The sequence below is a fragment of the Lytechinus variegatus genome, chromosome 11 (genome assembly GCF_018143015.1).
Source record: "Lytechinus variegatus isolate NC3 chromosome 11, Lvar_3.0, whole genome shotgun sequence".
In the NCBI taxonomy this organism is placed as follows: Eukaryota; Metazoa; Echinodermata; class Echinoidea; order Temnopleuroida; family Toxopneustidae; genus Lytechinus; species Lytechinus variegatus.
Window position 1 is genome coordinate 15,123,534 of NC_054750.1, and position 118,885 is coordinate 15,242,418.

Here is a 118,885-nt window from a genome sequence, read left to right on the forward strand (position 1 = left end):
TTGGGGGTCAACGGACTCCCTGAAGAGCTACAGTGAATTTTATATAGGCATATTTTTGCCCACTTATGACTTATTTTGCGAGTTTGCACGCGCGTGCAATGCAAATTTGAATGGACGCGCATTCCGGTATTATTTGTCGTAAGAGGCTGAATGAGTATCAAATTAATCAGAAGATAATGGACAATGGACAGACATAAAATAAATGACGACTCGAAGAGCATACCGATGGTAGGAGCAAGAACGCGCATGCATACCTGCGCGCGCGCAAATTCTTGACATGCTCAAAATGGCCTGAAACGTACCCAAACTTGACCACGGTTGATTTGGAGAATTTTCAAATTTTGACGCGCGCGTACGTGCGCGTCGTGACCTTTGCATGACCTTTGTTGACATGTCCTGATGACTTGTCACCTGAACTTGATATGATGCAAATATGGATGATTTTGATGATTAGTTGCGATGATATGATCAATCATTTAATTTCACAAAAAGGGCCTAGATGACGTCATCATGATTTGATAACTTGAAAAGTTTCGTTTCGCATGTCCTAATGATTGCCATACATGACATGAAAATCAAGGAAATTGACATGCCCGATATTGAGATAAAGTGGTTACTAGCTTTGGCAATAAAAATAAAGAAATTCTGACGAATATAATAGGTGATCTGTCATATTCATGACAGACCACCTAAAAAGGGTTAAAAAAAAAAAAAAAAAAAGAGTCGAGCGAGGTTTGAACCACCGACCCCTGCATTACCAGTCAGGTGCGTTATCAGTCGACCACAATTGTTTTCGACGGACTGCTTGTGCAAAACGGGAAAATTATTGTCAATGTAAATTTTTCCAAGTCGAAAATTGGCATGATGACAAACCTCTACAAATTCTAGTTTTGAGAGTAGTACAAGCTTTAAAATAAACCAATGGACATATTACCTAAAGGATACATTTTAAGCTAAAACATATTGAAAATTTGGCGAGAAAAGAAAACCAATATTTACGGAATTAGAATAATTTACATGAGTGTGGTGACATCATGAAACAGAAAACGTTAATTTTTAGTTCCGACGCCATCTTGATGACGTCACGATGTTTTTAAGGGTCAAATGTGTCATGAAATCATATCTCCATTCATACTCTATTCGAATAGGAAAAAAAAAATTGGGGGTCAACGGACTCCCTGAAGAGCTACAGTGAATTTTATATAGGCATATTTTTGCCCACTTATGACTTATTTTGCGAGTTTGCACGCGCGTGCAATGCAAATTTGAATGGACGCGCATTCCGGTATTATTGTCGTAAGAGGCTGAATGAGGTATCAAATTAATCAGAAGATAATGGACAATGGACAGACATAAAATAAATGACGACTCGAAGAGGCATACCGATGGTAGGAGCAAGAACGCGCATGCATACCTGCGCGCGCGCAAATTCTTGACATGCTCAAAATGGCCTGAAACGTACCCAAACTTGACCACGGTTGATTTGGAGAATTTTCAAATTTTGACGCGCGCGTACGTGCGCGTCGTGACCTTTGCATGACCTTTGTTGACATGTCCTGATGACTTGTCACCTGAACTTGATACGATGCAAATATGGATGATTTTTGATGATTAGTTGCGATGATATGATCAATCATTTAATTTCACAAAATGGCGCCTAGATGACGTCATCATGATTTGATAACCTTGAAAAGTTTCGTTTCGCATGTCCATCATGATTGCCATACATGACATGAAAATCAAGGAAATTGACATGCCCGATATTGAGATAAAGTGGTTACTAGCTTTGGCAATAAAAATAAAGAAAATTCTGACGAATATAATAGGTGATCTGTCATATTCATGACAGACCACCTAAAAAGGGTTAAAAAAAAAAAAAAAAAAAAAGAGTCGAGCGAGGTTTGAACCACCGACCCCTGCATTACCAGTCAGGTGCGTTATCCAGTCGACCACAATTGTTTCGACGGACTGCTTGTGCAAAACGGGAAACTTATTGTCAATGTAAATTTTTCCAAGTCGAAAATGGCATGATGACAAACCTCTACAAATTCTAGTTTTGAGAGTTAGTACAAGCCTTAAAATAAACCAATGGACATATTACCTAAAGGATACATTTTAAGCTAAAACATATTGAAAATTTGGCGAGAAAAGACCAATATTTACGGAATTAGAATCAATTTACATGAGTGTGGTGACATCATGAAACAGAAAACGTTAATTTTTAGTTCCGACGCCATCTTGATGACGTCACGATGTTTTTTAAGGGTCAAATGTGTCATGAAATCATTTCTCCCATTCATACTCTATTCGAATAGGAAAAAAAAATTGGGGGTCAAACGGACTCCCTGAAGAGCTACAGTGAATTTTATATAGGCATATTTTTGCCCACTTATGACTTATTTTGCGAGTTTGCACGCGCGTGCAATGCAAATTTGAATGGACGCGCATTCCGGTATTATTGGTCGTAAGAGGCTGAATGAGGTATCAAATTAATCAGAAGATAATGGACAATGGACAGACATAAAATAAATGACGACTCGAAGAGGCATACCGATGGTAGGAGCAAGAACGCGCATGCATACCTGCGCGCGCGCAAATTCTTGACATGCTCAAAATGGCCTGAAACGTACCCAAACTTGACCACGGTTGATTTGGAGAATTTTCAAATTTTGACGCGCGCGTACGTGCGCGTCGTGACCTTTGCATGACCTTTGTTGACATGTCCTGATGACTTGTCACCTGAACTTGATATGATGCAAATATGGATGATTTTTGATGATTAGTTGCGATGATATGATCAATCATTTAATTTCGCAAATGGCGCCTAGATGACGTCATCATGATTTGATAAGCTTGAAAAGTTTCGTTTCGCATGTCCATAATGATTGCCATTCATGACATGAAAATCAAGGAAATTGACATGCCCGATATTGATAGATAAGTAGTGGTTACTAGCTTTGGCAATAAAAATAAAGAAAATTCTGACGAATATAATAGGTGATCTGTCATATTCATGACAGACCACCTAAAAAGGGTTAAAAAAAAAAAAAAAAAAAAAAGAGTCGAGCGAGGTTTGAACCACCGACCCCTGCATTACCAGTCAGGTGCGTTATCCAGTCGACCACAATTGTTTTCGACGGACTGCTTGTGCAAAACGGGAAACTTATTGTCAATGTAATTTTTCCAAGTCGAAAATTGGCATGATGACAAACCTCTACAAATTCTAGTTTTGAGAGTAGTACAAGCTTTAAAATAAACCAATGGACATATTACCTAAAGGATACATTTTAAGCTAAAACATATTGAAAATTTGGCGAGAAAAGACCAATATTTACGGAATTAGAATAATTTACATGAGTGTGGTGACATCATGAAACAGAAAACGTTAATTTTTAGTTCCGACGCCATCTTGATGACGTCACGATGTTTTTAAGGGTCAAATGTGTCATGAAATCATATCTCCCATTCATACTCTATTCGAATAGGAAAAAAAAATTGGGGGTCAACGGACTCCCTGAAGAGCTACAGTGAATTTTATATAGGCATATTTTTGCCACTTATGACTTATTTTGCGAGTTTGCACGCGCGTGCAATGCAAATTTGAATGGACGCGCATTCCGGTATTATTGGTCGTAAGAGGCTGAATGAGGTATCAAATTAATCAGAAGATAATGGACAATGGACAGACATAAAATAAATGACGACTCGAAGAGGCATACCGATGGTAGGAGCAAGAACGCGCATGCATACCTGCGCGCGCGCAAATTCTTGACATGCTCAAAATGGCCTGAAACGTACCCAAACTTGACCACGGTTGATTTGGAGAATTTTCAAATTTTGACGCGCGCGTACGTGCGCGTCGTGACCTTTGCATGACCTTTGTTGACATGTCCTGATGACTTGTCACCTGAACTTGATATGATGCAAATATGGATGATTTTTGATGATTAGTTGCGATGATATGATCAATCATTTAATTTCACAAAATGGCGCCTAGATGACGTCATCATGATTTGATAAGCTTGAAAAGTTTCGTTTCGCATGTCCATAATGATTGCCATACATGACATGAAAATCAAGGAAATTGACATGCCCGATATTGAGATAAAGTGGTTACTAGCTTTGGCAATAAAAATAAAGAAAATTCTGACGAATATAATAGGTGATCTGTCATATTCATGACAGACCACCTAAAAAGGGTTAAAAAAAAAAAAAAAAAAAAAAAGAGTCGAGCGAGGTTTGAACCACCGACCCCTGCATTACCAGTCAGGTGCGTTATCCAGTCGACCACAATTGTTTTCGACGGACTGCTTGTGCAAAACGGGAAACTTATTGTCAATGTAAATTTTTCCAAGTCGAAAATTGGCATGATGACAAACCTCTACAAATTCTAGTTTTGAGAGTAGTACAAGCTTTAAAATAAACCAATGGACATATTACCTAAAGGATACATTTTAAGCTAAAACATATTGAAAATTTGGCGAGAAAAGACCAATATTTACGGAATTAGAATCAATTTACATGAGTGTGGTGACATCATGAAACAGAAAACGTTAATTTTTAGTTCCGACGCCATCTTGATGACGTCACGATGTTTTTAAGGGTCAAATGTGTCATGAAATCATATCTCCCATTCATACTCTATTCGAATAGGAAAAAAAAAATTGGGGGTCAACGGACTCCCTGAAGAGCTACAGTGAATTTTATATAGGCATATTTTTGCCCACTTATGACTTATTTTGCGAGTTTGCACGCGCGTGCAATGCAAATTTGAATGGACGCGCATTCCGGTATTATTGGTCGTAAGAGGCTGAATGAGGTATCAAATTAATCAGAAGATAATGGACAATGGACAGACATAAAATAAATGACGACTCGAGAGGCATACCGATGGTAGGAGCAAGAACGCGCATGCATACCTGCGCGCGCGCAAATTCTTGACATGCTCAAAATGGCCTGAAACGTACCCAAACTTGACCACGGTTGATTTGGAGAATTTTCAAATTTTGACGCGCGCGTACGTGCGCGTCGTGACCTTTGCATGACCTTTGTTGACATGTCCTGATGACTTGTCACCTGAACTTGATATGATGCAAATATGGATGATTTTTGATGATTAGTTGCGATGATATGATCAATCATTTAATTTCACAAAATGGCGCCTAGATGACGTCATCATGATTTGATAAGCTTGAAAAGTTTCGTTTCGCATGTCCATAATGATTGCCATACATGACATGAAAATCAAGGAAATTGACATGCCCGATATTGAGATAAAGTGGTTACTAGCTTTGGCAATAAAAATAAAGAAAATTCTGACGAATATAATAGGTGATCTGTCATATTCATGACAGACCACCTAAAAAGGGTTAAAAAAAAAAAAAAAAAAAAAAGAGTCGAGCGAGGTTTGAACCACCGACCCCTGCATTACCAGTCAGGTGCGTTATCCAGTCGACCACAATTGTTTTCGACGGACTGCTTGTGCAAAACGGGAAACTTATTGTCAATGTAAATTTTTCCAAGTCGAAAATTGGCATGATGACAAACCTCTACAAATTCTAGTTTTGAGAGTTAGTACAAGCTTTGAAATAAACCAATGGACATATTACCTAAAGGATACATTTTAAGCTAAAACATATTGAAAATTTGGCGAGAAAAGACCAATATTTACGGAATTAGAATCAATTTACATGAGTGTGGTGACATCATGAAACAGAAAACGTTAATTTTTAGTTCCGACGCCATCTTGATGACGTCACGATGTTTTTAAGGGTCAAATGTGTCATGAAATCATATCTCCCATTCATACTCTATTCGAATAGGAAAAAAAAATTGGGGGTCAACGGACTCCCTGAAGAGCTACAGTGAATTTTATATAGGCATATTTTTGCCCACTTATGACTTATTTTGCGAGTTTGCACGCGCGTGCAATGCAAATTTGAATGGACGCGCATTCCGGTATTATTGGTCGTAAGAGGCTGAATGAGGTATCAAATTAATCAGAAGATAATGGACAATGGACAGACATAAAATAAATGACGACTCGAAGAGGCATACCGATGGTAGGAGCAAGAACGCGCATGCATACCTGCGCGCGCGCAAATTCTTGACATGCTCAAAATGGCCTGAAACGTACCCAAACTTGACCACGGTTGATTTGGAGAATTTTCAAATTTTGACGCGCGCGTACGTGCGCGTCGTGACCTTTGCATGACCTTTGTTGACATGTCCTGATGACTTGTCACCTGAACTTGATATGATGCAAATATGGATGATTTTTGATGATTAGTTGCGATGATATGATCAATCATTTAATTTCACAAAATGGCGCCTAGATGACGTCATCATGATTTGATAAGCTTGAAAAGTTTCGTTTCGCATGTCCATAATGATTGCCATACATGACATGAAAATCAAGGAAATTGACATGCCCGATATTGAGATAAAGTGGTTACTAGCTTTGGCAATAAAAATAAAGAAAATTCTGACGAATATAATAGGTGATCTGTCATATTCATGACAGACCACCTAAAAAGGGTTAAAAAAAAAAAAAAAAAAAAAGAGTCGAGCGAGGTTTGAACCACCGACCCCTGCATTACCAGTCAGGTGCGTTATCCAGTCGACCACAATTGTTTTCGACGGACTGCTTGTGCAAAACGGGAAACTTATTGTCAATGTAAATTTTTCCAAGTCGAAAATTGGCATGATGACAAACCTCTACAAATTCTAGTTTTGAGAGTTAGTACAAGCCTTAAAATAAACCAATGGACATATTACCTAAAGGATACATTTTAAGCTAAAACATATTGAAAATTTGGCGAGAAAAGACCAATATTTACGGAATTAGAATCAATTTACATGAGTGTGGTGACATCATGAAACAGAAAACGTTAATTTTTAGTTCCGACGCCATCTTGATGACGTCACGATGTTTTTAAGGGTCAAATGTGTCATGAAATCATATCTCCATTCATACTCTATTCGAATAGGAAAAAAAAATTGGGGGTCAACGGACTCCCTGAAGAGCTACAGTGAATTTTATATAGGCATATTTTTGCCCACTTATGACTTATTTTGCGAGTTTGCACGCGCGTGCAATGCAAATTTGAATGGACGCGCATTCCGGTATTATTGGTCGTAAGAGGCTGAATGAGGTATCAAATTAATCAGAAGATAATGGACAATGGACAGACATAAAATAAATGACGACTCGAAGAGGCATACCGATGGTAGGAGCAAGAACGCGCATGCATACCTGCGCGCGCGCAAATTCTTGACATGCTCAAAATGGCCTGAAACGTACCCAAACTTGACCACGGTTGATTTGGAGAATTTTCAAATTTTGACGCGCGCGTACGTGCGCGTCGTGACCTTTGCATGACCTTTGTTGACATGTCCTGATGACTTGTCACCTGAACTTGATATGATGCAAATATGGATGATTTTTGATGATTAGTTGCGATGATATGATCAATCATTTAATTTCACAAAATGGCGCCTAGATGACGTCATCATGATTTGATAAGCTTGAAAAGTTTCGTTTCGCATGTCCATAATGATTGCCATACATGACATGAAAATCAAGGAAATTGACATGCCCGATATTGAGATAAAGTGGTTACTAGCTTTGGCAATAAAAATAAAGAAAATTCTGACGAATATAATAGGTGATCTGTCATATTCATGACAGACCACCTAAAAAGGGTTAAAAAAAAAAAAAAAAAAAAAAGAGTCGAGCGAGGTTTGAACCACCGACCCCTGCATTACCAGTCAGGTGCGTTATCCAGTCGACCACAATTGTTTTCGACGGACTGCTTGTGCAAAACGGGAAACTTATTGTCAATGTAAATTTTTCCAAGTCGAAAATTGGCATGATGACAAACCTCTACAAATTCTAGTTTTGAGAGTAGTACAAGCTTTAAAATAAACCAATGGACATATTACCTAAAGGATACATTTTAAGCTAAAACATATTGAAAATTTGGCGAGAAAAGACCAATATTTACGGAATTAGAATAAATTTACATGAGTGTGGTGACATCATGAAACAGAAAACGTTAATTTTTAGTTCCGACGCCATCTTGATGACGTCACGATGTTTTTAAGGGTCAAATGTGTCATGAAATCATATCTCCCATTCATACTCTATTCGAATAGGAAAAAAAAATTGGGGGTCAACGGACTCCCTGAAGAGCTACAGTGAATTTTATATAGGCATATTTTTGCCCACTTATGACTTATTTTGCGAGTTTGCACGCGCGTGCAATGCAAATTTGAATGGACGCGCATTCCGGTATTATTGGTCGTAAGAGGCTGAATGAGGTATCAAATTAATCAGAAGATAATGGACAATGGACAGACATAAAATAAATGACGACTCGAAGAGGCATACCGATGGTAGGAGCAAGAACGCGCATGCATACCTGCGCGCGCGCAAATTCTTGACATGCTCAAAATGGCCTGAAACGTACCCAAACTTGACCACGGTTGATTTGGAGAATTTTCAAATTTTGACGCGCGCGTACGTGCGCGTCGTGACCTTTGCATGACCTTTGTTGACATGTCCTGATGACTTGTCACCTGAACTTGATATGATGCAAATATGGATGATTTTTGATGATTAGTTGCGATGATATGATCAATCATTTAATTTCACAAAATGGCGCCTAGATGACGTCATCATGATTTGATAAGCTTGAAAAGTTTCGTTTCGCATGTCCATAATGATTGCCATACATGACATGAAAATCAAGGAAATTGACATGCCCGATATTGAGATAAAGTGGTTACTAGCTTTGGCAATAAAAATAAAGAAAATTCTGACGAATATAATAGGTGATCTGTCATATTCATGACAGACCACCTAAAAAGGGTTAAAAAAAAAAAAAAAAAAAAAAAGAGTCGAGCGAGGTTTGAACCACCGACCCCTGCATTACCAGTCAGGTGCGTTATCCAGTCGACCACAATTGTTTTCGACGGACTGCTTGTGCAAAACGGGAAACTTATTGTCAATGTAAATTTTTCCAAGTCGAAAATTGGCATGATGACAAACCTCTACAAATTCTAGTTTTGAGAGTAGTACAAGCTTTAAAATAAACCAATGGACATATTACCTAAAGGATACATTTTAAGCTAAAACATATTGAAAATTTGGCGAGAAAAGACCAATATTTACGGAATTAGAATAAATTTACATGAGTGTGGTGACATCATGAAACAGAAAACGTTAATTTTTAGTTCCGACGCCATCTTGATGACGTCACGATGTTTTTAAGGGTCAAATGTGTCATGAAATCATATCTCCCATTCATACTCTATTCGAATAGGAAAAAAAAATTGGGGGTCAACGGACTCCCTGAAGAGCTACAGTGAATTTTATATAGGCATATTTTTGCCCACTTATGACTTATTTTGCGAGTTTGCACGCGCGTGCAATGCAAATTTGAATGGACGCGCATTCCGGTATTATTGGTCGTAAGAGGCTGAATGAGGTATCAAATTAATCAGAAGATAATGGACAATGGACAGACATAAAATAAATGACGACTCGAAGAGGCATACCGATGGTAGGAGCAAGAACGCGCATGCATACCTGCGCGCGCGCAAATTCTTGACATGCTCAAAATGGCCTGAAACGTACCCAAACTTGACCACGGTTGATTTGGAGAATTTTCAAATTTTGACGCGCGCGTACGTGCGCGTCGTGACCTTTGCATGACCTTTGTTGACATGTCCTGATGACTTGTCACCTGAACTTGATATGATGCAAATATGGATGATTTTTGATGATTAGTTGCGATGATATGATCAATCATTTAATTTCACAAAATGGCGCCTAGATGACGTCATCATGATTTGATAAGCTTGAAAAGTTTCGTTTCGCATGTCCATAATGATTGCCATACATGACATGAAAATCAAGGAAATTGACATGCCCGATATTGAGATAAAGTGGTTACTAGCTTTGGCAATAAAAATAAAGAAAATTCTGACGAATATAATAGGTGATCTGTCATATTCATGACAGACCACCTAAAAAGGGTTAAAAAAAAAAAAAAAAAAAAAGAGTCGAGCGAGGTTTGAACCACCGACCCCTGCATTACCAGTCAGGTGCGTTATCCAGTCGACCACAATTGTTTTCGACGGACTGCTTGTGCAAAACGGGAAACTTATTGTCAATGTAAATTTTTCCAAGTCGAAAATTGGCATGATGACAAACCTCTACAAATTCTAGTTTTGAGAGTAGTACAAGCTTTGAAATAAACCAATGGACATATTACCTAAAGGATACATTTTAAGCTAAAACATATTGAAAATTTGGCGAGAAAAGACCAATATTTACGGAATTAGAATCAATTTACATGAGTGTGGTGACATCATGAAACAGAAAACGTTAATTTTTAGTTCCGACGCCATCTTGATGACGTCACGATGTTTTTAAGGGTCAAATGTGTCATGAAATCATATCTCCCATTCATACTCTATTCGAATAGGAAAAAAAAATTGGGGGTCAACGGACTCCCTGAAGAGCTACAGTGAATTTTATATAGGCATATTTTTGCCCACTTATGACTTATTTTGCGAGTTTGCACGCGCGTGCAATGCAAATTTGAATGGACGCGCATTCCGGTATTATTGGTCGTAAGAGGCTGAATGAGGTATCAAATTAATCAGAAGATAATGGACAATGGACAGACATAAAATAAATGACGACTCGAAGAGGCATACCGATGGTAGGAGCAAGAACGCGCATGCATACCTGCGCGCGCGCAAATTCTTGACATGCTCAAAATGGCCTGAAACGTACCCAAACTTGACCACGGTTGATTTGGAGAATTTTCAAATTTTGACGCGCGCGTACGTGCGCGTCGTGACCTTTGCATGACCTTTGTTGACATGTCCTGATGACTTGTCACCTGAACTTGATATGATGCAAATATGGATGATTTTTGATGATTAGTTGCGATGATATGATCAATCATTTAATTTCACAAAATGGCGCCTAGATGACGTCATCATGATTTGATAAGCTTGAAAAGTTTCGTTTCGCATGTCCATAATGATTGCCATACATGACATGAAAATCAAGGAAATTGACATGCCCGATATTGAGATAAAGTGGTTACTAGCTTTGGCAATAAAAATAAAGAAAATTCTGACGAATATAATAGGTGATCTGTCATATTCATGACAGACCACCTAAAAAGGGTTAAAAAAAAAAAAAAAAAAAAAAGAGTCGAGCGAGGTTTGAACCACCGACCCCTGCATTACCAGTCAGGTGCGTTATCCAGTCGACCACAATTGTTTTCGACGGACTGCTTGTGCAAAACGGGAAACTTATTGTCAATGTAAATTTTTCCAAGTCGAAAATTGGCATGATGACAAACCTCTACAAATTCTAGTTTTGAGAGTTAGTACAAGCCTTAAAATAAACCAATGGACATATTACCTAAAGGATACATTTTAAGCTAAAACATATTGAAAATTTGGCGAGAAAAGACCAATATTTACGGAATTAGAATCAATTTACATGAGTGTGGTGACATCATGAAACAGAAAACGTTAATTTTTAGTTCCGACGCCATCTTGATGACGTCACGATGTTTTTAAGGGTCAAATGTGTCATGAAATCATATCTCCCATTCATACTCTATTCGAATAGGAAAAAAAAATTGGGGGTCAACGGACTCCCTGAAGAGCTACAGTGAATTTTATATAGGCATATTTTTGCCCACTTATGACTTATTTTGCGAGTTTGCACGCGCGTGCAATGCAAATTTGAATGGACGCGCATTCCGGTATTATTGGTCGTAAGAGGCTGAATGAGGTATCAAATTAATCAGAAGATAATGGACAATGGACAGACATAAAATAAATGACGACTCGAAGAGGCATACCGATGGTAGGAGCAAGAACGCGCATGCATACCTGCGCGCGCGCAAATTCTTGACATGCTCAAAATGGCCTGAAACGTACCCAAACTTGACCACGGTTGATTTGGAGAATTTTCAAATTTTGACGCGCGCGTACGTGCGCGTCGTGACCTTTGCATGACCTTTGTTGACATGTCCTGATGACTTGTCACCTGAACTTGATATGATGCAAATATGGATGATTTTTGATGATTAGTTGCGATGATATGATCAATCATTTAATTTCACAAAATGGCGCCTAGATGACGTCATCATGATTTGATAAGCTTGAAAAGTTTCGTTTCGCATGTCCATAATGATTGCCATACATGACATGAAAATCAAGGAAATTGACATGCCCGATATTGAGATAAAGTGGTTACTAGCTTTGGCAATAAAAATAAAGAAAATTCTGACGAATATAATAGGTGATCTGTCATATTCATGACAGACCACCTAAAAAGGGTTAAAAAAAAAAAAAAAAAAAAAGAGTCGAGCGAGGTTTGAACCACCGACCCCTGCATTACCAGTCAGGTGCGTTATCCAGTCGACCACAATTGTTTTCGACGGACTGCTTGTGCAAAACGGGAAACTTATTGTCAATGTAAATTTTTCCAAGTCGAAAATTGGCATGATGACAAACCTCTACAAATTCTAGTTTTGAGAGTAGTACAAGCCTTAAAATAAACCAATGGACATATTACCTAAAGGATACATTTTAAGCTAAAACATATTGAAAATTTGGCGAGAAAAGACCAATATTTACGGAATTAGAATCAATTTACATGAGTGTGGTGACATCATGAAACAGAAAACGTTAATTTTTAGTTCCGACGCCATCTTGATGACGTCACGATGTTTTTAAGGGTCAAATGTGTCATGAAATCATATCTCCCATTCATACTCTATTCGAATAGGAAAAAAAAATTGGGGGTCAACGGACTCCCTGAAGAGCTACAGTGAATTTTATATAGGCATATTTTTGCCCACTTATGACTTATTTTGCGAGTTTGCACGCGCGTGCAATGCAAATTTGAATGGACGCGCATTCCGGTATTATTGGTCGTAAGAGGCTGAATGAGGTATCAAATTAATCAGAAGATAATGGACAATGGACAGACATAAAATAAATGACGACTCGAAGAGGCATACCGATGGTAGGAGCAAGAACGCGCATGCATACCTGCGCGCGCGCAAATTCTTGACATGCTCAAAATGGCCTGAAACGTACCCAAACTTGACCACGGTTGATTTGGAGAATTTTCAAATTTTGACGCGCGCGTACGTGCGCGTCGTGACCTTTGCATGACCTTTGTTGACATGTCCTGATGACTTGTCACCTGAACTTGATATGATGCAAATATGGATGATTTTTGATGATTAGTTGCGATGATATGATCAATCATTTAATTTCACAAAATGGCGCCTAGATGACGTCATCATGATTTGATAAGCTTGAAAAGTTTCGTTTCGCATGTCCATAATGATTGCCATACATGACATGAAAATCAAGGAAATTGACATGCCCGATATTGAGATAAAGTGGTTACTAGCTTTGGCAATAAAAATAAAGAAAATTCTGACGAATATAATAGGTGATCTGTCATATTCATGACAGACCACCTAAAAAGGGTTAAAAAAAAAAAAAAAAAAAAAAGAGTCGAGCGAGGTTTGAACCACCGACCCCTGCATTACCAGTCAGGTGCGTTATCCAGTCGACCACAATTGTTTTCGACGGACTGCTTGTGCAAAACGGGAAACTTATTGTCAATGTAAATTTTTCCAAGTCGAAAATTGGCATGATGACAAACCTCTACAAATTCTAGTTTTGAGAGTAGTACAAGCTTTAAAATAAACCAATGGACATATTACCTAAAGGATACATTTTAAGCTAAAACATATTGAAAATTTGGCGAGAAAAGACCAATATTTACGGAATTAGAATCAATTTACATGAGTGTGGTGACATCATGAAACAGAAAACGTTAATTTTTAGTTCCGACGCCATCTTGATGACGTCACGATGTTTTTAAGGGTCAAATGTGTCATGAAATCATATCTCCCATTCATACTCTATTCGAATAGGAAAAAAAAATTGGGGGTCAACGGACTCCCTGAAGAGCTACAGTGAATTTTATATAGGCATATTTTTGCCCACTTATGACTTATTTTGCGAGTTTGCACGCGCGTGCAATGCAAATTTGAATGGACGCGCATTCCGGTATTATTGGTCGTAAGAGGCTGAATGAGGTATCAAATTAATCAGAAGATAATGGACAATGGACAGACATAAAATAAATGACGACTCGAAGAGGCATACCGATGGTAGGAGCAAGAACGCGCATGCATACCTGCGCGCGCGCAAATTCTTGACATGCTCAAAATGGCCTGAAACGTACCCAAACTTGACCACGGTTGATTTGGAGAATTTTCAAATTTTGACGCGCGCGTACGTGCGCGTCGTGACTTTTGCATGACCTCTGTTGACATGTCCTGATGACGTGTCACCTGAACTTGATATGATGCAAATATGGATGATTTTTGATGATTAGTTGCGATGATATGATCAATCATTTAATTTCACAAAATGGCGCCTAGATGACGTCATCATGATTTGATAACCTTGAAAAGTTTCGTTTCGCATGTCCATAATGATTGCCATACATGACATGAAAATCAAGGAAATTGACATGCCCGATATTGAGATAAAGTGGTTACTAGCTTTGGCAATAAAAATAAAGAAAATTCTGACGAATATAATAGGTGATCTGTCATATTCATGACAGACCACCTAAAAAGGGTTAAAAAAAAAAAAAAAAAAAAGAGTCGAGCGAGGTTTGAACCACCGACCCCTGCATTGCCAGTCAGGTGCGTTATCCAGTCGACCACAATTGTTTTCGACGGACTGCTTGTGCAAAACGGGAAACTTATTGTCAATGTAAATTTTTCCAAGTCGAAAATTGGCATGATGACAAACCTCTACAAATTCTAGTTTTGAGAGTAGTACAAGCTTTAAAATAAACCAATGGACATATTACCTAAAGGATACATTTTAAGCTAAAACATATTGAAAATTTGGCGAGAAAAGACCAATATTTACGGAATTAGAATAATTTACATGAGTGTGGTGACATCATGAAACAGAAAACGTTAATTTTTAGTTCCGACGCCATCTTGATGACGTCACGATGTTTTTAAGGGTCAAATGTGTCATGAAATCATATCTCCCATTCATACTCTATTCGAATAGGAAAAAAAAATTGGGGGTCAACGGACTCCCTGAAGAGCTACAGTGAATTTTATATAGGCATATTTTTGCCCACTTATGACTTATTTTGCGAGTTTGCACGCGCGTGCAATGCAAATTTGAATGGACGCGCATTCCGGTATTATTGGTCGTAAGAGGCTGAATGAGGTATCAAATTAATCAGAAGATAATGGACAATGGACAGACATAAAATAAATGACGACTCGAAGAGGCATACCGATGGTAGGAGCAAGAACGCGCATGCATACCTGCGCGCGCGCAAATTCTTGACATGCTCAAAATGGCCTGAAACGTACCCAAACTTGACCACGGTTGATTTGGAGAATTTTCAAATTTTGACGCGCGCGTACGTGCGCGTCGTGACCTTTGCATGACCTTTGTTGACATGTCCTGATGACTTGTCACCTGAACTTGATATGATGCAAATATGGATGATTTTTGATGATTAGTTGCGATGATATGATCAATCATTTAATTTCACAAAATGGCGCCTAGATGACGTCATCATGATTTGATAAGCTTGAAAAGTTTCGTTTCGCATGTCCATAATGATTGCCATACATGACATGAAAATCAAGGAAATTGACATGCCCGATATTGAGATAAAGTGGTTACTAGCTTTGGCAATAAAAATAAAGAAAATTCTGACGAATATAATAGGTGATCTGTCATATTCATGACAGACCACCTAAAAAGGGTTAAAAAAAAAAAAAAAAAAAAAGAGTCGAGCGAGGTTTGAACCACCGACCCCTGCATTACCAGTCAGGTGCGTTATCCAGTCGACCACAATTGTTTTCGACGGACTGCTTGTGCAAAACGGGAAACTTATTGTCAATGTAAATTTTTCCAAGTCGAAAATTGGCATGATGACAAACCTCTACAAATTCTAGTTTTGAGAGTAGTACAAGCCTTAAAATAAACCAATGGACATATTACCTAAAGGATACATTTTAAGCTAAAACATATTGAAAATTTGGCGAGAAAAGACCAATATTTACGGAATTAGAATCAATTTACATGAGTGTGGTGACATCATGAAACAGAAAACGTTAATTTTTAGTTCCGACGCCATCTTGATGACGTCACGATGTTTTTAAGGGTCAAATGTGTCATGAAATCATATCTCCCATTCATACTCTATTCGAATAGGAAAAAAAAATTGGGGGTCAACGGACTCCCTGAAGAGCTACAGTGAATTTTATATAGGCATATTTTTGCCCACTTATGACTTATTTTGCGAGTTTGCACGCGCGTGCAATGCAAATTTGAATGGACGCGCATTCCGGTATTATTGGTCGTAAGAGGCTGAATGAGGTATCAAATTAATCAGAAGATAATGGACAATGGACAGACATAAAATAAATGACGACTCGAAGAGGCATACCGATGGTAGGAGCAAGAACGCGCATGCATACCTGCGCGCGCGCAAATTCTTGACATGCTCAAAATGGCCTGAAACGTACCCAAACTTGACCACGGTTGATTTGGAGAATTTTCAAATTTTGACGCGCGCGTACGTGCGCGTCGTGACCTTTGCATGACCTTTGTTGACATGTCCTGATGACTTGTCACCTGAACTTGATATGATGCAAATATGGATGATTTTTGATGATTAGTTGCGATGATATGATCAATCATTTAATTTCACAAAATGGCGCCTAGATGACGTCATCATGATTTGATAAGCTTGAAAAGTTTCGTTTCGCATGTCCATAATGATTGCCATACATGACATGAAAATCAAGGAAATTGACATGCCCGATATTGAGATAAAGTGGTTACTAGCTTTGGCAATAAAAATAAAGAAAATTCTGACGAATATAATAGGTGATCTGTCATATTCATGACAGACCACCTAAAAAGGGTTAAAAAAAAAAAAAAAAAAAAAAGAGTCGAGCGAGGTTTGAACCACCGACCCCTGCATTACCAGTCAGGTGCGTTATCCAGTCGACCACAATTGTTTTCGACGGACTGCTTGTGCAAAACGGGAAACTTATTGTCAATGTAAATTTTTCCAAGTCGAAAATTGGCATGATGACAAACCTCTACAAATTCTAGTTTTGAGAGTAGTACAAGCCTTAAAATAAACCAATGGACATATTACCTAAAGGATACATTTTAAGCTAAAACATATTGAAAATTTGGCGAGAAAAGACCAATATTTACGGAATTAGAATCAATTTACATGAGTGTGGTGACATCATGAAACAGAAAACGTTAATTTTTAGTTCCGACGCCATCTTGATGACGTCACGATGTTTTTAAGGGTCAAATGTGTCATGAAATCATATCTCCCATTCATACTCTATTCGAATAGGAAAAAAAAATTGGGGGTCAACGGACTCCCTGAAGAGCTACAGTGAATTTTATATAGGCATATTTTTGCCCACTTATGACTTATTTTGCGAGTTTGCACGCGCGTGCAATGCAAATTTGAATGGACGCGCATTCCGGTATTATTGGTCGTAAGAGGCTGAATGAGGTATCAAATTAATCAGAAGATAATGGACAATGGACAGACATAAAATAAATGACGACTCGAAGAGGCATACCGATGGTAGGAGCAAGAACGCGCATGCATACCTGCGCGCGCGCAAATTCTTGACATGCTCAAAATGGCCTGAAACGTACCCAAACTTGACCACGGTTGATTTGGAGAATTTTCAAATTTTGACGCGCGCGTACGTGCGCGTCGTGACCTTTGCATGACCTTTGTTGACATGTCCTGATGACTTGTCACCTGAACTTGATATGATGCAAATATGGATGATTTTTGATGATTAGTTGCGATGATATGATCAATCATTTAATTTCACAAAATGGCGCCTAGATGACGTCATCATGATTTGATAAGCTTGAAAAGTTTCGTTTCGCATGTCCATAATGATTGCCATACATGACATGAAAATCAAGGAAATTGACATGCCCGATATTGAGATAAAGTGGTTACTAGCTTTGGCAATAAAAATAAAGAAAATTCTGACGAATATAATAGGTGATCTGTCATATTCATGACAGACCACCTAAAAAGGGTTAAAAAAAAAAAAAAAAAAAAAGAGTCGAGCGAGGTTTGAACCACCGACCCCTGCATTACCAGTCAGGTGCGTTATCCAGTCGACCACAATTGTTTTCGACGGACTGCTTGTGCAAAACGGGAAACTTATTGTCAATGTAAATTTTTCCAAGTCGAAAATTGGCATGATGACAAACCTCTACAAATTCTAGTTTTGAGAGTTAGTACAAGCCTTAAAATAAACCAATGGACATATTACCTAAAGGATACATTTTAAGCTAAAACATATTGAAAATTTGGCGAGAAAAGACCAATATTTACGGAATTAGAATCAATTTACATGAGTGTGGTGACATCATGAAACAGAAAACGTTAATTTTTAGTTCCGACGCCATCTTGATGACGTCACGATGTTTTTAAGGGTCAAATGTGTCATGAAATCATATCTCCCATTCATACTCTATTCGAATAGGAAAAAAAAATTGGGGGTCAACGGACTCCCTGAAGAGCTACAGTGAATTTTATATAGGCATATTTTTGCCCACTTATGACTTATTTTGCGAGTTTGCACGCGCGTGCAATGCAAATTTGAATGGACGCGCATTCCGGTATTATTGGTCGTAAGAGGCTGAATGAGGTATCAAATTAATCAGAAGATAATGGACAATGGACAGACATAAAATAAATGACGACTCGAAGAGGCATACCGATGGTAGGAGCAAGAACGCGCATGCATACCTGCGCGCGCGCAAATTCTTGACATGCTCAAAATGGCCTGAAACGTACCCAAACTTGACCACGGTTGATTTGGAGAATTTTCAAATTTTGACGCGCGCGTACGTGCGCGTCGTGACCTTTGCATGACCTTTGTTGACATGTCCTGATGACTTGTCACCTGAACTTGATATGATGCAAATATGGATGATTTTTGATGATTAGTTGCGATGATATGATCAATCATTTAATTTCACAAAATGGCGCCTAGATGACGTCATCATGATTTGATAAGCTTGAAAAGTTTCGTTTCGCATGTCCATAATGATTGCCATACATGACATGAAAATCAAGGAAATTGACATGCCCGATATTGAGATAAAGTGGTTACTAGCTTTGGCAATAAAAATAAAGAAAATTCTGACGAATATAATAGGTGATCTGTCATATTCATGACAGACCACCTAAAAAGGGTTAAAAAAAAAAAAAAAAAAAAAGAGTCGAGCGAGGTTTGAACCACCGACCCCTGCATTACCAGTCAGGTGCGTTATCCAGTCGACCACAATTGTTTTCGACGGACTGCTTGTGCAAAACGGGAAACTTATTGTCAATGTAAATTTTTCCAAGTCGAAAATTGGCATGATGACAAACCTCTACAAATTCTAGTTTTGAGAGTAGTACAAGCTTTAAAATAAACCAATGGACATATTACCTAAAGGATACATTTTAAGCTAAAACATATTGAAAATTTGGCGAGAAAAGACCAATATTTACGGAATTAGAATCAATTTACATGAGTGTGGTGACATCATGAAACAGAAAACGTTAATTTTTAGTTCCGACGCCATCTTGATGACGTCACGATGTTTTTAAGGGTCAAATGTGTCATGAAATCATATCTCCCATTCATACTCTATTCGAATAGGAAAAAAAATTGGGGGTCAACGGACTCCCTGAAGAGCTACAGTGAATTTTATATAGGCATATTTTTGCCCACTTATGACTTATTTTGCGAGTTTGCACGCGCGTGCAATGCAAATTTGAATGGACGCGCATTCCGGTATTATTGGTCGTAAGAGGCTGAATGAGGTATCAAATTAATCAGAAGATAATGGACAATGGACAGACATAAAATAAATGACGACTCGAAGAGGCATACCGATGGTAGGAGCAAGAACGCGCATGCATACCTGCGCGCGCGCAAATTCTTGACATGCTCAAAATGGCCTGAAACGTACCCAAACTTGACCACGGTTGATTTGGAGAATTTTCAAATTTTGACGCGCGCGTACGTGCGCGTCGTGACCTTTGCATGACCTTTGTTGACATGTCCTGATGACTTGTCACCTGAACTTGATATGATGCAAATATGGATGATTTTTGATGATTAGTTGCGATGATATGATCAATCATTTAATTTCACAAAATGGCGCCTAGATGACGTCATCATGATTTGATAAGCTTGAAAAGTTTCGTTTCGCATGTCCATAATGATTGCCATACATGACATGAAAATCAAGGAAATTGACATGCCCGATATTGAGATAAAGTGGTTACTAGCTTTGGCAATAAAAATAAAGAAAATTCTGACGAATATAATAGGTGATCTGTCATATTCATGACAGACCACCTAAAAAGGGTTAAAAAAAAAAAAAAAAAAAAAAGAGTCGAGCGAGGTTTGAACCACCGACCCCTGCATTACCAGTCAGGTGCGTTATCCAGTCGACCACAATTGTTTTCGACGGACTGCTTGTGCAAAACGGGAAACTTATTGTCAATGTAAATTTTTCCAAGTCGAAAATTGGCATGATGACAAACCTCTACAAATTCTAGTTTTGAGAGTTAGTACAAGCTTTAAAATAAACCAATGGACATATTACCTAAAGGATACATTTTAAGCTAAAACATATTGAAAATTTGGCGAGAAAAGACCAATATTTACGGAATTAGAATCAATTTACATGAGTGTGGTGACATCATGAAACAGAAAACGTTAATTTTTAGTTCCGACGCCATCTTGATGACGTCACGATGTTTTTAAGGGTCAAATGTGTCATGAAATCATATCTCCCATTCATACTCTATTCGAATAGGAAAAAAAAATTGGGGGTCAACGGACTCCCTGAAGAGCTACAGTGAATTTTATATAGGCATATTTTTGCCCACTTATGACTTATTTTGCGAGTTTGCACGCGCGTGCAATGCAAATTTGAATGGACGCGCATTCCGGTATTATTGGTCGTAAGAGGCTGAATGAGGTATCAAATTAATCAGAAGATAATGGACAATGGACAGACATAAAATAAATGACGACTCGAAGAGGCATACCGATGGTAGGAGCAAGAACGCGCATGCATACCTGCGCGCGCGCAAATTCTTGACATGCTCAAAATGGCCTGAAACGTACCCAAACTTGACCACGGTTGATTTGGAGAATTTTCAAATTTTGACGCGCGCGTACGTGCGCGTCGTGACCTTTGCATGACCTTTGTTGACATGTCCTGATGACTTGTCACCTGAACTTGATATGATGCAAATATGGATGATTTTTGATGATTAGTTGCGATGATATGATCAATCATTTAATTTCACAAAATGGCGCCTAGATGACGTCATCATGATTTGATAAGCTTGAAAAGTTTCGTTTCGCATGTCCATAATGATTGCCATACATGACATGAAAATCAAGGAAATTGACATGCCCGATATTGAGATAAAGTGGTTACTAGCTTTGGCAATAAAAATAAAGAAAATTCTGACGAATATAATAGGTGATCTGTCATATTCATGACAGACCACCTAAAAAGGGTTAAAAAAAAAAAAAAAAAAAAAAGAGTCGAGCGAGGTTTGAACCACCGACCCCTGCATTACCAGTCAGGTGCGTTATCCAGTCGACCACAATTGTTTTCGACGGACTGCTTGTGCAAAACGGGAAACTTATTGTCAATGTAAATTTTTCCAAGTCGAAAATTGGCATGATGACAAACCTCTACAAATTCTAGTTTTGAGAGTTAGTACAAGCCTTAAAATAAACCAATGGACATATTACCTAAAGGATACATTTTAAGCTAAAACATATTGAAAATTTGGCGAGAAAAGACCAATATTTACGGAATTAGAATCAATTTACATGAGTGTGGTGACATCATGAAACAGAAAACGTTAATTTTTAGTTCCGACGCCATCTTGATGACGTCACGATGTTTTTAAGGGTCAAATGTGTCATGAAATCATATCTCCCATTCATACTCTATTCGAATAGGAAAAAAAAATTGGGGGTCAACGGACTCCCTGAAGAGCTACAGTGAATTTTATATAGGCATATTTTTGCCCACTTATGACTTATTTTGCGAGTTTGCACGCGCGTGCAATGCAAATTTGAATGGACGCGCATTCCGGTATTATTGGTCGTAAGAGGCTGAATGAGGTATCAAATTAATCAGAAGATAATGGACAATGGACAGACATAAAATAAATGACGACTCGAAGAGGCATACCGATGGTAGGAGCAAGAACGCGCATGCATACCTGCGCGCGCGCAAATTCTTGACATGCTCAAAATGGCCTGAAACGTACCCAAACTTGACCACGGTTGATTTGGAGAATTTTCAAATTTTGACGCGCGCGTACGTGCGCGTCGTGACCTTTGCATGACCTTTGTTGACATGTCCTGATGACTTGTCACCTGAACTTGATATGATGCAAATATGGATGATTTTTGATGATTAGTTGCGATGATATGATCAATCATTTAATTTCACAAAATGGCGCCTAGATGACGTCATCATGATTTGATAAGCTTGAAAAGTTTCGTTTCGCATGTCCATAATGATTGCCATACATGACATGAAAATCAAGGAAATTGACATGCCCGATATTGAGATAAAGTGGTTACTAGCTTTGGCAATAAAAATAAAGAAAATTCTGACGAATATAATAGGTGATCTGTCATATTCATGACAGACCACCTAAAAAGGGTTAAAAAAAAAAAAAAAAAAAAAGAGTCGAGCGAGGTTTGAACCACCGACCCCTGCATTACCAGTCAGGTGCGTTATCCAGTCGACCACAATTGTTTTCGACGGACTGCTTGTGCAAAACGGGAAACTTATTGTCAATGTAAATTTTTCCAAGTCGAAAATTGGCATGATGACAAACCTCTACAAATTCTAGTTTTGAGAGTAGTACAAGCTTTAAAATAAACCAATGGACATATTACCTAAAGGATACATTTTAAGCTAAAACATATTGAAAATTTGGCGAGAAAAGACCAATATTTACGGAATTAGAATCAATTTACATGAGTGTGGTGACATCATGAAACAGAAAACGTTAATTTTTAGTTCCGACGCCATCTTGATGACGTCACGATGTTTTTAAGGGTCAAATGTGTCATGAAATCATATCTCCCATTCATACTCTATTCGAATAGGAAAAAAAAATTGGGGGTCAACGGACTCCCTGAAGAGCTACAGTGAATTTTATATAGGCATATTTTTGCCCACTTATGACTTATTTTGCGAGTTTGCACGCGCGTGCAATGCAAATTTGAATGGACGCGCATTCCGGTATTATTGGTCGTAAGAGGCTGAATGAGGTATCAAATTAATCAGAAGATAATGGACAATGGACAGACATAAAATAAATGACGACTCGAAGAGGCATACCGATGGTAGGAGCAAGAACGCGCATGCATACCTGCGCGCGCGCAAATTCTTGACATGCTCAAAATGGCCTGAAACGTACCCAAACTTGACCACGGTTGATTTGGAGAATTTTCAAATTTTGACGCGCGCGTACGTGCGCGTCGTGACCTTTGCATGACCTTTGTTGACATGTCCTGATGACTTGTCACCTGAACTTGATATGATGCAAATATGGATGATTTTTGATGATTAGTTGCGATGATATGATCAATCATTTAATTTCACAAAATGGCGCCTAGATGACGTCATCATGATTTGATAAGCTTGAAAAGTTTCGTTTCGCATGTCCATAATGATTGCCATACATGACATGAAAATCAAGGAAATTGACATGCCCGATATTGAGATAAAGTGGTTACTAGCTTTGGCAATAAAAATAAAGAAAATTCTGACGAATATAATAGGTGATCTGTCATATTCATGACAGACCACCTAAAAAGGGTTAAAAAAAAAAAAAAAAAAAAGAGTCGAGCGAGGTTTGAACCACCGACCCCTGCATTACCAGTCAGGTGCGTTATCCAGTCGACCACAATTGTTTTCGACGGACTGCTTGTGCAAAACGGGAAACTTATTGTCAATGTAAATTTTTCCAAGTCGAAAATTGGCATGATGACAAACCTCTACAAATTCTAGTTTTGAGAGTAGTACAAGCTTTAAAATAAACCAATGGACATATTACCTAAAGGATACATTTTAAGCTAAAACATATTGAAAATTTGGCGAGAAAAGACCAATATTTACGGAATTAGAATCAATTTACATGAGTGTGGTGACATCATGAAACAGAAAACGTTAATTTTTAGTTCCGACGCCATCTTGATGACGTCACGATGTTTTTAAGGGTCAAATGTGTCATGAAATCATATCTCCCATTCATACTCTATTCGAATAGGAAAAAAAAATTGGGGGTCAACGGACTCCCTGAAGAGCTACAGTGAATTTTATATAGGCATATTTTTGCCCACTTATGACTTATTTTGCGAGTTTGCACGCGCGTGCAATGCAAATTTGAATGGACGCGCATTCCGGTATTATTGGTCGTAAGAGGCTGAATGAGGTATCAAATTAATCAGAAGATAATGGACAATGGACAGACATAAAATAAATGACGACTCGAAGAGGCATACCGATGGTAGGAGCAAGAACGCGCATGCATACCTGCGCGCGCGCAAATTCTTGACATGCTCAAAATGGCCTGAAACGTACCCAAACTTGACCACGGTTGATTTGGAGAATTTTCAAATTTTGACGCGCGCGTACGTGCGCGTCGTGACCTTTGCATGACCTTTGTTGACATGTCCTGATGACTTGTCACCTGAACTTGATATGATGCAAATATGGATGATTTTTGATGATTAGTTGCGATGATATGATCAATCATTTAATTTCACAAAATGGCGCCTAGATGACGTCATCATGATTTGATAAGCTTGAAAAGTTTCGTTTCGCATGTCCATAATGATTGCCATACATGACATGAAAATCAAGGAAATTGACATGCCCGATATTGAGATAAAGTGGTTACTAGCTTTGGCAATAAAAATAAAGAAAATTCTGACGAATATAATAGGTGATCTGTCATATTCATGACAGACCACCTAAAAAGGGTTAAAAAAAAAAAAAAAAAAAAAAGAGTCGAGCGAGGTTTGAACCACCGACCCCTGCATTACCAGTCAGGTGCGTTATCCAGTCGACCACAATTGTTTTCGACGGACTGCTTGTGCAAAACGGGAAACTTATTGTCAATGTAAATTTTTCCAAGTCGAAAATTGGCATGATGACAAACCTCTACAAATTCTAGTTTTGAGAGTTAGTACAAGCCTTAAAATAAACCAATGGACATATTACCTAAAGGATACATTTTAAGCTAAAACATATTGAAAATTTGGCGAGAAAAGACCAATATTTACGGAATTAGAATCAATTTACATGAGTGTGGTGACATCATGAAACAGAAAACGTTAATTTTTAGTTCCGACGCCATCTTGATGACGTCACGATGTTTTTAAGGGTCAAATGTGTCATGAAATCATATCTCCCATTCATACTCTATTCGAATAGGAAAAAAAAATTGGGGGTCAACGGACTCCCTGAAGAGCTACAGTGAATTTTATATAGGCATATTTTTGCCCACTTATGACTTATTTTGCGAGTTTGCACGCGCGTGCAATGCAAATTTGAATGGACGCGCATTCCGGTATTATTGGTCGTAAGAGGCTGAATGAGGTATCAAATTAATCAGAAGATAATGGACAATGGACAGACATAAAATAAATGACGACTCGAAGAGGCATACCGATGGTAGGAGCAAGAACGCGCATGCATACCTGCGCGCGCGCAAATTCTTGACATGCTCAAAATGGCCTGAAACGTACCCAAACTTGACCACGGTTGATTTGGAGAATTTTCAAATTTTGACGCGCGCGTACGTGCGCGTCGTGACCTTTGCATGACCTTTGTTGACATGTCCTGATGACTTGTCACCTGAACTTGATATGATGCAAATATGGATGATTTTTGATGATTAGTTGCGATGATATGATCAATCATTTAATTTCACAAAATGGCGCCTAGATGACGTCATCATGATTTGATAAGCTTGAAAAGTTTCGTTTCGCATGTCCATAATGATTGCCATACATGACATGAAAATCAAGGAAATTGACATGCCCGATATTGAGATAAAGTGGTTACTAGCTTTGGCAATAAAAATAAAGAAAATTCTGACGAATATAATAGGTGATCTGTCATATTCATGACAGACCACCTAAAAAGGGTTAAAAAAAAAAAAAAAAAAAAAAAGAGTCGAGCGAGGTTTGAACCACCGACCCCTGCATTACCAGTCAGGTGCGTTATCCAGTCGACCACAATTGTTTTCGACGGACTGCTTGTGCAAAACGGGAAACTTATTGTCAATGTAAATTTTTCCAAGTCGAAAATTGGCATGATGACAAACCTCTACAAATTCTAGTTTTGAGAGTTAGTACAAGCCTTAAAATAAACCAATGGACATATTACCTAAAGGATACATTTTAAGCTAAAACATATTGAAAATTTGGCGAGAAAAGACCAATATTTACGGAATTAGAATCAATTTACATGAGTGTGGTGACATCATGAAACAGAAAACGTTAATTTTTAGTTCCGACGCCATCTTGATGACGTCACGATGTTTTTAAGGGTCAAATGTGTCATGAAATCATATCTCCCATTCATACTCTATTCGAATAGGAAAAAAAAATTGGGGGTCAACGGACTCCCTGAAGAGCTACAGTGAATTTTATATAGGCATATTTTTGCCCACTTATGACTTATTTTGCGAGTTTGCACGCGCGTGCAATGCAAATTTGAATGGACGCGCATTCCGGTATTATTGGTCGTAAGAGGCTGAATGAGGTATCAAATTAATCAGAAGATAATGGACAATGGACAGACATAAAATAAATGACGACTCGAAGAGGCATACCGATGGTAGGAGCAAGAACGCGCATGCATACCTGCGCGCGCGCAAATTCTTGACATGCTCAAAATGGCCTGAAACGTACCCAAACTTGACCACGGTTGATTTGGAGAATTTTCAAATTTTGACGCGCGCGTACGTGCGCGTCGTGACCTTTGCATGACCTTTGTTGACATGTCCTGATGACTTGTCACCTGAACTTGATATGATGCAAATATGGATGATTTTTGATGATTAGTTGCGATGATATGATCAATCATTTAATTTCACAAAATGGCGCCTAGATGACGTCATCATGATTTGATAAGCTTGAAAAGTTTCGTTTCGCATGTCCATAATGATTGCCATACATGACATGAAAATCAAGGAAATTGACATGCCCGATATTGAGATAAAGTGGTTACTAGCTTTGGCAATAAAAATAAAGAAAATTCTGACGAATATAATAGGTGATCTGTCATATTCATGACAGACCACCTAAAAAGGGTTAAAAAAAAAAAAAAAAAAAAAGAGTCGAGCGAGGTTTGAACCACCGACCCCTGCATTACCAGTCAGGTGCGTTATCCAGTCGACCACAATTGTTTTCGACGGACTGCTTGTGCAAAACGGGAAACTTATTGTCAATGTAAATTTTTCCAAGTCGAAAATTGGCATGATGACAAACCTCTACAAATTCTAGTTTTGAGAGTAGTACAAGCTTTAAAATAAACCAATGGACATATTACCTAAAGGATACATTTTAAGCTAAAACATATTGAAAATTTGGCGAGAAAAGACCAATATTTACGGAATTAGAATCAATTTACATGAGTGTGGTGACATCATGAAACAGAAAACGTTAATTTTTAGTTCCGACGCCATCTTGATGACGTCACGATGTTTTTAAGGGTCAAATGTGTCATGAAATCATATCTCCCATTCATACTCTATTCGAATAGGAAAAAAAAATTGGGGGTCAACGGACTCCCTGAAGAGCTACAGTGAATTTTATATAGGCATATTTTTGCCCACTTATGACTTATTTTGCGAGTTTGCACGCGCGTGCAATGCAAATTTGAATGGACGCGCATTCCGGTATTATTGGTCGTAAGAGGCTGAATGAGGTATCAAATTAATCAGAAGATAATGGACAATGGACAGACATAAAATAAATGACGACTCGAAGAGGCATACCGATGGTAGGAGCAAGAACGCGCATGCATACCTGCGCGCGCGCAAATTCTTGACATGCTCAAAATGGCCTGAAACGTACCCAAACTTGACCACGGTTGATTTGGAGAATTTTCAAATTTTGACGCGCGCGTACGTGCGCGTCGTGACCTTTGCATGACCTTTGTTGACATGTCCTGATGACTTGTCACCTGAACTTGATATGATGCAAATATGGATGATTTTTGATGATTAGTTGCGATGATATGATCAATCATTTAATTTCACAAAATGGCGCCTAGATGACGTCATCATGATTTGATAAGCTTGAAAAGTTTCGTTTCGCATGTCCATAATGATTGCCATACATGACATGAAAATCAAGGAAATTGACATGCCCGATATTGAGATAAAGTGGTTACTAGCTTTGGCAATAAAAATAAAGAAAATTCTGACGAATATAATAGGTGATCTGTCATATTCATGACAGACCACCTAAAAAGGGTTAAAAAAAAAAAAAAAAAAAAAAGAGTCGAGCGAGGTTTGAACCACCGACCCCTGCATTACCAGTCAGGTGCGTTATCCAGTCGACCACAATTGTTTTCGACGGACTGCTTGTGCAAAACGGGAAACTTATTGTCAATGTAAATTTTTCCAAGTCGAAAATTGGCATGATGACAAACCTCTACAAATTCTAGTTTTGAGAGTAGTACAAGCTTTAAAATAAACCAATGGACATATTACCTAAAGGATACATTTTAAGCTAAAACATATTGAAAATTTGGCGAGAAAAGACCAATATTTACGGAATTAGAATCAATTTACATGAGTGTGGTGACATCATGAAACAGAAAACGTTAATTTTTAGTTCCGACGCCATCTTGATGACGTCACGATGTTTTTAAGGGTCAAATGTGTCATGAAATCATATCTCCCATTCATACTCTATTCGAATAGGAAAAAAAAATTGGGGGTCAACGGACTCCCTGAAGAGCTACAGTGAATTTTATATAGGCATATTTTTGCCCACTTATGACTTATTTTGCGAGTTTGCACGCGCGTGCAATGCAAATTTGAATGGACGCGCATTCCGGTATTATTGGTCGTAAGAGGCTGAATGAGGTATCAAATTAATCAGAAGATAATGGACAATGGACAGACATAAAATAAATGACGACTCGAAGAGGCATACCGATGGTAGGAGCAAGAACGCGCATGCATACCTGCGCGCGCGCAAATTCTTGACATGCTCAAAATGGCCTGAAACGTACCCAAACTTGACCACGGTTGATTTGGAGAATTTTCAAATTTTGACGCGCGCGTACGTGCGCGTCGTGACCTTTGCATGACCTTTGTTGACATGTCCTGATGACTTGTCACCTGAACTTGATATGATGCAAATATGGATGATTTTTGATGATTAGTTGCGATGATATGATCAATCATTTAATTTCACAAAATGGCGCCTAGATGACGTCATCATGATTTGATAAGCTTGAAAAGTTTCGTTTCGCATGTCCATAATGATTGCCATACATGACATGAAAATCAAGGAAATTGACATGCCCGATATTGAGATAAAGTGGTTACTAGCTTTGGCAATAAAAATAAAGAAAATTCTGACGAATATAATAGGTGATCTGTCATATTCATGACAGACCACCTAAAAAGGGTTAAAAAAAAAAAAAAAAAAAAAGAGTCGAGCGAGGTTTGAACCACCGACCCCTGCATTACCAGTCAGGTGCGTTATCCAGTCGACCACAATTGTTTTCGACGGACTGCTTGTGCAAAACGGGAAACTTATTGTCAATGTAAATTTTTCCAAGTCGAAAATTGGCATGATGACAAACCTCTACAAATTCTAGTTTTGAGAGTTAGTACAAGCCTTAAAATAAACCAATGGACATATTACCTAAAGGATACATTTTAAGCTAAAACATATTGAAAATTTGGCGAGAAAAGACCAATATTTACGGAATTAGAATCAATTTACATGAGTGTGGTGACATCATGAAACAGAAAACGTTAATTTTTAGTTCCGACGCCATCTTGATGACGTCACGATGTTTTTAAGGGTCAAATGTGTCATGAAATCATATCTCCCATTCATACTCTATTCGAATAGGAAAAAAAAATTGGGGGTCAACGGACTCCCTGAAGAGCTACAGTGAATTTTATATAGGCATATTTTTGCCCACTTATGACTTATTTTGCGAGTTTGCACGCGCGTGCAATGCAAATTTGAATGGACGCGCATTCCGGTATTATTGGTCGTAAGAGGCTGAATGAGGTATCAAATTAATCAGAAGATAATGGACAATGGACAGACATAAAATAAATGACGACTCGAAGAGGCATACCGATGGTAGGAGCAAGAACGCGCATGCATACCTGCGCGCGCGCAAATTCTTGACATGCTCAAAATGGCCTGAAACGTACCCAAACTTGACCACGGTTGATTTGGAGAATTTTCAAATTTTGACGCGCGCGTACGTGCGCGTCGTGACCTTTGCATGACCTTTGTTGACATGTCCTGATGACTTGTCACCTGAACTTGATATGATGCAAATATGGATGATTTTTGATGATTGATCAATGTTGCAATGTTGCGATCAATGTTGCGATGATATGATCAATCATTTAATTTCGCAAAATGGCGCCTAGATGACGTCATCATGATTTGATAAGCTTGAAAAGTTTCGTTTCGCATGTCCATAATGATTGCCATACATGACATGAAAATCAAGGAAATTGACATGCCCGATATTGAGATAAAGTGGTTACTAGCTTTGGCAATAAAAATAAAGAAAATTCTGACGAATATAATAGGTGATCTGTCATATTCATGACAGACCACCTAAAAAGGGTTAAAAAAAAAAAAAAAAAAAAAAGAGTCGAGCGAGGTTTGAACCACCGACCCCTGCATTACCAGTCAGGTGCGTTATCCAGTCGACCACAATTGTTTTCGACGGACTGCTTGTGCAAAACGGGAAACTTATTGTCAATGTAAATTTTTCCAAGTCGAAAATTGGCATGATGACAAACCTCTACAAATTCTAGTTTTGAGAGTAGTACAAGCCTTAAAATAAACCAATGGACATATTACCTAAAGGATACATTTTAAGCTAAAACATATTGAAAATTTGGCGAGAAAAGACCAATATTTACGGAATTAGAATAAATTTACATGAGTGTGGTGACATCATGAAACAGAAAACGTTAATTTTTAGTTCCGACGCCATCTTGATGACGTCACGATGTTTTTAAGGGTCAAATGTGTCATGAAATCATATCTCCCATTCATACTCTATTCGAATAGGAAAAAAAAATTGGGGGTCAACGGACTCCCTGAAGAGCTACAGTGAATTTTATATAGGCATATTTTTGCCCACTTATGACTTATTTTGCGAGTTTGCACGCGCGTGCAATGCAAATTTGAATGGACGCGCATTCCGGTATTATTGGTCGTAAGAGGCTGAATGAGGTATCAAATTAATCAGAAGATAATGGACAATGGACAGACATAAAATAAATGACGACTCGAAGAGGCATACCGATGGTAGGAGCAAGAACGCGCATGCATACCTGCGCGCGCGCAAATTCTTGACATGCTCAAAATGGCCTGAAACGTACCCAAACTTGACCACGGTTGATTTGGAGAATTTTCAAATTTTGACGCGCGCGTACGTGCGCGTCGTGACCTTTGCATGACCTTTGTTGACATGTCCTGATGACTTGTCACCTGAACTTGATATGATGCAAATATGGATGATTTTTGATGATTAGTTGCGATGATATGATCAATCATTTAATTTCACAAAATGGCGCCTAGATGACGTCATCATGATTTGATAAGCTTGAAAAGTTTCGTTTCGCATGTCCATAATGATTGCCATACATGACATGAAAATCAAGGAAATTGACATGCCCGATATTGAGATAAAGTGGTTACTAGCTTTGGCAATAAAAATAAAGAAAATTCTGACGAATATAATAGGTGATCTGTCATATTCATGACAGACCACCTAATAACTGGTATCAGGTCTCACTGTATATGACCTTTTGATGGATCCAAAATTCTGACCCACCTCAATGATAAAGAGTGTACCGAAAGCTAGAAAAAAAAGGTAAAATAATCTATGCAAGTATATCTCAATACATAATTGGATTTACCCCCGGGGGGGCACTCGACCAAAAAAGTGGTAGGGGTGTGCCGCGGGCGAGACAAAAAACGGGGGCCTTGGAGCGGGCTTATCGTAAAAAGGAGGGTCCTCGGAACGGGCTTCGGAACTACAATTTTGTGAAAACGGGGGTCCTTGGAACGGATCGCCAGCGTGTGAGTACGTGCGTATGCACCCCTATGGAACGGGTATGCGTGCATGATGCAGCTAGCGCGGCCTCCGCCGGGTGCGCTCGGGCAGAGACGATGGTCGGACAGCGCTCGGCGGCCGCTTTTCACCAAAATTGCAGCAGATCAATGCGACCGGAACGGCGTAACGAAAAATATGCGAAGCTTTGGAGCGGATTTCTTTCTTCTCTTTTCTCGATAAGAACAAAATGCTATGCCTTGGAGCGGCTTTCTTTGTTTTTTTTCTCAATAAGACAAAAATGCTATGCCTTGGAACGGAAATTTGGGTGTAAAAATGGGGGTCCCCTCCGCGGCACATACCCACTATGCATTATATACTGAGTGCCCCCCCCCCCCCCCGGGGATTTACCCCAATTTAGACCCACCTATAAATGTTGAAATGTGTTAATATACCAGAATGAGAATTTTTTTTTATAAATGATCAAAATACTAATAATGACATCATGTGTAGCATTGATATTTCTTATCTTTTGATTGGGCTTTAAGCATTTGAGCCATCTAGAGATAAAGGAGGATGGTACACACATAGACTCTACTACCGTATTAGGGTCCATGGTACACACATGTACAAGGGTGAGAGAAAACAATATAGCACAATACATTATCAGTATCACATGTGCAGTATTATGAATCATGCCTGTGGAACTCTTCAGCAAATAAAAATGCAGAACAAATGAAAACAATATGGCAGAACCATCTCCTCATTGATTACCGGGGTAATACTTTTGAATATTAACATATCACATGTCTGGCTTCAAGATGTACACCAGTTTCTTTAATATGAAAATTAATATTTTATAAAGACAGGGCTTTTGTAAGACTCAAACTAGTAATACCCTTTTCATAAACCCATTCTCCAATTAGCCGCCTAAGAGTAATGCGGATAATTCAATAAAAATTGCGTTCACAAACTCCGAAAAAAAGCCGCATTATTTTTACGAGCGCCCGTCCTGAAAAAGGCGGATAATCGTCATGACAACTGGACACGCCCCCTCCGATGCGGTTGTGTTGAAAAAGGGTGACCTTGTGACCGCACCATGGCAATCATCCGCATTATTTGGAAATGCGTTCATAAACTCAAAATCTTGTCCCGATGCTGCTATTATGCGGATAATAGCAGCATCAAAATAATGCGGATAACTCTGGTCCTCCTCCAATTTTACGATCAAATTATGCTGCTATTAGCCGCATAATTGGGTTTATGAAAGGGGTATAGGATGTTATATATTGGCTCTACAATCACCATCTTTATAATGAATACATGTATCTGGGTATCATGTGACAATGATGTCATACTAGACTCGTGATGCTGTATGATAAACATTCCCTCCTTTTTCTTCTGTCTATTGACAATCAATGTTTTAATAAAAAAATGTTCGCAATTTCCAAACTGTATGTAAATTGTGAATATTCAATAAATGCTGTCCTAGCAGCAGGACACACATGACAAACCTTTTTCCAATGATCCCATCAAATACATGAGACCAGTACCATGCTGTGATGGATACTATGTTTACATGTAGCTTTCTGCTATTTGAGAAAGGTAGGCCTACATTGTACACATGAAATCCTTTCATATTTATAGCAATCTCATAAATTACACTTCATATCAAAGTCAACTGTACACGTATTTTAAAACAGTTGAGGAAAATAGAAAAAAGAAAGTTGGTAAAACGACATTTATCACTATCATCATGAGACCATCCATGTGACAATGGGACATTGCATTATTCATTAGTCTGCAGGCACAGACCCTGGTTTTCGCAATTAGCATAGTCCATAATGCAGTCTGAAGTAGCGAGACTAGTATCACTATGGACTGTGGCTGGCTCTACTGAGTTTACTTCTACTGAGTTTACTATATGACACCGTTCTCACCACCGTCCTAAAACTAGTTTAGAGGAAACTACATGTACATGTAGTAATAGAACGGTCAAAGCAGTCTTGGAAGTGATCTTCCAGACCGGTTCAAAAAACCACCTCGTGATGTAGTTTAGAAGACCGCATTACATGTACCTCATTAAAATGGTTTTAGCGTAAGTGAGGACACAACCTTTCTTCGGGAAGCGATCTTCGCACATTTCGAGCGCGCTACTCCACACACTGTATGTGAAATACCTACGCTGTGGTTTCAAATTTCATGCGAAACATGTCACCCCACTGAGAGTGTTCCCATAGCAACAAGACTGCTTTACGCGAAGTGGTTTTGAAAACTGCTTTACGTGAAGTGGTTTTGAAAACCACTTTCGGGTGATCAAATGGGAACGCTAGCATAGCGATCTTCCAAACTGGTTTCCTGAAGTGATTTCCAGTAAACTAGTTTTAGATAATGAGAACGATGTCACAGAGTCTTTAGAGTCTAGTCTTCACCTTAGACCTGTTATTGGTCAAAGTGTGCTTGCAGACTAATTATTATTGAGCATAGGAAAACATTTATTTTACCAGTACTGCACTAGTTCGTATCTATTTTAATTTATCACAAAACTAGGGTTTAATGTACAGAATTTACATTGTACAATATCTTTCTTGTACCGCTTTCATAGTGAAGGCGAAGTGGAGTTACACCGGAGTAACTCCGGGTTGAGTTGATCCGCTTGTACTGCGGACCGACTTTAAACCCCCTTTCATATTGGCAAGCACTGCAGCGGTGTATCCGCAGTCGTTGCCATGGTTTCCAAGCGAGTTCGCGCCATACGTGTGGCGAGATCACAGCGATAAGCGCATACCGCATTTCCGGTGCGGAGTAACTCCGTTTGTAACCCTCTTCTCGAAGTGGGTTGAGTACTCCGCTTTGAATCCGGATCAAACTAATCTCAGAATTTTCATATTGCCCTCCAAAGTGGAGTAACTCCTCCTGGACTCCGGACTAACTCCACTTCGGCTCTCACTATGAAAGGGGTATTAAACGCTATAAACCCCCCCCAAAAAAAATATATATATATATATACACTGTATATATATATATATATATATATACATGTATATGTGAATAAAAGATTGACAAAAAATAACCAAGCATATCACTAAACAATTAATCAAAATCTGAAGTTGCAGAATCAAGGTGGTTTTTATAATTCAACCTCGCAACTGAAATTCATCTTGCTGGAAACAGTCTAGTGGGTGGCAATTACAATGTATAAAACTTTCTAGGTACTACAGGACTATGGATTACCGGTACATGTATATTGAAATATTGCATCTTACAAAAGTATAGTAATTTATTTTCCAATTAACAGTTTCAGCCACTTTTGTCTCACTTTATTTGATTTTTTTTTCTAAATAATGACTATTCAAACACTTGTGAATTACAAAAGTGATTGCATATGAGAAAGCTACATGAATGAATTTAAATCTATAATGTGAATGATCTATAACAATTTTTTTTTCTTAAAACAGGCACTTGACGTCTTGATCAAACTGCATCTGTATGGTACAGATGGGTACCTCGGATACAGATCAAACACAGCATTTCACATCATCACGCATGCATTGTAAACATTCAGTACCAGGCAGAGACAAGCATGCCCTTTCAACCATATCGTTTTCACCTATGAATTAAAAAAAAAAATAATAAAAAAGGGTTCAAAGTTGATGCTATAGCCGACTATTTTGTCAGCTGGAATTAAACTAGCTCATCCAGCATCTCGCAACAAAATTCAACACAATTTGAATTTCAGCCCAGTTGACACTGTAGTAAATTATATTGGTGACATAAATTGATGATATAGAATTGAAATTGATGAAGAAATGACATAGAAGCATTTATTTGGTGATCTATGAATAAATTTCATATGAATTAAGTATTAATAATTATCTAGTCAAAGTTTCTTAACTCTGTGTAGAACCTTGATGAACCTAATTAATGTAGCTCTCAGATGGAAGTCAATCAACAAATAAATAAGTATTTTTTGTGAGTTTTGAAAATATAGGAATAAATTAGCATATTTAATGAGTTTCAAAATTCTATATTGAAATTTTGTATCACCACCTCCAGCTATTATATAAAGCAAACAAAATTGAAATTTATCAACAAATGAAGAAGAAACATTTCTTTGTAATTCTGTGTAGAAGTTTGGTGAAACTCATAAAGTTTTACAAAATGAAATAAGAAAAAAGTAAAAATCAGAAAACAAAGAAGTAAAAGCATTTTATGTGAATTTTAAAAAATATGAATAAATTAATTTCCCGTAAATTAGCATAAGAATTGTTCTAGTCAAAATTTCAAAATTCTGTGAAGAAGATTGGTGAACCTCATGAAGCTCTACCAGATGGAAAAAAAATCAAAATCGGTCAACATATAAAGAAGAAGCATTTTATGTGAATTTTAAAAAATATGCATAAATTAATTTCGCATAAATTAGCATAAAAATTGTTCTAATCAAAATTTCAAAATTCTGTGTAGAAGATTGGTGAACCTCATGAAGCTCTTCCAGATGGAAGAAAAAAAATCGAAATCGGTCAACAAATATAAAGAAGAAGCATTTTATGTGAATTTTTCCAAATATGCATAAATTAATTTCGCATAAACTAGCATAAAAATTGTTCTAATCAAAATTTCAAAATTCTGTGTAGAAGATTGGTGAACCTCATGAAGCTCTACAGGTTGAAGAAAAAAAAATCGTTCCACAAATAAAGAAAAAGAAGCATTCTATGTGAATTTTTAAAAATATGCATAAATTAGCATAAAAATTGTTCTAGTCAAAATTCTGTGTAGAAGATTGGTGAACCTCATGAAGCTCTACCAGATGGAAGAAATAATTCAAATTCGGTCAACAAATAAAGAAGAGGAAGCATTTTATGTGAATTTTTCAAAATTTGCATAAATTAATTTCCCATAAATTAGCATAAAAATTGTTCTGGTCAAAATTTCAAAATTCTGTGAAGAAGTTTGGTGAACCCTATGAAGCTCTACCAGATAGACGCAAAAAATTCAAAATCGGTCAACAAATAAAGAAGAAGCATTTTTTGTGAATTTTGAAAAATGTGCATAACTTAGCATATTTAATGAATTTCATATTTCTGTTTAGAAGTTTTGAATCCCCCACCTAGTGCTATTATATACAGCAAACAGAATTGAAATCGGACTTGAAATGGCGAAGTACTGTAGTAGCATATTGAAAATGTGGACGGACGACAGAGGACAGACGCCACGCCACGGCATATAAAACTCATCTTGCCCTTCGAGCCGGATGAGCTACAAAAAGCTGTGTGCGCTATGAACGCCTAGCTTAGCCGGGTAAATTAGGAGCGCCTTGAGCACCTAACAAGGTGGATATGTGCACAATATAAATACCCCATATTATTATATTACATAGGTTATGTAGATTTGAATCAGTGATAGGTCAATACGCCATCACATGACCATAGCTGCATGTATCGCATTTGTTATATACTAGGTTTTGACATCACCTCAGGGAATATACTGCGTTGTATTGTCAATTGCGGCGTTACATACACTAAGGCGACATCACTCACTGCATACAAGTTGCGTAACAAGGTAATTGTTTATTTGATGTACGCGCTAATGTTAACGCGTCGATTGCATGAAGAACGCGCTTGATGTATTTTCAAAAAAAAAATCTATTATGACGTTCAGATGGATCAGAGCTGTAGCAAGAATTTTGGGTTTGAGCCAAATGATGTATGCAATTTCTGATGGCGAATCCACATAGACTATATAATATAACAGATATTGCCTGGTCTATCGTTTAATAAATAACATTTCAACTCCCCTCCGAAGCTATATTTTTTCCTCGGGATAGTATTTTCCCTCAGCGCTGCGCGCTTCGGGCAAAATATAATCCATTGGGAAAAATATAACTCCGTCGGGGAGAGGAAATGGTATATTCAAATTCTAGGTAGGCAATATCTGTATAATATTAGGGTTGTGGGGAGCATATGTTTGCACATGTTTTGCACTATTTTTGCATCTGAAATGCTGTGAAAGTTTTTTGGGTACATCTTCTCATCGCAAATTAAAAAAACAGCAAATGTCGGAACTCCATGATTCACGAAAAATTTTGTACGCGAAAAAACAGCTTTTTAACATTAAGTGATGAAAATTTCATCAAAATCGGATGTAACATAAGAAAATTTTGACATTTCGCTTAATTTCACAAAACAGTTGTATGCACATCCTGGTTAGTATGTGAATGAGGGAACTGATGACATTATTACTCACTCACTATTTCTTTTGTATTTCATGAGATGAAATCATGAAATATTAAATATATTTCAATGAACTTGACCTTTAATGTGTTGAAAATTCTAATATTGATCACAGGTGAAATTAAACATAAAAATCTTAGTTTTAATAATGGGCACTTACCTATAAAAACGGTTGCATCTACATGAGGATATTTTTCCACAAGGGGAGTTACAACTTTTATTGCCTCATCATCTTCATCTTGTATACAGATAAGCAGTTCAAACTGTGAATAAAAAAAATATGAGGATATTTATTTTTAGAATATAAAGTTCATATTGATATTTTCTTCATTTTACAGGCAAATATTGTAGAAACCTATCCATCAAAATGTCAACAAAATTGAATTATATCTTGAAGGGATTTATGACTTTTCAAAATATTCAAAATACATGCAAGTTGCTCAAGACTGTCTTTTCACTCTTTTGTATGATAAATTACATTGGGGCCCTTTGGGGCTACCATGCAAGTTCCACAATGAACTATGTTTGACAATGTTGCAAAGGGCTGTTACTGTATACCTGGGCAGACAATAATAACAATATATTTCTGAGCATATGCATGTAGGCTCTAGAGATTTGAAGAATACAGCACTAAAACTAAACTGAATCTAATTTGCTTGATGTTAGAGAACTAGGAAATAATCATTTTCTTTTCGATCTTGTTATCTTTTAACATCTACAGTAAAGGGAATATTCTTTCTCTCTTGGGGTTACATGTACTTTTTTTGTTTACATTTAAATTTCTGTACAAATAATATGTTCATTGAATATTCTTATGCCTATACATGAACTACAGATAATAAATAGGGGATATCATATTAAAAACCAATTATAGAAGAAACATTCTTGAAAATTCCCATGACAGATTTCTACAGCAACAATTTTGAAGAAAATGGTAGCTCCTAAGAATATGTTTTGAGAATTGGTATGTGTATTTTAATATTGTTCTTGTATTGCATCATGCTTTGCAAATTTGAAAAGCATTTTTCATAAGAGATTTAAGCTTTCCATTAAAATAATGTAAAGTCCTACATTTATGTAAAAATAAAGTATACAAAAGACTTTATGCATTGCAGTTTTCAGGAAAATGTGAAGCAAATTGTGATGCGATACCAGGAAAATTATTCCCTGCACTTTATTAATATTGATTGAAAAAATACCTGACATTTGATGGAATTTCAAGCTTACATGTATTTTACATGTACTCATTTCTCAGCAAATTAAGCATTTTCTTCCAGATCAATTTGCCTTTTAGTACATAAATACATTCAAACACTTTGGTGTTAATTTCATTGGATTCTGTTCAAACTCATTTTGAGATTGTTACCACAACTGGTTTTTATCTTAAACTAACAACAATTTACACCATTCTTTTTTAATTATTTTTTCATTTTTTGTACTCTTGATTATGATTGATATACATGTACATGTACATGCAGAGTACATGCAAGAGTGAAATAATATTAAAAGCAAAAGTACATATATGTATGAGATAACTGCCTAAAGATCTGCACATTCAAATTTATCATCGCTTCATTATATGAGAGTATACAGGTATAGGGGAAACCGGGGTTAGTTGGAACATGGGGTAAGTTGAAACATTGTAATTTTCTTTACCGCCTGTAAAATAAATTTATGCAATATTGCCCTCAATTTATTGTTATTAATAATACAACTGTTGTATTGTTAATAACAATAAATTGAGGGCAATATTGCATAAATTTATTTTACAGGCGGGTAAAGAAAATTACAATGTTTCAACTTACCCCATGTTCCAACTAACCCCGGTCTCCCCTACATACATGTAATCAAATTAAAAACTTGCATATTTTGATCAAAACAATGTTCAAGTGCTTTGTTTATCACAGTATTCCGTTGATCGTAGCTACTACCGCACTAGAATTCTCACCCATGATGCATTGTGAAATACGAACCATAAATGCACATATTTGGGCTGCATGTCTGCAATAAGGCAGAATCACCAACCTCCCTGAGTTACAGTGATAAATAAAGCCTAGATAGATATTTGGTTTAAGGCCCAAGTCTTGGTACATTTGGTACAACAAGGGAAACCGCATCGTAGGCATACACACAGTGTAGATTAGCATGCTAAACATGTGCGAAGATTTCTTCCCGAAGAACGGTTGTGTCCTCACACCACCAATTTTACGAAGCAAAGCGATCTTGTAAACTACATAGCGAGGTGGTTTTATGTGCCAGTTTGGAAGATCACTTCCAAGATCTCTTTGACTGTTCTCATTACACGTTAAACTAGTTTCAAGTATAATTAGTTTTAGGAGAACGGTGTCATACAGTCTATGAGCTTCTTCATATTGTACATGTACATGCACTTTTGCTTGAAATGAAGCCTGTTTTACGTGTACTATTTCATCTACAATTTGCTCTTTTATAGTGCTTTAATACACTGGAATGACTTGCGCTCTACAAATGTATTATTACCCTAGTCATCTGCTTCAATTACATGTAGTCATTCCCGGATTAAATCAGTCATTCCCGCACACAATGTGTGCACATCCTCCATTCCCTGGGGAGTACTTCAGTCAGTTGCCGGTGAAGCGCACACAGTACTGGACAAGCTACATTGATTTTCACAGTACTGGGTCTAGACTCTAGAGCTTTGGGACCCATTTTTACTCGTGCCTACACATCACATTTTAATAAAGACCAAGCATCTTGTCGTGGTGACAACACAAAAAACAGAATACATTTACATGTATATGTACATGTACATTGTAGGGCCGACTTAACTGCATGAATATTTCAATGTTTCAAATTGAATGTAATTTTCTAGTTCTTTGTCTGGTTTATTTCAAACACTGTGCAGATGCATAGGCTTTCATGATTGTACAGTAGGTTTGCTTCTCTAATATTGCTGCATTTTATTTTACTACCCTTTATATAAGACTGAATTTCCTCTTAGAGGCATTGGCAAGGACAGGGTCTTGTACAGGTTTATAATAGTTAAAGATTAACAATGATCAAAGTTTTAATTAACCACAAACCATCATCGATAGTAGGCAAAGTACTTCTACATACACTGTATAATGCACTATTAAGAATTTAATTAAAGGGCGGTTCCTCTTTGTGGGGAAAAGTGAAGAAAAGTCTTGCTTAAAATTTAGAATAGGCAAGGGCGGAGTGACGTCACATCCAAAGATGACAACAGCACTGACCTTTTTACAATTGAAATAAAGTACATGCACATGTATAAGAAGAAACACAATGAAATAATGTCAGGAACAACAATGAAAATTTCACAAAGTTTTATAAACTTTTAGATAATGAAATGGGTAAACTCAATTGCCACGACATTCAGCACAAAGAACATGAATGCGATGTTTGTATGCATTGTACTGTAGGCATGCCAAAATGCTGCACTGCTGTGTGGGTTGCAAAGTGCATTGTGTTCGTTGGCCGGTTGGTTGCTAAGGCTCGAGATTTAAAATGCCTGGATGTTCACCCCGGACTATATACATGTAAGACCAATGAAAGGGTACATGTAATATCAGGTGCCCTTTAATATGACAAAATGCCTGAAAAGCAAGGGAAGACCAGTGTGGTCATGTTTATATTTTTAGTGTACGTGTACACAGTCCATGTGACTCAAAGCACATCAAACTTTCAGATCATTTGGGTGATTCACATTTCACAAACATTGGTTGGGCATACATGTACATGTAGATTCTTCATGATCAATTTCCTATTAAATTGCATTTATGAAGTTTCTATTAGGAATTAAACATCATGACCATTCAACTACATGTAATACAAGGTTAAAACTGGATTGTGACTTGGAATTTAATTCACTGTACATAATCACTTTCGAATGAGCAGACTGATGATTTACACAATCAAAACCCTAAAAAAAAGTGAATGCAATGAAACTGAATCTTCTTGTCACAGTGTGCTGTTTAAAATCACTTTATAATCGAAAGTTGTATCACCATGTATCTCTGTTAAAGTGCAATCAAAACTAAATCTACAAGAAAAAATGTTAAGTGCCCCAGGACTCACCTTTAAAATATATGTAGTATGCCAATGATACTCCACTTAAACTTCTGTGTGGAGTAAAAGCTTTTAAACCATGGATCCTACTAGAACTAGTAGGATCTATGATTAAACCTGTAAATTTACAAATGTGTATTGTTACTGTACACAGATATGAGTAAAAAAAAAAAAAAAAAATTATCCCCCCCCCCCGGAGTAAGTCCCTAGAAAGGACAAGTTTGGTACATGATAGGTCAAATTGCTTGGACCAGAAATCGGTGCGCTTTTAATTACTGAAAATTGGCTTCTAAGAAACAAATCGCACATGCTTTGCATATAAATCAGGTCTGAAAATTGTTTTAGCTTTAAAAGCAATTATTAGACTTCAAAAAAGTCAAATAAATGTATGCGGACAAGTACATGCAAAGTTCTGTTTGACATTGAAACACAGTGCAACTTACCCTTGGATAGCTGAGTAGGAAGTATGATTCTAGATTACACGGAAGGTTAGCATCCACTCCACATAGTGGTTTGAGAATTGATACACCAGGCATCTCCTCTCGCAAGACATTTGAGGGTTTATGGTACATACATAGTTTCCTGTTAAGGTGAAACAAAATGAGAGAAATAAAATAATAATTGAAAGGTGCTTTATACAGATGTTTCTTTCCAAGCACACGTTGGGCTGACTAAATAACAAATCCTGTGTGACAAATATCTATTTAAAAGTACAGTCCGACCTCTCTTATCCGATACTTTGTATTATCCAGACGCACACTTGCCAAGATTTTTTTTTTCAATCTAGTCCATGGGGAAATGAGATTTCAATCTAACATTAAAAATTCTTACACAAACTCACTTTGATTACATTTTCCAATACAGTGCGTATCAAAAAAAAGTTTACACTTTGAAAACGCCCTGGAAATTTAGAAATATGCAACATGTGAGTAATTTTTTCACATATAATTATGGGTTTGGGTCTCATCTATCAAATGAAAGTAAAAGTTTTGACAGAATGTTACACTTGAGTGAGCACTGTCCATTTTTGTAAAGCTCGCAGAAATCTGTTTGCGCAGAAATGCTTGTTTTCACGCTGTGTCAAGGGGAAAGGGCGAAATCAAACTTACCCTGCGAAGCATTTCTCATAAATTTCCCTAGCACTTTTAGCCAATTGAAATAAAACAGATACATTCAAGCATTTTGTAACAATTTTGCCGCCCAAATTTGAAATTTTAACACTTAGTAAGCACAACCTCTACCCTTTTTGTGCCAGCTGGATCTGAGGACATACCTGAATCTGAACAAAAGTTTATATCAGCCATCTCCAGCACTTTTCACTAAGTTTTTATCATTTAAAGTGGCTTTACATTTCATTTTTCATTTAATACTTGTTTCTCCACACTTTTCCTGAGCTTGGCAATGATTAACAATATTAAAATCAAGCCTAAGCCATTTCATGTAAATCACAGCTCAGTGTAAAGCAAATATCGTCACGATGGACTCGGTGTGTGGGGGAGTGGGGTGGGGCGCAATGCACTCTTCGAAGTGTTTTGGGCAAGGAAACAAGTTTAAAAAGGTAAAAGATATCTTCAAATCAATTTTAATAGCTAAATTCCACGTGTTCTTCATGATTAAGGTCTACTTTTATTCGCATAACTATTTCAAAGTTCTGCGCAAATCATTTTTCACCAACTTTTCAAAAGTAAGTGGTGCTCACTCAAGCGGAAATATTTTTCGACAGTTATATCGTCATTTGCTTAACTGGATCTGTACCAATGCTAAAATGTGGAAAAATCATTAGGATATTACAAATATATAATTTTACAGGATTTTTGCTAAGTGTAAACTTTTTTTTTATACGCACTGTATACTGTACTCTACCTACAACCACATTATTTTTTATGAAAACATCTTACCCAAATCAGCGAAAGAACTTTAAGACAAGGATACTTTTCCAATAAATCGAGCACAGCGCAACCATTTTTTTATCACATTCTCTTTTTTTTGTGGGGAAAAAAAAACACATCTCGCTAGCTAGCGCTAGGCCTTGATAGGACAGTGCCATCCATCTAATATGTCTGAGCCTACTGTCTTACAATGGCTGACTTTGCCAAGGCTGCGATGATCCAATATTCAAACTTCATTTCATGGAGTCATTCTCTTTCTTTCAAGGTATGCTCGATGTATTCCTCAATCATTACCATTTCAGCAGGTAAATCATCCAAGAGTTTTGGCAACCAACTGATTTCATTTCCATAAAAAACGCTTATAACTAGCACTACATGTAACACTGCAGTGAATACTGTCTGTGATACACACTACAGTACCTGAGATTACATGTTGCTACTATTGGGGAGGTGCAGCTGAGTGTATTTACATGTAATATTGCGTCTCCCACATCCAGATAAATCCCTTATCCGGATAGGTGCTGGTCCCAACGTGTCCATAAAAGAGAGGTCGGACTGTTTATATATATATATATATATGAAATATAAATTGTGGGTCCCCAATCGGGAGGGGATGAACTCCTGCACAAACCCATAATAAGTAAATTAACCATTTTTTTGTCAGTCATACGTGTAACTGGTCCATGCTGCAATTCAGGTGTTGATAAATCATAAATGTACAAAATACTACATATGAAGAAGTTCATATTTCATCAGACTTTATCAACATATTAGTTTTAATGGGTTCTGCATAATACCGTACTCGAACCCCACCTGACTTGACCCTAACATCTACATGTATATGTCACTCTTAACATGTTAACTTGTTTTTTGGTTAACTTTCAATTCAGAACTGTTAAAGAGTAAAGACGTTGGGAGATGAATTAGACCAATTATGGATAACCAATTTATAAAAAAATCTCATTCCAAATTTATGCTGCAGCCTTCTCATGCTCTCCAGACCAACAGATCATACTTGAATTTATGTTTAGAAAATTCAACATGATACTGGGTACTGATTTCTAATAAATGATCTTCTATGACAGAGTTTCTACTGCTGTGAATTCTAGCTTTATCCGAAAGTTGAACTAAAGTTGAATCACAATTGAATGGAACAATATCCAAAAACCCAAAATGATCTCTTTAGACTTGAAAAGATATACTTCTCCAATACAAAAGTTAGAGGTCACAAGAGAGTAAAAAGGATTTTTCTTTTTGTCTGGCTTTATGCCCTTATTTTTCGAAGCTCAAAATCAAATTATAGAAATATTACCTCATTCATATTTGCTCTACAGCAGCCGTACGGCGAGTCGAAAAACACCTGTTTTATTCATTTTTATTCAAACTACCTATAGGTAGCTGGTACAAAAAAAAGTTAAAACAGTTGTTTTTGACTCGCCGTACAGCTGCCGTAGAGCAAATGTGACCGAGGTATAAAGGTTTACAATGTCATCACACTGACTAGAGTATCAAGGCTAGCAAAGCTCAAACTATGTGAACTGAAAACAATCGCGAATACCAAAAGAGGGGAAAAAACACATAAACTGTCTCAATTGGACCCATTTCAAATTTACATCATCTTGACTTTGCATAGTGTACACTACATTTCCATGTTTACATCCACTGTACATGTACATATTGAGATGTACATGGAGTGTGACCTTGTTGTTGTTGAAGTCAACACATTTAATATGTAGGATCTACATGTTCATGTAGGTTATCATGCATTTGCCTATTTGTTTATCTGCCCTGTTGATACTGTGGAGGGTACACATGTTTATTGAGTGGTTTCTCAGACAAATAGAATTTGCATGTTTGAAAGTCACTGAAGTCTCTTTGAGAAACTTGTGCATCACAAATGTAAAGTTAATAGTAAACAGACAGAGCAGCAACAGTAGAAGTGGTGGTGGTATTACATGTAAGAGGAGGAGGAAGAGAAGAAGAAGAAATAGAAGAGAAGAAGAAGAAGAAAAAGAAGAAGACGAAGAATAAGAAGGAGGAGGAGGCGGAGGAGAGGAAGGAGAAGAGGAAGAAGAAGAAAAACAAGCACCAGCAGCAGCAAGAGCAGCAGTAATAGCAGCAGAAGTAGTAGTAGTAGTAGTAGTACATGTAGCAGTAGTAGTAGTACATGTAGCAGCAGCAGCAGTAGTAGTAGTAGCAGCAGAAGTAGCAAGCAGCAGCAGTAGTAGTAGTAGTTAGTAGTAGCAGCAGCAGCAGAAGTAGTAGTAGTAGCAGCAGCAGCAGTAGCACCCAGCAGCAGTAGTAGGCCTAGTGGTGGTATACAGCAGCCCTGAGCCCTCCAATTCCCTCAGAATGGCCTTGACCTATTACTGCCCTTTATGGTGCCCTGTGGTAATCCAGTGCATACTATGTCCCATAGAAAAGTATTTTTTTCAATTGATGCCCTTTTTACTGGCCTTTATAGAGAGCAGTTCCTTCTCTTTCCTCCAAGTGCCCTATATCTTTCTTAATTCTAACGGGGGGGGGGGGGGGGGTAATATTGATTAATGGGGAAATAACTCAGAGATCATCAACATCAGCTGTATTGTTTGGTTTACATTAAACACCAATAAAAAGTGCCAATACTTTGTATTGGCACTTTGATTTTCCAAGGTCAATCCCAACACCAGTCTCATTTCAAATATGGTGTCGTGGCCAGTGTTTCTGTTTACAAACATCAGATTTGAACACCATATACATGTAGGCCGAGGCATGCATGTTCTTGAAATCACCTACATGTACATGTACATGTGACATGTACCCTAAACAGTATAGGGTTAGTCTACAAATGTAGACCCACATCTGCAGTGTGTGTACCTCAGCTGATAATTCAACGAGTCTGCATAGCAGACTAGGTCTACTGATGACTTGCTTCGATCGCCCTTTCAGGCTGGTTTGTTCGCAAACCAGCAGATCCCACCTCACAAGCCATTCAGAGTCTGCATAGCAGACTAGCATAGGGTAGGGTATAGTTTTAAACCCAGGGTTGAAGACTTGAAGTTGGTCAACCTAAAACCCTATTGCAACCCTAACCCTACATCTTAAAAAAAAAAGCCCGGAGCAACTGTCGCAAGAGCGATTGTCGTGTCACCAAACATACTCTACATTCAAAAATATAGAAAAATCATACAAAAACATATTTGTATTTGAAAAGGCTACATTACATGTATCATTACTTGTGTGTCCATGATTTGTATGACTGCATGGACTGCACAAGTTCTCTATTATGAATAACACAAAAGCATGAATCAGAGGCATTTTGTCAGGGTCAACAAACTTTCTACCTTCCTCAGTGATAAGCACAACTCTTCATGTACATTGTCTGCCTACTACCTAATACCTATGCATGTAGGGCCTATAGGCCTTATGGGTTGACGGATATAAGTGAATTTCAGAAATGACGATGTGTCATTACCAATGTTGCCATTGGCTTGCTTTAGCTTAACTTTTCTGCAATCACACTTTTCAAATGGGGGAGGGGTACACAATAGATCACCCCCCTCCCCAACATTTTTTTTATTTTTTGTGTGCGGGATGTGCTGGTGTGTTTATTATTACTTTTTATTCTCTATTTTCTGCATTATACTCCCTTAATAATTTCTTTCAGTGAATTCAAAAAATGAATGGATTAATCTATAAATCGTTGTATATGTGTATCAATTACTTATTTTACTGATACATTGATGTGTTAATTATGAAGATATTATGATGTATCATATACGAAGTTATGACATTTATGAAGCCAGTTTATGTTTGTATTCACTGGAAGAACAAAATGTGTGCTGCTCAAAATAAATCTAAGCAAGGAAGCTCCTTGATCTAAGAATGGACCTACTAGGTCCATTATCTAAGCCAGGGCCTGCAATACAGTGATCATATAAACACTTGACAAAAGCTAACCTCAAGGCTATGGGTGTACCCCGGGGGGGCCACTTACATTGGCGAGTGGATACCATGCGCGACCAAAAAAACACGTAAAAAGGATGTCTTTTTCACGATAGGGCACGTTACGTACGTAACGTGATAAGGGTGTCTAAAACACGAAAATAATGAAAAAAGGGTATCTATTTCGCTAGGAAAATTACGTGTTTAGGGTCGAATTTGCGGGGATGATAAAACAAAATTAAAATGTTTTAAAAAGGATGTCCTTTTTGCCCCAAAACTTCGTGTTTAGAGTCCGATTTGCGCGAGGTGTAGAAGGTGGGGTCGTATACTAAACCAAATAAGGTTAAGCCGACGACCGAAGGACCCGTAACAATAAAACATTCCTGTACTTGTTTAGGGGTTCATTTCGGGTAATATTTGCCAACTGGAGTATTGTTTTGTTTCCAATACTTGTTAAGGGTAGGGTTTCACACGCCAATACTTGTTAAGGGGTGCATTTTCAGAATATGGAAATTACGTGTTTAGGGTGCTTTTCGAGACCCCATGGTCGCGCATGGTATCCACTCGTGAATGGAAGTGGCCCCCCCGGGGGGTGTACTTGTAATATGCAAAGGCAGAATTTCAGCCATGCATGAAGAGTCTATTCACTATCAATAAAAGGAGAACTTCTAGTAGAATCCATGATCAGTAGGTGGTCTCAAACCGCCTCCATCACAAGAATCCCCGTTAAATTACGAGAACTTTTTAAGGCTAAAAAATACCTGTTAAATATTCCTGCATTCACACCGCCCCGAAACACATTCTTCGGGATAAGTTCCCGAAGTTACGAGCATGCGCTCCTGGGTCTGATAAGCAGGCAAGGCGCGAGATTCAAAATCACTAGCCCAGCAGCCACCCACGCCGCCGCGCCCAACGACACGCTGGGCTAAAAGTTCCCGTAATTTGCTTTCACATTGCCAAAATACCTCGACCTTGGAAAAATCCCCACGAAAGTTCTCGTAATTTCGCCAAGTACCTACTATTTAGTGGGTATTTTCTTTCGGGGAAATTACGCGTAGTTTGCTTTCACATTACCAAATACCTGGTATTTTCTAATCGGGGTAAATTTCCCGATCAGAGAATACCTGGAACTGGCGAACTTCGAGGCGGTCTGAAACCACCTACTGTACCATGGACCTACACATGATTGTACAAACCTTCAAACAAACTTTTGTGCATGCCATGTGAGTGTTGTTGGCCTTTACTGCAATCACTTTTCTCAGTGAATTGCCAATGAATCGCTTCAATTTAATTTATTCCGTTTTCCAAACCTGTAGGTTGGGATTGAGAGATCAATGTTTAAAACCCAAAGTGTACATGGGGGGGGTAGGCCATAGGGAGTTAAAATTCAAATAAGTGGCCCTTTCTTGGAATGAAGATCAGCGAGAAACAAGTGCACTGGGATGCATATAAAAAATCCCACCTCAAAACAACATAAATGCAGACCCTGAAACCTGGCACGCATTGAACATTCACTGAACATAACGCCTGCATTCAGCCAGAAGAGATATTTTGTGTCCTTTGTAATTTTTCCCCATTTGTGCTGAAACTTAAAATGTGCCCTATGAAAAATGGCATGGCCATTGCTCTGAAATACAAAATAATTATAATACATAGAGCCTCTTATTAAATTACATTCCAATACTTAAAGATAAATATAAGTTGTTGAATTGAATTGAATTTATTTTCATACTCCACAAAATAAATATTTATATGAGAAATACATTTGATTACATACTGAATACAAAATATGACAACAATTAAAAGTGAAATATGAAGAACCTGCATAAAAAACAGAGCTTGTAATGTCTGCAGGTTCCTTTATTAGAAATTAGCAATACTGTAGTTGTAATAAACAAAAAATGAGATCAAACAGAATCCAATAAAATTACCACTCAAGTGAAAATAAAAATTACATCAAATGACTCTGGAAGAAAATGCGTTTTTGTTGAGAAATGAGCAAAATAAGCATGGAATTCCATCAAATCATGTCAGGTATTTTTCCAATTAATAATAATACACTGTTCCACATAAATGCTTTTCTGTGTTTAATGATCATCAGAATGATCAGTTTTGAGTTTAAGATTTCATGATTTCTTAAAGATACATTGTAAGTTTACATATATGTATCAGATCTAGATATATAATATGGTGACAATAAACCTCGATGTAAAAGACTTTCTCAAGAAACAATTAAGATACAAATCATACGATAAATGCAGAAAATAAATCGTAAAGCTAGCAATATAATTTTTTTATTTATTGATCAAAGCAAGAGAGATGCTAAACATCTTATCAAAAAATCTAATACCAACTTATTGCCACCATCAAAGGTTAAGTCCACCTCAGAAAAATGTTGATTTGAATCAATAAAGTATAATCAAGCAAGCATACATGTAATGCTGAAAACTTCATCAAAATTGGATGTAAAATATGAATTATGACATTTAAAGTTTCACTTATTATTTACAAAATAGTTATATGTACAATTTAGTCACATGCAAATGTGAGAATCGATGATGTCCCTCACTCACTACAAGTATTTCTTTTGGTTTTTATTGTTTGAATTATACAATATTTCAATTTAAAAGATTTGACAATAAGGACCAACTTGACTGACCCATAAATTGTTAAACAATGGTAATTCCACATGTTCAGAGAGAAATAAAATTTTGTTTCACAGGACAATGAGGAGAAAATTTAGGCCTATATAGGTAATTAGGTACCTGCTCTACATGTACCTGGCAGGAATTTATTTCTTGAAACGCAGTGTGTACGCAGGGTATTATGCTGTATTACTGTAGAGCACTCATATACTTCTGATAAAGTGTTAATGTTCATTGATAATAATACTAACGAACATTTTAAATTTTAATCATGGACTCCTCACTGTATACACTGACATTAGTCATCAGATCAAAGGTTAGTCAGATTACATCTGATATCTGAGGTTATTGGCAATGCCTATGCTTCTTTCTTCTTCCCATTCCCAAGAACCTGCAAGGATTGGAACAACCTCCAACAGGATCCAGCCATTTGCCCCTCTGCTGATGCCAAGGCCTTCTTGAGTGGGATGCAGAAGTAAACACCACAAACAAGAATGATTTACTTAGAATATTCACACCTGCACTACAAGAACAAGAGCTTCATTTATCATGAAATAACAGTATATTTCAAACTTTTACACATACACACACAACCAGTGCGTTTATCTTCACCACCTTGAAGCAGCACTACGTTACTGACCATGCTGACTCTGGATTCGGGAAGTCACTCATCCTACGAATGAGGTTATATAGCCAATATAACCTCGTTCTCGGGTGTATACCGTGGCATGGTAAAAAAAAATTGACTATTTTCCTCCCCATCCCTCACCCCTATTATCACGACCTTATCGAACTAGATCAAGTGTGATACTTGACATAACTTTATATTTATAGAAAGCTAATCTAATTGCTGAAAATCATGAAAAATGAATAAAAACTCAAAGATTTTCCACCTCCGGTAACCGTCACTATTCTTGGTTCATTCAATGGTGTTTGATCGTGACAATCGAAAAAGTAAACAATATCACAAAGCCGTAGAGGTTTATCCATCCGGATGGATGAAACACTACTCGTGGTGCATTCTGGTAAACATGTCTCGATAGCCTCGACAGATTGGCAATTTTGTTTCGTCTCGATAAACGTGTTTGAAAAATAAAAAAGTCCAAATGGCTACTTCTTTTGCTTATCTATAATATTTCTACTTTTTCTAGTACTATATCCAGAGCATCATTTGTCTGCTTTCCTCTTCCCTTTATACTTTTTTTTCTTTTTTTCCTCCTGAGCGTAATTGAGTTTCTTTTGATTTTTTATTTCTTCTTTTTTCTGTCTTTGTTCTTTTTATCTTTTATTCTTTATTTCTTTAGGGAGAACTCTCCCCTCCTGAAATTTAAGGGGTATTGTATGTGTAACCCCCTCCCCCCCTCTGCCGCCTGTGACAACAATAATTCTTGTGTAAAAAAATAATAAAAATAGTGAACAAAATATTGAGTGTCAGGTGAGAAAAAGACTACATTCGCTGGATCACGGAGCTTCCTAATATTACGCTTTTTTGAACACCAGAAACAGGTACATGTACATATGTAAGAGCTTATTTTATCCAGCTCTGTGGTCGCCACCGTTCAGTGGGTAGATTTCTTTTATTCTTTAGATTTCTTTTCTTTACCCTCTTAATTTGTTCAATCATGTTTGATTGTGACAAATCGAAAAAGAAAAAAATATCACAAAGCCATAGGGGTTCATCCACCCGGATGGACGACACACTACTTGTGATGCATTCTGGCAAACATGTCTCTATAGCCTCGACAAATTGGCAATTTTGTTTTGTCTAGATAAATGTGTTTAAAAAATAAAAAAGTCCAAATGGCTACTTTTTTGCTTAAAATATTTCTACTTTTTCTAGTACTATATCCAGAGCATCATTAGTCTCCTTTCCTCTTCCCTTAATTTTTCTTTCTTTTTTCCTTCCGAGCGTTACTAAGTTTCTTTTGATGTTTTATTTCTTCTTTTTTTCTCTGTCTTTGTTCTTTTTATCTTTATTCTTTATTTCTTTAGGGGGAACTCTCCTCTCCTGAAATTTAAAGGGTATTGCATGTGTATCCCCCCCCTCCTCTGCCGCCTGTGACAACAATAATTCTTGTATAAAAAAAATAATTAAAATAGTGAACAAAATATCGAGTGTCAGGTGAGAAAAAGACTACAGTCGCTGGATCACGGAGCTTCCTAATATTATGCTTCACCGGAAATAGGTACATGTAAGAGCTTATTTTATCCAGCTCTGTGGTCGCCACTGTTCAGTGGGTAGATTTCTTTTATTCAGCACAAGAGAATTACTTATGAAGGAGACTATGGGCCAGACGAGAATAATGAAAAATTTGTTGATGATTTTCCTCGATTTTGAAACCAATCTTTACTTAAAGGACGATAGTTCACCCATTGGACACAAGAATTGGTAAGTCAGACTCTTTACTTCGCACGTTCCAACTGAAAAACAGAACAGTCCCACCCCATACCTTTCCCTGTACGGCGAATGGTCGGGGTGGACCAGTGGAAGAAGTTAGAAGAAAAAAGATTGGATAGTAGTACTGGTGGCAAGTGCTACTTTATCTCAAGTTTAACTCAAGGTTATATCATAACCTTGTTCATTGAATGAGTGCTTTAACTTATTTCCAGGCAACTCATAATATAGACCAAAAAAAGCTTCTGTCTCTGTAATGTTGGTTCAGGTTGTTCCGCTGAACTCCATTGGCTCCACTCACCAAATACAGAGACCGAAGTTCTAGCTCGATCTGTACAGGGGACTCAATGGCCATATGTTTTAATATGTAGTAAGTTCGGATAAAACAGGGAAGTGAAGTTGCATGACAGCCGAAGTAAGCCACTGTTTTTTCCCCTTTACAGTTTATTTTTCCCCGTTTTGGTGCATTTCAGGGCAAAACGGAATGATGATAATTGGTACAGTTCTATTTAAATATTTCTATGAAATAAAGACAAAAATCGACGAGTCCTGTCGGGGGGGGGGGGGATTTGCATTGTTAACCCCCTAATGGTGGCTGCAGGATTAGCGAGCTGTCTGTGTACGAGGAGAAATTTTTTTTAAAATAAAAATGTTAAAACTTAAATTTAAAAAACTCCTCGAAACAGACGGCTGTCAGCTGTCCAAAGCTACCAAGTCTCTAGACAGGAATAACCGTCGTTTCTGGGGATTTATTCAACAATTTCTGACATTTTACTACAATCCCCATGTATTGGTGAGTGAGCCAACGCAGTTCAGCGGAACAACCAAAATACAGAGACTGAAGCTTTTGAGTTTTGGTAAGCTACCAAGTCTCATGGCATGCATTATGCGCGAGACTCAAGCATTTTGGACTCTTGTTCATCCCCTCAAATCTCTGTCTCACGCAAATATCAGAGCCTATCCCCATATACATTGTACAGTGTCTGTGATCTCACTCAGATTCACAGAAAATCTCACGCATAGCTGGTCTTTGAACTTGGCATCGAGCATCTCTGGCTGTCTACTCAGACATGTCAGAGTACTCATATTATGAAAACCCTGTCTCTAAATCAGTCTCAAACTATCGGAAAAGGCTAAATCGCTCAACACAAACTAATGGGATGAATTTCATACGGCAAAAAATCATGAGCTTAATACGAATACTCACACATAGAATATTCCAATGAAATGAAATACAACTTGGGCCGCTGCTAACACAAGGAACACCATAGCAAATCCCACGGCCAGGTAGTCCCCGTACGTCGCATCGGGAAAATACACCATCATAGTCGGCGAATAAAGTGCTATATTTGAAGAAGATGTCCGCAACAACACGGGTAATCCCAGTCGACTACCACTAGAACAATCACCACTCAACAACATGACGATACTCCCCACATTTTATAGGGGAAAATTAAGGAAAGTGAAGGGGTTGGAAATTCACTCTGTCAGTGTCACTGATCGACGTTAAACCTGACATTCTTCTGTCGTGTGTGTGCGCGTACGTGCACGCGTATAGCTACCGTACCGGTACAATTTTACTGGCATAGCATGCAGCTTGCATGCTCTGCGTCGGGTCACTACCCGCGGCCGCAAGCACAACCGTATGCTAGGATGGATCGTATATTGAAAACGAGTGCAACTCGACTCGCAAAAGACCGTTAACCGTACCGCCTAGAAGGGTAAAAAGAAATATTGATGGGCGGGGCTCCAAGAGTCCGATTGCAATTCCCAGAATGATTTGATATTACATGTACATGTACTTTATTGAAATAATAAAGGAAAGAAATCTACAAAGTCAATACAATTATTCAAAACATAATCAAGATTAAGATAGGTCCAAATCATGACGCATAACTGTCAATGCAGGGCAGTAGTACAATTTCGATGTAAGTAAAAGGTAGGTACATAACTTTAATTCAGTCATGAATATTTTCACAAAACGGGAAGTTAGAAAACTTACAAAATAAGGAAGGCTGCTGTTTTAGCAGCCCCCAGAAAAAAAATGTAGGGTGCTGCGTATGTTATATGCATTAGACGCATGGGTGTCGATCAGTATGCTTGGTTGGGGGGATGATTGACACAAATGTTCTTGTGGATGGGGATATTTTAACATTACCCCCTCTAAAATCACAAGTTAGGACATTTGGGAGTGGTTGATATGCATGGTGTTCTTGGAAATTCCTTCATTGTTGTAGTGTACTATACTTGTAAAAAAATTTTTTTGAAATTCAATTTGTGTTACAAGTAAGCCTATTCTAAACTCATACCGAGAAAAAATGACAAAAATTGACTGGACCATGTACATAGTGATCTGTTTATTGAGCATGATGTATACACAGGGGCGTCGATCCATTTTTCAGACGGGGGAGGGGCCAAATTATGAATCAACGTTCCAAAGGCGCTCGATCACAATATATATATATATATATATATATATATATATATAACTCATGAGAAAGAGACACATATCTCACCTTCACCAACAATGCGAGCGCGAAGCGCGAGCTAAATTTTTTTAGTATGTCGTGAAAACAGGAAAAATGTACCTGTTTAGGTTTGTTTGTAGTAACTCATGAGGAGGGTCGATACATGTATCTCACAAGAGAGCGAGCTGAAATTTCTTTATATTCTGACCTGAAAGCTTGATATTCTAAGCATTTTTGGTACCACTGATTAAGATGGGTATCTAGAAGAACAATAGATGCGAGCGCCAGCTGAAAATTTTGATATTTTGATCTGGAAAAAAGGACACTTTCATGGAAGATATATTATCATATCCAACAAAAGATTATTGCAAAATCAAAGTTCTTTTGAGGTTTAGAATTGAAAACTGGACATTATATTCACCTATATAATCATGAAAAGTATGGGATTTGGTACATGATGCGAGCGCGAAGCGCGAGCTGAAATGTTTATATTCCAGTCTGAAAAGCAGACATTTTGAGCACGATTTTAAATCAAAATCAAGTTGGTATCTCAATCTCGCTTGCTGATTTCAGTGTAGCATTACAATCTTATTTTATTCTTTAGTTGCACATGCAGAATTATTGGGGGGGGGGCAAAACGATATGTTCCCCCCCCCCAATATTTTCATTGGTGGGGCGATCGCCCCCTGCCCCCCCCCCCCCCACCCAGGATCGACGCCTCTGTGTATACAACTTCTCTCTTAAATCTAACCTGTCTGGCAATATCTTTATTCTTCTTCATGCATGATGATAAAATGCAGATTCGGACCAATTAAGACTAGCACAAATTACAACCTGTGTGGCTTCTCGTGCGCCATCGGGCTTACCGTCATTCCTTTATTTATCTTGCCACCCTTTTACTCCCGTTTATTTTTCCACCCTTTTCAGTTAATGATTTATTTAAAATAATTTATTCACCACTGGTGGGATGGAACACCCTATCAACAAAAGTTGATTTTCGTTGGGGTCCTTTTATGTCATGTGTTAAAAAATATCAGATACATAAACATTTAATTCTTTTTCATCTTGAACCTCCACCAATCTGTTTAATAGTCCTGAAAAAGAATGTTTTCATTTAATAGCAATATACACAAATTGCGAGGGAAACAAACTGATTGATGGCATACTATAATCATCATGATCAAACTTTTCATTTTTTCATCATCATTATTATAATTTTTCTACCCTAAATTATTGGGGGGATGATAATACAGGCCATCCCCCCCACTTGAAATATTGGGGGGGATATATCCCCCCCATCCCCCCCGTGATCGACACCCATGATTAGACGGCACCCTCAAGACTCCATTGGTAAGATAAAATGTACATTTTCCCCAAAAAATTATCTTTATTTTAGAGCCAAAAATTGATTGATTAATTTTCAGTGGTGTAATAGACGGGGGGCAGACTATTCCCCCCCCCCCGGCAGATTTCCACGGGGGGGGACGGGAAAAAGAAAAAAGGAAGAAAGAGAGAAAGGGAAAGGGAAAGAAAGGGGAGGGGAAAAGGGGAAAGGAAAAATGAAGAAACTAAAAAAAACAGAAAAGGGAAAATTAACGGAAAGAAAGAGGGAAAGGGAAGGACAGAAGAACAGCATGAGAAAGAACAAATCATTCTGAAATACTAATACTAGAATTATTAGTAAGAATGGGATATAAACTAAAAGATGGCAAAATAGCACTGAACAAAAGCGGGAAATGAAGATAGAATGGAATGAGCCAAAAGCTCAATTGAAAAATGAAGAAAAGGGACAATTTACACAAAAAAGGAAAGAACTTCAAAACAAAAACACCGGGCTGAAAATAAAGGACGGAAAGAAAGATGGATGGCATATAACATTGTACATGATGCAAACATAATTTTGTTAAATTTTTTTGCAATAACGGTCACAATCAGGACAAAAAAAAAAGTTCGCAAAGGGCTAGACATACACTAGACCAAAAGCTTCAGTCTCTGTATTTTGGTTGTTCCGCTGAACTGCGATAGGGATGATAGCAAAATGTCAGAAATTGTTAAATAAATCCCCAGAAACGACGTTATTCCTGTCTATACATGTACCCCCTATCCCTACGGTTGCTGCCTCAGACATCATGCAGTACAGAGGCTCTTCATCTGTAACCTTCAAAGGGTTCTATAAAGGGCCAATCGTTTATGGACCCTTGCTGCGTTAAGCTTTATGTTAATATTGAAGCACTGGCGTACAGGGATGGGCATGGCCAATGCATATTCACCCCCCCCCCCCCGTACGCCGAGAGGAAATAAAAGAACATAGAGGAGGCAACGAAGTGAAATGAATGTTATTTGCTGAATAAATGACAAATCTATCCCATAACATAATTATCTGTAGTAGAAATTTAAAAAAAGGCTCTGCACAAGATAAACAACTAAGCTCAAAAGCTTATTTCCAGCAGTGGGGTCATCGACGTGCATAGAATTACAAAAATAAAATACGAGTAGAAGAAGAAGATTTAAAAAAAAAAGAAAAAGAAAGACGTCGATCAAATAAGTTCTATCATAATTATTTGCAATAATAAATAACTGACAGAACAGAAAAGAACATGGTCGGCATTTAGGCTAAACAGTACTAAAAATATCGCATGCTATACTGTATGCTTCTTCCTTTTTATTTTCAAGTGAAAGATGTATCCTTCCAATTTTCTCTTAAAGGACAAGCCCACCCCAACAAAAACTTGATTTGAATAAAAAGAGAAAATCCAACGAGCATAACACTGAAAATTTCATCGAAATCGGATATAAAATAAGAAAGTTATGACATTTTTAAGTTTCGCTTAATTTCACATGCACATCCCGGTCGGTATAATATGCAAATGAGGGAACTGATGACATGCACTCACTCACTTTTTCTTTTGTATTTTGTCATTATGAAATATGATATATTCTAATTTTCTTCTCATTGTCCTGTGAAATAAAGTTTTATTCCTCCCTGAACATGTGGAATTACCATTGATTAATATTATATGGTTCAGTCAAGTGTGTCCTTATTGTCAAATCTGTAAAAATTGAAATATTGTATAATTCAAACAATAAAAAATCAAAAGAAATAGTGAGTGAGGGACATCATCGATTCTCTCATTTGCATGTGACTAAATTGTGCATATAACTATTTTGAGAAAAATAAGCGAAACTTTAAAATGTCATAACTTTCTTATTTTACATCAGATTTTGATGAAATTTTCAGCATTATGCTTTTCTGATTTTTATCTGATGATTCAAATCAACATTTTCATGAGGTGGACTTGACCTTCAAAATGTACAAAATTTTATTTGCTTTAGGTCACTAAGAAGATAATTCTAATGTTTTCGTTTATTGTATAATATGACAGAAACCTTAACTTCGGAATACACGAGGGGGTTTAGTTCAGACTAGTCCGTGACCTTGTAATTTTCAAAGTTTTTTTTACATCTAGAAAGGGGATCGATGGGTAGCATTGTCGCCCTCGTCTGGAGTATAAAGGCCACCCAATTGGTAATTTTCTAAAACTGTGAATGAAAAGTTTCTTTCATTTGAGGTTCAAATTAACCGAAAGAATACTTACATAACAATTTTGATTGACAACAAGCCTTTAGTTTGGAGTAAATGCTATGTTAGTTTCAATTAGGAGCCAACAATATTGTACAATTGCTATGACGTAATTGCGACTAAATATTAAATTCGCTTTTTATATGGAAGGCTGGGAATGATGGATAATCCGGGTTGAAGATATTTATATCTAAACAAATAGTGTGAAATTCACAGAGCAAAATGCTGAAAATATCATCAAAATTGGATTAACAAATAACAAAGTTACTGAACTTAAAAGATTTGCATTTTCCGGTGAAATAGTTCTAGGCATGTCTCGTAAATTTTCATTAGGTGGGCCGATGATGTCACATCCCAATTTTCCCTTTTCTAATGTTATTACATAAAATCATTATAGTTTTATTTTCATAAATGTGTAAATGATGTGTCTCCATTATAATGAAACAAGTTGCAGCAATAAATAACTAATGCCCTTAGTCAGTTGTCAATCCAATTGTTTTAGTACTTCGTAATTTTTTTTTGAATAAACCTAATTTTATATAAAGTAATAAAATACAAAAGAACAAGAGGGGATATGACATCTTCAGCTCACATATAATGAATATCCATGAAGACATGCCTAGAAGTATTTCACCTGAATAATGCAAATCTTTAAAATTCAATAACTTCGATATTTGTAATCCAATTTTGATTAAAAAAATTCAGCATTTTGTTCTGTAAATTTTACTCTATTTACTGAGATATAAATGTCTTCAGCCCGGAGCATCCCTTTAATATCCACCTAGCTTGGCCTGCGTATCACTATTTTTTCAATCTCCTAGGCGGCAAAATGGGTGATCTATAATTATGTAATAGATTCTTGGTAAGTGATTCACCTTCACAAAAGCGAACCAACAATTGATTTTGTCGTCAAAGAAACCTCTACCAGCGATGCCTACCCTCGCATTGTGTCGAAATGAGCACCGGGAGTAGACGAAACGTTCTACTGTTGTCGGTGATTTGAAGCCCCCACTTGACACAGCAAAATGGATATGCAATTGAGATGCACTGGTGTATAATTTGCCTATACGACGTCCTTTGACTAGCTGCCTTCTTCTTGTCTCTTAAATTAATCCTCTTATCTGTCAACCACTCCCACCCAGTCATATACCAACAGATATACCGAGCATAATCATTATGTTACAAAATCCGGATTCACAGCGCCGTATGGAGAATCGTATCTTTAAAGGGGGGGGGGGGGCTAGAAAGAAGGGGATTCAGAAAGAACATAGGGCAGGGCGGCGCCGGGGGTGGGGGGTAAAATGGAGGGCGAAAGGAAGAAAGGAGAAGGTATGAAAAGAAGAGGTCTGGGTAATGTAACTTGAAAATATCTTTATACTTTAGTTGCAAAAAAAATTGTCACCTTAAAGGAATGGTCTGGGCTGAAAATATTTAATTCTGAATAAAAAGCGTAAAAATTCAAAGAGCAAAATGCTGAAATTTTCATCAAAATTGGATAACAAACATAGTTATTGAATTTGACAGTTGATCAATATTTTGTGAAAAACAGTTATACGCACATCGTCGTGAATATTTATTAGGTGGGCTGATGATGTCACATCTCCCACTTTCCCTTTTTATGTTATTACATGAAATCATTAATTTTTCATTTTTTCATACATGTGTAAATGTGTCTCCATTATGATGAAATAAGTTGCGGCAATAAATAACTAATGCACTTAGTCAGTTGTCAATCCAATTGTTTAAGTTCTTGGTAGAAAAATTTTGAATAAACCTAATTTCCTGTAATAAAATACAAAAGAACCAGTGGGGATATGACATCAATTGGCCCACCTAATGAATATTCATAAAGCCATGCCAAGAACTGTTTCACCAGAATAATGCAAATCTTCAAAATTCAATAACTTTGTGATGTGTTATCCAATTTTGATCAAATTTTCGGCATTTCGCTCTGTGAATTTTACTGTATTTATTGAGATATAAATATTTCCAGCTTGGACCATCCCTTTAATTTTAGGTCATGTTGCCCCTTCCTATTAAAATATCCTGGTGCTGCCCCCGTATAGGATTCCGCACGATCTCACTTGGTTGTCAGACCTTTTTTTAAATAAATCTTACACCATATTTTTGTCAAAAGCCAACTAGTCTATTGAAATGAATACAAATAAAGTGATAAATTAGTTGATGACACAATACACAGATCAACCAATGGAGAAAGGAAAATATGTATGAGCATGTGGTCTTTAGGGTCAAGCTCTTGTCTTACATTTTCAATATGGCATCCTATGCAAGAGAAATCAAACATGTGGTCTATCTAGGGAGGTGATCCTTAAAGCATTTCATTGTAGTGACTTGGTACAGCAGGCTTGTCTGTATTTGCACAAATTAATTCCTATAAATTAAGGAACGATTAAAGAACAGAAGAACAAAAATATGAAATGAACAGGTAACTTTGTTAAAGTTATTGGAACCAACCACACACATCTTTTTGACTAGGGAGAAACTCGAATTAAAAGAGGTATACCACACCCTTTGCATGATGGTAAAAATATTGCTTTGACTTTGGTGAATATTAAAGTGTTAAGTTTACCAGTAAATGAAATCAAGTGGAATTATAAAAAAAAGACAAGATCAATCAATGAAAGGCAAAACTCAACATTTAACAAACTTTCTTTTCTTTTATTGAGACACTTTTCATCATAAACAGCAGAGAATCATTACATTGTGCACAAACTGCTTCATGTGTCACCAAGTAATTCTCAATCTCTCAATAATATTCATCTATGTGGATTTCCACTCGTATTTTATTCTCTTTAACTTCTTTGCAATCGTATAAAAAACAACAACATCTCTTACGCTTCAGTTATTTTGTTCAGTGATAAGTAAGATTGATGTCTGTGCTTCTGTTATTTTCACGTTGGGCACCGAACACAACAAAAGATCTTTCTTTAAAATCCTCACATATAGCTTTACACAAAAAAAATATGTTGAACTATACAAGCTATCACACTTCCAAGTATTTTCATTCATTTGAAGGAGAAAAAAAATATATAAATTCACTTCCATCATCAATGATATACTTTCCAACCTTTACACAATTCCTCAAAATATTGTTGTTAGGATTCCTGGAGAAATTGTACAATGAAAAAAAAAACATGTTGATTAAAAACTTTGGCAACATGACTTTGTCCAAATTTATACCAAATAAAGGGAAACAAATCCTGTAATAGTGTTTGTAAGCAATCAAGGCATATGGGATAGTTGCCTAAGAGGCTAAAATGAACTGTCAGTATTATTTTACAATAGAAGACACACAAAAAATAGAAATTTGAAAACAAGGAATTAAACAGAATAAAACAAAAACAGCTTCGAATTGAACAATGACAAAATGGTGTAAGCATTCATTATTTTTCTCTTGTTTGTCATTTTCCTTATAATATCAAATACCAGCTATGCTTTAAGATTAAACTAAAATTTCTAGAATAACATTATAAACTCTGAATAATAGTCAATTATCAAGGGATGTGTTCAAGATATGCTTTGCCAAGAAATGCTGTTTGGAAACACATTTTGTATAAAACACAAATGAACTCGAGTGTTCATTTGTTAGTCACATTTAGAAATACAATGCTCAAATGCTGACGCAGGTTCCCTTAGATCTGTGTGACGGTATCAGAACTGCAGCTGTTAGAATCATCTGAACGCAACAGTTACTCAAACATATTGGTAATGATAGTCACGTTCCACTGCAAAGCAGAGTCAGTCTTCCATGAAGTTGATTTACAATCATGGAGCCAAACTGCAGTGCATACAGTTGACAAACTTGTATGAACACTCCCTCTTAGAAAGATGTAATGATTTGAAAACATGAGTGATTGCAATTTTTTTCTAAATATCTGCTTGAACTCAGTTTTACCTCAAACATTATGTGTTGTTGTTATAATAAAGTAAATCAAATGTCAATGAAGCTAAGATAAAATAAATGAACTGATGAGGCGAATGATGAGCAGGCTCAATACAAAACTTACAAATTAAAGAGGTTATATTTAATGATAATCGGAAACAAAGTGGTCAAAAACTAATGAGATTGTGAAGAAAGTCTTTGCAATGTCACCAGTTTTCTATGTCCAGCAAAACATACCTTTGTCTCAGCCTGTGACACAAACCATTGCCATGGGTTTTTATGATTGATAGCATTGATTATTATGTACAATCAAGCATACACACCAACTGAATGATCAGTCACTATGTTTTGTGAAACAAGGGTCATGTCACTTGTTACATGGTTCTGAGGTTTAATAAAAAAATATCAACCTATCATTAACAAAAAAAAACAAGATGAAAATGACTAGTTACCTGACAATGAAAGAAGATATCCAAGTCAGCAGGTAAGAAAAAAGAAATAAACGCAACACCAATGTCTCACATTTTCCCAGATAAACTCTTCACAATCACATTCAAAGGAACAAAAAAAATATACATTTGATTTATCTTTTTTTGGAATATAAAATCATATCAGGTCAACTTGACCATTTCATTCAATTAAAAATGCTCTATTTGTAAATCTTTCCAGGTGAAATTTTACCAGTTTAATGTCAATATAGGTGTTCTGTCATGTATATTAGATTCAAACTGACCAGCTCCTTTTTTCTCGCATTGTGGATAAATGAAAAGTTGTTACGAACAATCGAGCACAATCCAGATATCATCAGTAAGACACAGTTACCAAAGTCATTCAAAAATAAATTCATGATATAATCCTCTTTAAATTGCTTCAGATTTAAACCTTGACTGCCATTTCTCCTCATAATCCTTCATAATTTGATGCAAAATCTCTTGAACTCGACTTAGTCTCAAAAACATTCTCATATCCCTTTATTATTTGTCATATTTTGTCTTCAATGAGAAGCATATATTGTAAGGAAAGACACTCAAGTTTGTTTTGTGTTAGCTTTCATCAAGTTATTGCCACACAAATATATCCAACATGAAAAGAAAACACATTGCTCTTAATCATATGAAACTGTAAATTGCCTGTGTTTAATTTATTATCAAGGTGCATTAGTTTAATCACACAGGCAATATGCAATATAAATCGATCAAAAAAAAAAAATCTTAGAAAATTAGGATAGGGGACAATACAGGTGCAATTTGATCATCATAAAATGATTTCATATTTTAACAAGCAATTAAGTGACCTAATCTGTGTCATAAACATTTCTACCACGTGAATGTAGGGTTTAAACCCTAACCCTCAATTAAACATATCTTTCATGAAAAATGCAAGAAAAGGAGCGTCCAGATCACCTGTATCTTCAATGATGTTTACCTGTACAAAACTGCCCAACTGAACCTAAATTTAGCTATGGCTCTATGATGAATAATATTAAAGGTAGTCCGGATGCTTGAAGGCACTGGCTATGCAGGTCTTAACAGACCACCAAGGATCGAGACTTAGTTTGTTCTCATTAGATGCTAAGAATTCTCAATAACAAAGCCTCCATAAAAAAGTCACCACAACAAAATCATCAGCACGACATGCAAGACAATTCTCGTAATTTGCTTCAGACTTCTGTTTATTTTCACGAATCTGCTTCATCTTGAATTCACTAGTATCTTAAGTTGAATCACATTTCAATTGCTGAACATTTAAAAACTCAAATTTGAAAGGATTTATGCAGTTGCTGCTACTGACAGCTTATGTTCTCGCTCGTAATATTTTTAAGTCTGTATATTATCAACAGAGCTGTGAGAATGGTAAATTCTATGAGGATTCTCAAACAAACAAAAACAAATGCTTGAAAACAGTCAACCTGAAAGCTTCAACTATAAATGGGAGGGTCATTTCACAAAACAATATAATTGTAATGAGATAATGTAATGAGACCAATGACCAAAATAACCTGATGACATTGGAACAGTGAGATATTTTAACTAATGAGCTGCTGAAGAAAAAAAAAATCAGAATATGATCTTTGTATGACAATATGAGAAAATGGAACACAGTCCAGTGCAAAATCAATTTGCTGTAAAAAAAGAAAATGGTTCATCTTACAAACTGCAATAAAAATGTTTGTTTCAGTACAAAAAAAAGACACACAAGACTGGAAGTACAGTTATGATATATATAATATATATAGATCTTTTTCTAGGAAGATAATACATGATTCCTTTCACTCCCTTTTTTTCTTTCTTCATTCCTTTTTCAAAACTTTTTGTTACGGAATCGTCAGTGAATGATCACGGCATAGGTCAAACATAAGAAAATAAGCACTTGGGAATAACATGTTACAAAACTAGATATTACCATCCATTTCCTGACTCTGCTAAAACCATATCTTATAATATAGATTTTTTTTTTGATCTCTTCATACAAATGCACATATGTGTAGTTCCAGATATGTATATCGATGTGAGTGATATAAATGCAGTGAAGTTGTTTTATATTCGTTCAGGGTTCCCCTAATGAACATTTTCATTAAGCAGGGTGTATATTGTGCAGGGTTGTATAAACCTGGAAGATGAGCGTTGAAGAAAAAGTTACATCCCAAGGTTCTGAATGGTGCCAACCATAATGCGGGTGACAGGAGGCAAGAATACCCATCCAGGGCTCCCCCCAAAAGGAACAATAACCATCCAAGTCACATGACAAATTCACAAGTTATGTGACAATATCTCACCTCACCTGACTGCAAAACTTTGTACATTAACACCCCTGGCATGCCTCTACAGGGTCAATATTACAAAAGGCACATTATCATTAATTCTTTTACTGTTTTTTAATGTTGAATCCACTGAAAATAACTAGTTTGTAATACAGAGATTTTATTCACCATCTTGGAGATGAAAGAACCCTTTTAAGGGACATAAATCATCGGTGTATATGTAAAGCTTTCTCTTATATCAAGTTGCATCTTATTGAATCAACATCCTCCTATTCTTTCAACCATCATTTCCTGTGATAGCAGAAACAATGATCACATTCACAGGACATGGAGAGCTCATGTCTCACCATCACCCCACCCACACATTAATTCCCAGAAGAAAATACAAACACGCAGGATACTTGAACACAAAATACTGTTGCATTCTTGAGGCACAGTCATTTATCACGGATGTATTGCAAGGGTTTGCATTTAAGAGAAGCACTGATTCGATGAGGACAACTCCGGGCAAAGTGCGTTCCACAAAGGTTAGAAAGACCAACGATCAATTTGTTTTGATTACCGAAGCAGAGGCCAGCCGCTACTATAATTCGTCGTCTGATGACTCGTCGGAGGAGGAGCTGAGTTCTGCGTCTTCGATGGTCATGGTTGTGATGGCATTCATGACAGGGTGCGGGACGAGGTTGAGGATGATAGGCTGTGTTGGTCGACTTATACCATTCTTCCCCATCTGCATTGAGAGTGGAAAAAGGAAAGATCATAGTAAATGGATTCTCCAGGTGAAAGGACCATGATAAAGTTAGGGCTAATGTCAGGGCCTGTTACACCAACCTTTACTACTATATAAATCTGTAATTCCAAACAATAATCAATGAAATTGGGAGGCGGGTCGCACTTCATTTTCCCGTCCCAAATGTACGTGTCTCCTGAAAAGTAGGCCACCATGCCATGGAGTACTTATGCTGCAGGTGGCTCTCAGCAATCTCTACCGTGCAAATCAGATCACAATTGACTGCATTCGCTCGCTGCAGCGAAAAAGCATATAAATGGTGATCTTGGTCCAAAGAAGACATCAAAAACACCAATGAATCCAGAAGAAAATCAATGAAAAAAGTGCCTACTTCCATGATTTTTTTGAAAAAAATAAATGGTTTACTATCAGCTAAAGTTTATTACTTTTAGTTGTGCTGCTGTCTATTGTTTGGTCGTGACAATGGAATGCGAAGAACGTCATCGCATTCCAGGCTGCCGCAATCCAATCAAATCAGACATGTTCCAACATGATGGACTCAGACCTTTATTAAAAGAATCCTAAACTTTCACCGACTTCCCTGTTAGCTCTAGGGGAAAAAAACAAGTCTTCAGTCTTTCAAGGCCGATGTGAACTGTGAAGGTTAACGTGGATGTAATCGAGGCCGGTACTTCAGTCATGACGCTGCTGGAGAAAAGCTTGGCCCACTGACTTTGTACACATGACTCGGGCTAAGGCTACAGCCAACAAAATGTGACCTTGAGGCAAACCTCCAATACATGCCCTCAGGTTAACAATTATATTTCTTACCTGCTCCGATCTAATCCTAAACTCGTTCCGTTCGTCTTCTGTGATCGGTGCATAACCTTCTTCATTGTCACTGTGCTCATGCCAACCCATCTCTTGGAGTAACCTGGTAAAAAAAATCACAAAACAATCAAATTCATTAACCTGGGGTGTTTCACAAGTGGCTTAGAGTTGACATTTTGCCTCTCAGATAGGACGTTAAATGGAGGCTCTGTATAGACTAGAGATTCACCACCTTTGCATGTTATGAATTCACTGAATTACTGGTGCAAGATGTGATACCACTAGTGTAGTGGTCCACCTGCACACTCAAACTGTTTATACCAGAAGAGACTTGGAAGTCAGTAATTCAGCCCCCAGAAGCAGTTATTTGGTTGTACAATATATGCACGCATCACACCAATACTAAGAAACCTACATTGGTTACCAATACGACAGAGAATAGCATTCAAATTCTTACTTATTGTATACAAAGCACTTCTCGGTCAAGCTCCTGGCTGCATTACAGAATTATTGAGGTATAAACCCAGTAATCATGGACGCAATTTGCGCAGTTCAGCGGATCCTCTGCCTTTACAGATTCCATCCTTCAAAACAAAAGTAACGCTACGTGATCGAGCAGTTGCTTGTGTAGCCCCCAAGCTCTGGAATAGCTTACCCCTGAAAGTTAGGAAAGCACCATCCGTAAACTACCAATCAAACTATTGAACTCATAACAAGTATTTTAGGAGTCCCCTAAAGTACAGTAGAATATATACTTTATGGAATAGTTTCTGCGCTCTATAAATTTATATATCATTATCATTATTTAAGCAGGATTTTTACCTACCTCTTTTCTGCTTCTAAGCTACTGGAAAGCTCCATTGGCTGACAGTCTAAGAGACTCTGCTCATCGAGGGCCATGTCCATTTCGCCATTTTCGGTGACCTGATCAATGTTGTCGTCGACGTCCGCGTTCTCGCCTTCATTGTCAAAATGGCCATTGCACTTGGTGATGGGTAGATGGGTGTTGATTATACTATCTTGTCTAGCTTCGGCTATATCTAAATCTTCAAAGGGATCTGGTTGCTGTAGGAATAAAATAACTCAATTATATTAGAAACAAGAATGAACAAACACTGATGGAAATCCTAAAGAGTTTCCATATAAAAATATAGTAATTTGGAGTCCTATTTGATGGATTATGGCAAAATTCTAATAAAATGCATGAATTAATAAGCATAACCACTTGCTGTAATGAAAAATATCTTTCAATAATTTAGTAACAATTGCTGTACAATTTTGTATATTATGTTGTGGGTGAACTGCATGTCATTATTTAGCATGATCGCGTGATCAACAGCTGAGATCTAAGGGGGCAAAAAAGCCCCCCTCCCCCTTCAATATATGGTTAAACCAGTTTAGCTTTTATTATTTCTTTCAGGAAACCTGGTACTGACAACCCAGCCCATAATCATCATTGTCATTCAGGAAGATAAGCAACCACCATCATTATCATCATCAACACCACCATAACCATCATTATCATCAATCAACAACATCATCACCATCATCGTCATAATCATCATAATCAAGACCTTCGGCAATATCATCATTATCATCGGCAACATCGTCATAATCACTGTCATCATCAAGACCATCATCAATATCATCATTATCATCGGCAACATTGTCATCATCACCATCGTCGTCATAATCACTGTCATCATCAATATCATCATCATCGGCAACATCGTCATCACCATCGTCGTCATAGTCACTGTCATCGTCGTCATCATCATCAAGACCATCATCATTCCACATGGGGGAAACGAATGATAAGCAAACTCATACCTGATAAATGGTAGTTGAGTTCGTCTTTTCGTACTGCTTTGTGGAAGACTTGTGGTAATTGTGATATTGACTGGATTGGTCATTGTGGTTGCTAGTGTAGTGGTCAGTGCCATTAACCAAGGGCTCGCTGCTGAGGGGTAGTCTCGGCGAGTCAACGCTCCCAGTGCGACGAAGCTCCTTCAGAAAATCCACCTTGTCCGTCCGCTTGACCTTTGACCCCGTCACCATGCGAGGGGTAGGAATGTCTATGGCAGAGGTCGAGCGCGGAGAGCCCTGCTGTAGGGTAAACAAAAAAAACAAATAAAACGCAAGATGGAAAATTTGAAATAATTTCTTGATTGTAACACTAGATGATCTTGGGCATAGAAAAGTGGGAGAAAATAACGAAATTTAAAAAAAAGCCCATTTCAATTAGTGATCAAGAATATAAAAAAAAGATCTTTTCATGTACATAAACTTTACCAGGGCCAATCAATGAGAAAACCAGATATTGAAAGAAACAGGGGCGGTATTCTGATGTCATTTTATCTTTGAAATATTTTATTTTATCTCTGAAAATAAAATTGGTATTCTAAAATGACATTTTTTCTTTCAGATAAAATCTAAAATTCAATCTTGTGTATAAATTTTATCTTGCGTATCTATAGATGATATGCGACCGAGCAGTGCCTGCCAATTTGACAAATTGCCAAATCATCTACTATCATTTCATCCATTATCCACATGGTCTAATTGCCAATTCGTCCACTCACTATTTTGTTAATAAGCAGTTGGTCCAATAGCCATTTGGTCTAACTGGACTGTTACATTGGAGTGTTAATTGTGCAAAATGAATGAAAATAAAACGGATATGGATGAAATGGTCATAGACAAAGTGATGATTGGACTAAGTGGGTATTGGACCAAATGGTTGTTAGACGAAATGTTGATGGACGGAATGGCAATAGACTAAATGAAAATAAACCACGTGGTGAGTGGTTGCGTTGGCAGTAGACAAATTACCAATTTACCATAAAAAGTATGTGTGTGCTATGAATGGATTATACTTTTCATCTTTCTTGACTACAATTTAAAAGAAAAAAAATACCTCTTTCACTAGTGGATTTGAAGAGGGTTGTGATGAAACTGCGTTGCTCGAAGGAGATGGCAAAGATGTTGATGATGAAGTGGATGACGAGGATGATGACGATGAGGACATCGAAGATGACGGTGATGGTGAAGAAGATGATGATGACGTAGGAGGAAGTGCTGATTTGTCTTTATTACTGATGACCGGTGCTGGGCGGATAACAACTTCTTTAGCAATGGCTTTCCTGGGTGTGGTGGCCTGCACAAAAACAATTCATTACAGATTACGACAACTGTTAAAAAAAAACGCAATCCTCCTTTGAATTTCATCTCAGAAAAGTAACCAAGGTCATTGCATGAAAAAAAACAATAAAGAAAAAACATGGAAAGCAAGGGAAGCAAGGGAAGTGTGACAATCTAATTCTACATGTACTTCTCATGTCAATCATTTTGATTCAGAAATTATTTTTGTTACATACATATATTTAGCTGTTGGGAACATGAAAATCCATGTTCTTTTTTCGTTTTTAATGTGTTCATGTTCTCAATATTGGTCTATCAGAATACTGGATTCTGACATGAATCTGTTCTCATGAATGATATCCAACCTTGGGTAAAACATATATGTATGCATGAATAAATGGAGTGAAAATATTGTAAAGGTATCATATCTATAGCAAAACATTACAAATTAACAATGCAAACATCGGTAGGAAGAAGAAATCTTTATTGTGATTGTGATATTGAAAACTTTTAGCAGTTCAAACCAGACCTCATTTCATCTCTGACTTCTAAAAAGAGTTCTTGGGAACAGCATCCGCTAGAGTGCATATAGTAAAACTAAAGAAAAAGAGGAAAATTACAACAAAATACAAACTCAGAATCATCAAATTCAGATTCTTTCCTCCAAATTGGGAGGTCTGTTAATCTATAAATTAAATGCAGACTCGTCATACCTTGGTTGGAGCCGAAGACTTTGGAACAAGCGACTTGTACACACTGGAGCTAACAGAGGAGAGAGGCACTGCCCCGCGCCCAGTCTTAGCACCCTTGTTCTGCACAGCCTGCTGAACCCCGCTAGTCTTGCTACCTGAAGTCAGGTTGCTCACACCATTGACACCAGAGGGCGACATTTTGCTTGCAGCTGGTTGAGACCCATTGGTGGTTGGCAAGTCGCTAACCGTCGATGACTTCTGGACCAGCTGCAGTTTCTTTCCACCTATGCTGATGTTCGAGGTGCCTGGCCGTTTCTCTGTAAAACATGACAGAAATTTATTAATCTCAATATGATTTTTGATCTGTGGAGCATAAAACTATAGACTTGGCATCATAACAAGAGCGTTGCTAGTTCATACAAAGTTTCATAATAAAATTTTCAGTTCCTTTCACTTGGTGCTTTAATCTATTATTCGATTGGAAATATCTGAAATGAACACTCATAAAATACTAAGGTTTGAAAATAAAGATTCATATACAAATAATACACATCATCAAGGGCATTTAGTAAGAATAACAATGAAGTACCTTTGAAACTATTGTAACATACCCGATGCATAGCTGAGGGGCATTTGGTCTGTTTCAAAGGTTACAAATGTGTGTAACTGTTCTCATGCCAGAGCAAAGTGATCTTATCATATGTGATATACGAAAGTGATGCGAGTCCTTGTTAATTAATAAACCATCTTTATCTTAAACCCATGACCAGTGAATGGAACCAGTCAATGGAAAATTTTCTCATTACGTTATTTGAAATAAATGAATGGCCACATGACGGATTTCAACCAATCATATTTCTTAGGATCCATATTATAAAAGAGAATAATGTTCATCATTGAATACATCCCATGATCCAAGTCTTATGCTATCAAATCATTTAATAGTAACTTGTACATATGAACCTTCTGTTATGAATGAACTTACCCCATGCTCCAGCAGGTTTCGAGGATTCATTTTTGACGTCATGGTCAGCATCACCAGATAATGAAGGCTGAAAGCAATAATGGTGATGATAACAATCTTTATTTGACTCCGTATTATATTCTCATTGAATGCTACTCGAGTTAGCAAGGTGCTAAAAGGAATGCACCCAAATATCTTTTAGTAAGTTGCATGAGAGCCCCTGAAAATTCCAGTTACAATGAATACAAATAATTTTTTTTAATTTAGGACACAGATTTAACTTGTAATCTATTTTCTATGCTCTTACATGATGCTGTCATCATTACCACAAATATATAATGAACAAATTTAGACCTTTCAAGTCTCATATATAATGAGCTGTGACCTTTGACCTGAGGACTCCGAATTCGAATTTAGCCTGTATTTTGGTGTAATCTACCTACACACCAAGTTTTTTTAATCTGTTAAATATTTCATAAGTAATCATGTGGAAACCAACTTGTATATTTAATGAGCTGTGACCTTTGACCTGCAAAACTCCGAATTCAAACTTAGCCTGTATTTTGGGGTCATCTACCAACACACCAAATTTTTTTAAAAATCCATTAAATATTTTTCGAGTAATTGCGTGGAAACCAAACTTCGTCTGCGAGGGGCATAATAAAATGAGAACACCAAAGATATTAAATTAAAGAGTGGATAGAAGGTGGTTGCTTGGTACTCTCTGGAGCCTTGCTGCATTAGACGAATCACTACATTTAATGTTACCCCAAATACATAGTTGTGGCTCCGCCTAGATCTTAGGCTAATACAGAATAGGAAAAAGTTGCATAATAGACATCTTTTTTTCCTCTGCAGATTCTCCAGAGTCTTTTCTAATTGCTTACTTGTTCCATATTTTAAACATAGAAAAAAACTTAAGCAAGAAGCAGACTACTTACAAAGTCATGACTTGATAAGGCACTTTTGTCTCCATTGGTTTTCCCTTCGTCTCCTTTGACACTGGCTGCATCGCTTTTTCTTCCTCCACCACTTCCTCCTCCTGCTCCACTTCCAGCTCCTCCTCCCCCTCCTCCGTTCTCCACACTGTTAGATTCCCCATTTTCAGGACCAGCCTTGTTATTCACACCTCCACCGCGCCCATGTCTACCACCACCACCACCGCCGCTATAGCGACCACGCCCCCCATCACCACCTCCATAGCCCCTTCCTCCATGGTGGTAGCCATGGGGGTCGAGCCGGTTGAGGTTGTGATGGAGGGGCAGTGGTCCGCCACGCTTGGGGTGGAAACCATAGTCGAGTGAAGAGGGGAAGTAGCCCATCGCAGGGGGTGGGGGAAGGAAGCCGTTATGTTGGTTGAGGGGTGCGTAGGCGCTGGGAAGCTCAGAGTGGCGTAGAGGGTCATCTAGTGAGTGATAGCGGGGTCCGGGTCGATATCTCTTCTCTGTCAAACAAAACATTTGAATTTGTGGTAAAGATACACATACATGAATTACAAGTTCATCTGAGAAAGAATTGCACCATAGAATTATCACAATTAGGTTTACATGTGTAGATACAGAAAAAAGTCAGTAACAAATGCTGTACCTCCACAAGAATGTTTATCTGATAGACCCTCCCTATCTGTCAATCAGTAGTATTGGTACTTACCATCTCGGCTGCGGTATCCATGAATGTTGGGTGGTTGCGGGGGATGACGGGGTGGAAAGCCAGGGAACGACTCGTTAGAGGGGTGTCTGCTACGCTGGCGACCCACATCAGAATGGTGGTGTGACGGGTACTTAGAGCCTGCTCTTTGGTCTGAATGAGGTTTCGCTATAAGCTATTAACACCAAGAGAACAAAAATAAAGAGTTCAATTACATCCCAAGGTGATAACTTATTCTGTCACCTATAGATAAAGGCATGATATATTGTAACTTGCTTAATATTACATCATGTACACATCTAACACCATGTACTGAGAAAGAAACCAATAAACATCTACTTCTCTGCATGAAAGTAATTTTTAATCAAAATTAAATTGTTGAAATGATAAAACATGAAAATTTTACCATTACATACATGTAATAAATACCATTACATGTACATGTTTCTTATTATGTTATGATTACTTGTATAGTTGTGTTTGATTTGTTATATTTTTGTTTATACTTGGTCTGTGTTGACCCAATAAAACATATAATACAAAAAAAACACAATTTCATGTAGCCGCCCTACCCCGTTGTTGAATGAATTATTCTTACCTGGTTGTCATTGGGGATTTTGAGCCAAGATGGAGCAAAGTCATGCTCAGGAGGGTTGGCCATGGTAGCCACTGGCATACCATACTGGTCCTATGAATCAAAACATGAATCAAAAGACAGTCACTGGAATCTTACAGATAAAAATAGTGTTGTTATCTAGAAAAAAAATCCCGGTCCGAAACCGTCCCGGCAACTTCAAAATTTCCTTATCGGGATCCCGGCTCGTCCCGAATCCCGAAACATATCTCCACGCACAAATGCAATCCAAAAGTGTATACCTACATTTCCAGCCTTAAACACTGCGCACTGGCGGTGCACCAGACAGTCAAAGCATAGAACTATTAACTGTTAGCTCCATGGTCAAAGTGTGCATGCCACCACCGCAAATTGTAAACATTCACTCAAAACGTGGGGAAAATAATGATGAGACAGTCAAAGCGTGCCACCACCGCAAACTGTAAACATTAATGACCACTGACATGACCCGAATTACATGTATGTTTGAGTCGACCCAGCTGCTGATCTGACAGTCCAATAACACACGTGTCGGTACGGTGCCACTGATCTGTGGTCGGTGCGCACGTGGTTGACAGTTATAAGCAAATTGCGTAATGTCTTGTCAGTGCGCCTGTGGCCCTAGCTAGCCCGGAATTTTAACTTTCAGTTTCACTCTCTCTCCCTCTCTCGTAACTCTGAACAGTATGATATCACCAAGGAGATATCTCCTTGATATCACTACTACTGAGAAAAGTGAATACTATCTTATCAGAGAAGCTTATTTGGAAATTTACACAAGATTAGTCCCGGCGGCCGGCACTTCGCATCAAAACAACAAACTCATTTTTTCTTTAATCATGAATTACTTTCGATCGAGAAAACATTATTTGAATAGATACTCAGACTATTCACAGTAAAAAAAAATATTTTGAACAACTATTTAAATATTAAGAAACATTGTTTAAGCCAGTCAATATACAACTGTTTTTAAACTATTAAACCAATAGAATTTTTTTAAAACTTTAAACAGTTTGTTTTTAAATATTTTTTGCAATTTCCAACGATATCATTTAAAACTGTTAATATCATTGATAATTTGTTTGATGCATTTAACAACATATTTTTACAACATATAGGGTATGATATGACTTTCAAAACAATGTTGTTTCAAAGTTTAAACAACGCCACTTTAAACATCGCCAATTCTAACAGCGTTTTGGTACAATTTTATAATTTAAGTCGAAATATATCTAGGAGAAATGATTTGACCATAGAGCTATTAACAGCTCCATGATTTGACCGACTGGTTTGCAATTGTAAACATCAAGTCAACAGATGACAGATGGTCCCCAGTCGTGAACGACCAAGCACTTCCCGTAACCCCCCCTTCTCTCTCTCTCTCTCTATCCCGGCTCTAACCAGCTGAAACATGATGCGCATTCGTCTAGTTGTTATTTGCAAACCCTTTCGCAAAAAAATACCCCAACAAATACAATCATCACAAAATTAATGGCGACTTTTTTTAAATGACTAAATTTGCAAATACTCATAGATCATCATCGTCAATTGTTAGTAAATTATTTCATGATAAATTCACTAGTCCATACATATCGTAGCAGATTCAACTCGAAAGTATGGGGTAAATGAATGACTCAGTAAAACGAACTGAGGTGAAAGAGGTCTGCACATGAGACTATACAGTAGACGATTGTTGTCTGCTTAGATCTCTCGGAGCCGTGTGCAAAGCTAGATTGCGTGCATGCTCATGCGATCGACGAGTACAGATTGCGTAATATTTCGAGGTGCATGTGCACACAGCCAGTTGAAACTAAATTGTTCTCTCGTATTTCGTAAGTACAATTACTAATTAGGGAAATATTACAACATGAATTTGGCCATTATTGATTTTATTTTCCTGCCGGGATACGGTCTAAGTTGATTGATCCCGGAACCATCTCGGAACCGTCTCGGAGCCTCAGACCGCCGGGAATTCATCCCGATCCCGGACCGACTGACAACACTAGATAAAAACCACATCAAAACATGGTTCACTGGCATACCATGCTGGTCCCACGAATAAGAACATGATCAAAACTTGGCAGTCAATAGCATTCATGTAAAAACAATCCAAAATGTATATCATTTTAAAGTTACATTAGTGTACTGATAATAGGTCAATGCAAAAAATAACAGCCGCATCTTTCATGCAAGAATCCTGCAAGTGTCTTTTCATTGCCAAACTTCATGTCCATAACATATAAAACTGTGGGATTCTGGGGAATGCAAAAAGCCACTGGAAAAGGCAGTTATAGTAGTGCCTTTGTACAGGGATTCAAAGGCCCTATGCCATTTTAACAAATGCTTCCAACATCACTGTTTTGTGAAAAATAAGCGAAACTTAAAAATGTCATAACTTTACCATTTTACATCCAATTTCAATGAAATTTACAGCGTTATGTTTGTTTGATTCAAATCAACATTTTTCTGGGGTGGACTTGACCTTTAACAAACAACTATGATATGTTCTCAGGTATGTGTATACTTCATGTAGCACAAAAAAGTGCCACAAGTCATGCTCAAAGTCACTTGTAACTTATGAGTAGCCTTTATATGAAACACCATCAAGACAACCCAACAATACTTCGCATACTATCTTGGTGTGGGAAGCATTTAAACAGAAACGGAAAAAAAATGCAGACAACAATATTTTGCTCTGTATGAAAAATATTGAACACCAAAATGAAATTTGACATACAATTGCAATGTCACCTAAAAAATGTACTATGTGTTACAAAACGTAATCAAAAGTGAAAGACGCAATAGACTTCCACCGTGCAACTAACCAGAGATGCTAACTGATAGCTCAAAAAAATCCTGAAAACCCAGGCCGGGGGTCTAGGGGCCCGCCCAGGGCCCCTGGCGGGGTCAAGGGCGAAGCCCCCTGAAGCTGAAACGTTTTCTTATTCTTTAGAGGGCTGAAATCATTAATCTACAGTAGTACATAACAAATAATTAATGACATAATAAACTTCATATCATAGGCAAGAAAGGTGCTCAAAAAAAAAAAATCATGTAACCCGTACTCATTACGGTACGGGTTAACCTGCTGCGGGTTAATATGCTGCGGCCAATGGGTGCGACTCGGGACGGGTGTGTGTAGCAGCTGGGGTGCCCTTTTTCACTCACTGTACTCATCAACAAGACAATCCTATACTATTGAAAATCCATAAATCACAATTTCTATCAAAATGATGGATAGTTCACACATATGAATTGATGAATACGCACCAGAGAACACATATTTCATGGTAGCAAATAGGTTTTCAGCTGAAATCCCGCGGCAGACAACCAATCACTCACGCAGCGGCAGGCAATTGCAGCCACACCGGGCCGTGCTTCGAGCGGTTCTACCGGGCGATCGCCCGACTGGGATAGCGCTGACACCCGTATCCCTGCAGGGTATAGGGCGGCGTTTGCAACTGCTACAATGTATTGCTCGCGCGTACCGTGCAAGTACAGTACCAGCTAAACTTCATGCTGCGCACAACGCTAATAATTTTCCGTCTGCGCAAATTGGCCATCCAAAATTGAAATTGCGCTCTCCGTAGCGAACTCCGTGACAAGATTTGGAGGGGAAATTGTTACAGATTTCACTTTGACAATCGATTTTTTTTTCCGGAATATTTTTCAGCAAAGGAAAAAATCCGGAAAATTAGCAACTCTGAACTAACCAACCATGCACAGTGTACATGTAGTTAGAATTTCACTAATTGATTAAAAACAATGTAATGTAAACAGAATTTGGTCTTACCTCCTGGCCTAAGAACGAAACAGCAGAAGGGCACAGGAAAAATCAGTTATCACCTTGGGCTTGTAGGCTAAACAATCAGTCTTTCAGGAAGAATACTTTCTTTCTCACTTGCACAGGAGAAGGGATCGGTCTGGAAATGCACCCAGCTACACAATGTAACCAACTTCTTCCTTGGTTACCTCCCCATCTTAATTTCGGACTACAGACCAGTTTGTAAAAAAAATATGGAAGACAGGATTTTGTCGCAGTATTGAAGTTGAGAGAATGCAGAACGGTGCTTTAATCGACGTCAGCTCACATTGAATCGTAGAAGGGTTACAACACTTTGAAGATAACTAGCTATTTCCTTTACGAGCATTTCATCTCTACTGGTTCTGGACTTCAGCGTTTCGTCATCCTGCATTCAATCTTCCCACTGTGGCGATATATCTGATTCCTACCAAATGAGAACTATTCTGATTTGTAGAAGAGCACTTTCAATTCATTTTGTGCAAGCCAGTGTAATATAATCAACTTAGAAATAAAACTTTGGGATTAATCACCAAAAACAGAGAATTATTATTGCTTTGATCTTCTTTAGAGAAAGGAGGGCCTATATGTTTTCTTCCATATCTACAACAATGTACACCCGTTTATTTTGAAAATGACTAAGTGTGGAGTAATCTGATGGCCTAATTTGGATGGCGATACTGCAGATGAACTGTAATCACACAGACATTATTCCTCATCCAATTGACATCAAAGTGAAGATGGCTTTTATTTGCTTGCTTTCTATAGCCCTGGTGATGCACTTTTACGGCTCTATGTTGACTCCTGAGTTACCAGTGGCTGGTTCAGTTCATTTACCAAAATGGAGGTTCTGTTTGAACAAGAAAAGATATAAAAATCCATGTAAACAAGGGTCATACACTCATACAGTCCATATAGTTCTTCATATGACAATACTGAAATATTATGAACTGAAACTGCAACAAATCAACAACGATGGGTTTTACAATTACAGGAGACATCGCCTTTCAAGACACTAAAGAAATATATACATCGTATGTTTCAGAAAACAAAAGTCCATTATTCATAAATCAGTCACCACAAAGAGTGATAATACCAGTTACCCTCATCCAAGTCTTTCCTTCCCATTGAATAAATCGAATAAATATTGAATATTTACCATCTTTATCAAATCTATATCATGAAATGTGACACAAAAATTATCATGTATATTTCCACTTGTTCCTATTTACTGTGAGTCTTAGTGGAAAGTACAACTAATGAATGCACCTGGCCAATAGTGCCGTTAGCAAAAGAAATTTAGAATTATCATATAAGATTGCAGGCAAAATATTATCTAAATGTGAATTTCTTTTGTCCAAAGCAATGGCATGTGGCGTTTGATCCGAGGCCAAAGTTTGCCAAATATTTATTCATAAATATTCTTTGTGTTATACTTGTGGAAGCAGATACTTATAATAAAAGTTGTGAGTAAAATGACTGAAATAACTGTGTGTGATCAAGAAAGAGGTGAATATTTTCTAGATAGTTTTCAACTAAATCAAATAAATTTCTAGGAAATATGGAAAATAGATGGCCATTTCATGGATATGTGTAAAATGTGAAATCTCAGCAACTTTTTTTTTACCCAACAGTTAACCCTAAATGCTCATTTATTAATAGCACTGTTTTTTTTTAATAAATAAATGTAATGATTCAGAATTTCAGATGCATAAAAAGTAGCAATTGCTTTTGCTAGAAGCTCATGCAATTGCTATCTGCCTGCTAGTATTTTCTTAATGATTAAGCTATTGCTAAAACTATGCATAAAGCGATCCTTTCGCCTGTAAATTTGCTTAGATTTTTTCAAGCTGTGTCCCAGAGCAGCTTGAGCATTTGCTTGATCGCAGCATTTGCATTTTACAATCATGTTTATGCACCAGAGAACACCCCAAGGTGTACAGCGGACCTGCCAACCTCTTGGAATGAAAAACTGTATTCTGTGATCATAAAAAAACGTATTTTTCCCCTAAAAGTGTATTTCATAATAAAATGAGTGGCGCACTTACTCATCGCCGCGCTCAAGCTGCATGCAAGCTAAAATGCGCACTGCTCTTGCAGATGAAAAAAAAACATGAAAAAAATTTGCATACATGTATCTTACCCTTGTTTTAACAAAATGATTGAAAAAATAAAGTTACCTGAAATTACATTGATCTAATAAACATATTTCATTATTTGTGTAAGTTTTATGAAATAGAGACATTTAGAGATGATTTTTCTCAATAAATAAGGATTTTTAAAACTTTTTAAAAGAAAAAACATACTGCTGTATTTTTATTGCAGAAACGTACTGGTTGGCAGGTCTGGTACAGTAGCATACATGTTTTTTCGTAGTAAGTACAAACTGAATGCCAACTATATAAATTTATCAATTAGAAACACATTTACATGTATTGTAAAGGATTAGTTTGACACTACATCTAAGGAAAGATTTTGCACTGGTGTGACGTTGTTTGTTATTGTTCAAACCACTAGCAATCGCTTTATGAAGGCAAGAAAATGGTTTGAGCACAAGCCAAGGGTTATGCATACCAAATAAAGCAAATACTAATGATCTATTGCTTGGCTATCAATTACTTTTGCTTGAAGCAATTGCTACTTTTATGCATCTGGCCAAATGACTTAGGCCTAAATAAGATATGTCATGAAATTGGGATTCTGTGATTTTGAATTGCATATCAACAATTATGGTAGATCCCAAGAAATGGATGGTAGAATTGCTTTCTTGACATTCATTATTTTACGGGTTAATGCTTAGCTGGATTTTCATTTTTTTTTTTTGGGGGGGGGGTGTTCTCATTTAACACCTTTAATCTTTTGTAGATTGCAAACAATTACAAGTTTGATTTGGGGTTAACATAAGATTTATGGATTTGAAAAGTTATAATTTTGTAATGCAACCTGTGCGAGCAGCTTCCCTCATGTAAAAAAGAATTTCAAAGTCATTTTTTCATAAAATAAAAATGTTTTTATCTGACAAGGCCACAAGGGCTTATATTAAAATTTAAGACTACATGTATCGCATGAAAATTAAGATCAATAGTTTACAGTAGCTTTACACTTCACCTTTAGATAAATGCACCTGCCAACATACTTAAATGTAAATTTTAAAATAATTCACACAATTGAACTAAAAGAAACAACCTTGAACAAGTATAATTTTGTTTTGGCTGATTCTGAGGACTAAGTTTGTTTATTACATGTACAGAATGTATGCATTTAATTCTCCAGCATAAGTGGATGATGAGACGAATAGGGGAGATTGGGGTTAGTTGGAAGTTGGAACAGGGGTTAAGTTGAAACATTGTAATTTTCTTTAACACCTATAAATAAATTCATGCAATACTGCCCTTGATTTATTACCATTAGCAACAGCCACCCACCATACATGTATTGTACACAACACACGTGCATCCAGACTGGTGAAGTTAGAAAGGAATGTTTCTTTTTTCACCTTCTGAGTATTTTTTTTTCTTTCAGAAATGTTTTATTATCTCAGAGAAGTTAAGACACTTGTACCAAGCTACAAATCAAAGTTATTAATGTACATGGTGAAGTCCCCTTTTTGTGCTGTAAGCTTTCAAATGTCACATGGGACTCTGGGGTTAGTTGGAACAATATTGAAAGGGCTATTTGGAACAGTAAATGTTTTGGTTTAAAATCTTAACTGCAATATATTTAATAATTAGTTGCCAAATTAAATTACCTGACGTATTTTTGGTTTTCATGCTACATGTACAGCAAGCCTTGAAATAAGCGGGCGCTGAGCGCAAATTCACGCTCATAACGCCATCAATTGCACCCATGAAGCCCCCAAATCATCAAAATTTTGACAACCGGGCGCAAATATTTTCCAGGTAATTGCGCCCGCCGTGAGTGAGCAGTGAAGCCATATCATACATGTAATTTAAATATCTGTAAAGCCAAAATCAAATAACTTTCAATTTACGATAAACCCAGTTTAAAATAGCCAAGTGCGTCTTTTTTTCTGCACCATAAAAAGTGAGCTACGTCCGTCTTTTTTTTTTCCTGTAATACATGTGCGCGCGTTCTTCCGGTAGCGGTTTTCCCATACTTCACCATGTGCAATTTCTAATGCACACATTGCCAGTTGGGATGTCACAATTCTGTGATATAGTAATTCGAATTGCACAGGAGATAAATCCCTGTTCACAGCACATACGATGTGTAAGTCTTATCCTCACAGTCGCCGACCTAGACAGGAATAACCGTCGTTTCTGGGGATTTATTCAACAATTTCTGACATTTTACTACAATCCCCATTTACCGACGGCAATGTGTCAGTACGAGCCTTCATGTGTAATCTGGTCCGACAATTCGGCGGACGGGTTTTGTCCAGATTTGTTACTTCTTTTAGATTCTAAATGACATTTAAATCTTGGACGAAGGTCCACTATTTTCGTTAGACTCTAATCTTTCTATTGATACCATATACATTTTATAATATTTTGAAAATATACGTTACCGATGAGTTATTCCCCGGGTTATTCCTTATTTTTTGACTTTCTGCCGGAGAGGAAAATATGGCAGCCGTCAACGAGTTGTGCTTTTATCAAGGCTTTCCGATTAAATTTTCGATATCTTGGCCAATCAATGCGAGCGACAAGTTCCGAACGCATGCACATCAATATGTCCAAGCGCAGCGCAAAGCAGCGGCACAAATCGCGATAGGTAGCGACTGGTAAATACGTCTGTAATGATGATGACGTCATCCAAGATGGCAACTTACGTTGACCAACGAAAGGATCGAAGATGACGATGTTTCGATCATCATTTCAAAAGAATTAGCGGTAACTGAGGTCTAAGGTACGATATTTCTGAATTTTAAACATTTTTTCGTAAATATGGATGTGATTTCTTTTTCATAATATGACATTTTATGTACAAAAAAACGATCGGAAAATCGGGTTCCCGCTGTTAGATCTAACGTTACTGCTAAAATACGTTGTCTGTACGTACGGGCCTCCAAGCTTTTCAGTCTATGTATTGGTGAGTAAGCCAACGCAGTTCAGCGGAACAACCAAAATACAGAGACTGAAGCTTTTGGTCTATCGCCGACCTTGCTTGTCAAAACGGAGCCTTAATAATCCAAAATAACTTAGCTTATAGTTGTGAATTGTAGCTTTTTAATTTCTTTCCTAGAGAGGGGTAATATCAGACAATGAATAATAACTTGAGTGTGGTGTTAGCAAGCCAGTTTTGAGCTCATGTTGTCTGCCAGAGCTCTGGGACTGGGTGAGAATTCTATCAGTAATGGCCTAAGTGATGGTGATTTTCCGTTTGAGATAGAGTTTAGATTTCATGTTAATTTTTTTTAAACTGTCAAAAAACTTAATGATTTTTTCATTGTGATGAATATTTAAGTTATTAATGAATACATTTTCACCGAATTCAGACTCTCCCAGAATGAAAGGCATTTTCTGTGGAGATCTGCGTTTTCAAATAACTTGTGAAAAACTTAAGGTACGTGAATCTACAATACATGTACATATAGCCTGTGGCTATGTGCTGGAATTTAAATAGACTGAGTTATTTATTGATTTCGTTTCTTAATTTCTTTAACATAATTTATATGCAATCCAAGTGCACCTCACAGCCACAATCACACACAAACACTCACCCACTCCCGTGATTCAAACCATTAAAAAAAAACCTTAAAAATTATTTTTTTTTCTAAATTTATTATTTGATCTGAATTCTATCTTTCTCCATCTCTCTCTCTTTTTTTTATTCATTTATTTAGATTTTTTTTTTTGGGGGGGTTCATTGATCGTGGTTCATTAAAGATGAAAATAAATAAGCCCATGTGTGTGTGTGTGTGGTTGTAAAGGGGATGTGGAGTGAGGGTGTCAAAACACTTAAACATTTAAATCTGATTTCTTAAATGTTTGAATAAGCCTAATACTTTGCATATGCTATTCATGTACTAATTAAAAAATTGCTTACTTTAAACAAATTTGTGGTGTGGTTCACCGTTATATATATATTTTTTAAAATTGCCCCTGGTTCCAGAAAATTGCCCCCGGTTCCTGTAAAAAGCCCGTGAGCAGGGGGCAATTAAAAAAAAATTGCCACCGGCTCACAGGTGCTTATTTCAAGGCTTGATGTACAGTACATGTAAATGTATGTAGGTGCATTTTATTGCGTACCGTACCACGCACCACACTTTGTTTGTATCTCATGTTTGACAACAATGTTCAATAGTTCTTAGCATAATTTTCCTTTTCATTCATTCATTCATCCATTCAGTTCTGACCTTTGTTATATGGTATACATGTAGATACATGTAAACACATGTAGTTCAAAGTACAGTTAAAGGTGTGTGTTCCTATAATCATTCACAACTTTGCCCCTACCTAATGAGTATAAATAAGATCTTGGCATCATACATTTGTCATGAAAGCCACAACAGTATTTACATGTCATACAGTGTCAGCCTCCATATCCATTTCATTACTGAGTTACAATAAAAAAAACATTGTATAAATAATTATCTGATCAATGTCACATAAATTTGATGCAGAAGTACATGAAATTGCTGATACACAATAATGGCTTGTAAAATCAAACACACACAAAATAACTTTCAAAATTCTCCTTAACAGTCGGCTTACATGAGTGGCTGTATATCAAGTGTAATAGTAAACATAAAGTTCAACAATCTGAATACACACCTACATGTCCATGTTGTAGTGCCTTGATGCTCGGCCTTGGCCTTAAGGCGCCTTAAGGCCTATTTTTTCAAAGCCTTGGCCTTGAACATTCAAGCCTTGGCCTTGAGAGGGCCTTGGCCTTGGCCTTGAGGATTTTGAGCCTTGAAATTTCAAGGCATTTTCAAGGCCTTTTCAAGGCATTTTGTATTTTGTACTTTCATTTGTTTTATACAAGTAATTATAAATGTTTCAATTGTTCTGTACATCTAATGACACTAAATACTACCAGTCAGCGTTCTCGCTACCACGCGTCACGGTTGTCGGGCGCCGACAACCCTGAAAATTTTCAGGGGAAATCCGACAACCGTGAACTTCCCCGACAACCGTGGCCGACAACTGTAAAACAGGCCTAGATCTACAAAAAATGAATATATTAATCTGCTTTTCAGATCCTAAAATAAACTTGACGATTATTTCGTCCAAGATTTCTTCCCGGGATTTCTTTGACTCACTCACTACGCTACGCTATACGATACGACCTCGACTCGAGGCCCAATCTCTTTTGTGGGAAGCAAGCGCGAAGATGCTTACCTCGCTTGCGTATCGCATTGCTCACATTATTTACGTCTTTAAAATGGTAGTAAATACGCTAAAAAAATAAAGTGAGTTGAGAGGGGTACCGTAGGTTACTGGGTTAGGCAATGTAATTATTAGGTTATTACGAATTTCAGTTTTCAGTTGATATTATCACTTCTCTTTTTCAAAAGTAAAGTGTCAAAAATAATATCAAAATTCGATCGGATTTTAATTTTATCTCGTCCCAGCCTTTGCTACATCGGCTACATAAATTCATTGAATGCTTCTCTAATGACACTCCCGTAGATCGAGCGAATTGAGAAAATTATTCAAAGATCACGTTGATAATGACAAAGCCAAAGCCAGGAATGGATTGACATAATGTCCAACTCATTTACTTACAGCATAATGATTTATTCATTCACATTTATATTCCGATTTTACTCCATAATTTCCAAAGTCTTGATCTCTACATCGATCTTTTGAAAGTGTTGATTAATTTCGCGACGGTGTGTCTACCAAGTTCTGTATCACCGCACGAGCGCTCGCAACGACCACATTCAGGAAACAAATCGCACATGGCATCAAAATCCTTGATCTGGGGATCCGAGTCTTCCAGAATTAGATGGGATCCAAAACTAATTCAGTTTGAATGTTTTTTTTTCCAGATATTCAATGAATCTGTTACAATTTTCATAAGTAATTATCTTTATTAATATCATTCACATTTGTTTTCATTACAACTCATCTTTTTAATGTGAATTATACGTATAAACATGTATTTTCATTTGTATTGTTCTTTATTGCTAATGGCCTGCCAATTGAATAATGAGCGCACCTGTCACGGTCCTGAGAAATGTTTTTAATCATCACGGTGAATGCTTTATGAATTTGTTGCACAATTGCTTAACTACGATCTAAAATAAAATATTATTTGAAAAAATTGATTTGTTTGAAGGAGAAAGAAAGAATAAAGGGGGAGGGGTGGTCGTGGGCAATGTAGATGAAAATTATGGGATGTTTGTGACTTTATGATGGGGGTCGGAGGGGATTGGCGAAAAGAAGTCAATGTTCGGAGCGAATGAAATTAATATTCATTTACGGATGTGTCTACTGTGATTGATCATTGTGGCTGCATAGTCTTTATGGCGATTGAAAAATCCACCTTGGGTCGGGAGGGTTACGTGATTCAATAGATTTCGATAGAAGTACACACATTAAAAAAAAGAGGATTGACAATTCATTCACAGATATTCATTTTAAGTACGGATTGTGTGAACGTTTTAGAGGATATGTATTTCGTTGTTTACGCCCACAATGAGTTGCTAGTATAATTTGAATATCGTTGGATGAATTTTTCAATTTCACTGATGTTATGTTTTCTATCGGCATTGTGCTTTTATACAGTTAGCTTTACAACGTCGTTAGCCTAATTACTGCGAGTGGATGATATTCATGAAATGAGTTGGAATGTGAACGAGACGCCCCAAAACCGATGGCACGTGATCTAATTAGTATTCATTATCTTGGGCTTGAGCCAATCATTGTGCTTGAACGGGTTTCCCCGATCCCCCCCCCTGGAATGTGTGCCACCGTGTGTGACCTTTTAACCTGTTGTTTGAGTGCGAACCAGCTGATTTCGTGACCTCAAATATTCTTCATGAATATTCCTCTACTATTTTTCTTTATTTCTGTTCTAACAAGTTGTACTTCTTTTATTAATAGAGTTTGGAACAGGATACTATATAATTGAACAATATATTTAGCATGACATATTTTGCCACTTTTATTCTTATTTCTTTAAATCTGTTTTCACTTCACATGCTATATATTTTTTAATTTCATATCCTTGTATACACTTTATTTCAGAGTTACCCCCCCCCCCCCCGAGTTGTTTATCTCTTCCATATTGAGAAAATAACGTTCCAGCTTTCCTCATTCTTTTGGAAGAGTACTAATAAAGAAGAAGTTTGTTTGCTAGTCTTAAATTGGAGGCTTGCCTTATTGGCAAGAAATCAATGATAGCACGATATGATTAATAAAAGTACCAGTCGTGGTTAAAATTCAGTTATGGACATTTTCCAGTCATAATTAATGCAAACGTTTTTAGTTTCATCCAACTATTCCTTATTTCAAATACATGTATAGTTTACTGAAGAATATGCATTGTGGTAGTTTGACATTTTAGAACCGACTGAAAACGTAGACTAGCCCCTTTCACGAACCCTCCTCCCATCCATTTTGTTTACGGAAAAGTACAAATTGCGCAATCTTGATCGAGAACCATGCACATGGTCATCAGAAATCTGATACTTGTGTTGTCTGGGGTTTTCATTCTAGATCTATGGGAGGTGTGGGGGGGGGGGAGTGGAAAATACCGTCAGATCAAATACGCAAAGGCGAGACAAAGCTTATTTGACTTTGAAGGAATATTGCTTAGATATCGAGGTTTCTTGAGCATTCATGATGATGTATTTTGGGATTAATTCAATGTTGGCCCGTTTTATACGCTGCTGAGTGCTATACAATTAAGAAAATCTTTTTATTTTAATACTGTTAAAACGTGAATTTCTGTAAATTTAAAACTACACCTAAAGTGATATTGTGATGCAATTTATTGAATCACGTACCTCGATCTTCCCACTCATGATGCAAGAAAATATTTTTAGAATTTAAAATCACCAAAATATACATGTAAAGAAAGATTATTCAGCCATCATCATCAGTAGAATTCTAAAAAAATATATTCGCTTTGAATATTGACTTCTTCACCAATCCCACACACACGATCTCAACATCCCCTTGTCATTGTCCAGGCCACGGCCCCTCCCCCATCGCTCTCTCCCGTCGAACATCTACAACCCCCCCCCCCCCTCTTCCCCTCTCTTTCACATACGCTGTATTTGTAGGCCTACATATTGTATTACCTAAAAATATTTTTCCTATCAATTAACCTATACTTTCAAAACATTATAAATCGCAATTGATAACAAAATCGTAATATTAAAGTTTTATGAATGACTAAAAATATTCCTCACGCTCTTGATGAGCACATTCATTATTTTATAGGTGAGTAACGAACAAACACAGCAATAATTGACAGTGATAAAAGAATCTTGATAAAAGATTATAAGAGTAAACATCATCAACAGAAATCTTATGAGAGTTAGTTTCAGTGAGTATCTGAATAAAAAAAAACATTCATGCAAACTATATTAGTTAATTGGGGACCCCGTCTCATGAATACCGATGTCCATTATTTGAAAGCCTCGGAAGAAATCTTCCGAGACATCCAAATAAAGTTGGAACAATCTTTGGATTTCGTAAGGGCGTGACGCGGTGCAAGCTCAAAGGGCTACGCATGCATGCGGTCCGTAGATTTAGTCGGTCATTGACATAATAAGCAACACGCATTTACAAAATTAATCGCACTTTTACAATGATGAAGCGATCTAAACATTGAAATAATGGACTTAATTTATCGATGCCATCAATGTGAATAAATCAATTAATTGTAAGTATAAAATGAGATTGACATTTCCTTTCACCTTTTTAAGATATCAGTACCGGTAATTGCCTTTCTGCTTCAATCGCAATTCGCGCAACTGTTACGGCTGTGTGGCCGGAGAAGCATTAAACAGACATAAAATGTGGTGCATTTAGCAGCAATCTAAGCTCGTCGATATTGATATTTTCGATAGCTACCGCGCTTTCGCGAGGGAGGGGGGACACCCCCCTCCTGAACCCTCCCCCCGTGCGTGCGAAGCACGCACGGAGGCCGCTGCGCGGCTTTCGTCGCTTCGCGCCGACAACCGTCAGAGTGAACCTGGCGAGAACGTTGCTACCAGTCAGCAGCAGCAGAAGCAGTAAGTGTACTTAGCAGTGCCATCAATTGCAATTATCATCACATAATTATGTAACAAAGAGAAGTGATGAAAATTAATATGATTTATTGGTAATATGATGTAATCATGACTAATAAGGATAATGACAATATCAATAATAATGATAATAATTATGATTAGGATTATAGTCAGTGGCGTAACTACAGGGGGCATGGGGGCACGTGCCCCCCCCCCCCCCATCGGCTGACTAAAAAAAAGGAGGAAAAGAGGGAGAAAGGAAGAGAAATGTAGTGGGAAAGAAGACATTAATGTTTTCTGATCTGAATATCAAAAATATTCAGCTCGCGCTTCGCGCTCGCATCATTTGGTTAGTGAACTACGTAAGGTCTTCTTGGATTCCTACAAACAAGCCTTAAAATGCCCCTCTTTAGGTCTGAATTTCCTAAATTTTCAGCTCGCGCTTCGCGCTCGCAAGATTTGATTAGTGAGATGGGTATGTTAATCATGATTACAAGTGCTTTATGTGCATGTTTAGATGTAATTCTAACAAAATCAGCAAGCGCTTATTGGCACTCCCATTAGATGACTATGGTGAGATGTGTATAATCTTAATAGATAAAAGATTCCTAAAATATAGTCCTTAAAATCTTCCTGTTTGGGGTCAATATTTACAAAAATTTCAGTTCGCGCTTTGCGCTCGCATTATTTAGCGAGACAGGTACGTATCACGATTAAAAAAGATTGATTGTAATGTCCCTTTTTAGGTTTGAATATCAAAAATTTTAAGCTCGCGCTTCGCGCTCGCATTATTTGGCTAATGAGATACATGTCCGTTTATTGGCACTGTCCTTATGAAAATATCTCTATTAGGTCAGTATACCTGGCAACTGGGCGCGCTTCCCGCGCTCACTAGGCAATTCCAAGTTTTTGCTGGTGCCCCCCAATGCCGTGACCCACGGTACGCCACTGATTATAGTGATTTTATGACAGGAATAATTCTAACAGATCTGACTGCAATTTTGACAACAATTTTCATACTTTAAAAATAGCTTACTCTAAAGAATGATAACAAGGTTGATTTCTATTCCATTAGGTTTTCCTTGTATTATTTTCTTTGACCAACAAGAATGTTTTAAGTCTTAATGATATTCTGAAAAGATTCGGTATAGTTGAACACAAACTTCAATTTCGTCATTTCCAAATGGGCTATGGCATCAATGGCATGATGAGCCAAAAATTTTGAGGGGCCAAGCATGGCATACAGAGCAAAATTTTAGGTTTCAACTTGGATTGTGCTTGCATAAATTATTGTTGAGTAAGGTTCGCATTCAATTTACACAAAAAAATGCTTAGAATGTCTAGTTTTTAGGTCGGAATATTACAAATTTTTAAGCTCGCGCTTTGCGCTCGCATTATTTGATTGGTGAGTTATGTATCCTATTTATGAGTCACTAAATGCAGTCCAGAACAGCTTCCTTTTCTGGTCAGTAAAAATTTCAGTTTGTGTTTTGTGCTCGCGTTAATTTGTTTAGAAAGATGCACACCTTTTTCATGATTACAAAAACAGCTCGAAATACTTAAATTTCATTTCTTATTACATCTTATTACAACATCTCGCAAGGATGCCCTTTTAACAGTGATTAGCACCATAATTGACCCAAAGTCGAGTTTTACAACTTCAAAATTGATTTTTTTTTTCAAAACCACTTGCTCGCTATGCTTTCTATAGCGGGAAATTAAAGCCTAAATCAAAATATCTGTCTTATCAATTAGAAATCACTTAAAAAAGCTTTGCTGAACTGCACCAAAATTCTCATTTTGACTTATACTGTGCATTTTTGGCTTTGACCCCCCCCAAAAAAAAAATACATTCTGCCTCCCCTGTCCCAGGTAGAGGAGAAAGACATATGTTGAGAATGGGCATGCCAGGATCAGATCACCTTGGTAATAATAATTATTGCAATGTGAATCGCCTAGAACAATAATTAAATGTACAAAGGTAACTATATATTTATTTTAATTTTATGTCTAAATCTACATGATCTATCATGAAATTATTTTCGTTTTAAATGTACAAGGGTCAAAAATTTTGCTCGCTCACACCTTTTATACATTTGGTCCTGTGTGTCATGTATGCCGCCAAAGCATTGTCTATTTTTTTTCCATATATTGTACAATTGAAATGCCTTGGCCTTGGCCTTGAGGTTTTCAGGCCTTGGCCTTGGCCTTGGGTTTCCATGCCTTGGCCTCAGCCTTGGTTATTGAAGCCTTGGCCTTGGGTATTAAAGCCTTGGCCTTGGCCTTGGATGTTTGAGCCTTGACTACAACACTGCTACATGTACATGTAGACCTATTTGGACTTTACAGCCATTTTTGTTCCAAATTCTAACCCCAATCTCCCCTAAGGCCCTAAGCTAGAAAAAAAAGAGTGGAAATTGAGTGTTGGAAAAAGTGGATATTGTCATCAATCAGAAAATCTTTTAAAAAGCAGATTTCCGCTAAATTTAAGCAGATTCCATTCTCATACATGTATGAAGTCTCACTCAGCTGAACTCACCATGCTCACTCACTCATGCCAGATCATGTATCCTGTAAATCTATGACATTTTAAACCTTTAAATAAATCCATTAATATTTTTCATTGATTCACAGTCATGACAGCCAGTCAATCATGTCAAAACATTGTCATTGCATGTCAAACAAAAAATTCTCACTTCTTTCAACTTTTAAAGTATGGCAAGTTCCCCCTTGTCTGCGCACACGCGTATCTGAGCCATTCTAGTAAAAGAAGATACGCAAAGTCGCAATGAACACAAATTTTGCACATGCAATGCATAGACAGATATATATTAACTAAAAAATCTGACTCAAAATGGTGGAAAAATAAGGAATTTTGGGCATTTCATGTGACGGCCTCAAAATGCAATCTTTCTCATCAAAATACATGAATTGTGTGCAAAGTGAATGGGTGCGCAGACATGGGGTACCATTTTTTTTTTCATTCTGAAAATGACTGCCCGAGGTTTTTTCCAAGAAAATCCTTTATTTCTTTCAAATTTTTATAAGATATTTGGTACACTTACTCATAATAATATAGAGAACATTATTAAATGGAATATTTTGTGAGTTAAAAAGAAATTCATGTCAGGCCCTAAATCTGAACTCAAATTGTTAGGTGCGCGGAGTTGGGGACTACCATCAATCATACATATGATTGTGGGCCCCAAGTTTGTGTACCTAAACAATTTGAGTTAAGATTTAACTTGAATTTCTTATTTAACAAAATCTTTTGGTTAATACTAGTGTTCCTTATAAGTGTACCAAATTTCTCATTAAAAAATGAAAGAAAATATAAGATTTTCTTGAAAAAACCTCGAGCAGTCATTTTCAGATTGTAAAAAAAAATGGTGCCCCATGTCTGCACACTCATTCACTTTGCACACTATTCGGGGATTTTGATGACAAAGCATTTTGAGGCCGTCACATGAAATGCCCTAAATTCATTATTTTTCCACCATTTTGAGTCGGATTTTTCAAAGAATACCTGTCTATGTATTGCATGTGTAAAGTTTGTGCTAGTTGCGTATATTCTTTTACTAGAATCGCGCAGATACGCGGGTGCGCAGACTTGGGAGACCGCGCAGACATGGGGGGACTGACCCATGGCCCCGGGGGGGGGGGGGGGGCACTCAGTATATAATGCATAGTGGGTATGTGCCGCGGAGGGGACCCCCATTTTTACACTCAAATTTCTGTTCCAAGGCATAGCATTTTTGCCTTGTTGAGCAAAAGAACAAAGAAAGCCGCTCCAAGGCATAGCATTTTCTTCTTATCGAGAAAAAAGAAGAGAGAAATCCGCTCCAGTCAAAAGCTTCGCATATTTTTCGTTAAGCCGCTCCGATCGCGTTGAAGGAGCTGCAATTTTGGTGAAAAGCGGCTGCAGAGCTCCCCGGCGGAGGCCGCGCTAGCTGCATCATGCACACATGACCGTTCCGTAGGGATGCATACGCGCTCACACGCTGGCGATCCGTTCCAAGGACCCCCGTTTTCACAAACATTTGTCGTTCCGAAGCCCGTTCCGAGGACCCTCCTTTTTACAATAAGCCCGTTTTTTGTCTCGCCCGCAGCACACCCCCACCACTTTTTTGGTCGAGTGCCCCCCCCCCAGGGCCATACATCATGACTCGGCGTACGCATGGTCAATTGTATCGAGTCAACATGTCATTTCTTTTCAAATCAATATTTCATTTTTACTTCTTAGGCTAATTTGAAATTTGATTGAAGAATTCAGAACTGATTTGATTTTTCTCACGTTAGTCACTAACTCATACAATTCATAACTTCGAAAAACAATCGAAGTTTTCTTCGAGTCTTGACAAAACTGTTCACAAGTCGGTCTCACTCAACAAATAAAAAATCAAACTCAAAATCATATTAGACATATTGAAAATCTAACTAGCCTAGATCTATATTGTCGAAATCCACTCAACATTAACAATTTAGTTAGGTAAGACGAAAAATTATTGTAATTAGATAGGATGAGACATCAAAATCAAATTCACAACAGCTTCAGCAGTTAGTTTATAAAAATTATAAGTTAGCCGCGCCGTCTCTGTGACTGTGTTGATTGTCGGTTCGTATGCAATGTGCACCGCCGTAGCGTAGCTAACGCGTCCCGCGAAAAAAAAATCAGCATGGACAGGAACAAAATTATCAGAAGAATGGTGCTTGGTTTACCTCTGAAAAACTTCCAAATGATTACTTTCACCTCTACTGGCTATGAAAGTTATATAGAATCAGCGGCTGGTGACTTCGTGACACATACATAAGGTGCTCAACTGCAATCGTCAGTGGATTAAAAATGGTCGAATCAATTCCGCGTTTTTGTTGTTGTGTAGTTTTCCCTATTTCGAACAGCATGCAATATAGCAATATGCAATATGCAGCTAGCTAGCATAGCAGTAGCATGCAATATGGAGGACGTAAAATCTCGTTTGTCTTTTATTTTGGGTTCGTAATCTCGACTAAATCGTAAATATCGTAAATGACGAGATTTATCTAAGTGGTTTCTGATCAGAGCAAGGAGATATCACCTCTATCTCCTTGATCAGAGACATGATAGAGATGATTGTACGGATAGTGTATTTGTTTTTTAAATGTTGGGCTATTGATTCATTCGATGTCCATATAATGATTCATTGTTTTGTTAATCATCTTTTTATTTATTTATTTATTATTTAGATTTATTACTTACTATATTCATTCATTTGTTTATTTATTTGTCTATCTTCATCCATGCACTATAAAGAAAAATTATTTCATTTATTCATCCATTCACTCATCCATCCAATCACTCATTCATATATTCATCAACCCATCTATCCATATATCCATCCGTTCACTCATCCATAATTCACCCATTCATTCGTCCATTCAAGTTAATTTATTCATTTATCCATTCATCCATTTATCATCACAAACATATACTAGCGGTAGCGCGTTTCCATTGTAGTAAGCCCAAAGTGGGTCCAAACGATCTTAACAACTTAATTCCTATATTGGTTTATTCATCCAATTATTTATTTCTTCAGCAAAAGAATAATTGCGGTCAGTTTTCTTAGGAATTTGCAGACGAAACCACTTTGAAGGGCGGAAGCTATATAGAGAGTTGGATAACGTGCTACATAATTATATACGTTTGAAAATAGGCATTCATTTATAATTTTATTAATTGGTTTATTCATTAAAATTTATTGATTAATCCATTATTCATGCATAACATAAATACACACATACACGCATACATACACACATACATACACACATACATACATATATACATACACCGATACAAACATACACACACATACATTCATTAAAGGTCAAGTCCACCTCACAAATTGTTGATTTGAATAAAATAATAGTAAAAAATTAAACTAGCAAAACGCTGACAATTTCATCAAAATCGGATGTAAAATAAGAAAGTTAGGACATTTTAAAGTTTTCTTTATTTTTCACATATATTTACAACTCAAATGAGACAGTCGATGATGTCCCTCACTCATCATCTAATTTTTAAGTTTGACAATGTTTCACTTTGAAATTTTATTCATTTCTAAAACATTTTAGTTTTTTAAGATTTTAAAAATATATTTAGAAAAACACTAAATATCATTGTGGTATTTGTTAGATGATTGGATTTTTTTTTCTTGGCGTTCGAACTTTTTTCCTCTTTCTATATCCTTCATTCTTCATCCATCCATCCTTCCTGTTTGCCCTTTTTGTTCCATCTATCTTCATTTCCTATCTTTCTTTCCTGAGCCTTTCTCTCTCTATCTCTGCTCATTTTTCTTTCTTTCCTTCTTTCTCTTACTTATTAAATTTCCGTTTTATATTTCCTTCATTCTTTCTATCTTTAAGCTTTTCTTTCTTTCTTCCTTCTCGCGTGCTCAGTCTCCCTTTTCTTTTCGCTCTTCCTCTCATCCATTATTTTCTCTTTTTTTCATTCCGCTCCTCCCTTCATTCTTCCCTCCCTCTCTCCTCCTTTTTTTTCATTCTTTATTTTTTCCTTCTAATTATTTTCCCTTATTCTTTCTTTCCCTTCCTTCCTCCCTGTTTCTTATTTCTTTGTTTCTGTCGGAATAAAGGAAACATTTTTCTTTCCTTTAGTCTTTCTTTCTTTCCTCCTCCTTTTTTCTTACTTTCTTTTTTGCATTCTCTCTTTTATTTTGTCTTTCACACATTTATTCATCTTTTCTTCCTTTCTTTCTATATATTAATTTCAAAGAATGACGGAAACCTTTTTTCTCCCTTTTAGTTTAAATTTATTTTATTTGTTTTTCCTTCATTTTTCCCTTCATGTTTTCTTTCTTCTCAATTCCTCTCTTTTCTTTCTTTTTTTCTCTTCTTCATTCTTTCGTTCACACTCCCAATACTTTACATTTTTTCACAAGTCTAACACTGTAGCCTTCTTTGTTGATCTTTATTTTTATTTGTCCCGTATTTCATTTTGTTAAATCTTGTCACCCTGACACCGGCCCTTAAAGGACAGGTCCACAACATAAAGTTGATTTGAATAAAAAGAAGAAAAATGCAACAAGCATAACACTGAAAATTTCATCAAAATCGGATGTAAAATAAGAAAGTTATGACATTTTAAAGTTTCGCTTAATTTCACAAAACAGTTATATGCACATGGCTGGTATGCAAATGAGACTGCATGACGTCATCCACTCACTATTTCTTTTGTATTTTATCATATAAAATATTCTACTTTTCTCCTCATATTGTCAAGTCATACAACGATATCATTAATTCCCCCTGAACATGTGGAATAAGCATTGTTTAATGCTATATGGTTCAGTCAAGTTGGTCCTTATTTAATATCGTGTAATTCAAACAGTAAAAAAAGAAATAGTGAGCGACGGACATGCCTATCAACTTACTGAGTCTTAGTGATCACTGTTTTGAAAAATAAGCGAAACTTTAAAATGGCATAACTTTTTTTACATCCGATTTTGATAAAAAATTTCAGCACTGTGCTAGTTTGATTTTTTATTTATTCAAGTCAGCATTTTCCTGGGGTGGTCTTGACCCTACTTTGCAATTAAGGATTTGCCTCTCAAAACCTGACAGATATTGGAAGGCTAATTCCGGCCCAACCTAATTTTTATACCCTGGCTTTGTTTCCGTGGGCAGTGCTCGCTCAAGCATGAATAGTTTACCAACTTTTTGGTGTCATTTGTCATTTGAAAGTTGACTTTATTGGCTTCAATATACCGTATGTTGTGTCTAAGTGTCTTCCCAAAAGTGATATACTGTATATACACTCGGCAAAAAAAGTTCTTGGACACTTAAAAAAGTTAAAATATTCCATATAGATTTTTGATTAAAGGCAAATTATTGTATGTCAACATGACCAGACAATATTCCTCTTCCAGTATGACATGACATTTTCATGTGAACAGTCATGCATGGGCGGTTAAATGCTTTAAACAATAGCAATGTCAGTAAAACAAAAATTGAAAGAAATGGACCATTCAAATGCTAATGACATGGCCATCCTGTAGGGATACATTTAAACATTTCAACAAGTACTTATCATTTGAATTGAATGCTTAGGGGTGCATTATGAGATGCATAATGAGATGGATCATTTGGACACTCTCTTCCAAGATGAAGCTTTCCAACCAAGAGTGTGCAAGAGCAATATAAATGTTGCAGTCTGGGCAGTCATAATTTAGACAAGTGGCTCGATATTTCCAAGTTTCACCACAACAATTTCAAATTTGAACCAGCGGTATTTGGCTACTGATGAAGTTAGAGACCGCCTTACTTTGTGGTCGACCTATAGGGCCATCACCCCTGCAGAAGATAGGAGGATAATTTTCTTTTGCTTATGCCAAGATACTGAAATTTGACATTTTTTTTCATCGACTAACTTTGACTTAAAATTCCAGTGGAATAGTGATGCATCCAAGGTATAACCTTCTCTTCACTTTTACTAAGATGGTATTTGACTTTAAGTTTGCTTTTATCGTTTAATTGATATTTATGCCACACAAACTTTCAAAACTGAAAGAATGACTGATCGTTTTCTTAGTTTTCTTTTACTGACATTAATGCCTGTACCCAGCCATGCACTGAATGATCCATTTCTTGCAATTTTGTTTTACTTACTTTGCTATTGTTTAAAGCATTTAACCACCCATGCATGACTGTTCACATGAAAATGTCATGTCATACTGGAAGAGGAATATTGTCTGGACATGTTGACATAAAATAATTTGCCTTTAATCAAATATCTATTTCAACCAATAGAACTTTTTCATGCCGAGTGTATAAATATATAATACAGGGCCGTCACCAGCTTTTTTCTAGGGGGGTGCTTTTTATGGAAAAAAAACACAAAAAACAACGTATTAACTCAATTTCATGCAGTTATATAGCCCGCCGGCCAGATCTTTTTCAAAAGAGCCCTCAAGTATCCCAACCCCCCCCCCCCCTCCGGTTGTTTTTTTTTGTTTTTTTTTTAATTTTTTAATTTTTTTTATTATTATTTTTTTTTTTTTGGTTCTGAAGGTTCGCACCCTCCGCACCCCCACTGGCGACGGCCCTGTAATACCCAGTTGTTGTGTGTCCGGACGATCAATTTCAGAAAGTCATTTGGAAAAATTTACAAGCGAAGCTAAAGCCAGGGTAATAATATCCAAGTCCTTTGGAAGCGCATAGAGACGTTATTTATAATGTGTTATGCGCTATACAAGAACTGTCTATTATTATTATTATTATCATTTTTTTGTACAAAATGTTAGTAAATATTATAGAGAACAAAATATATGATTATTACAACTATTAAATTCATATTTTTAGTGTTATCCAAAGACAAAAAAGAAGGCTTCAACTTATTAAGTGTCCGGATTTTTTTTTTTCATGTGATCGACAGCCATTTTTTAGGGGGACGCACTGTAGAAGAGAATTACAATTTATGGAAGACTGGAGAACAAGAAAATTCCAGGATGTTTTGTAAAATTCCAGGAACTTTCAGCGGAAATTCCAAGAATTTCCATTTTCAAAAGTGGAGCACTGCCCGCGCCCTCACATGCACACACCGTTTACCGTACACACACGTCCAACATTTACCATTCTGCGTACTTTGGAATAAATAAGCCGCGGTGACATTTATAAATTATGACGTATTGTGTCTGTAAGTATGTTTGTGGAAGACATAAAGGATGTGAAAGTGTATTTGTCTTCATTTTTTTAGAGATACAGGGAAATCGTGTGAAGCTTCAGAGTCCCATAGACCTCAGCTTGGCAAAAGTGGTAGCCACTCACCGAGTCTGCGAACATACCAGCTCAGGGGATGTGAGATCTAGCTCCTGTGAAATGCGAATACAACCATCACATAATTGTGGTCTTTGCATTGGTTATGTTAGTATAGGAATCGCATGCGCCAGTAATGGCAAAGACCTCTTGCGTGAGAACAAGTAGCAAATGGCCATGATCTTGTCTTGAGCAAACTTTGTACAACATGAATTTCTTTATAATTTGATGTAACTGTTAGTGTTAAGACTTAAGCTGGTCCTGAATTTGTGTATTCCTGAGATAACTTATTCTAGACTAGTAGTAGAATTATACTGTTAGATCAACATGATCAAAGAACTAAAATAAAAGCTTTGGTCTGTTTAATCAATTACTATTGTTGTGTTGGTTGTTCTGCTGGTGCTGAACTCTGTTGACTTCACTCACCAATTATACAGACTACAGAGTTCGAAGTTCTAGCTCGATCTGTACAGGGACTCAATGCCAATGGCCATATGTTACTTTATGTACTATTAAGTTTGGATAAAACAACCCAGGGAACGCGGGCGGGAGCCCAGGACCTTACGTGTAAGGCATACTCACCTGACAAGCGTGAAGTATGGTCAAAATAATTCTCCGAATAAATAGTTAAAACAGAAATTAAGCACTTACCACGATTATATGAATGAAGGTCTAACTAGTGGCAGTTTCCTGACATCTGGGCACAAACTGGACCCTCAAAAAAACGAAAAGTTCTCTCCTACCCCAGTCTCGATCGGCCATTTTGTTACGATTCATAACAAAAACGGCCGATCGAGACGTGGGTAGGAGAGAAATTTTCGGGTTAGATAAAACAGGGAAGTGAAGTTGCGCGACAGCCGAAGTAAGTCACTGAGTGTCTTTTCCCCTTTTCAGCTTATTTTCCCCATTTTGGCGCAATCGATGAGCCCAGTCGGGGGGATTTTGCATTTTCAACTCCCTCAATGCTGACTGCACGATATAGCAAGCCGTCTGTGTACGCACGAGGAGGAATTTGGAAAAAAAAGTTAAAATGTTAAAAACTCCTCGAAACAGACGGCTGCCAGCTGTCTATTACCAGACCAGAGTAGAAAAGCTTGAGGCCCTAACTTAGTTAGGCCTAGTCCTAACTTTGTTAGGCCTACTCTAGCTGCTAGAAATCAAACATTAACATTGTTAGATCTATTCTAAAGTTAGAGTTTATATTTATGTTCAGATATTAGATCTATTTTATTTATGTATTCATTTATTTATGAAGGAGGAATGTCTATGAATAGACAGCTGGCAGCCATCTGTTTCAAGGAGTTTTTATCTCGTACATAGACAGCTCGCAAAGGTGCAGCCGCCATTAGGGGGTTTGCTATACCAAAAAAAAAAAAAAAGCGGAAATCTTTGATTTTATAGCTGATAAAACATTTAGATAAAAAGTTCTGTTTTGGCCAGAAATGCACCAAAACAGAAAAAACTTAAAAAGGAAAAAAAAAACAGCGACTTACTTCGGCTGTCGTGAAATTCTCACTTCCCTGGTTTATCCGAACTTAATGCATAACATATCGCCATTGAGTCCCTGTACAAATTGAGTTAGGATTTTGGTCTCTGTAATTGGTGAGTGGAGCCAACAGAGTTCAGTGAAACGACCAGTAACAGAGACCGAAGCTTTTGGTCTAGTCTGTGACTAGACTGATATATAAACCTATGGAACCAGACCAGTCTCAGCGGAGCATACCCCTGACCCTGACAGAAATAAACCTATTTATCAGTCCAGTCTTCTGTGACCTATCATTTTAATTTCAGTTTAAACAATTTCTTTTTATTTCACAAAATATTTCAGTTAATAATGGGTTACATGTGAGCTTCCACCTTATGTCTTATGAGTAGCACTTGATATCATATAGATCTAATTTAGGTTAGTTTGTTTCTTTTTTGTTTCTTTCAGGCTTCTCCAAAATCTCGAGGAGACAGAGTTACACGCTGTTAGTGTGCTAATCAGCCTTTCTGCAGCCTCTTCTAGAATAATAGTACAGATGCTGAATACTCGCATGCTTGAGATAATATGCTGCCACACAAGATAAGACTCTTAAGCAGTGGGAGAAATTTCCTGTCAAGATTTTCCTCAGAGCCTGTTTCAATTAAAATCCAGGTTAGTTTACACGTTATCATATAAAGGAAGGTATTTTCATGATGTTGTTTATATTCAGTATTCACATACAAGTACAAGTAGTTGGTCTATATCTCAGTCTCAGATTGTCTAATACATGTACCTTATCTTAAGGACAAGTTCGCCCCAACAAAAGTTGATTTGAATTGAAAAATCAAACAAGCATAGCACTGAAAGTTTAAAAAAAATCAGTACATTAAGAAAGTTATGATGTTCTTTGAGTTTCGCTTGATTTCACATAAGTTATATGCACATCCTGGTTGGTGTACAAATGAGGGGACTGATGACGTCATCCACTCACCATTGCAGTCATTAATGTCATATTATATGTCATTCTTACGTTACATCAGATTTTTATGAAATTTTCAGCGTTATGCACTTATGTTTGTTTTTTCCTCTATTGATCCAAATCACCACTTTCCTTGGTTGAATTGACCTTGAAAGTAATCTTGCTGTACCAGGGGCCACACTAAAGATGATTGGGGTAGGGCCATGGCGACCCCAAAGATCTTTCAGATGATGAAGGAAAAAATTGACTGGTAATTTTTATGAACATGTCAGTTATGGACTTACTTCCCCCCCCCCTTTAAAAAACACAGGCACAACCCATTTATGGTAGCTCTTAAGTTCAAGTGTAATCATCACCATCAGTGATGAGAGTAAATTTCTGAGAGACAATGGTTTATACTTCTCTTATTGACTTTCTCCCCTTTTTGTGAACAGGGAAACTTAGGAGGATCTTGTTCCACAAGTCACAAGATTCAGAGTATCCTGGTACCTACTGTCAGGAGAAGCTACACCACCTCTGCACAAACTCCATTTTTAAAATCTTGTCACTATGATAAATCAAGCAGGGTTGTACTGGACAGGTTGCAGGGACAGAGAAGCGAAGTGTTGCAACAAATGGTGAACAATATCCACTCTCAAAGTGGTATTTTAAGGACAACAAGTTCTGTAACATCATGCAAAGCTTGTCTCCATCATTACCACACATCAGCTCGAAGACAGGTTATCAATGATGAAGACGGGTCAGCTAGCAAGGAGAGCTGGTTTAGGAAACACAAGATGCAGTTAAAATCTGCTCCACCAGCAGCACTTGTCCTGGGATTCTCTGGGTTGATACCTTTCATCGCTCCTGCAGCTTACTCCATCATCACTTTCTCCTGTGGACCTCAAGTGGCCTTTGCCCAGGTGGCCTATGGTGCCTGCATCCTCTCCTTCTTAGGAGGTGTCCGCTGGGGATTCGCCATTTCTCCTCCAGAGACCCCAACCTCCCTGAGCCTCGTCATCAGTGTACTGCCCTCGCTTGTTGCTTGGACAGGTCTCAGTATGCCCATCCAGCCTGGTCTTGTCTGCATCATCACAGGCCTTGCGCTGGCAGGGATCGTGGACTCTCGCTTTAAGTCCTTCCCGTCATGGTTCCGCTCCCTAAGGTTTCTCCTCACCACCTTTGCTATCCTCTCTGTCTCGGTGACCTTTGGATTCAGTGTACTCTACCCGCCTCCTGAGCCAGAGCATGGTTATAACTTCAAGAAGCTTATCAAGATTGCCCAAATAATTGTGCAAGATTAAGGAGAAATAATTTTCAAATTCAGATTAGGAAAAAAAATTCAGATTCTTGAATATTTTTTATTTTCCCCTTTTTTTTAATCTTCTCTGACTCCATACATGTAGATACACTTTTACCTGTGCTAAATACTGGCTACAGTACTTATGCCCCTGAACAAAACATTTACCAGTACATTGATTTTAACTCCCGTTGGATGGTGATGTAAAAGGTTGATCTCCGACGTTAAAACAAATTCATACCCGATTAGTAGACATCTGTACAAAATCAGATAACTTGATCATTGTGACAGACTGGCAGGCTAGCCTAACAGCAAGGACTACACAAAATAATGTTTTTATGTCTAGAACAATATGGCTGCAATACAAGATTTTGTTGTCTGAAATTATTAATACTGAATATCTTATCAGTTTTAACATCACATTAAATTAGTGCAGTATTTTTCTCATACTGTTATAGTTTTCTTACACTTTTGGTCTGATCAAAAGTGAACATTTACTTTGTCTTCCTATAGCATGTATCACCAAACTGCACGAGGAAAATTGTTACACAGTGTGCTATTTATTTACTCTCGTTAATTTCAACATTGTTCTTGGGCTGATATAGCTGTACATGTACATATGAGGGATATTTTAAATCCATATATTTCAGATAGATAAACAAAAAGAAAAGTTAGCTAATGATCACAATGAATTAAGTACATCCAATAAACAGAATCAAAAACCTGATTTGATATTATAGCTATTTTGTAAATGTTGATTTTTGAACTGTTTTTTTTTAATACCTCAAGAATGCCAAACATGTACATTGTAGATGCTGCTCGCAAGAGATTAAGGAATTATACTCGATATTTAAAGGTCAAGTCCACCTCAGAAAAATGTTGATTTAAATCAATAGAGAAAAATCAGACAAGCACAATACGGAAAATTTCATCAAAATCGGATGTAAAATAAGAAAGTTATGACATTTCAAAGTTTCGCTTATTTTCAACAAAATAGTTATATGAACGAGCCAGTTACATCCAAATGAGAGAGTCGATGATGTCACTCACTATTTCTTTTGTTTTTTATTGTTTGAATTATACAATATTTCAACTTTTACGAATTTGACGATTAGGACCTCCTTGCCTGAAGCACAAAATGTTAAAATAATGGAATTCCACGTGTTCAGGGAGGAATGAAACTTCATTTCACATGACAATGACGAGAAAATAACAATATTTCATATAATAAAATACAAAAGAAATAGTGAGTGAGTGATGTCATCAACTCATTTGGATGTAACTGGCTCGTTCATATAACTATTTTGTTGAAAATAAGCGAAACTTTAAAATGCCATAACTTTCTTATTTCACATCCGATTTTGATGAAATTTTCAGTGTTCTGCTTGTTGAATTTTTCTCTTTTTATTCAAATCAAGTTTTTGTTGGGGTGAACTTGTCCTTTAATGAACTGTAGGCCTATATAATATACATGTATACCATCAGGTGTATGTTACGTAGGGATATTTGTAAGTTACGGGTTACATAATTAACGAGTGGTGATCCTTTATTATGGTAAATGGAATACACCAAATGTTGCTGCCAAATGCTCTTGGTGATTATATGACAAGTAAAAAAGGATCACCTTTCATTCTTAAACTTTAAGTCACCCGTAACTTGGATGTGACTTTATGAAACGCCCACAATAGTGTTAACCAGGTATGTGTGGGGGGGGGTGAGGTCTTTAGGAGCTATATGCTTGCACCACACTTTCTGGGAAAGAAAAATGTATAGTTTTCTTCTTTTTTTATGGGGATGGGCATAATATTTGGCCATAAATGTAGCAGCAGTGGGATAAAAAAATTCTTGCCCAGAATATTGTTGCCTATTAACAGACATGTTGGGATAAATATTCTGATCTTTTTATCTGGATTGGATTTCCATCTGCCAACTATAGTCAACTATCAACATATGACAGCTGTGGAGACAAACCCTTAAATCTGAATGTCAAGGGAGGAATTTCTCAAAGAAAAGCAGGAGTAAATAATATCTGACCATTGCGGTAAATGATACATCACCACAATGGTCAGATCCTTGGAAGCATTCTACATTCTATTACATATTAATCAATCAGATTGTGCATTTAAACTTATATGCCCATCGGTAATTGTGCATTTGTAAATCCACCCTCCCCCAGGATATCACTTGATCCTAAAGGGGGGAGGGCATCATCTAGAGATGGACACTCAACCTGCCCGAAACTCTTCACTCTTCTTCACTTCATCCTGCTACTACTCAAACCATTGCTACTCAAGCCATTTTACAGTTTTTTTTAGCTCATCCGGCCCGAAGGGCGAGATGAGCTTATGCCGTGGCGTGGCGTCCGTCCACAATTTCAAAATGCTACTACTTCGCCATTTCAAGTCCGATTACAATTCTGTTTGCTTTATATGATAGCACTAGGTGGGGGATTCAAAACTTCTACACAGAATTTTGAAAATCATTAAATATGTTAATTTATGCACATTTTTCAAAATTCACAAAAAATGCTTCTTTATTTGTTGACCGATTTTGAATTTTTTGCTTCCATCTGGTAGAGCTTCATGAGGTTCACCAAACTTCTACACAGAATTTTGAAATTTTGACCAGAATAATTTTTATGCTAATTTATGCATATTTTTAAAAAATCACATAAAATGCTTCTTCTTTATTTGTTGAACAATTTTGATTTTTTTTCACCAAACTTCTACACAGAATTTTGAAATTTCAGTAGAAAATTACTTATGCTAATTTATACAAAATTTATTCAGAAATCACAGAAAATGCCTCTTCTTCTTTATTTGTTGACAGATTTTGATATTTTTTCTTCCATCTGGTAGAACTTCATGAGGCCCACCAAACTTCTACACATAATTTTGAAATTTTCAGTAGAAGAAAATTAATTATGCTAATTTATGCAAAATGTATTCATAAATCACAGAAAATGCCTCTTCTTTATTTGTTGACAGATTTAGATTTTTTTTCTTCTATCTGGTAGAGCTGCATGAGGTTCACCAAACTTTTGCACAAAATTTTGAAATTTTGTCTTGAAATTATTTATTCTAATTTATGCAAAATTCATTCATAAGTCACAAAAAATGTTTTTTCGTCTTCATTTGTTGTTCAATTTCAATTTTGTTTGTTTTCTATGATAGCTTGAGGTGGTGATACAAAATTTCAACATAGAATTTTGAAACTCATTAAATATGCTAATTTATTCATATGTTTTAAAAACTCACAAAAATGACTTATTTGTTGATTGATTTTGGTTATTTTGTTCCATCTGAGAGCTACATTATGTTCATCAAAGTTCTACACAGAGTTAAGAAACTTTGATTAGATAACTATCAATACTTAATTCATATGAAATTTATTCATAGATCACAAAAAGTGCTTCTGTCATTTCTTCATCAATTTCAATTCTATATCCTCAATTTATGTCACTAATATAATTCACTACAGTGTCAACTGGGCTGAAATTAAAAAAATTGTGTTAAATTTTGTTGCGAGATGCCGGATGAGCTCCACATCATTGATGTGCTAGTTCAGGACTTTTCAAGAAAAGAATACTTCTAATTCATCTTTTCATCCTTTCTCGTCTTTCCATTTCAAATCAATCTGCCTGTATTCCCTTCTTCATATTACACCATAAACCTCCACATAATAATTTTCCACTCAAAATTCTATGTAGAAGTTTGGTGAATATCATGAAGCTCTACCAGATAGAAGGAAAAAAATCAAAATCGGTCAACAAATAAAGAAGAGGCATTTTGGGGGGATTTTTAAAAATAAGCATAAATTAATATAAAAAATTTAATCGGTCAACTAATAGATTTGTGAATTTTTTGAAAATATTTATGAATTAGCATATTTAATGAGTTTCAAAATTCTGTGTAGACGTTTTGATTCCCACGTCTCGTGCTATCATATAAAGCAAACAGAATGGAAATCAGACTTGAAATGACGAAGAAGCATTTTGAAATTCTGTCAACAAATAAAGAAGAGCTATTTAATGGGATTTATGAATAAATTTTGCATAAATTAGCATATATAATTTACTGAAAATCTCAAAAGTCTGTGTAGAAGTTTGGTGAACCTCGTGAAACTCTACCAAATGGAAGAAAAAAACAAGTGGAATGCCTCTGGCGGTCTCACCTGCATCACGCAATTCAATACAGCAGCAGTGCTGACTTTGAAAACTACTATAAAATAATTATTCTCAAAAAACACCATTCATATATGATACAATACTAGGTTCATTGACACGTGACCTAAAACTTGTCAGTGATACTTGATTACCCCTATATCCACATTTTATACACTACATGTATATCTATAAACTTTGAAAGTTATGACAGCAATCTAATGATTACCTCTAAAATGGCAAAAGTTCAATGAACTTAAATGACCTTTGACATTGGTCATGTGACCTGAAACTTTGACGGGATCTTCAAAGATACTTGATTACTCTTCTGTCCAAGTTTTATGAACTAGACCAATAGACTCTCAAAGTTATGGTAATTCAACAAATACCCCCAACTTTGCCAAAGTTCATTGACCTTACATGACCTTTGACCTTGTGACCTGAAACTCACACAGAATGTTCAGTGATACTTTATTACTCTTATGTCCAAGTTTTATGAATCACATCCATAAACTTTCAAAGTTATGATGGTAATTCAACAGATACCCCCATTATGGCCAAATTTCATTGACCTTTGACCTTGGTCATGTGACCTGAAATGCACCCAGGATGTTCACTGATACTTGATTACTCTATGTCCAATTTTATGAACTAGACCAATTAATTTTCAAAGTTATGATGGTAATTCAACAAATACTCCCAATTTGGCCAAAGAAACTTGCACAGGATGTTCAGTGATACTTGATTACTCTTATGTCCTAGTTTCATGAATTAGATCCATAAACTTTCAAAGTTATGATGGTAATTCAACAGATACCACAAATTTGGCCAAAGTTCTTTGACCTTGGTCATGTGACGTGAAACTCAGGCAGAATGTTCAGTAATACTTTATTAACCTTATGGCCAAGTTTCATGAACGAGGTCCATATACTTTCTAAGTTATACTGTCATTTCAAAAACTTAACCTTTGGTTAAGATTTGGTGTTGACGCCGCCTATAGTCTCACTCTGCTATGCAGGCGAGACAAAAATCAAAATCGGTCAACAGATAAAGAAAAAAAGAAACATTTTATGTGAATAATTTTGCATAAAGTAGCATAAAAAATTTTCTAGTCAAAGTTTCAAAACTCTGTGAAGAAGTTTGGTGAACCTTGTGTAGCTCAACCAGATAGAAGCAAAAACATCAAAATCGGTCAACAAATAAGGTGAATTTTGAAGAATGGACGCCACGGCATAAGCTCATCTGACACTTCGGGATGGATGAGCTAAAAATGACCAAACGATGATCAAAGTAACTCGAACACTAAACGCATATACATATGACCTACAAGTTATAACCTACAGCGATTTACCTTTCGATAAAGACTCAAGTTACCATATGGTAACTTTGTCATAAATGGATACTACCAAAACAATCCTTGATTTTGATTTGCAACGGAACTCTGTTCTGGAAAAAATCATACCACAATCTTCATATTTCCATCAATGTTCACATTTATTTCTGAAACAAGCCCTAATTCTTTAAGAAAATAAACTGCCACTTTAGAACCAGAAATTGGTCATCTGAAGGTGATTATGGGATATCTATCTTAACTTTGGATGCTATATGTAACAGGATTCTCACAGAAATTAATATTGCTTCTATGTGCCAACTGTTATGACAAACTGGAAAAAAAAAGCAGAAGTTACAGGTTTTACCAAATTTTCCACTAAAATATAGTTACCATGGCAACCATGTCTCCATCCTCTCCAAAATCATTAGATGGCTTTGCTTTACCATAATGGACCTTCATGACAAATCAGAAGATAATTGGAGAAGAAATGCAGCCTGAAGAGCACTCACAAGGAAATCTCTGCTACTTCCACAAAAACTCTTGTTACCATGGCAACAATGTCTCCGCCCACACAAAAATCAATAGGCGGCTTCGCTATACTACACTAAACCTTCATGCCAAATTTGAAGATGACCGGAGAAGAAATGAAGCTGGTAGAGCGCTCACAAGGACATCTGCTATTTCCACAAAACTCTTGTTACCATGGCAACGATGTCTCTGCCCACACCAAAATCAATAGGCTTCTTTGCTTTTCCATAATGGACCTTCATGCCACATTTGAAGGCGATCGGAGAAGAAATGAGCTGGTAGAGCGCTCACAAGGAAATCTCTGCGGCAGATGCAGCGCGACGAGGCCAAATCCATAGTATCCTCCGAACTCTGTTCGGGGATACAATAACAGGTCACAGGTCCAAATCTTCACCATATCTCACATGAACTTCAGGCTTTTTATTGCCATTTACAACAATGGTAATAATGTTTGTCTTGATGGTTACACTCTCCTCTTCTTCTGTCTGTTTGGACTTTTTCTCTCTGCTGGTCTTTAATCTGACACTATTTGAGAGGTCATCGGTTTCATCGGTGTTCTCCCTCTTGAGGCGAGGGCTGTCCGAGGCAAGAGGCACTGTTAAGTGTTTGTACAATGCTGGAGAAACAAAGTTAAGGTTTGGCACTTTAGACTTTAATATAGGAGTCCCAGGAGCAAGCTCTGGATGCCTCTTGAGGAAAAGATTAAACCATCTTTCGCCTGGCTGATTGTTCTTGAAAGGAGTCTCACGGCCATCGTCATCAAGAATCTTCTTTACCACCTGAAACACATTTTACAAACATATAAAGAATATATCAGTAAACCTTTCTACATAGAGGACTTGTGTACTTCATTGTGGTACAGAGATGAATTTGTATTGCTTGACATTTTCCCTGAAAAGTTTTGAGAATGACAGCACATATATTTTTTCTTAGTGTATAATCAACTTTCTAAAAAATAACATGATTGAGGTCTGCTGAACATAGAGCCTAAGGCAACACATGGGTGTGGGCAGGAGCAGCCATGTGTGTCACATGAAGAACAACATATGCCTACCACAAGGATTCTTGATGTAAGGTGGTATGCTATTGTAAATATTTCTTTATCACGTGACTGCTTCGTCTGTAAATTTCAGGTGATTCCAGTCTGACCTAACGGTTTGCAATGATGAATACAATAGCTGAAAGTTGCTTTATTTTTAATCCTGGACAAAGTTACTGCTGGTGATATTGCATTTTGCAGCTAGACAATGGCTACATGTCATCACACTTTTTTTTATATCTCACGATTTCCCTTTTTACCTCGCAAAATCATTCCCAATGCTTGACCCCTAGGTTTGGCTAGATATGCATTTTTTTCATCTGAGCTATCATTAAAAATGTTACATAATTACTTATTTTAGACAAGAATTACAATGGGCAACACACAGTACTCTGAATATTTATTTTGGACATAGTGTTGAGTATCTTGATCTGCAGACATGTCTTTACTAGGCAACTGTGTATTTTGTGTCTTGTCTGGTCTCTGTTGCTGCCTTGGTATCAGTCTCTGTGTCGAAGGGAAATGTCTCATGTCTCAGCATGACACTGAAAAAGAGCCAATTTTGATAAATTAATCTCACTGTACTACAATCTGTCGGTGTTGGGTGTCTTCAGACATTTCTCTTAAAAGTTTTTCTTTGTATTAATTGTAATTGTATCTCATCTCAGAATTGGCTAATTCTGCACACAAGTGTCTCTGTCAATGTCTCATCTTGGGAATCATTGACTATGTCTCTGTATCTGTCATGTCTGAGACTGTCTTGGACCGACCACCAGCATGACACTCCTGTACCGTCCAAACAACAACAACAAATTCCACCATGCTTTAAACCATCTTCTAGAGTAATAATGAGGAAAAACTCACAACGTTATATATTGATATCTTGAAGGGAAAACAAGGCCTTACCTGAATAATGTCCTTCTTGGCTGGACATTGACCGATGCGGGACATCTGCTGAACCCAATTTGAAAGCAGGGTTTCTTCTGCAGCTGTAAGGAAGGAGGCCATCCCGAATTTACAATTAACAGCAGTACGCCCCAAAACCTGCAATGATAATGGGAATACAAGCAAAATCAATCATAGTGGAAGTGGTTTATGGTACACCATGTGGAAACTCTGAGAAAGGATTCTTAAAAATAAAGAAAAGTGGATAGAGGAAGTTAAATGGATAGGCAAGAGAGTGGAGGTCAGAAAGTAGAGTATCTTTCAGAATCAAGTGTCATCCTTAAAAGGATTGCAAACCAGAGAGAGTTGAGAAGCTTGAGTAGTTTCTAGAGATGAAAGTCTTGAGTACTTGGATGGATGAGAGAAGATTGGCTTGAGCAGGAGAGACAAAAAGAGGCTTGAGTATTTGAGAAGGGGATGGCATGAGATGACATATATAAGGCTGGCTTGAGTCAGTGAGTGGAGTTGAAGAGCAGGAGAGAAGAATCTATCCACTCACTTCCGCAGTTTTCTTTACCAGCTACAAACCTTCAAACAAATTATCATCATTATATTGTAAATACTAATGGCTTTCAACCCAGTAAATAACATTGCATTGATCGATCTATTCTGAAAAAAATCTAGGAACCAGCAGGATTTGAACCTCTCATCTGATTGCCGGTCAGCAACTCTACCACCATGCCATAAGAACAAAACCATCAGTTCCCCTGATTTAATTTGACATGCATTCTTATCTTAGTCTGCCATGGACAATGAAATGGAATGTTAAAGGCTTGCTGGGGAAGTTTCATTATATTACATATGGCTTTCAATTTTTTTTTCTGACTTGTCAAACAGATCGATCAATGCAACCATCAGTTCCCCTGATTTAATTTGACATGCATTCTTATCTTAGTCTGCCATGGACAATGAAATGGAATGTTAAAGGCTTGCTGGGGAAGTTTCATTATATTACATATGGCTTTCAATTTTTTTTTCTGACTTGTCAAACAGATCGATCAATGCGATCTTTTTTACTGGGTTGAACACCATAAGTATTTACAATATAATTAATGAAACTTCCCCAGCAAGCCTTTAACATTCCAAATTATCACCATTGCGACCTTTATCTTAACTATCATTACCGTTACCAGTATGATCATAAGTAATAGCCAGGGATTAAAATGAATGCAATTTTAGTTGATCTCTAGGCCTCTCTTATCATTGTGTGCCCTTTATGCAAAAATAGCGAGCAGGTGATATCATCATTTCCCTCATTTGCATAATAAACAGGATATGTGCAGTATTTGTGAATTAAGTGAAACTTGAATGACATCCAAATTTTGAAGAAACATTCGGCATTGTGGTTCATTCAATTTTTCTCTAATCAATAGTGTCCATTTTCCAATTAAGCTGACTAGGCCTTTAAAGCAGAAACGAACCTGCAGCCTTAAAGAGCGCCACCATAAATCCTGAACTACTCACATTGGCTAAGTGTTGGTCAATTAATTCCCCCTTTAATACTTAACAATTCCAGGTTACCTTGTCATGAAGTGTGCTTCTGGGGACATTAAATTTCTTCGCAGCCGCCCTTAAAGTCATCTCTTTCTTCTTGACCATTCTGACAGCTAACTCCATATCTTCCTGTGAATAGCCTGCACGGCGCTTCTTGACCCTTTTCTCATCAACTGCTATTGGGTTTTCTTCTTTATCGTTTCGATTGATGGATAGTGGTGACGGCGTGTCCTTGTTGGATGTCTGCAGAGCCCAATTTGAAATCAGGGCTTCTTCTGCAGCTGTAAGGAAGGAGGCCATCCCAGTGTTACACTTAACAGCAGTACGTCCCAAAACCTGCAATAATAATGGCAATAAAAGCAAGAGTACGATAGGAATTGGTGAGATCATATGCATTGTTCTTTAGTTGCAAAATGTGATTCAGTCTTGCATTTATATCTTTCACGATTCTTTATAAAAATACAAATTACGATTATCATTGTTACCTTTAGCATCATTCTCAGTATCCTAATTACCATTATGATCCAAAGCAATATCCATGGATACTGCTGAATGCCCGATTTGCATACCGATGAGGTTGTTTTGTGAATCAAGTGAAACTGTAACCTCACATCCACATTTGATGAATTTTTCAATGTTGTGCTTGTTTTATTTTTCTCTCTTTAATCATTTCCATATTTTGAAGAGGTTGAGTTGGCCTTTAATACTTCATAATTCCTGGTTACCTTGTCATGAAGTGTGCTTCTGGGAACATTAAATTTCTTCGCAGCCGCCCTTAATGTCATCTCTTTCTTCTTGACCATTCTGACAGCTAACTCCATATCTTCCTGTGAATAGCCTGCACGGCGCTTCTTGACCCTTTGTGGTTTCTCATCAACTGCTATTGGGTTTTCTTCTTTATCGTTTCGGTTGATGGGTAGTGGTGACGGCGTGTCCTTGTCGGACGTCTGCAGAGCCCAATTTGAAAGCAGGGCTTCTTCTGCAGCTGTAAGGAAGGAGGCCATCCCAGTGTTACACTTAACAGCAGTACGTCCCAAAACCTGCAATAATAATGGCAATAAAAGCAAAAGATTACAATAGGAATCGGTAAGATCATATGCATTGTTCTTTAGTTGCAAAATGTGATTCAGTCTTGCATTTATATCTTTCACGATTCTTTATAAAAATACAAATTATGATTATCATTGTTACATTTAGCATCATTCTCAGTATCCTAATTACCATTATGATCCAAAGCAATATCCATGGATAATGCTGAATGCCCGATTTGCATACTGATGAGGTTGTTTTGTGAATCAAGTGAAACTTGAATTATCATACATTCTTATACATTACATCCACATTTTGATGAATATTTCAATGTTGTGCTTGTTTAATTTTTTTTCTCTTTAATCATTTCTATATTTTGGTGAGGTTGAGTTGGCCTTTAATACTTCATAATTCCTGGTTACCTTGTCATGAAGTGTGCTTTTGGGAACATTAAATTTCTTCGCAGCCGCCCTTAAAGTCATCTCTTTCTTCTTGACCATTCTGACAGCTAACTCCATATCTTCCTGTGAATAGCCTACACGGCGCTTCTTGACCCTTTTCTCATCAACTGCTATTGGGTTTTCTTCTTTATCGTTTCGGTTGATGGGTAGTGGTGACGGCGTGTCCTTGTCGGACGTCTGCAGAGCCCAATTTGAAAGCAGGGCTTCTTCTGCAGCTGTAAGGAAGGAGGCCCTCCCAGTGTTACACTTAACAGCAGTACGTCCCAAAACCTGCAATAATAATGGCAATAAAAGCAAAAGATAATATCAACAGTAGTATGATAGGAATTGGTAATAACAATAACAACAATAACTGGATTTATATAGCGCTTTTTCCAGAGAAGATCATATGCATTGTTCTTTAGTTGCAAAATGTGATTCAGCGATGCATTTATGTCTTTCACGATTCTTTATAAAAATACAAATTATGATTATCATTGTTACATTTAGCATCATTCTCAGTATCCTAATTACCATTATGATCCAAAGCAATATCCATGGATAATGCTGAATGCCCGATTTGCATACTGATGAGGTTGTTTTGTGAATCAAGTGAAACTTGAATTATCATACATTCTTATACATTACATCCACATTTTGATGAATTTTTCAATGTTGTGCTTGTTTAATTTTTTTTCTCTTTAATCATTTCTATATTTTGGTGAGGTTGAGTTGGCCTTTAATACTTCATAATTTCAGGTTACCTTGTCATGAAGTGTGCTTCTGGGGACATTAAATTTCTTCGCAGCTGCCCTTAAAGTCATCTCTTTCCTGTTGACCATTCTTACAGCTAACTCCCTATCTTCCTGTGAATAGCCTACACGTCGCTTCTTGACCCTTTTCTCATCAACTGCTATTGGGTTTTCTTCTTTATTGTTTCGGTTGATGGGCGGTGGTGACGACGTGTCCTTGCCGGACGTTTGCAGAGCCCAATTTGAAAGCAGGGCTTCTTCTGCAGCTGTAAGGAAGGAGGCCCTCCTGGTGTTGCACTTAACAGCAGTATGTCCCAAAACCTGCAATAATAATGGCAATAAAAGCAAAAGATATTATCAATTGTAGTATGATAGGAATTGGTAATAACAATAACAATAATAACTGGATTTATATAGCGCTTTTTCCAGAGAAGATCATATGCATTGTTCTTTAGTTGCAAAATGTGATTCAGCGATGCATTTATGTCTTTCACGATTCTTTATAAAAATACAAATTATGATTATCATTGTTACCTTTAGCATCATTCTCAGTATCCTAATTACCATTATGATCCAAAGCAATAGCAATGGATAATGCTGAATGCCCGATTTGCATACCGATGAGGTTGTTTTGTGAATCAAGTGAAACTGTAACCTCACATCCACATTTGATGAATTTTTCAATGTTGTGCTTGTTTTATTTTCCTCTCTTTAATCATTTCCATATTTTGATGAGGTTGAGTTGGCCTTTAATACTTCATAATTCCTGGTTACCTTGTCATGAAGTGTGCTTTTGGGAACATTAAATTTCTTCGCAGCCGCCCTTAACGTCATCTCTTTCTTCTTGACCATTCTGACAGCTAACTCCATATCTTCCTGTGAATAGCCTGCACGGCGCTTCTTGACCCTTTGTGGTTTCTCTTCAACTGATAGTGTGTTTTCTTCTTTAACGTTTTGGTTGGTGGATGGTGACGGTGTGTTCTTGTTGGTGTCCTTGATACCTTTCTTGGAATGACGTCCAGAAACCTATTGCAAGATTGTAAACATGAAATAATTGATCGTAAGTGTATCATAGAGATACAAGTCATGCAGTGTGTCCACAGACATAATCAAATGCCTCTGCAGGGTGATATTTTCATAAAATTGATTGCAAAATATCATGCATGACTCTACAAATGACTGAAACATGTTCTAGATGCCAAGTATATTCAGCACAAGAAAGGGTCACCAGTTGCACATAACATTGTACATGAAATTGAACATTTCATAAATTACAAACGGCTTTATGAAATCCCCCTCCCTCCCCCAGCCAAAGTAATTTGTGTATTTCACTTTTGTCAGCCAGGGTGATCTTGGAGGTTCAGGTGGTCTGTGCCCCAGGGGGGGGTGGCACTTCCAATGACGAGTGGATACCATGCGCAACCATGGGGTCTCAAAAAGCACCCTAATTTTCCATATTTCTGAAAATGCACCCCTTAACAAGTATTGGCGTATGAAACCCTACCCTTAACATTCATTGGAAACAAAACGATACCCTTGGCAATTAAGTATTCCCTGAATTGAACCCCTACACAAGTACAGTGATATTTTAGCTGTTAAATGTCAAGGACATCAGTTTTACCTTTCCCTACAATGGGTTTAGAGTACGGCCCCACCTCCCACACCTTGTGCAAATCGGACTCTACTAAACAAGTTGACTAGCTGCTGGGGCAAAAAGTATATGTACATCCTTTATAAAACATTTTTAGTCTCTTTTCTACCCTCGCATATTTGACCCTAGCTTTCCTAGCGAAACAGATATCCTTCTTTTCATTATTTGAGGGTTTTTGACACCCTTACTACTAGTACGTTATGAATTAAAGTGCCTTATCTTGAAAAATACATCCTTTTTACATGTTTTTTTCGTCGCGCATAGTCTCTTTTCTACCCTCGCAAATTTGACCCTGCTTTCCTAGCGAAACAGATATCCTTTTTTTTCATTATTTGAGGGTTTTTGACACCCTTATTACTAGTATGTTATGACTTAAAGTGCCCTATCTTGAAAAATACATCCTTTTTACATGTTTTTTTCTGTCGCGCATGGTATCCACTCCCCACCCGAGGGTCTATGCCCATAAAACTTTTAGTGTGGGTAGCAACTGCCAAGGCTTACAAACGAGAGCGAGAATGTTCAAGGCAACAAACTTGGTCCTTTCACACTAACCTCTTAAAGATTACAATGCAAAACGATACTACTATCTAATCTATCCATCTATTCTCTCACGATTGAAACTTTCAAAGATCATACAGTCCATCTTCTCTTATCCGGACATGTTGGGACCACCACCAATCCAGATGAGGGATTTATCCAGATCTTGGAGACCAAATATTATATACACCCAGGTGCCTCCCCAATGGTAGCTACAGATAATTATATAATATTGGATGGCCTTGAGGTTAATACAAGGAAATATTGGACGAGCTTTACATAAATATTGGACGAGTCGAAGACGAGTCCAATATTTTGCAAAGCGAGTCCTATATTTCCTTGTATTGACCGAAAAATGGGACATCCAGTATTATGATTATTATTCATACAGAGAATTTTAGCAAATAATTTTTAACTTACCCTCCCGCCCTGAGACTCTGACTCTGCTGTATGATAGGGGGACCTAAAGCTACGCACTTTGTTTTCAAACAATAAAAACTGTCCCAATTTTAATATTTCAACAAATTATATTTTACTAATTTGTGGCAAACATTCTTAACCAAGTAGAAAATATCACAAAACTCACTAATACGAAAATCCCGTCATGTTTTTCGAACACCTCTTGATTTCGCCGCCCGATGTAGAAGGGGTCCTAAAGCTACGCACTCGATTTATCATGCAAAAAATAGTATTTCCTGTGCCTCAATTTCTAAAATATATTCAAATTATTATAGGATAAAATGAAATTAAAGCGAATATAACTCCAAACTTCCCAACAGTTGTTGGTTTTCTCTGCATTTAGAGATTTACTGCAGCCTCTGTAGAAAAAATTTAATAGGAATTGTTCATCACTCTGCAGTCACAGTTCGACGCAGAGTGCGCATTTGCCATTGAAAACTGCATGCGCGCGCGATGTGTGGTGCGTATCTTACCCCCTACCATACAAACGTCGGGGATTCCCCTTCTAGTCGTCCAATATTTTCAATATTGTGTCACCTCGGAAAAAAATATTAGGCGAGTTCAACAAACTTTTAAGTGGGTCGAGTGCATCAACAAAATAACACTTGTATTTGGGCTCTAAAATTGTCTGTATGGATAATAATCTATTGTAGTGGGTGTAGACAGACAGTATTCACTGCATTGTTATTGCAAATTTTAGCAGTTTTTTTATGAAAATTAAATTGATTGGTTGCCAAAACTTTTGGATAATTTACCTGCTGAAATGATTGAGGAATATATCCAGCATAACTTGAAAGATAGAGAATGACTCCATGAAACTAAGTTAAAAAATTGGATCATCGCAGCGGGCATGGCAGCTTTGCAAAGTCAGCCATTGTTATACTGACAAAAGGCTCAAATATGATAGATGGCGCTGTCCGCAATGCAAGACAAGCCTAGTTAGCGAGATGCATTGTTTTTTCTACAAAAGAAAAGAGAACATAATAAAAATGGTTGCGCTGTGCCCTGATTTACTGGAAAATTA

The 118,885-nt window shown here is 37.1% G+C and overlaps 4 protein-coding genes across 8 annotated transcripts in view; 1 reads left to right on the top strand and 3 right to left on the bottom strand.

Annotated features, from left to right (window-relative positions):
* Nucleotides 1-32,257: 32,257 nt before the first annotated feature.
* On the bottom strand, nt 32,258-55,318 carry LOC121424233 (ceramide glucosyltransferase-like). The gene is made up of 4 exons (XM_041619840.1): nt 54,882-55,318; nt 43,265-43,403; nt 38,917-39,019; nt 32,258-32,307 (listed from the first exon to the last, which is right to left on the bottom strand). Exons 1-4 carry the CDS (start codon nt 55,094-55,096, stop codon nt 32,258-32,260), a joined length of 507 nt encoding a protein of 168 aa, XP_041475774.1. The 5' UTR covers nt 55,097-55,318.
* Nucleotides 55,319-62,380: 7,062 nt separating this feature from the next.
* On the bottom strand, nt 62,381-94,876 carry LOC121423741 (vasculin-like). 2 transcript variants are annotated; one of them, XM_041619221.1, is made up of 12 exons: nt 94,682-94,876; nt 78,799-79,657; nt 74,991-75,080; nt 74,396-74,567; nt 73,687-74,189; nt 72,767-72,833; nt 71,803-72,098; nt 70,866-71,105; nt 69,779-70,051; nt 68,775-69,013; nt 67,949-68,051; nt 62,381-67,117 (listed from the first exon to the last, which is right to left on the bottom strand). In XM_041619221.1, the coding sequence occupies exons 3-12, from the start codon at nt 75,066-75,068 to the stop codon at nt 66,971-66,973; spliced, it is 2,118 nt and encodes a 705-aa protein (XP_041475155.1). In that variant the 5' UTR covers nt 75,069-75,080; nt 78,799-79,657; nt 94,682-94,876; the 3' UTR covers nt 62,381-66,970. The 2 variants fall into 2 exon arrangements, with proteins under 2 accessions (XP_041475155.1, XP_041475154.1); XM_041619220.1 differs by having other exon boundaries at nt 69,779-70,054.
* A 4,759-nt stretch (nt 94,877-99,635) lies between these two features.
* LOC121424098 (transmembrane protein 69-like) lies at nt 99,636-103,836 on the top strand. Of its 2 annotated transcripts, none has more exons than XM_041619694.1 (3): nt 99,636-99,650; nt 101,703-101,906; nt 102,648-103,836. In XM_041619694.1, the coding sequence occupies exons 2-3, from the start codon at nt 101,820-101,822 to the stop codon at nt 103,494-103,496; spliced, it is 936 nt and encodes a 311-aa protein (XP_041475628.1). In that variant the 5' UTR covers nt 99,636-99,650; nt 101,703-101,819; the 3' UTR covers nt 103,497-103,836. The 2 variants fall into 2 exon arrangements, with proteins under 2 accessions (XP_041475628.1, XP_041475626.1); XM_041619692.1 differs by lacking the exon at nt 99,636-99,650 and adding an exon at nt 99,859-99,877.
* Nucleotides 103,837-109,764: 5,928 nt separating this feature from the next.
* The window catches only part of LOC121424034, a 12,278-nt gene continuing 3,157 nt past the window's right edge, over nt 109,765-118,885 (bottom strand). For 2 of the 3 annotated variants that reach the window (XM_041619607.1, XM_041619608.1), the window contains exons 3-8: nt 115,989-116,240; nt 114,445-114,753; nt 113,832-114,033; nt 113,021-113,133; nt 111,461-111,598; nt 109,766-110,294 (exon numbers count right to left, since the gene is read on the bottom strand). In XM_041619607.1, the coding sequence (XP_041475541.1) occupies nt 109,890-110,294; nt 111,461-111,598; nt 113,021-113,133; nt 113,832-114,033; nt 114,445-114,753; nt 115,989-116,240 (1,419 nt within the window). In that variant the 3' untranslated portion in view covers nt 109,766-109,889. Of the gene's footprint in view, nt 110,295-111,460; nt 111,599-113,020; nt 113,134-113,831; nt 114,034-114,444; nt 114,754-115,988; nt 116,241-118,885 lie in introns of all 3 variants that reach the window. The other variant, XM_041619609.1, reaches the window with a different exon arrangement.

Excerpts from the sequence above, each read along its gene's own strand:
- LOC121424233 (XM_041619840.1), bottom strand. The coding sequence starts at position 55,096 with ATGTTGTTGAGTGGTGATTGTTCTAGTGGTAGTCGACTGGGATTACCC. Across the intron at positions 43,404-54,881 it reads TTCATTGGAATATTCTATGT|GAAACTATGTATGTACCATA; the intron begins GTGAGTATTCGT and ends TCACCTTAACAG. Across the intron at positions 39,020-43,264 it reads TCCTACTCAGCTATCCAAGG|TTTGAACTGCTTATCTGTAT; the intron begins GTAAGTTGCACT and ends TTTTATTCACAG.
- LOC121423741 (XM_041619220.1), bottom strand. The coding sequence starts at position 75,068 with ATGCCAGTGGCTACCATGGCCAACCCTCCTGAGCATGACTTTGCTCCA. Across the intron at positions 72,099-72,766 it reads GAAACCTGCTGGAGCATGGG|AGAAACGGCCAGGCACCTCG; the intron begins GTAAGTTCATTC and ends CATGTTTTACAG. Across the intron at positions 70,055-70,865 it reads CAAATCCACTAGTGAAAGAG|CAGGGCTCTCCGCGCTCGAC; the intron begins GTATTTTTTTTC and ends TTTACCCTACAG.
- LOC121424098 (XM_041619694.1), top strand. The coding sequence starts at position 101,820 with ATGCTGCCACACAAGATAAGACTCTTAAGCAGTGGGAGAAATTTCCTG. Across the intron at positions 101,907-102,647 it reads CTGTTTCAATTAAAATCCAG|GGAAACTTAGGAGGATCTTG; the intron begins GTTAGTTTACAC and ends TTTTGTGAACAG.